At 43.2% G+C, this 106,189-nt stretch overlaps 7 protein-coding genes across 17 annotated transcripts; 4 read left to right on the forward strand and 3 right to left on the reverse strand.

The window, feature by feature from the left end:
- The first annotated feature begins 3,251 nt into the window (after positions 1-3,251).
- VHL (von Hippel-Lindau tumor suppressor) lies at positions 3,252-7,680 on the forward strand. Its single transcript, XM_083426807.1, has 3 exons — positions 3,252-3,668; positions 4,950-5,072; positions 5,708-7,680. The coding sequence occupies exons 1-3, from the start codon at positions 3,455-3,457 to the stop codon at positions 5,914-5,916; spliced, it is 546 nt and encodes a 181-aa protein (XP_083282933.1). The 5' UTR covers positions 3,252-3,454; the 3' UTR covers positions 5,917-7,680.
- Positions 7,681-10,646: 2,966 nt separating this feature from the next.
- IRAK2 (interleukin 1 receptor associated kinase 2) lies at positions 10,647-41,495 on the forward strand. Of its 8 annotated transcripts, none has more exons than XM_083425204.1 (13): positions 10,653-11,089; positions 15,101-15,280; positions 24,810-24,917; positions 27,507-27,616; positions 28,168-28,362; positions 29,175-29,224; positions 31,206-31,320; positions 33,415-33,524; positions 35,150-35,345; positions 36,263-36,325; positions 38,285-38,485; positions 39,844-40,345; positions 41,302-41,495. In XM_083425204.1, the coding sequence occupies exons 1-13, from the start codon at positions 10,864-10,866 to the stop codon at positions 41,412-41,414; spliced, it is 2,169 nt and encodes a 722-aa protein (XP_083281330.1). In that variant the 5' UTR covers positions 10,653-10,863; the 3' UTR covers positions 41,415-41,495. The 8 variants fall into 8 exon arrangements, with proteins under 8 accessions (XP_083281335.1, XP_083281336.1, XP_083281337.1 ...); XM_083425205.1 differs by having other exon boundaries at positions 10,654-11,089; positions 41,305-41,495; XM_083425206.1 differs by having other exon boundaries at positions 10,657-11,089; positions 39,844-40,353; positions 41,053-41,341.
- Positions 41,496-43,275: 1,780 nt separating this feature from the next.
- Positions 43,276-53,859, forward strand: TATDN2 (TatD DNase domain containing 2). 2 transcript variants are annotated; one of them, XM_083424822.1, is made up of 7 exons: positions 43,276-43,394; positions 44,649-45,025; positions 45,853-47,223; positions 48,103-48,984; positions 49,931-50,058; positions 51,226-51,409; positions 52,306-53,859. In XM_083424822.1, exons 2-7 carry the CDS (start codon positions 44,663-44,665, stop codon positions 52,444-52,446), a joined length of 3,069 nt encoding a protein of 1,022 aa, XP_083280948.1. In that variant the 5' UTR covers positions 43,276-43,394; positions 44,649-44,662; the 3' UTR covers positions 52,447-53,859. The 2 variants fall into 2 exon arrangements, with proteins under 2 accessions (XP_083280948.1, XP_083280949.1); XM_083424823.1 differs by lacking the exon at positions 43,276-43,394 and adding an exon at positions 43,449-43,877.
- Positions 53,860-55,076: 1,217 nt separating this feature from the next.
- GHRL (ghrelin and obestatin prepropeptide) lies at positions 55,077-59,416 on the reverse strand (the record flags this gene model as incomplete). The annotated part of the gene is made up of 5 exons (XM_083426903.1): positions 55,077-55,232; positions 56,359-56,467; positions 58,696-58,809; positions 58,920-59,068; positions 59,281-59,416. 5 exons carry the CDS (start codon positions 59,414-59,416, stop codon positions 55,213-55,215), a joined length of 528 nt encoding a protein of 175 aa, XP_083283029.1. The 3' UTR covers positions 55,077-55,212.
- Positions 59,417-65,182: 5,766 nt separating this feature from the next.
- On the reverse strand, positions 65,183-76,399 carry SEC13 (SEC13 homolog, nuclear pore and COPII coat complex component). The gene is made up of 9 exons (XM_083426523.1): positions 75,861-76,399; positions 74,179-74,223; positions 72,736-72,851; positions 71,396-71,547; positions 70,361-70,494; positions 69,532-69,665; positions 68,329-68,449; positions 66,573-66,719; positions 65,183-65,949 (listed from the first exon to the last, which is right to left on the reverse strand). The coding sequence occupies exons 1-9, from the start codon at positions 75,861-75,863 to the stop codon at positions 65,839-65,841; spliced, it is 963 nt and encodes a 320-aa protein (XP_083282649.1). The 5' UTR covers positions 75,864-76,399; the 3' UTR covers positions 65,183-65,838.
- A 308-nt stretch (positions 76,400-76,707) lies between these two features.
- On the forward strand, positions 76,708-100,363 carry LOC310670091 (cullin-associated NEDD8-dissociated protein 1-like). 3 transcript variants are annotated; one of them, XM_083424684.1, is made up of 16 exons: positions 76,708-76,922; positions 78,559-78,749; positions 82,677-82,820; positions 83,310-83,464; positions 84,788-84,911; positions 85,265-85,521; positions 86,272-86,377; positions 87,286-87,434; positions 88,274-88,566; positions 90,115-90,256; positions 90,912-92,417; positions 94,337-94,432; positions 96,559-96,728; positions 97,494-97,658; positions 98,221-98,328; positions 99,219-100,363. In XM_083424684.1, the coding sequence occupies exons 2-16, from the start codon at positions 78,682-78,684 to the stop codon at positions 99,444-99,446; spliced, it is 3,711 nt and encodes a 1,236-aa protein (XP_083280810.1). In that variant the 5' UTR covers positions 76,708-76,922; positions 78,559-78,681; the 3' UTR covers positions 99,447-100,363. The 3 variants fall into 3 exon arrangements, with proteins under 3 accessions (XP_083280810.1, XP_083280809.1, XP_083280811.1); XM_083424683.1 differs by lacking the exon at positions 76,708-76,922 and having other exon boundaries at positions 78,357-78,749; XM_083424685.1 differs by lacking the exon at positions 76,708-76,922 and having other exon boundaries at positions 78,430-78,749; positions 83,310-83,531; positions 84,301-84,911.
- A 1,056-nt stretch (positions 100,364-101,419) lies between these two features.
- On the reverse strand, positions 101,420-105,609 carry RPL32 (ribosomal protein L32). Its single transcript, XM_083426869.1, has 4 exons — positions 105,491-105,609; positions 103,782-103,882; positions 103,443-103,624; positions 101,420-101,599 (listed from the first exon to the last, which is right to left on the reverse strand). Exons 2-4 carry the CDS (start codon positions 103,875-103,877, stop codon positions 101,470-101,472), a joined length of 408 nt encoding a protein of 135 aa, XP_083282995.1. The 5' UTR covers positions 103,878-103,882; positions 105,491-105,609; the 3' UTR covers positions 101,420-101,469.
- Positions 105,610-106,189: the final 580 nt, after the last annotated feature.

Here is a 106,189-nt window from a genome sequence, read left to right on the forward strand (position 1 = left end):
CCATTAGGTCCAGTCATGGCCGACTCTGGGGTTGCGGCGCTCATCTCACTTTATTGGCCAAGGGAGCCGGCATTTGTCCGCAGACAGCTTCCGGGTCATGTGGCCAGATGACTAAGCTGCTTCTGGCGAACCAGAGCAGTGCACAGAGTGGTACCTATTTATCTACTTGCACTTTGATGTGCTTTCAAACTGCTAGGTTGGCAGGAGCAGGGACGGAGCAACGGGAGCTCACCCCGTCTCAGGGATTCGAACTGCCGACCTTCTGATCGGCAAGTCCTAGGCTCTGTGGTTTAACCCACAGTGCCACCTGCGTACTCAGATGTAAATTCCTTTACCTCCCACATAAGCATACACATAATTCCAGCCTGAATTCAGGGGATTTCCTTTGTTGTGAATTCAGATCTCAGCACACTGTTTGCTTATGCAAGTTCCATTAATTTCAATAAATCTTGAAACTAAAGTCCTTTTCAAATCATACTCTGTTTTGAAGCCAAAAAAAGTAAAGAAAAACATGTTTTGGCAAAAAAAAACCCACTCACTAACACAGTATGATGCTCTGTAAAGCAAGCAAAGAATGACTGCATTTGGATGCCTTTTAAAATCTATGCAGAAGATTTGACCGAAATGAGAAAGCAAATAGCATGTCACTTACAATTGGATATACAGTAGATTAATTTCCAGAAGCACTGTGTATACAGATGGGGCAAACTGATTAATTTATACCAATTATACATATGAATCACCAACCAAACTTCAGTGCTAAAAACAGGCTTTAAAGTTGGCACCTCCCACCCACATACCTCATTGCTAATAGCATCCAGATAAATTCATTTTATTTCCATACAAACAGGATCCCTTCATTTATTCATTGCCAAGCTTACTGCTGTTAAAACAGCCTTTGGAGGCTACTTCCTCGTTTACTGCAGAACTGCCAGGCTTTGTTCACTTTTTACCCTGTAAAAATGTGCATGACGTAGCCATCACAATGTTCTGCTCCAACATCTTCCCTAATCAGACTCAGGAAATATGTTTAACTTTTTAAAAAACACCCACAGCAACCCACAATAGCTGGTTTCCACAGGTGTAGATGACCCATCACATTTCTGAAATTCTGACTATACAGGCTGCTAGTTGCTAGTATGCTCTAGTCATTTCCTTCTGTGTATCTCCCGCTAGGAATCAACTCTGTGCAATTAGCATTACTTTTCCAAGTAACATTGCTTTTAAAGATTTTAAGAACATGCAAATAGCCCTGCTGGATCAGGCCAGTGGTCCATCCACTCCAGCATCCTCTTCTCACAGTGGCCAACAAGATGCCAATGGGAAGTCTGTAAGCAAGGTCTGTAAGCAGCACCTGAGCACATCAGCACTCTCCCTATCTTGAAATTAGGGACGGGGCCATGATTGGGAATGGATAAAGGGGCAGCATGGTCCCAATGAAAATTCAACCCACCTCAACATTTGAGCCTGTGGGAAATGGGGCAGATCACATGGATTTGGAAGAACAACTGTTAATGCATTTCTAGTTTAAAGAAGAACAATGACTGGGTGCTACTAAATCATCCACCTCTGGAAACACCAAGAGAGGCCTCTGTAGAAGAACAAGGAAGTTCTATGTTACAACAGCAGGAAATTCTGCTAAATTTAGGCCTGAAGCTTTGAAAATGTCATGTAAATTGAAAATTAACATCTTGGAATTATGCTACCTTTTGAGATATATTTGCCCCATTATTAATAAGGGAAGCTTTTAATGTTTAATAGGTTATTGTATTTTAGTGTTCTGTTGGAAGCCGCCCAGAGTGGCTGGGGAAACCCAGCCAGATGGGCGGGGTATAAATAATAAATTATTATATTACTATAAAGAACTGCAGCCATGTTTCACAGAGAATAATGCACACACACAAAAAGCCTGCAGCAAGATTCTGAACTAATACTGTCTGGTCTTGGTGACATATAGGGTACTAAGACCCCATGATGCATAGGATTGCACTGTAAAAGAGATACAGTCTGCGTATACATTCTGATTTGTTTGCACAACAGATAAAAAGGTACCCCTGCCCGTATGGGCCAGTCGTGTCCGACTCTAGGGTTGCGCGCTCATCTCGCTCAAGAGGCCGTGAGCCAGCGCCGTCCGAAGACACTTCCGGGTCACGTGGCCAGCGTGACGAAGTTGCAGCTGGCGAGCCAGCACCAGCGCAGCACACAGAAACGCCGTTTACCTTCCCGCTATAAAGCGGTACCTATTTATCTACTTGCACTTAGGGGTGCTTTCGAACTGCTAGGTGGGCAGGAGCTGGGACCGAACGACGGGAGCTCACCCCGCCGCGGGGATTCGAACCGCCGACCTTGCGATCAGCAAGTCCTAGGCACTGAGGTTTTACCCACAGCGCCACCCGCGTCCCATTTTTAATTTCCAAAAAGCTTTATCAGAACAGGGGACAATAAGCAAATGTCTGACATAAATAGAACATCAATGTGTGGATGTACAAGGAAGAATAAACCTTTACTGTAGTGGATACAATAAAGGTTTCTGCAGTCCATCACCAGGCCAACAAGGACAACTAAGTCTCAGCTTCAGCTAATCTAGGAATCCTAAAAGGGAATTTAGTCAAATTCAAGAAGGATAAGGTTATTAATGGCTGCTAATCATGACTATATGCCACTTTCAGAATTGGAGGCAGCATCCTTGTTGGGGCATGTTGTTCACTGCTGTGGTAAGTGGGATACTGGGCTATACTCACTAACCTGGGAGTAAGCACTATTGAATTTAATGGAGATTTATAGGGCAGCACTGTTAAGGACGCTGCCAAAATCGTCATACAAATCTCCTTAGCTAAATGGGAAACCATCACTATGTGCTCGAAATCAATGGATTGTTGTACTTCTCGAAAAGAGGTCATACAATGCGTCTGCAGACGTATTTGCATATCCACGTTCTGCTTTTGACACGCACACATATAGAGCAACTCATTGAGGAAACTCTAATTTCCCCAGCCTCCTCTCTGTTTCCTGAGGTTAACATCCCACTCCAATCCCTTCCCCTCCCTCATCGGTTTTAATGGAACTTTTACCCCACCCCAGCCCCCGCAAAAAAAGAAAGAAAAACCTCAATTTACCATTTTCAAAATGGCTAATTATGAAATGACCATATCATAAACTGGCTTGGCACGAAGCTTAAGGGCGCAACAGAGACCCTTCCCCTAAACAAACGAAACGCCGAACTGCGCAGGCGCTCAGAGGAAGTGAGCGGCGGCGGCGGCGCCTGCCTCTCTGGCTCCCCCACAAAACAATGGCCGCTGAGGGTGCGCATGCGTAGTGTTGCTCTGGTTCCCCCCTCCCTCAGCCTCTACAAAGCAATGGCTGCTTGCGCGCGTCTAGGGCCGGCGTGGTAGGCCTGCGCTCCACTTGGGCTGCGCGGCGGAGGTGCTGTTCCGTGTGGTTCCGAGTCGTCACAATGCCGCAGAAACCCGGGGAGGAGGACGAGGAGAGAGGGGCAGGAGAGGCCTTGGGGCGCCTGCGCTCGGTGAACACTCGGGAACCTTGCCAGGTCATTTTCTGTAACCGCAGCCCCCGCCTGGTCAGCCCCGTCTGGCTGGACTTCGAGGGGAAGCCGCGCTCCTATCCGAGCCTGAAGCCCGGCACGGGCCGACGGATGCACAGCTACCTGGGTGGGTATTATGACGGGGAGAAGAAGGGCGACGGGGGCAGCTCAGGAAAGCATCGCCGCTGCTTCGGTGCCTGAAGGTTAGGCAGGCAGATATTCAACAGGTGGAGCTTCCTGGCACGAACCTTCCAGCGAAACCTGTGCCTGCAGCCGGGCTTCTGCTCCCTCTTCCCTCAGACGTTAGAAGGGCCTCGGCCGTGCGAGGAGCCGGGAGCGGAAGGGCCCCGAGTAGGGTTAGAAAGGGGGGTGGCAGATGCAGGAATTGGGGGGATACCAGAGTGGGGTGGTTTGGCCACGTTGCCTCTGTGGAGAAGGAGGGCTGGACTGCCTCGAAGGCAGTGGTTTGGATGGCCGCTCCTGTGTGCAGAGGAGCGCAGCTGGGTGGATCTCTGAAGACCTCCTTTCGGTGGGAGCAGCTGTGATGTGAAAGGGGATTCGGAAGCTTCCAACTGATCCAGAATTCGGCTGCCAGATTGGGGACTGCGAGCCTGCATTGGCTCCCAGCATGACGGGAGCACAATTCAAAGTGTTGGTGTTGTTGACCTTTAAAGCCCTGAACAGCCTCGCCCCTGGATACCTAAAGGAGGGTCTTCAACCCCATATCCATCCCAGATGCCAAAGTCCAGCTCCAAGGGCCTTCTGGAGAAGTGAAGTTACAGAGAACCATGCAAAAGGCCTTTTCGGTAGTCACGGCTGCCCTGTGGAACCAATTCCCTGCATATGTCAAAGAGATAAACAATTATATGACTTTCCTTAGACATCTGAAGGCAGCCCTGTATGGGGAAGTTTTTAATGCTTGGTGTTTAGTTGTGCTTTTATATTAGGTTGGAAGCTGACCACAGCGACTTGGACAACCCAGTCATATGGGATATAAATAATAATATCATCATTATTAATAATAATTGATAGGAATACTGTATCCCTGTGCAGCTGCTCATTTGTTTTTCTTTAAACCCAGTACTGTATAGCCTTTTCTGCATTCTTTTTGCAACTTTCATTTACAGACATAAGTTTCAGTGAACCACATTTGACTCATCGGTAGTTGCATACCATTTGGAATCAGTCTGTAAACATTGCTGAGCTGTTGAGCTTAGATCCTGCTTATTTGTTTGTTTTTAAAATTTGTTTATTAAATTTCTATACTGCCCTTCATTTCTGGCTTCTCGTGGGCATCTGGTTGGCCACTGTGAGAACAGAATGCTGGACTGGATGGGCCTTTGGCCTGATCCAGCAGGGCTCTTTTTATGCTCTTATGCCCTAACTTCATTTGTGATTTGTTTTCTAGAACATCTTTGGCTGTTCAGAGATGCTGGGACAGATGATAGTCTTCTTGTCAACCAAGCAGAGCTGTTTGTGGCTACCCGCAATATGAATGGGCAGCCTGTATTTGCAAATATTACACTACCAGGTAAAAATCCAATTATAATACTAATGTCTTTATCTCTTTACACTGTGAATAATGTTGTGCAATTATAGTCAGAGTCCCATCTGACTAAAAAACAATCAAGTAAAATGTCTGATTATTTGTAGCAGTGTGACACCCTCAAAACAGTCCTTCCCACCTACCCAAGGTTCATTTAAGATGCTCCCAATTCTGTCTGGTTACAAATCATTTTAAATCATTTGATCTTAACCATAAGAAAAGCCAGTAATGGGGCATTTCAGAAATTAAAAAGTGATGGTTCTCAAACAGTGTATTCCAGTTGCTGCTATTAAAGGTTACTTGTATAGTTTCTCATTCTGTGCCTTCATAATGCTTCATGTTTGTATAGTACAGGAGTAGGCCTTCCAGATGTTATTGGAGTACAGTTACCATTAGCCCCAGCTGGCATGGCCAGTGGTCAGTGAGGATGGGAGTTGTAGTCCAGTGACATCTGTAGGGCCACAGTTTCCCCATCTCTGGTCTATCAGATTAAGAAAAACATGAATTGTATTTCTTTTTCTTACTGATCAGCAAAACATTATGGTGTTCAGGTATTTGTGATCCATGCCTCAATATCTTCAGCATGACATTTAAAATCTCACTTTACTATCTCTCTGCAGTGTACACTCTGAAGGAAAGATGTCTCCAAGTTGTCCGTGCTTTAGTAAAACCAGTGGACTACAGGAAATTAGACATTGTTCGGTCACTATATGAAGATTTAGAAGATCATCCAGATATTAGGAAGGATCTTCAGCGGCTTTCTCTGGAAACGAATGATAGGCTAAGGAATAGAGTTGAAGGGTCATCAGTGGAAAACTACTCTTACTAATAAATTGTTGGGTATAAGAGGCATTACCTGCTGTATGAACTGAAAAGACATTAACATTCCATAGTGTTTTAGGAAGCAGACATTGTTTTGGTTTAGAACTTGTAACTTCATAACTTAGAGACAAAGCCATGGGACAATGAGGCAGAGTGGTAGAATGCTGCAGCTGAAAATACTCAATGAAATCCTGTCCTGGGAAAACCTATACAAATTGTATTTTACATTAGACCAAATACAAAAACATATGTCAGTTGATAGAAGATTAGATTGGCAAAAGCCGTTTCATGTGATTTTCCACTTATTTAAAATATCATTTTATTATATATGTGTTTAGAAAACACCCTGTATGTATGTTCTTTGGAATTTGGGCAACTTTAATTTAATTATCATACCAAATGATAAATTATCCTTAAACTGCAATTTGGTCTCCCGCCCCTCACCCAATAATTCAGATTGAATACTGTAAATTAGAACTCTCTGGATTTACTTTTTCTTGTGCCAGCGGTTTCCTACAGGTCATTATTTCCTATGGTGGACCAACATACTTCCAGTGTGCAGGAACTTCATTCTGTCACACATTTGCCCTATGTTTGTCTATGCTGTTATGGGAATTTTGGTGTGATGGGAGCTACTACCGTTCCCACTTCAGCTAGAGAAAGAGCCTGGCAGCTCTGTGGTGCAGGCAAAGTTTTTTCTCAGATCACAATTTCACCCTCAGTCAAAGCTTGCTATTGCATTGAAGGTGAATTTTGTGAGTATGAAAAGAATATGCTGTCTCTTAGAGGTTCCGATAAATAATCCATCAAACTCATTCTTTGCTACTCTTCTTTTTAAACACTCCCCAAGCTATATATTGCCTTCTTAAAAATTATCTGCAAAATTTTGAGGCAACAGTTATGAAGCTGACTACTTTAGAACGTATTTTTGTTTTGAGCTACACAGATGATCAGTGGAACACTATTTTCCTATTTTCCAATATCCTGTGTTTGCAACTATTAAATTTTTTTGGTTTTGGGTGTCAACCCAACATTTTTACCAGTTGATCTTGTACAGTTATTTCCAAGTATCTTAATAGGACTACTGTGAAATGAACTTGTTGAAGACATTACGGTGTACTGAATGTGTTGTAAATTGTTACCTTTTGTAAAGTCACTGGTTTGTGATGTAGGTGTGTACTAATTTTTTTGTATACTTTGTAAATTTCTTTCTAAAAAGTTAAAGCTTGAGAGATTTCTGTATATATGATAAATCTGTACTTTTGATGTTGCCAGACAAATATGTGCACACAACCAGAACTTTCCCTTAAGAGTTCTGCCAGAGGAGGGAAGAGACAAGGTTTACCCTTCACAGAGCTACAGTTCCCAGCATCCTTAACAGACCTACGGTTCCTGGGATTCTTTGGGGGATTCTGTGTGTTCTTCCAGGTCTTCTAAAGGAAGAATCAAAATAGCAAAATGAAGAAGAAAGTCTGTGAATATGAATTCCATGCAAGATAGATTGCAGTAGCTAAGCTGTCAGTTTTGTATCTGAATTTTTGAACATGCTGGGGCACATTTGGAGCATTGTTAGATTTATATGGTTCTTTGTTTCTGATAAATACCTAGTGAGAATATCAGCTGCCCAGACCAGATTATTAGAATTGCAATTTTGATATTTAAACATTGCTTTTAATATGTATTTAGCTATTGCTCAGCATTCCATACAATGCCATTTCATGTATTATTATTTTTTAACCTATGAGGCATTAAAGCGGATTTTTTCCCTTAATTGCAGCACTGTTATTTCCCCCATTCTTTACTTTGTCTGGTACTTTATTATATGTAAGCAATGGTGGCAGCCATTATGTTTGCTAATAAAAAATACTAGGATGCATGCCCGTTCTTTTCTTAAAGTTCATGTGTGACTCTTAGGTTCATTTCATATACAGTGGTACCTCAGGTTAAGAACTTAATTCCTTCTGGAGCTCTGTTCTTAACCTGAAGTACCACTTTAGCTAATGGGGCCACCACTGCGCGATTTCTGTTCTCATCCTGAAGCAAAGTTCCTAACCCGAGGTACTGTTTCTGGGTTAGCAGAGTCTGTAACCTGAAGCGTCTGTAACCCGAGGTACCACTGTATTTTGTTTTGTTGGTGGTAATGTGTTACTCCCTTTTCAATGTCTTATTTAGCAATGATTTTTTCCCCTTAGAATCATAAAACTAGAGAGTTGGAAGGGACCATGAGGGTTATCTAGTGCAGTCCCCCTGAAGTGTAGGAATCTTTTGTCCAACATGGGACCTGAGATGAAGAGTTTAATGGTCTGCCAACTGCCAGAAATGACCAAGAGGAAGAGCAGCTTCCAGTGTGGTGTACTGGTTAAGAGCAGTGGACTCATAATCTGGTGAGCCGGGTTCAATTCCCCGCTCCTCCACATGCAGCTGCTGGGTGACCTTGGGCTAGTCACACTTCTCTGATGTCTCTCAGTCTCACTCAGCTCACAGAGTGTTCTGGGGAGGAAGAGAAAGGAGAATGTTAGCCGCTTTGAGACTCCTTCGGGTAGTGATAAAGCGGGATATCAAATCCAAACTCTTCTTTTTCTTAACCAATGTTTCAATGTGGATTGCCTGTGGAACAGATGGAGGGATATTCAGATGCATTTTTAATGTAGGAGTCATTTCCCCCTTTTTCTTTGCTATTTTCTTTTCTTAAAACAGTGCAGGCTTGAGAGTCTTAGACTTCAGGCTGGTGTGCTTGTTATCTTAAACATTACATGGGTATCTAAAATGGAATGGCTGCAATCCTAATCCCCAGAAGTAAGCCACATTGAATTCAATAGCACTTACTTCAGAGAAGGCATGGTTAGGGTTGTGCTATCTTTGACCTCAATAAAGATGGATGGATGGATTGCTGTTAGTCTGGAATCGGTCTCCTTTTTAAAAAAGAAATCTCGGATGAAGATCCTGGTGTATAAGCAAGAATTAGGTTAAAATCAGCAATATTCACATTTACTGTTCACAGCCGAGCACTCCTAACATGTGGTTCTTGACGCTGGAGAAGGGAAAAATATGTGAATCAGTACTAGATTATGTAGAATATTAGAATATTCTATTTGGAATATTTTTCATAGAATATTTTAATGGCACACAATTTATGTGTATACCTGAAGGAGCGTCTCCACCCCCATCGTTCTGCCCGGACGCTGAGGTCCAGCGCCGAGGGCCTTCTGGTGATTCCCTCATTGCGAGAAGCAAAGATACAGGGAACCAGGCAGAGGGCCTTCTCGGTAGTGGCGCCCGCCCTGTGGAACGCCCTCCCATCTGATGTCAAAGAGATAAACAACTACCTGACATTCAGAAGACATCTTAAGGCAGCTCTGTTCAGGGAAGTTTTTAATGTGTGACATCTTAGTGTATTTTTGGTCTTTGTGGAAGCCACCCAGCCACTGGGGAAACCCAGCCAGATGGGTGGGGTACAAATTATTATTATTATTATTATTATTATTATTATTATTATTATTATTTCTGTATTTTTGTAATCCGAAGTGTGAAAGTTTTACATGCAGAAGCAAATGGTGTATTATGATGGATTTACTAAATCAGGGCCAGTCCTACCATTAGACAGTGGGGTGGCTGCCTCAGGCAGCAGAAGCAGAGGAATGGCAGGGAGGTGTTGGAGGGCAGAGCTATATGTACCACATGCATCCTAACCAAGCTAACCTGCTGTCCTCAGCTGTAGTGGAGGATAGTGGCCTGTCACTTGTGGTGAAGATTAAATTGCAAATCAGGTTGACTGGTACATGGAAAGGTTGTCATCTTGCCCTTCAGCCGAGTAAATACAATGTATTGGGACTAGTCCTGAATACACCAGAATGGATAGGTGAACAGCTTAGAACAAGACTATGCTTCATTCTAATACCATACCTTTTATTTTTTGTTCCTCTGTTTATATGCTTGTTTTGACCATTGCATCTAATGATGGGCTTCATATTGTAAAAAACAAAACAAAACAGGCTTGCTACAATAACAGTGCAATCCTATGCATGCCTACTCAGAAGTAAACCCCATTGGGTTGAATGAGGCCTGCTCTAGCAATGTAGAGAGGGCTGCAGTCTATATTGTTTTCCTAGCAGCTGCTGCTTTTCCTATTTTTTCTTTCACCTTTCTGGTGCCACCCTTTGGCTGCTTCTTGCTGAAAAATTGGGCGGAATGTTACTTGCATAGTTTTCCCTCGCCACAATTAAATCGTCTAGTCACTACTGTTTTCTGTCTTATATTTTCCCCATTTTATGTTTTTTAAAAAAGAATAGATTGCACACTTCAGTTTAGTCGATGTCGATAATAATAATAATAATAATAATAATAATAGGTACCCCACCCGTCTGGCTGGGTTTCCCCAGCCAAGTTAAAGATTCGCCAATACTAGCTCCCGAGGCAGGACTCCTTCAACTCACAACCAGTTGATTGTTTCCGAGAGCTAAGTTTCTCGCCAGAATACTGTAATTTGCTCGTCTATTCACAATCGTGCACCTCCTTCCTTCCCTATGTATTTTATTTATTAACCTTTCCTTTTTTTAAAAACCACACATGCCCCGAAGCCAGGGAAGTCGAGGCTCCCTTGTTTTTTACTGCTGCGCACCGATCGGCTGGGAAAAATCAGGTGCGAGCCGGTTCATTAATAGTCCGGCCGCGGGAGCGAAAAGTGGGAGCAAGCGCGCAGCCCTCGAAGAAGGGAAGCGAGCCAGTCTCGCCCTGACGTCAGTGAGAGAACTCCCCGGCGTCGGGAAATGGAGCAGGACGGGGCGGAGTCTGAGAGTCAAAAATAAAGCCGCTGACAAGTTTTGAGAAGCGAGGAGTGGCTCTTTCAGACGGGGAGGAGGAGGCGGGCGAGAAGACCAGGTTTGCTGGCTGGAGTCAGGGAGAAAAAAGAAACCCATTTCCTTCCTCCTTCAGGCTTTTGGGTGGACAGCCGTCCATGGCCAAAGGAGAAGAGAGGGGAATTCCCGCGGCTGTGACACAGCAGGAGAAAGACATGGCCCTGCAGCAGCGGCAGCCGCCGCCGCCGCAATATCCCTCGACGCCGCTTTCCTTGGGCAGTTCTGCTGCGCAGTCTCCTTACATCCACAGCATGCCCGCCTGGGTGCTGGAGGATTTTTGCCAGAAGATGGACTGCCTCAACGACTACGACTGGATGCGCTTTGGTGAGCCCGGGATGTCGTCGCCTGGCGGGTGGGGGAGCAGCAGCGCCGGGTTTGGGAGTCCCTGGGCAACTTTTTTGGCCCGTCGGATGTTGTGGGACTTCAGCTCCCATCGACGGGAGCAAGTTCAGGGATGTGGCCCAGCAAAGGGGAGCGGGGAATCACACCCGGAGCCCCCGATGGTGGAGGGAGTGCTGATTTTAAGGAGATAGATAGATAGATCTATGACAAGCACAGGTGTCCCTGTGTTTTAGCTGAACCCTGAATCAAATCTATCCCAGGGACCCTTCTCCTCCCAAAAGCCACAGGTTGGATAGCACCGGTAGAGTTCACAAGCTGCTGGGTCTGATTCAAGGCTTGTGAACTCTACCGGTGCTATGAAATTTGTTGCTTCTTGGATAAAAAAGGGTCCCAGGGATAGTTGATTCAGGGTTCAGCTAAAACATAGGGACACCTGCACTTGTCATATGGAAGGTGAAAGGACAGCGCTTGCCAATAGGGGAACCTGTGGCAGCCCTTCATACTTCACTGAAGCACTTATGTCCGGCACTTGAGAACTCCACACATCATACAGGCCCCAGATTTATGGATTAAACTGTGCACTGTCACATTAAACTTTGTAATCGAACGTTAAGATAGACATTGGTTGAGTTAGCTTTCCAAAGCATCAGAGCAGATTACGAGGCGACTGATAAAACAATTTTTTCAAAGAAGTACATCCATTTAAAATATAACTTGAAAGCACTGTTAAAACATCTTCTGTCAAAATAATACATCTGAAGCATTTTTAAAGCTGTAGTGCATTTATCCAACTTGTCAAGTCCTTCCATGCTCTGTTCCTGCCCTCTGTACGCAATTCTTACTGCTCTTGCCCTGCACCTGAACATTACTGCTAAACAGCACCTATTGGTGGTCAGTGTCCTGTGTTTTAGTACTTCCCAATCCCTGGCATCTCCAGGTAGAGCTGGGAAAGGTTCTGTCTTGCCTGGAATCCTGGAGAGCTGTCAGTCAGTATATACTGACTGGTGTGACGGATAGATGGCACTGGGCTAGATGGAGTGATGGGCCGACTTGGTGTGAAGCCACTTTTTCTGCCTGGCTGTGGAGGAAGGGATATTGGTGTGGAAAAGATGGATACAGAGACAGCTTCATAGAACTGTAGAGTTGGAAGGGACCATGAGGGTCATCTAGTCCAACCCCCTGCAATGCAGGAATCTTTTGCCCAATGTGAGGCTTAAACCCACAACCCTGATATTAAGAGTCTTATGCTCTGTTCACTGAGCCACAGTTTCCTCATCCCACTCTCCTAAGACTAGAAACTCAGGGTCATCCAATGGAAATTATAGGCAGTAGATTCAGGACAGATGAGAGAAAATACTGCTTCTTTCCACAGCACATAAGTAAATATATGGATCTTCTGCCCCAAGACTATTACACCTTTAAAATATTAGACACAGTGGTGTGCAGTACAGGTAGAATAAAGTCTCTGAACACCAGCTGCTGGGGAGTAACAATGTGAGAGCTGTGACTGTAAGTCCTTTTTATGGGCTTCCGGGAAGTGTCTGGCTGATCATCAAAGGAAGTGTGATGCAGAACTCGAGAGACCCTTGACACTGACGTGCAGTATTGCGAAGGAGCACTGATGTAATCTAATGCTGACAGCCTGCTCTGGCTAAACTATATTATTTATCACATGCCCTGCACCCCAAGGTCCTGGGGTGGGTTACAGCGATTAAAACACAGTGTTAAAACCCATTAAAAAAACTTATAATAACATAAATAAGTTGGGTCCTAAAAATATTGTTATTTGCCGCCCCAATCTCTGAGCAGTGTGAGATTCCAGGGGCACCAGGCACACTTGCTAGGGTCTGTGCTTTCTTTTGGAAATGAGGCACAGCGGAGACTGTGGTGTCTTTATGATATATGGTTTATTTGCACCTATATACAACCTGAGTCTAGATGGAGGGAGCACAGAGCATTCACATTCCAAGAGGTTTGGGCTTCTTCCATAGCCACAGCAGCTATAGTCACCAACCATTCCTCTGCCTTTGCCCCCCCCCCCCCAATCCCACTGCTTACTAACTCCATTGCATAACTCGGGCTTACTGTCTAAACCCTTTGCTAACCTAAGCTCTAGTTTTTTGTAATACAGGGAGATGCCCCACACCTTTGATGTGCTAGATGGCTCATTACCCCCAGGCTATTATCTCAAAGGAAATTAGCTTTTACACATGTTGTTTGCCTAGGATTAAATAGTTAAAAGATACACAGTTTAAGCAGTTTGCCTAAATTGCATTACAAGGATTAGAAGTGTCTGGACTCTAGCACATATTTCTTAATGAACACTAATGCACACAGGTCCAACTTAGATTCTACCACTTGGTAGTCTGACACAGTTTTGCATGGAAGCCTTAATTAAAATCTAGCACACCTTAATTAAATTCCAACACTAACTTCATCTGGAATTTAGGGTGTCTTAAACCCACAGCTTCATAACATTATACATCCCAAGTGTGAAAAGCCAGGGAGGTTAGATCTCATGTGGGTTTTTACGTCAGTGCAGTATATTTTGTGGAAGAGGTTTAATACATTTTTTTGGTCATCTTTCTCTTCCCTGCAGCTACTGTTAGCCGTTTGGGAAGAAAAATGCAGGTACCTGTAAAAGCATACCTGTCAGTGTCATGGAGTACTTTCCTAATGCACTGAATGATTAGTCCTTGCAAGCTACATTGCTCAGAAAATCTTGTATTGTGATCCCATGCCAGGGGGATTCTAGCCTGGGACAACAAAACAGTGGCTGAATGTGATTGGTTGGTTGATTGCCTAATTGCCTACCCTGCACCCTAAGGTCACTAAGTCTGGGTTACACCAATTAAAAATTCAATATTCACATAAAAAGTACCTCTGTCTAGCTTCTGATGCAAAAACCTGCAATCCTACAACTGCTTGTCCCACACTGTTTATTCTGAAGCTTCAGAAGTAGTACGTCATCCAAAGATTGCAGCCTTGAGGCATTGTCATAGAAACACCTAGGCTTGCTACTGTTTATAGTGCAGGACTCTCGTGTTAATTCTGTCCATCTCTATCACCAGGTTTGGTGCCTTTTACAGAAATTTAAGGTAGTGGACTCCCGATTATACGTGGGGGCTAGCCGGCGAAAAGAGAACGAGCCTCCTCGTGCCGGCACTAAATAGGGCAAGCTACGCCCCCCCCCCCCAGCCAGCCGATTGGGGGGGGGGGAGGACGCCCCGGGATTCCCTGGGATTTCCTTGCTCTCGAACCAGCCCCCGCTCACATGGGGTGAGCGTGACGCCCGCAACCCCACCTCCTGGGGCAAGCCGGAAGTGGCTGAATTAACCTAAGAATCTTTTAGCTGCCAACATTTTTGCCTGGGTTATCACATTTCTGTTCTTCCTCGGAAAGAATGAAGCTGCCTTGTGTATAGAGCAGCAGGATGTGTTTGAGACTTTCCTTTTCATTCACTGTGCAATATGAGTCAAGAGGTGGGGGTTGCTGGACTACATTCCTTGAGGGATTAATGATGTGAAAGATAAATGCTTGGTTTGCACATGTACAAATACAGTGGTACCTCGGGTTACATACACTTCAGGTTACAGACTCCGCTAACCCAGAAATAGTACCTCAGGTTAAGAACTTTGCTTCAGGATGAGAACAGAAATCGTGCTCTGGCGGTGCGGCTGCAGCGGGAGGCCCCATTAGCTAAAGTGGTGCTTCAGGTTAAGAACAGTTTCAGGTTAAGAACGGACCTCCGGAACAAATTAAGTACTTAACCCGAGGTACCACTGTATCTCTCAAATTTAGGGTTGCCATGTTTCAAACAGTGAAAATCCAGACAGAAAAGTTGGACATATGGCAACCCTGCCCTAATTACAGAAGAAAAGAAAAAAAATGGGTGCCAAATTCGTATGAAAGGGAATGTGTGTTTCTACTTAAGCTACGCTTGTGATGCCTTGGATTTTACTTCTGAACCAAATCTGCCTGGTTTTCTTTTAGCATCCCATGTGATAACTGACCAGACCGAGCTGAGGAAAATCAAGTGCATGGAGAAGGCAGGAATCAGTGTAACAAGAGAGCTGATGTGGTGGTGGGGAGTGAGACTCGCAACCGTCCAGCAGTTGTTTGAGCTTCTGCAGGAACTTCAGCTCTATCGGGCAGCACAAGTAATTGCAAACTGTGAGTAGCTGGACTTCTTTCTCTGGAACTACCTAGCAGTTGCTTATAACAATTTAGTGAAAAGCCTGTTCGTCACCGCCTGTTGCCATTGTCGTTCCTTCTAGAGCTGAACTCCGTTCCAGAAGGGGCTGCTGGTTTTGCAGCCAGAATTGGGTCACTAAGCAAAAAGGGAGCCTGCTTAGGTGAACCCTGAAAGCAAAGAACTAGGAGACTACAAACAGAAAACAAGAAATGTACATATGCTTGAGGCCATGCAAAGGAAAGGGGAGGGGGAAGGAGCAGGAAATGAGTGAAGCTGAATGTTGGAAGAATCAGGACAGAAGAAAGTCAGTACTTTTCACGCAGTGTACAGTGGTACCTCGGGTTACATACGCTTCAGGTTACATACGCTTCAGGTTACAGACCCCGCTAACCCAGAAATATTACCTCGGGTTAAGAACTTTGCTTCAGGATGAGAACAGAAATCGGGCTTCAGCGGTGTGGCGGCAGCAGGAGGTCCCATTAGCTAAAGTGGTGCTTCAGGTTAAGAATAGTTTCAGGTTAAGAGCGGACCTCCGCAACGAATTAAGTACTTAACTTGAGGTACCACTGTATAGTTAAACTTTTGAACTTGTTCCCTATGGTGCAGTGATGGCCACCTACCTAGATGGCTTTAGAAGATTAGAAAAATTAATGGAGGAGATGGCTGTCAAAGGCTACTAGCCATGATGGTTGGAGACAGTAACGCTTCTGAATACCAGTTGCCAGAAATAAAAATCCAAGCAATATTTTGTAAGGGGTTTCACTGCTTCTCTCTAACAGCAAACTCGGGAAGGTATGTGTTGACAGGTTTTGAGCTAAAACCAGGTGACTGAGAAACAAGTGGAAGATGTTTGTATGCTTATGTAAAGCTCATGATATACCAAAGTATGAAACATTTTTTTAAAAAACAAAACGGGGCATGCACTCCAAAAAAACCCCCAGCCCTGTGAAGTCTGAGCATGCTCAGTGGTCTGTGGAATGTTACGTTTTAGTTGGAAAAGCAAGATGGAAGGCTTGGGAAATGAATTGGCGGGAAATGAATTGGGCTGATTGTAGTTTGTATCCTTGAAGAATTTGTAGTTGCCTCGAATCCTGAACAGTAACAGTTCTGTTGGCGATTGAGGAAACACTGCAATGTTTTTTGCTGTATTGAGTTTTGTTTATTATTCATACCTTCCTAGTGTGGCCTTTTATAGCCCCTCTTACCTGATGAAAAAATTGTTTTCTTTAGGCAGACCTTTGGTTAGTCAGGCTGATTGCTTTCCCCTGTTGTTGGTTGGCAGTTTTAGTTAAGTTGGTTGTTGTTCTTTATCTGTTATTTTTTTCTGTTTGTTGATACATTTGTTTTCATTATATTGTAATTTGTTATTTTACTGTTGGCTCCCCTGGGCTCTTTATAGTATGGAAAAGCAGGAAAATAAATACCCAGGGTACAAGAACCATTGTTTCTAGGTATGTCTGTATAGACACCAGGGTTGGGCTCAGATGTAACAGTGTAGTTTTCCATTATGAGCATGAACCGCAGAAAGCTTCAGGCTGCCTCCCTCCCCACTCCTCTTTTGTACACCAGAGGAGAGTGTACACTTCCAAATGTGATTTTAAACTAACCACAGTTCCTGCGAAGCTAAGCCAGAGTCAGACTATGAGCCTTCTCTGTGGAAACCTTACGTTGTGGAACTCCCCCTGCTACACACACACACAGGTGTGTGGCCCCTTCACAATTACAGTACAGTATCCGTATTTCAGTGAATGCCGAATACATTTTTTTTGTACATAATAATATGGTTTACTGATATTCATCCCCCCCTTCACTGCTTTGACACCTGCACATTGGTTAAGAAAGGGAAGTAGCCCTTCTTTGAAAGGGGAAAGAAGAGGGCTGCATTGCCATGCTAACCACAGAAAATAATTTTCTATTTGAAATATTTTAGACCAGCTTTTGCTTTAACTCATTTTCCGTTAACACCATTTTCATTTGGGCTCATCATAGCATATATGAATTCCTCTGCATTGTCCTTTTTTGAATGAAAAATACAGTAATGTGAATGTGGCCATTGAGAGTGATGCAAATTGGGTACATCTGATTTAAATTTCCTGTAAACTTTTACACACACACACACACACACACACACACACACACACACTGTACTAGGAAAATATTGCATTCATGTAGAAATGCCCATAGTGATAAATTTCAAAAATTAGACAGGAAACATGCTGGGATGTTTTCAGTCTTTTCATTAAAAAAATCTGTCATCCACTGGGTTAAAAATTGTTGCAAAACGTGATTAGACAATATGGCAGTGTGCCTTCAATACTAATGTGAGACACTAGCAGCTAGAGGAAGAATGGATGGTGGTGACTCATGACTTGCCTATTATGCTGCTGTTCTTTGTTGCAAAATCTAGAATCCCCCAATTAGTTTACTTGCAGCTTACCAGCAGAGCATTGCTTTCTGGTGGTGAAAGAAGAAAAAACGGGTGTCATCAGGCTGTCAGAACAATCTTAGTTATAGGTAGGTAGCTGTGTTGGTCTGCCATAGTCGAAACAAAATAATTTTTCCCCTCTCCCAGTAGCACCTTAGGTAAAGGTAAAGGGACCCCTGACCATTAGGTCCAGTCGTGGCCAACTCTGGGGTTGCGGCGCTCATCTCGCTTTATTGGCCGAGGGAGCCGGCGTACCGCTTCCAGGTCATGTGGCCAGCATGACTAAGCCGCTTCTGGCGAACCAGAGCAGCACACGGAAATGCTGTTTACCTTCCTGCCGGAGTGGTACCTATTGATCTACTTGCACTTTGACGTGCTTTCAAATTCCATTGGCACCCTGTGTGATGCTGAAATCTGGCTCCCTCCTGCCTCTTACCTTCCACTGGACTTCACAGTTGTGGTGCCCCAGAAGCTCAGCACCCAGTGCAACCGAACCAGTCACACTCCCATAGATCCACCTTTGAGGTCAGGGAGATACGTTGCTATTATCCCAGTGGAATGGCTGCCCTATCCTGTACTTGCTGAGACCAAGTGCAGAAAGGAAAAACACCCAACAAGAAAATGCAAAATAGCTTAACAATTCTGGGTATGCCCTCCCCATCTCTAGATACACCGCCAAATTCCATCAGTCAGGGACAGGGGCATCTATGTCACCCACATGATGCCCACCCACAGTGGGACCCAGTTAGCACAACAGACATGCATCCAGCACGTACCCATTGAACAAAAAACACACACACACAATATGCAATATGCTACTAGAGTATTCCCCAGGATGTATTTGCTGCTTTGTTGTATGTGGTATTTCCTAGAACATTTGTCCACACTGTTGGGATTGGATTCTGGGTTACATCCAGAATAACACTGTAGACCTGTATGCACTTCCCTGGGAGTGAGTTCTGTTGAATTTGGTTGTGCTAACCTCTGAGCAGAATAGGATTTGGGTTAGTTGTACAGTACAGTATAGTACCTCGGGTTAAGTACTTAATTCGTTCCGGAGGTCCGTTCTTAACCTGAAACTGTTCTTAACCTGAAGCACCACTTTAGTTAATGGGGCCTCCTGCTGCCGCCGTGCCACCAAAGCATGATTTCTGTTCTCATCCTGAAGCAAAGTTCTTAACCCGAGGTACTATTTCTGGGTTAGCGGAGTCTGTAAGCTGAAGCGTATGTAACCTGAGGTACCACTGTACAACTAAACTTGAAGGCCCTGGTTGTACTTAAGGTTCCATTGAGCCGGTTCTGGAATCCCCCACCTTCGGCTGCCCGTTTTGGTGGGTGGGTGGGGCTCATCTACCTATCAGCCACCTAATGTCATTAGGGTGTCAGGTGACCCACTCTAGCAAACCATTCTAGGAAGGAGAATCCAAGTCCAGTCAAGTGGTGCTTGAAGTTACCACCGATCAGTTAACAGGCACTGACTTCAAGGTCCCCTTGCAGCTCTGCTATTTTCTGGGATTGGCTGCACTTTGGAATTCCCCAAGGGGAATTCTGTAGCACAGCCTGTGCCAGGGGACAACAAGCCTCCCTTGGCAAAGCACAGTCTAGAACTCATTGGATGTTGGGTGTGGAACAAGTATTGTGGTTTGATGAAAATGGCTTAGTGGGCCATACTGGGTTTCCCACTGCCAGTCTTGATCCACTGTTTTTGCGGAATCCACCTAGGAGTACAAAATAAGAAGCTGCATTAACAGTAGCTTCATTGTTCATGCTAACTTTGAGGGTGCAAATGAGACTGCATATTTAAATTGCAACTATTTTTAGTTTTCAACTGACGTTTAAAAAAATGGAAACTCGTTATTGCCCAGGCCTTAAACAGGCCAACCAGTATGACCATTGCAGTGATTTGACAGCCCATGCTGAGAATTTAATTGTTCCAGTTACTTTTCCAAATCAAATTGCTCTCTGTGCACACTCATCCCTGATGCACAGAAAAAAGAATTCTAATATCTGTTGTAATTCATGCTGATTCACTCCTAGAAAATGTGAGCAGTGTTTCTGAGTAATCCTAGCATATAAAGCATGCCAGTTTACCTCTTCGAGAAAAATAACCAGCTTTTCCTGCTTTTTACATGCATCTATACTTCTAAACATTTTTGGCATATAGTGGAGAGGATCTATTCAACCAGGTTTCATATTCCTTTAGCAGCCTGGGGTTTCTTTCTTCTCCAGATTTTTTAAAGTTCACTACAAGGAATGCAGCACTTCATTAAAGATGTCAATAGCTGCACCAATGTTGTTGTGTTGGCTTGGGGCACACAAAGAAGGCCTTAGCAGAGGGACTAGCTGGCCTCTGCAAAAATATCGGAGACACCAGCCAAAGAATTATATTTGCTGTTCCTCTTTGCTTTCCTCAAGGGAAATTTATTTGGATCCAGCTGAAAGTATTGAATCAACTCAGTTCAGCTGAGTCTGTGTGCTCCTGATGTGTACCTTAATTAGGAAAATGTTGAAAGCAAACACAGGGTTGTACTGATCCTCATTATCTTTTATGATTGCAAGTGCCTCAGTAGTCTTAAACCTCTGGCTTCAGGAGAGATACTGTTAAAGTCCAGTTTATTAAAATATTGTCCCTTTTTTTAAAAAAAGCATCAACAATAACGGCAAAGAGCGATGCACACGTTTTTGCTTACGTTGTAAAGTACAGTGTCCATGGCAATTGAAGTGTAGGCGGGTTCATGCATGACCCAAGAGGTCTGCAATGTCATGCATACAATCTAGCTTCGGCCTACAATGCCTGGTGTCAGGAATGAGCCAGCTCCTAGTGGAACTTTACAGCCGGCTGCAGAACAGAGAGGGTTAGAATTGACGCAGGCTGAACAGTGGTCAGCGCAGACTCTCCCGGACTTTGGAATGCCAGTTACCAAGGGAATGACTGAGAGCGGGCTGGAACACAGCCAAAGCTCTCAGGAAGTCAAACAGGCGTGAACAGAGATGGAAGCAGTCTGTCAGAACTGGAAGAGTTTGGAGCTGATCCAATCTCTCCTAAAAGTCATTGAATGGGAGGGCTGTTCGACAGGAAGCAAAACAAGAGACGTAAGGGGCGATGGTTCAATATATTCTGTAGGAACCGGAAGGACTCTTCTGAAGGGTCATCTTGAGTGATAATGTAGGCGGTTTCGTCCAGAGCTGTCCAGAGCTATCTGCTTTTGCAATAAATATTCCTTTTTAATTACCTACGCTTACTGTGTTATTAAGCCAGGAACTGGACTCCTGACACCTACATACATAACAGCAATCATTATTTTTTCATTATATGATGAGGAACACCCTGTGGAATGCCCTCCCATCAGATGTCAAGGCAATAAGCAACTATCTTACTTTTAAAAGACATCTGAAGGCAGCCCTGTTTAGGCAAGTTTTTATTGTTTCATGCTGCATTGTGTTTTTAATTTTCGGTTGGGAGCCGCCCAGAGTGGCTGGGGAAACCCAGCCAGATGAGTGGGGTATTAATAATAAATTATTATAAATTATTTTTATATTCAAAATATTTTTAAATTGACTGTAACAGGGCAGAATGGGGGCAAGGTGGGCTTATGCATTCTCCACTGATGCACACAGGGGCCAGGAATGGAACTCCTATACAAAATTGTTCCCAGCTGTATGTAAAAGTATATAAACTGGTTAAACACTCATTTTGATACCTTACAGCTAATTCATTATGCTCTGAACAAATAAGCGGTTCATGATACTCCCCTCAACTCCAACCTCACAATTTGAGAGATTGCCGTTCATTCCTTGCGCTACAATTTGACAGCAGCAGGACCTAGTATAAAAAAAAATAAGATGACTTTGTGAAGGTTCCCTAAACATAGCAGACACGCATTGTGTTAACATAAATAAAAAGAAGAAAAGCAGAGAATATTTCATAACTATAAAACTGAGACAAAACTCAAACCCTCCCTACCAGTGATAAACATGTATCAATATCACTCATAATAAAACCACAATCCTGCAAACAAAAGCTCGACAGTGTTAATCCGAAATAACAAATTATATTTTAAAAGCAAATTCTAATGAGAATTGCAGTTTATGATCTTCATTTCACATTTCTCTTTCTTGATTGTTTTCCTGTCTTTTTGAGTCTTCAGTCAAAAAATCAATTGTATAAGCAACTTGGCCAAGTAAGGCTTTGCCAATGTCCTTGGTCTGTGTTTGATCCTGCCCCATCACTATCTCTGTGAGACTTACAGTGCAACTCAACAGAGGCATAGCTGGGGGTGGGGGGGGGGGAGGGGAGAACGCTGGGAACGCCCCTGCCCCGGGGGCCCAAGCGGCTAGCTACACCACTGACTCAACATAGGCACCTCCGCTATGGACCTCTGCAGACTTCTAGGGAGGAAAAGCAGAGCTCATGCGTGATTTTTTTGAAAGCGGCAAAGCCAGCATACTATACTGTTACATGCCACCCCCAATCTCCACAGCAGTGTGGGATTCCAGGGAGTTTCAGGCGCTTTTTACCCACCAAGGTCTGAGTTTCCTTTTGGACAATGAGGCACAGCAGAGACTTACACATATTTACAACCTGAGCCTACAATGGAGGAGTTCAAAGCATTGCAGTCCAAGCAGGTTTGGTTTCTCCCATAGCTGCAGCCTTGGGTTCAAACTGTCAACCTACATTGTGCTCTGACTCCCGCTTTCTCCAGCCTGCCACCACTTGCAAACTGCAACTCTTCTCCCCCCCCCCCCCTTCAGTTTACATCATCCCCAAATGCAATCCTGAAACTCCCTCCTAGAAACTGGCATTGTGTTCTGCTCCACCTGTTTGCTGGCTGGCACATAGTCTTAGCTTTGCTAATGCGTTTCTTAATGGCTCATCACCCTTCACTTTGTTAATGGCCATCTCTCTAGGCAATTACTTCATCAGTAAGGCAGCCTGGCTTATATTTGAATGTTTGCTGGGTTCAGGGGTTAAAAGGTCTGTAACAATACCTTCTTCCTTCTGTTAGCAATTCTGTTGGAATATCTTTATGCCTAGGCCAACCAGAGTGGTACTGATGGGAAGAAAGGCTGGATGAGTGAGATCTTGACTGCGGGGGGGGGGGGGGATTGCATAAACATTGCACAAACAATACCTGTGTGTGTGTACACCTTTATATCCGCCTTCTCCAACCTCGTTTCCTCCAGATGTGCCAGCCAGCATGACTAGTGGTCAAGGATTATGGGAGTTATAGTCCAAAACATTTGGGTTGTACAAGGCTATACCGTGGTACCTTGGGTTAAGAACTTAATTCATTCCGGAGGTCCATTCTTAACCTGAAGCTCCACTTTAGCTAATGAGGCCTCCTGCTGCCGCCACGCCACCAGAGCACAATTTCTGTTCTCATCCTGAAGCAAAGTTCTTAACCCGAGGTACTATTTTTGGGTTAGCGGAGTCTGTAACCTGAAGTGTATGTAACCCGAGGTACCACTGTATGTGTGTGTAAGAATAAATAGTTATGCCCTTCCTCCTATTAGTGGTAATAAAATTACTAGTGTGGACCCTCAACATCAAAACAACCCCAAGACCTATGTTAATTTGATCAAATATACATACATAAGCTTCTTACCTCAGGCCCTGACCACTACTGGAATGTTGCCCCTGCCAGGTTGTCCAGAAGGGAAAGCAGCCCTCAGGTTGGGAAAGGTTTCCTACCTCTGATGCATAGGATTACACTTAGTCATCCAAAGCAAACATTAACTAATTGGTACAGGTGAAAGATTTCAAGGTGCATTGGATCATTGTCATATCATAGATAATTATACTTGACTCTTTTTATTGCTTCCTTGCCTTGAGGATAGTGTCAGAAATCTCTACTGGATTTAAGTGAATTCAATATATGGTGATTTTCCCTCACTCATTCTCTCTCTTTCTCTCTCCGTCTCTCCTGACATGCAGTATTTTTTTAAGTTGTTGATTTTATGATGTAATTCTGGAATTTCCAAAGTATGCTCAGAAGGGCAGGCGACCAGTTTTCTTCCAGCGTGGTCTTTGGTTGCTGCGGGGAGGAAAGGAGGAACGAATGAATCTTCAAGCTGTTTCTCCCCTCAAAAATATATCAATGTAAATTACTTCCTCTCTGTTTTTCTAAGAAACTTGCATTAAAAACAAAGCCCAGACAAACTGTAGAAACAATAACCTACAGTACAAAGTTAATTTAAAAGTTGGCAAAGAACAATAAAAGCATTAGACACAGCCATAAAACACCTTATGAGATGGTTTCTTGTGCAGTAAATGTGCTGCTGCTGTTCGTTGCAGGGAATCCAAGTGTCTTTCCCAAAATAGCAGTTGTGCTTAAAAAGAATCTGCATTTAAATTACAGCAGTTTGTTGCTGGGAAGATTATCCCCTCCCCCCAGTCAAGGATGTACAGTGGTACCTTGGGTTAAGAACTTAATTCATTCTGGAGGTCTGTTCTTAACCTGAAACTGTTCTTAACCTGAAGCACCACTTTAGGTAATGGGGCCTCCTGCTGCTTCTGCGCCACCGCTGCACGATTTCTGTTCTCATCCTGAAGCAAAGTTCTTAACCCGAGGTAATATTTCTGGGTTGAGCGGAGAGCCCCACCTGAGGGTATGTTCACATTACCGCTTTAAAGCTCAAGTTCTGTGTGTTCCCCTGCTGCCCCATGTGTAAGAACCATTAACAGGCTTCCTCAACCTCAGCCCTCCAGATGTTTCTGGCCTACAATTCCCATCATCCCTAGCTAGCAGGACCAGTGGTCAGGGATGATGGGAATTGTAGTCTCAAAACATCTGGAGGGCCGAGCTTGAGGAAGCCTGACTTAAGGACTCCAAGCTGGTTTGAGAAAAGTCACATTATACAGTAGTTATTTTATAAAATAAAAAGGAAGTACAGGATGCATATGCATTTTGCATGACATTTGAACACGGATTGCACTGGAAATGTGCAAGTGCACAGGAACTGAAAACGCAAACACAGCCTGAGTCACATTTCCATGTCTCTGTGTAAGTCTGATCCATATCCTGCTACTTTAACTCTGTGTGGTATATTCACTCCGTGTGTGTTTTGATGCTGCTTCGCAGGGAACTCACTTTCGTTACCTACTGATTCTGCAAGGACTCCTTCAGAGACCCCTCAACAGGAAAATGCATCACTGCATCCAACTGGGAACAAAAATAAGGCCACAGCAGGTGAGACAGAAATGCTAGCACTGCCAAATTCAGGTACAATACAGGCAGGGATGAAAACAAAACAAAAAATGTTTTGGTGAAGTTCTACAAGGAAGTGGTTCTCAACTGGTGTTAACCACATGTGTGCAATGACTTAATTCCCCAATGTGTCATGCCCTAAAGTTTCAAGAAAGTTCTGAGTATTCTCGGCAGCTGACTGTTTACTTAACCTTTGATTCTGCTGGAAGAAGTGAGAAAGTTGTCTGTGCTGCAATAATTCTACAGATGCAATACTGAGCCTGATCATTTAATAGTTGTGTAAAAGAGAATTTCAGCAGATGGTGCAGAGCTGAGAAAGGCTCAAAAGTTCTTTTTTCTATGTGACTGTTGAAAGTACAAGATCCCTGAATATAGTAGCACCTAACCTCTCCCTTCATCAAAGGAGGGTCATTGCATCTTACAGTACCTGAGTTTAAATGGCAAAATAATTGTATGATTCATCAAATAAATGACACGTGCATATTTAAATTTCCTTAAATTAATATTTGGGTGCTCATTGGGAAAATAATAGGCCCTTACCTTTTTGTAAGTTACGGAGAGACTTAGCCATTTAAACCAGCAGTGGGGAGCAGGTGGCCCTCAGATGTTATTGGACTCCATCTCTCATCAGCAGCATCAGTGGTTTGGGTTGACAGGACTTGTAGTCCGACAAGATGTAGAGCATCACAGGTTTCCCCATCCCTGTGTTTAATTTACTTTTGACTAGACAATGCTCTAAACAGCTTTGTGCCGTTCGTAATTGACTACCGTATTTTTCACCCTATAGGACGCACTTTTTCCCCTCCAAAAATGAAGGGGAGATGTGTGTGCGTCCTATGGGGCGAATGCAGGCTTTGGCTGAAGCCTGGAAAGTGAGAGGGGTCGGTGCGCACCGACCTCTCTCGCTCTCCAGGCTTCAGGAAGCTATCCGCAAGCCTTGGGAGCCCGCGGGAGTTCCCGCCGGGCTCCCACGGCTTGCGGAGAGCTGCCTGCACCCAAAGCCTGGGCGCGCTGAGCAGTCACGCCGGGCTTCAGGTAGCTCTGCACAAGCCACGGGAGCCCTCCCACGGCTTGAGCAGAGCTGCCTCTATCCCGAAGCCCGGGCGCGCTGAGCAGGAAGCTCAGCGCTGCTTGCACAGAGCAGCCTGTTCTGGGGCCTGGGGTCGGAGGAAGCTCGGGCTTCCCCCGCCCCAGCCCCGCGCCTGGGGGGGGGGAAATAATTTTTTTCTTTATTTCCCCCCCCCAAAAAAAACCTAGGTGCGCCCTATGGGGCGAAAAATACGGTATATCTTTTTTGTAAACCGCGTTGTGGTTTTCTATAGTCAAGCAGTATATAAATTTTATATAATAATAATAATAGTAATAATTTATTATTTATGCCCCGCCCATCTGGCCCAGTTTCCCCAGCCACTCTGGGCAGCTTCCAACCGAAAATTAAAAACACAATACAGCATTAAAAAAGTAAAAACTTCCCTAAACAAGGCTGCCTTCAGATGTCTTTTAAAAGTAAGTTGCTTATTTCCTTGACATCTGATGGGAGGGCGTTCCACAGGGCAGGCACCACTACTGAGAAGGCCCTCTGCCTGGTTCCCCATAACTTCCCCCATGCCTTACAAATGTCATACAATGGTGATCAGTGAGGGAACTGCCAGAAGGCCCTCAGCGCTGGACCTCAGTGTCCTGGCTGAACGATATGGGTGGAGACGCTCCTTCAGGTAAACAGGTCCGAGGCTGTTAAGGCTTTAAAGGTCAGCACCAACACTTTGAATTGTGCTCGGAAACGTACTGGGAGCCAATGCAGGTCTCTCAGGACCGATGTTATATGGTCTCGGCGGCCACTCCCAGTCACCAGTCTAGCTGCTGCATTCTGGATTAATTGCAGAAATAATGGTAATACAGTCGTACTTTGTCGAACAGCTTAGTTCCCGAATGTTTGGACTCCCGAACATTGCAAAGTGACTGTTCCAGTTTGCAAGCTATTTTTGGAAGCCAAATTTCCGATGGGGTTACGCGGCTTCCGATTGGCTACAGGAACTTCCTGCAGCCAATCAGAAGCCGCACTTTGGTTTTTGAACGTTTTGGAGGTCAAACGGACTTCTGGAATGGATTTCTTTCGACTTCCAAGGTATGACTGTAGTGATCTTTGCCATCTTAGTCTGAACACATTTTTTAAAAAAATAAAGTAAAAATAAACGCTACAGCTAAGCAACCATGAAGTGGTTTGTAATACTGTACTTCAAATTAGTGCCTTAAGGTTTCCCCGCTAACCAGTATGCCTGAAAAGCTATAAAATGGTCAGATAATATGTAACCACATTGATAGCGGAGAATGTTCCATTTCACTCTGTGGACATTACTTCCAAGCAAACATGTAGAGGATCAGAGTGGCAGAGAACATGATAACGTGTTCTTTTGTTGGAACAACTGGTGTGAAATGCTGGAGGACTTCTAACCCTGTGATTTTTTTTTCAGCGGACACAGATGTTCAGAACAAAACAAATCTATTTCTTGTGGGGCCCTCGAGATTGCACGAATAGCCTGTTCTTAAAGTACCTATTTTTGTCACTTTCAGATCCTGCTCTAAAACCAGAGGCACATTTGCTTCCTCTCTCCCCACCTCCAACTTCTATGGACCTTCCGCATTCTTTACGTTCAAATCCGCCAGTATTGCCGAGTGTCAAGGTAAACATTAGATTCATAGATTTAGAAGGGAGCCTTAAAAATCATCCAGTTGACCCCGCTGAAAGTTCTGCTATCAAAACAGCTTGCACCCATGTTCTTCCTAATTTTCAGTCAAAAATCCTTGTTCTTGTTTGAATTTGAACTTGTTGGTTTGGGTGCAGATTTATACATATGAATAAGAAATTGCTTTTTAAAAAACCGTGTCCAATATTTTACATATTTTGTAACTTGTCAGGAATAAGCAAGGACCAAACTACATGTTATATTATTCACTCCTTTTTAAAAGCGTGACTAAACTAGCCACCGTTGCTTAAAAGAAAAGAAGCCACGTGTTACCTTGATTCAATGTCCTCTTGAAGTGGATCAGAGCACAGCAGTGATTTCCCATTGAAATTCACCCTCCCTCCCCAGGTGCTATTTGCCCATAAAAATGCTGTTTCATATCCTTCAGGATCAAGTAGCAATGGATCTGTTGTTTGACAGGTGTGGCATCCCCTTGGTGGTATTCTGTGGAGTAACCCTGCTATGTCTTCTCTCTCTGAAATCTCTAGCCTGGCAGTTCTCCCATCCCTCAACAGGAAGCTATTCCTAATCTCCTCACTGCAAGCCTTTTGTGGGCTCCAGAAGAAGTAGAAGCTGTCACCAGTGGCTTCAGTGAGGAAAACCGAATTAGTGAAGGCATGTTTGCCATTGCCTACAAAGGTTGCCGGGACAACAATTTATACGTGGTTAAAAGACTAAAAGAGGTAGGTGACTTTCTTCGTTTAAGCCATAAATTCAACAAAAATTAGAAACGCTGGTTAGAAATAGGTGTGCCACTGAATTCTTACAGTGGATTCTTGAAACTCCCCCTCTTAAGACCTCTGTTGATTTGGTGGAAGCCCCACAAGCACAGAATTGGAAAATCCTATGGAAAGAAAATAAGTACAGTGTAATTAAACCCAATGTTAACCATACAGAGAGGACAGTGTCCAGGCTCTAAGCAGTCTGACAGGTTAGAAGTGCAAGCAAGTACCTGTGAGGCTAAAGGCATGGCTAAGTACATGCTAAGGTGTCAATCCAGCAAGCAACATGCTCCCCTCCGCACACTATCTTTTCGATAAGTGGGGTGGGCACAGCTGTTAGCACAGCAAGCAGCTGGAGTCCTGAGATATTTTTGGGGGGGACCCACACATCTGAGTGGCAGAAGGAGGTGTCAAAGGCTCATCAGAAGGCAGTGAACTGGGTGTATCTGGAGGGATGGGAAAACGCAGCCAGATGGGTGGGATATAAATAAATTATTATTATTATTATTATTATTATTATTATTATGCACAAAGGAGGAGATTTCTAAGGGGTTGGTATACTGATTAAATTAAAAGATATCAAAGTTCAAAAACCAACTGCATCACCTCCATTCTCAACTCAACATTTTAATATTAGGCTCAGATTAGTGCTACTGAAGCTTAAGTATCACAGTGGATACATGGTTTATTAGAATTTATACATATATTCATCATTTAAACTGAGTTGGCTATTGGGGCAAGAAGTAAATGTATTCTCATTTTATGCTTCACAGCAAAATCAGACACAAAAACTATTCCGTACAGAGGTACAGATCTGCTTCCGGTATGTAGCTACACAAAACTTGATGGTGTCTGCTCAACATAGCTGCATAGCTGTCAACCGTCCCTTATTTGGCGGGAAAGTCCCATATCCCAGCGCTGTGTTCCGCTGCTGTCCCTTATTGATGATGTCCCTTAAATTTCCCGGGTTTCAAAGGAAGCAGCTCCTCTCCCTCCCTCCCTGCCGGCCAGGGAGGAGGGAGGCTCCAACGGTGTTGCATGGCTGCGTTGCACACCCAATAAGGAGTCTAAGAATGACTGGGGGGTGGAGCTTGCATACCTTGTGTCGATCAAATCAGCCGCGTTGCCTGGGGACTCGCCTTTGCTCAGCGCTTCCCAGTGAAGAGGTGACGGTGGTTTCCCTTGCTGCATCCCCTTTGCCGGGTTGCTACGTTTGCTTGAGGCTTCGTTTGGCTGCTGGCTGGGCTTTCTGCCTTTGGCTCGGAGGGGCTCAGAAGTTGAACATACCTGTGCTTGGAAAATCCCTTATTTTGGCTGCTGATCCCTTATTTTCAAGGCTGCTGGTCCCTATGTATAGCTGTCAACTTTTCTCTTTTCTTGCGAGGAATCCTCTTCGGCATAAGGGAATGTCCCTTAAAAAAGAGAAAAGTTGACAGATATGCTGCTCAAATGGCTTCAGTTTACTTTGTGTTTGAATTATGCAAATAAGCCTTTTTTAAAAAGAAGAAGCAGCTCTAGGAGGCATTGGATCTTTTATCCGCTGTAGCGCGCGCGCGCGTGTGTGTAAAATTTACCATTCCATGATGGAGAATGGTAAATAAGTGGTGGCTGTTTTGGTATTTCTCTTGTATGTAACTCAAATGTGCACATTCCAGGCTGTTACACAGTCTTTGAATATTCATTGATGCGCCTTTGCTTGTTGTAAAATCTTTGAAAATAATTAACTGCGATTAAAAGCTACTTGTTTGTCAGAATCAAAGATTTCCCCCATTATGTCCACTGCACTCAAGCTCTGGGCACTTCCCCAGTCTGCTTGGAAGGGTAACAGATGTGCATTTTTTGGACAGCCAATGCTCAAGGAATCCCTGATATAGCAAGATGCAGCTCGAAAGCATGAGACCCTTCTCCGACTCATCCAGATTGTCCCTGTAATTCAGGGTACACAAACTGATGCACACCCCTAACAAATACACTGAGATGCAACTGTTTATTTGATTCCATTTATGAATCACTTCCCATGAAATATCTCCAAGTGATCTCACAGTAAAACTGTGATATAATCCCATATCTATCTGCCTGTCTGCCTTCTTGTGCACACTTCATATGTAAAAATATTTTCAGATTCAATACAGATACCAGCTCTTAGTAACTATAAGAAATAATTTTGTGGTCCTTCTGTAGCATGCAGTAGAAAAGTGTCAAGTAGGTATGTGTGTTTGTATGCACAGTTTAATGGAGCTCCACTATGGTCTGCATGTAAAAATAAGTCCCTGTGCTGCCTAAAACACTTCAGTGAAGTTGTAATGCAAATATAAGCATGTCAGAAGGGTTGTTGACATACACATATTTTTAGACTTTGAAAGTCATTTCAGTATTTGGAGCAGAAGCCCTTGACTGGTTAGTTTATTTCACGTGCAGGAAGCAGTAGTGATGAATTGAGGTGGGGGGGTGCATAAGCCTGAGGCATATTTCCATTCTAATCTCACATGGCAGCGTGTAGAGTGAGGGAAGCATCTGAAACATCCAAGACTTAGTACTCTCTACTGACTGAAAGGATTGCATACCGAACTGTGAAGATCAGGGCTGGCACAACCCATTTTGCCGCCTGAGGTAGAACAGGAAATCTACCCCCATCGCTTGCCTCCACTGTTGCAATATGCCTCTGAATGACAGTTGCTGAGCATCGCAGCTTCAGAGAGTGCTGTTTTGCTCAGGTCCAGCTAGGCTCTTCTTATGTTCTTAAGTAGGTATGTTAAATACTGGTACATCACGTTTTCTCACATATCTGTTCAAATACCCTTTAGGAGTTGCCATCCTAACATTCTGCGGTTGTTAGGCTTTACTGTAGAAAGTGGATTTCACTGCCTGATATACCCTTACATGCCTAATGGATCGTTGATGGACAGACTACAGTGTCAGGTAAGCAACCAGTTTGCATGCTGTGTCACAGTTCTACAAAAATACTGTGTTAAAAGCTGACATACTCTAATGTACCATACCAGGAATAGCCAACATGGTGCCCGCCAGATGTTGCTGGACAACAACTCCCATGATCCCCGGCAGCTGGTCTTGCTGACTGGGGCTGATAGGAGTTGCGGATTTCAGCAACTGGAGGGCACCATATGGCTATCCTGTATGATGCTAATGTTGCCCTGGCTGCACAGATGAGAGGAAAGGCACTTTGGCCACAGTCACTGGCCATTTATTCTGACTCTCACCATTTTACAAACAGATGCTTCCCTGTTCCTTTTAGAAAGAAGACAGCTGCAGTGGCCAGTCAGTTCCCAATCACTGTAGCTATAGAGATGAAGGCAAGAACAAGAACACCATAGCCCCAGCTGCTAGCCAAAGGAGGTTGGATTGTCTCCTTTTCAGCAATAAAATAATTTATTTATTTATTATTTAGGTGTATACTCCGCCCATCTGGCTACATTTTCACAGCCACTCTAGGCAACTCCCAACAGAATATTAAAAACATGATAAAACATCAAAGATTAAAAACTTCCCTAAAGAGGGCTGCCTTCAGATGTCTTCTAAAAGTCAGTTGTTTATTTCCTTGACATCTGATAGGAGGGCGTTCCACAGGGTGGGTGCCACTACCGAGAAGGCCCTCTGCCTGGTTCCCTGTGACCTCACTTTTTGCAGTGAGGCCAGAAGGCCCTCGAAGCTGGACCTCAGTGTCTGGGCTGAACGATGGGGGTGGAGATGCTCCTTCAGGTATACTGGACCGAGGCCGTTTAGGGCTTTAAAGGTCAGTACCAACACTTTGAATTGTGCTCAGAAACATACTGGGAGCCATTGTAAGTCTTTATTTTTAGGACTTTAAATTAAGTTTCCTTTAAATGTAATTATATGCGTGTATATATATATATTGCTCAGAACTTTTGAGATGGAGTGGGACTATTGAATCAATGAATGATATTAAACTAAGTAGACATGCTGACCCACATTCTTTTTGTAACACATACATGCCATACATTTAAAGTACATTTTCTCTCCCCACCACCAAAGCATCCTGGGAACTGTAGTTTGTTAAGGGTTCGAGGAATTATAATTTGGTGAGGGAGTAAACTGCAGTTCCCAGGATTCTTTTGTGTGTGTAGCTGTGTGCTTTCAGTGTCTGATTTGTAGGAATCTCTTGGCATTGGTCCATCTAGCTCAGTGTTGTCCACACAGACTGGCAGCAGCTGTCCAGGGTTTCAGGCAAGGGACATTCCCAGCCCTACCTAGAGATGTTGGGGATTGAACTTGGGACCTTCAGCGTGTAAAGCAGACTTTCTGCCGCTGGACTACAGGCCCTTTCCCAAAGGTCATTGAGTAATTGGTGGTGTAGGGGCTGAAACAAGTTCAAACATTTGCCTGCGTAAGGTATTGAAAAGGTTACACGTACTTTTATGTGGGGAAAATATTTACTGCCACAAGGTGAGTCAGGGCAGGATTTGTCTGTCAGCTTCTGCTTGTGGTTTAAGAAACTAAAGAAGTGTATGCCTAGTTCTTTGGACTTGTGGTTTGTGAAGAGTAGCAGCCCCCACCTGAGCCAACATTTTTTGAAAACTGGGGGTGGGTGAGGTTAAAAAAGCAGGAAGTAGCATGGAATCTACTGATTAAAGGGGGGGGGGGAAATACCATAAGGACTGGCCAATCCTAGGATGTGCTCAGCATAGTTCTCTTGATGCCCAGTTATGGAATCTGTGCAGTATTGGAGTTCAAAATCTGTTCTGCTCAGATAATCAATCTGAAAGTAACAGTAGTGTAACGACTTTTATTAGGTATTGTACTGCTGTTACCTTTGGACTTATTCCCCTAATGAACCAACAACCAGACAATTCCATGTCTGTATTTTAAAAGGGAGAAACTATTCCCCCCAGTCCTGTGAATTGTTTGATCTCTGTGTTGAACCAGCATGAGATTTAATTGTCCACCTATCAGAAAATTTGGGCCAGCAAAGAGCTTGATTACTCCTACAGAGAAAGGTACGTTGATGGTCACACAATCTCTTCCCTTCTGTTGCAGGGTGGTTCTGAACCACTAACATGGGAGAAACGCATCAAAATTTCTTTGGGCCTTGTTCAAGCTGTTCGGCACTTGCATCACTTAGGAATTATTCATGGAAATGTGAAAAGGTGAGGAGCTGACTTTAAAACACTGTTCTCTTCTTTACGCCATCAAAATATATATTTCAATAAGCTGGTGAACATTTTCAATTGGTTAAAGATTTTGTTGCAAGACAAGAATAGAAATTGGTTCCATTTCAGTTCATTATTGGTTTCAGATAGATAAGCATATATAATTGCAGACTATTTGTGCAATGATGGACATGCCTACAGCGTCTCTTGCTTTGTACTAACAGTTATAATTCAGCTGTATTGAAGAGCAATAAGCTTGAAATGTGTTTGTGATAGGATTAGATATCTTTGTTCACTTACTGGAACTTTCTGGTTTCTAATTCTTTGAAATACTTCTTTCTTTTGCTAGGACTGGAAATCAGAATTAGAACAGATTTATCACCAAGTAGTATACTTGTTGTAAATGAAAAGTGCATGTTTCCCTCATTTGAGGGTGCGTTTTGCAAGGCAGAATCAGCAGGCAGCGTGGAAGTGGGAGGAATCCTTTGCCACTGGCTGATTATCCTTTGCTGGTTTTAGCCCATTTCCATCCCAGTCCAAAGTAAGCCCCGCTCAGGGGGCAAGGACTATAGGACACTTATACAGGGAAGAATTAGTGGTGGCCAGAAGAGTAACATTCATGTCTTTTGCCCACCAATTATTGCTACAAATGTTCAACTAGATTCACATTTTCTTAGGATCCAGGTTTTGCAAAAATCTTCTGTTTGGAGTGATATATTATTTGCCCTAGCGATGTGGGTGGCACTGTAGTCTAAACCACTGAGCCTCTTAGGCTTGCCGATCAGAAGGTTGGCGGTTCGAATCCCCGCAATGGGGTGAGCTCCCGTTGTTCGGTCTCAGCTCCTGCCAACCTAGCAGTTCAAAAGCATACTAGTGCAAATAAATAAATAGGTACCGCTCCAGCAGGAAGGTAAACGGCGTTTCCGTGTGCTGCTCTGGTTTCGGTGTTCCATTGCACCAGAAGCAGCTTAGTCATGCTGGCCACATGACCCAGAAAAACTGTCTGCGGACAAACGCCAGCTCCCTTGGCCTAGCGAGATGAGCGCCGCAACCCCAGAATCGTCTGCGACTGGACTTAACTGTCAGGGGTCCTTTACCTTTACCTTTTTATTATTTGCCCTACAATTAATAGGAAAATAGGTGCAGTATTAGCACTTTGTCAGGACGCTCTTATTAATTAAAAGGATACTTAAATTAGTTTGCATTATCCCAGGCTACGTTATCACGTTCAGATGTGGATGACTACTATTTCTTGTAGCTCAGTAGTCTTCAGAACTGAGACCCATGTTTGCTTGTTTATTAAGTTTCATTTATATGCTTTACTCAAGGCAAATATTGCATTACACTTCGATTTTATTTTATAAACTTTATTGAAACTTTAAAAAATAATTGCCAAACGCAGTCTTCCAAGACAAATATATGTATAGATGTTAAGTCTTGTGGATGCCATACTGGTGACCGCATGCAAGATGGAGACCCATATTTAGTCCAAGCATTCTAGTGAGCATTCTAGATATTTGTAGCGCTGTTTCTATATCCCAACATAGGTATTGCTGTGGCACTAGTTGAAAACCAATGTTGTAACTGACGTTTTAATTACACTTCTTATCTTGCTTGCACAGTTCCAATGTCTTATTGGATGAAAACTTTGCACCACAACTTGGACATTCTGGTCTCAGGTTGCAGCCTGCAGAGAAAAAATCTGAGCGCTCTGTGATGAAAACCAAAGTCTTGCAAGCTTCTCTCGCTTACTTCCCGGAGGATTTTGTCAGGCACGGGCAGCTAACGGAAAAAGTGGACATATTTGGTTGTGGAATAGTAAGTTGCCCACCTGTTGTGTGCAATGCTATATATGATCCTCACCTCAAGAGTTTGGCAAGTTTTCATGAAAGTGAATTTCTTATATTGCTTTCTCCAAATGAGTTAGCATAGTGTCAATTTATTTTAAAATCAGACTCTGGGTCTGGAAAATTATAGGTCATAGATCAGTGATAGGACACACTCTTTGCAGGCAAAAAGCCAGATTCTATTCTAGACATCGCTAGTGAAAATTTTTTTGGCTGATGGCTCTCGCCCTGACCTAGCCACTGTGATCCATGTGACGGTCACCTCCAGACTGGATTATTGTAACTCGCTCTATGTGGGGCTGCCCTTGAGACTGACCCAGAAACTCCAGCGGGTGCAGAATGCCACGGTGAGACTCCTTACGGGGTTCTCGCTGCGAGGTGCTATACCAGTTGCACTGGCTCCCGGTGGAGTACAGGATCAGGTTTAAGGTGCTGGTTTTAACCTTTAAAGCCCTATACGAGCCTAGGACCCTTGTACCTATGGGACCGCCTCTCCTGGTATGCCCCACAGAGGAACTGTGGCAATGCTTGGTGAGGTTAGGAAAAGGGCTAAGTAAGACTTGCCAATGTTTCAGAGGTAGGATTTCAGTGTTCTTAGTGGCTCCGACTGTCAGAAGAATACATTAGGCAATATTAAACATCCACCTGAAAATTGGCATCCTTTATCCACAGATTTCAATTTCTCTGAACACTGAAATTATTTGTTTACTTCAGTTCAGAAGTTGTGCAATATACACATCCCTGAATATAGTAATTGCTTGTAATGACTGTTTGGTTAATGGACATCTCGTTTGAGCACAGAGAATGAATACTGATATTCCTTTGATCTTAAGGAATAATCCATTCTAAAAAGGGAACGTATGTAATTATAAAAACAATGTTTTCAAGGTTTTAGGAGAGATTCTGACTGGCATGAAGGCAATGGATGAAGGAAGGCATCCTTTTTACCTGGTGAGTTAAGTGTGTGTGTGTGTGTGTGTGTGTGTGTGTGTGTGTGTTGGTGCTTGAAGCAGGATCATTCCCGATAGAAGATCTTCAACCTGGTCCAAAGAATACAATCCCTATGCCGAAATATGTTTTCCCATGCAGATCAGTTCTGCAGTATATGCCAGATCTTCTCTTTTTAAAATTATTTATTATTTATTAAACTTATATACCGTCCTATACCCAGAGGTCTCAGGGCGGTTTCACAGAACAAAATCAAAATATATAATCGAAATAAAAACAACAACCCAATACCCCCCACCACACACCTACTGCTAGCGATGGGACCACCACATCCAAAATCCTAGTACTGCCTTTACAACCCATAGACAGCTGAATGCTGAACTGGATCTGATTGAACATGTTTTTTCAAGTATACATATACTTAGCAAAGTAAACAAAAAAAATTATTATTATTACATGCTGCATAAATACAGGGCCGTCTTAAGCATATCCGGCGCTGTGTTGCAAAGATCCCTCCACCCCCCCCCCCCGTTTCCCAGAGTTGCCAACTTTTTTTAAGGGAGGGACCCCAAAGTTGTAGGAAAGGTTCCCCAGAGTTGTTGTCATTTTTTTAAGGGAGCTGACACCATGCCTACACATTATCTCTAACAAGCCCTTAGAACAAAATGAAATGAAAAAGCAGAAGAAAATCTAATGAAGTCCTCAGTTCCAAAGCAAGACTCATTCAAAACTCAGCAGTTCTTCTAATTCATCCTCATGATTCAAATCACCACATATCAAAAAGTTAAAGTAATCACCAGTTTGTTGTTCTTTAAATAAATTGATAAAGACACAGAGAATGAAATTCCCGGCCAATTTGGGCTTAAGTACAAAGCTGATGTTTTCAGATATTGTGGGGGGTGGGTGTAAAACGGTGACATCCTGAACCTAAAAAGGACCCAAAACTTGGGTCACAAAGGCTGCAGCCTTACCTCTGAACTGAGTCCTAATGGTAGTGCGCCCCCCCCCCAGCTTTCCCCTCCCACACCCTAAATCTGAATGAATCCCTCCTCCACCTTTTTCCTCAACGGAAGGGGTGATGTTCTTGGTGCCCTTTCGCCTCCCCGCCCCCTGCGCTGGGCAGCTCAAGGCTCACTTGCCGGGCGGGCTTCCTCAGCAGTCCCACTACTGTCGGGGGCAGACAGGAGGGAGATGGGCGCTGCGTAGTTTTGCACGCTGCTGCCGCTGCCTCCTCTCCTAGGCAGGAAGCGAGAGAGTGCGGCTGGCCGTAGGAAGAGCCGCTGCCACCCAGCGTTCCCTCGCAGCCGTTCCCGGTCAGTCCTGGACTCCCGCTGCTGGGCACCCCGATGGGTGGGCGCCATGGTGCAGGGCGCCACTAACCCTAATGAGTAAGGCGGCCCTGCATAAATATTTTAAGAGTTTGTTTCCCGCAATAACCAAAAGTACTTGAACTGGGAGGGAAATCAGTTTGGAACCCCCCCCCCCCCCCAGTAAAACCCACATAGGACTCATCCAAACTTTTGCTTGTTCTGCCACTTTCCCTGGGAAAACCTGATATTTACTGCTGAATCATAGCACACATTAATCGGGGTTTCTGCAGATTGAGGTTTGCTCTGATTCAGTGCTAAAGAGTGGGTTTTCCCTAGGCAAGCTATGGGGCAAACAGAAAACTTATTGGACCCATGCTTTCTAGGCACAGGACAAGCGAAAGTGTGGACAAACCCTTAGAGAGCAATCCTATGTCGCTGGAACTAATCCATAGTAGTTTTTAAGTTCTCATGACCTTGCCATTTATTTTTTGTATGACCTGCCTTAATTATATGAAAATCAAATATGAACACTGTCCTCTGCTTCATAGTGTAATTTTGAGGCAGTCGTCTGAATGAGCCAGCCAGCTTAATATTGTTCTCGTACAAAAGGAGCTGAGCACACTGCATTTCTCCTTCTCATTTTCTTCCATAGAAAGATGTCTTCCTTGATGAAATCCAGGCGGCAAAGGAACTATCCAGTTCTAAGGAGAAAACCTTTGAAAGACTCGCTGCCACAGAAATATGTCACAAATATCAAGACAAGCTTGCAGGTCACTTACCAGAAGTGACTGCTGTTTGGTTGGCCACTGCTTCCTGTGTTTGCCTACGGAAAAAAAATGCTAACATGGCAGAGGTAAGTGTACTTCTCTTTCCACTTCCTGCTACAACAGCAAAGCTTTGCCCTGCATTCTTATAGCTTTGCAACCGAGTAGTGCAGGTCTGTGTCTCTGCTATTGTCCTGCATCTGGCTATTATTTGGGGTAGGGGAGCTAGTTTGTGCAAAATCAGCACACAGAACAGATTCTTGATTTATTGGACGCCACAAGTACACACACTGGTCTTAGCTGCAAAGAGTGACAGGAAGATATATATCCCCAGACTTGAGGGACGTTTGTTTGCTTATACCCTGCTTCTTAATAAAAAGATTCACGAGACGGCTTATAGAATAAGGAAAATATCTGTTGCGATAAAGCCAAGAAACACGGCAACAGATAAAACACTAAAGATTTGTTTGATCAGCAGGGAAACCAGAGTCTGCAAACACATACTCTCCCCCCCCCCACACTTTTTATGCATTTACCACAATAAGCACCACGGTGCTACACAAACAGTGACTTAGATCATTGTAGAAAAGGTGGGTGTAAGATTGTCCCTGTTTTTTTCCATATGGTGGGCAGACCATACATCTATAAAGGATTGAGGCCAACAGATGTAGGGCAGGGGGCCACCACCCTCACAGCAGTAGATACAGGCTGTCTTGCTGGTGACGAGGTGACAGCATAACACTCCAAACTTGTTGCTAGAATGCCCGTCCTCATAATATGTCTATACAGTGGTACCTTGGGTTAAGTAATTAATTCGTTCCAGAGGTCCGTTCTTAACCTGAAGCACCACTTTAGCTAATGGGGCATCCTGCTGCCGCCGCACCGCTGGAGCACGATTTCTGTTCTCATCCTGAAGCAAAGTTCTTAACCCAAGGTACTATTTATAGGTTAGCGGAGTCTGTAACCTGAAGCGTATGTAACCTGAAGCGTATGTAACCCGAGGTACCACGGTAAACCATATCCCTCTTCATGAATGGGGTGGGGATGGGGATGAGGGATCACACATGGAGCGGGTTCAGATCGCAACTCCTTGGCCTCACTTCTGACCTGCTGCTCCTACGCCTCTGATCTTTGTGTTTGTCTGGACCTCTGCAAAGGGTCACCTACAAACATGCAGTTGGAGGCATTTCACACAACTGGGGCTCCTGTGTGTTGGTGGGCATCCCTTACTATACAGTGGGTGTATGCTGGCGATGAGGCCAGCAGGACAGGCAGTGTCATGAGTGGAGCCAGCAGGCAAAGTCCCACCCCTTTCATTTTCTTAGTACTTACTTTCCCTCCCTGTTTACTTAAGAGTGTGTGTCCCTAAGTGTTGACGGAAGCAGTTGCATTCTTTTAGTGAGGAAAATCTGAATGAGCTGTTTTAACGTTGTTGTTAAAAAAACAGGTGCATGAAATAATCAAAATGGCAGATCATCAAATACAGTGTCAGAAAATGCCCGAGTGGAGCAGATACCATGGACTCTCCATGAATACTCCAGAAGAAAACGATGAGTCAGCCAGCCCCCTTCATTTTGGTTTCTCAAATGAAGCGAATCCCGGGTCTTTGAACTGTGGAGATTTGTTGCCACCTTTGATGAGCGCCATGTCTCCTGAAACATACTCTGGGCAGATATTACGGGTCCCTTGCGAGTCAGATGAATCAAGTAACTTTTCGTGGGACCCTACAGATGCTGCTGCTGCCTGCCAGCCACCAAGCAACAACTCTCAATATCTAGAAAATGTTTCTCCCACAAAGCCTCTGGCAAACGATTCAGAATATAGCCGTGTCTTCTCCACAAAAAATATGGACTTTGATAAGGAGCCACTAGAAATAACTGGTTCTTTAAATAAAACGACTCCATCAAATACAAATACGGAAAGCTCTGGTGCTGCCTGTTGTTCACAAGGTAACAAGGTAACTTTTAAACATTCTTTGAGGAAAATTAGGAACATTTATGAAGTATATAATAACAGTAATACAAATAATATTATTTCATCAGTTTGCATGGCATGATCCCTGCCCTGAAACCCTCACAGTCTAAAATTGGCCACAGGGCAGACAAGAGAAAGGTGAGAGAAGTGGATGAAGGGTAAACAGGGAAGGAATATGTGGCTGTTTCAGATGCTTAGGCTTACAGTATTTCATTAAGGCTTGGGAACTAGATAGTTCTGTCAAAAGGCTTTATGGAAAAAGTGGGTTTATAGGAAGGATTTGAAAGAGTAAGAGAAGTGGTATCATGCAAGGGTTCTATGATAGTTTCAAGCACATGGGGAAGGAAGCAAGTTCAATTAAAACAAAAATAGGGAACTTCAGAATTATACCGTTGGAGCTAAATTATGTGACATGTAATTAACACCATTTTGGTATCATGTAGGATGTGGTAGATGGGTTTCATGTTGTCATTTTACTTTGCTTATTCTGCAATAGTTTCGATTTTGTAATAGCCCTTAGGTTTTTTTTTAAAAAATGAATCAACTCTTGTGGGGAAATGGATTCCTTAGCAGTAGTCTCTCCTGCTGTATAACATAAAATCCCTGGGATAGATCATCCAGGGATTGGGCAATGGTGTCATGAGTATGCCGATGACATCCAGCTCTCTCTCCTTTACATTAGACCCAAGAGGTGAGGGTCTGAAAAAGTGCCTGGAATTAGTAATGGACAAGAGGCTCTAAACAACTTCTGGAGGGCCACAGATTAGCCTCTCCTAAGTATAAGCAACTTTTCAGCAATTCCTTCATGTTAACTTAAAGAAAATCAACATTCTATAGTTTATTCAAAATAACTTTTACCTCAGTAATTAGTGATTGTATACATTATTTGCAATGTCACTATATTACATTGCTTGTTTGCGCTTTCTTTCAGCAGGGGTGAAAGAAATAAAAATCAACGATAAAAAGAAAAAGATGATGGAACGACTTTTATTGTATGAGGAAAATAAGATAAATACTTGTGAACTCTTTGAAGATTTGATGTAACTAAATCATCATCCATGCAGAACTAAATCATCATCCATGCAGTTTGCAGAAGATTAAACTTTGTTGGCAGTAGAAACAAAAGCACCTCGGGTTACATACGCTTCAGGTTACATACGCTTCAGGTTAAGAACTTTGCTTCAGGATAAGAACAGAAATTAGGCGGCGGCAGCAGGAGGCCCCATTAGCTAAAGTGGTGCTTCAGGTTAAGAACAGTTTCAGGTTAAGTACGGACCTCTGGAACGAATTATGTGCTTAACCCGAGGTACCACTGTTACTTACACTAACAATGCAGTTCTATGCATGCTTATTCAGAAGTAAGTTCCACTGAGTTCAATAGGACATATTACCAGGTAAAGCAATAGAAGATAATACCAGGTAGTAATATTATAGCCCAAATTTGACAAAATCCTGTGAATGAGACATATTTCAATACTATAGAGATTTAAGCAGTCCTAAATCCAAGATTACTCTAGCTGATAGACTTGGTACTTCTGTTTCATGTAGCAACAACCTTTTGCTTCTTCAGCAAAACTGCATTATTTACCTCCTAATTGTAGGTGGTTCAAAGGGATGGGTGTATAGACAATATAAATGCTATATTGGTGATTTTGGGGGTTTAAGTTTGCTAGTAAGCTAATGGTATTATTATAAAACTATTCACTGACAGTGTTTAACTTTTGAAGCTATTAATGAATATATTGGAAATATTTTGTAGCATATTTTGTATTTTATGTATTTTCAGAACTTGATTTTTTTTTTAAACTAAGTTTTGAAGCATATTTGCATCTATTGTGTTCTATCCTTTGGGCATTAATAATTTTGCTTGCTGGAGTTTTGGGGGAGCAGGGGCAAGTCTTGCAGTGCAATCTTAAGATTTGTGTACTGAAAAATAAGTGTCATTAAGTTCAGTGGGGCTGACATCTAAGTAAATTTGTATAAGCTTCTGGTCTGAAGCATCCAAAGAGATGACAGAAATAGATTATTATGCAGTTCCATGGCTTTATTGAATAGCTATATTTCCCCCCCTTAAGCTCCATAACTCATCATTGCAATATACTTTTCACGTTCATTGCTCCAAATGCTTAAAACAAATTATACATTTGAAATAAATTATTGAAAAAGGCCGTTTTGTGAATGTGGTCCTTTTAATGGTCTACGGTGTTCTGTCTCCATATAAACTATTTCTCTAGTTATATGTGCCACTGTTTATGGTACTGAACATATATTTGTTTTGTTTATAATAGCCTGCTCTACATCTATCGGGACCCCTAGCAGGTTGCAGCACACAATCCCATAAAGTACACAGTAAAACTCAACAACAACATTTCAAAAACCATCTTCACAACATTTCAAGCGGTTAAAAAAGTCAGAATTCCACAATGCTGGTAAATCAAGTGTGGGCCATATATAGCTATCACTATGGTAAAGTGCCTTGTATTTTCATACTCCACACTGGAGGGCCCTAGCAAGATGGTTCAACTATCTGAGTGTGTCTCTGCAGATGGGGTTGCTTGGATCCCAATTGTTTGCTCTCAGCACGTGACTAGAGCCCCAGTGGTCATCTCCAGTTGCATAGAAATGTCTGAATGCCACAACCGGCCACAACTCCCCACGGAACTGGGCGTTTCGGAGAGGACGGCCCCTCTCTGCGGGGTCTTCGCCAGCCGGCGACGAGAACGGAACCTGCGTCCGGCGCGGCCCCATACACGCCCTACTTTAATCAGCTGCGGAACAGGTTGCGCAAGCGCGCTTCTTCCCCCCGCCAAGCTCGCTTCCTCTTCCCGTTATGTTGCCCTGCGCTTCAGTCACGCGGACCCCTGCGCCCGGCCACGCGCCCGCCCCCTGACCCTCCTCTTACCCAATCAGAAGGCGAGCCTGTCCAACACCTTCCCCCCTCCCCCCTGCTTCTCCCGGCGTTCGGTTGCCGCCCCTAAGCTTTGTGAAGAACAGGGCGGCTGCGAGCGAGAGGAGGCGCGCGCGGTACTGTACTGAGCGACGAGAGTGGGGCCCTGGGCCGGGGGGGGGGGAAGAGGGAGGCGCCGCGCGGCCTTGTAACTGCCAACCGCCCTAGTTTGAACAGTGGAAGCCGCGCGTGGGGCAATGTTCCCCCAAGGGGGGGCGGCTGATGCGGGGAGGGAAAGAAGGCGGCTTCGTCTCCGAAGGGGCGGGCACCCCCGGTGAAGGCAGCCAATGGCTGCCGGCGCTTGGCAAGGAGGGAGGCCGCTTGCAGCCCCTGAGGAAATCTCTTCCTGGCCTCTCTCTTGCTTCCAGGAGTTAGGCGGGTTGTGGCTCCGCGGTCAACTGTCCCGCCCGCCCCTCATTCCTGCTTCCCACTCAAGGCAGGCTGGGAGTCCGGCCTCTTCCTCTGGTCCTCCTTTATGGGTGTTGAAGGAGGGAGGATGGAAAGAGGCGCCCCGGCGAGTTGCTGGTGACATGGGTGGATCAGGGCCTTGATAAGCACAGGTACCTGAGTTCTGTGGGCACTAGCCTGGGTGCACTTGAGAAACTCTGTGGTGGAAGTCGGGGAGCATGGCTGTCTGTTCTCCAGTCTTCTTTGCATACAAACATATGAGTTCATACTTTAAAAGGACATGTTTCTGGAACGTGTCCAGAGGAGGGCAACCAAAATGGTCAAAGGCCTGGAAACGATGCCTTATGAGGAACGGCTAAGGGAGCTGGGCATGTTTAGCCTGGAGAAGAGGAAGTTAAGGGGTGATATGATGTTGTTGTTTAGTCGTCAACAACATCATATCACCCCTTAACTTCCTTAAGGGGTGATACGATAGCCATGTTCAAATATATAAAAGGATGTCACATAGAGGAGGGAGAAAGGTTGTTTTCTGCTGCTCCAGAGAAGCAGACACGGAGCAATGGATCCAAACTACAAGAAAGAAGATTCCACCTAAACATTAGGAAGAACTTCCTGACAGTAAGAGCTGTTCGACAGTGGAATTTGCTGTCAAGGAGTGTGGTGGAGTCTCCTTCTTTGGAGGTCTTTAAGCAGAGGCTTGACAACCATATGTCAGGAGTGCTCTGATGGTGTTTCCTGCTTGGCAGGGGGTTGGACTCGATGGCCCTTGTGGTCTCTTCCAATTCTATGATTCTATTCTATTCTATTCTATTCTAATCCCTTGCTGTTCTCACACGTTACAGAAATGTGTGGTCTCTCTGCGGCCAAGCTTGGGCAGCATGTATGTGTTAAAAACTCTGGCTTTTTTCTCTTTTCATGCTCAGGTAATCCTGCCTCAATGCAGCCAAACAGGAGGCGTAAAATAGAGTGGGACAGCTTGTCTGTTGGATCGCCCGCCAAATATCGCAGACTCGCCAAAGAAGCGCCCTCACAGCCTTCCCCTAGCAGTAGGTCTGCTACATCCATTGAGACGGCTACATTCAGGAAAGCTCCAGAGTCTTATAAAGCGTTCTCGAGAACTTCGTTCGCCGCAGCGGATTCTTCCTCTGATGAGACTGAAACGAATGATGGAATTGACAGCATTCTTGGAGAGAGCCCAGACCGCCCTCTTTCCAATAAACTGTTCCTTGTAAAACGTCCTACCTGTGACATGTCTGAGGAAAATGTGACGTCTTCACCTCGAGAATCCTTGAAACAAAAGGTAGATAAGTGATGACAAATATTGGAACATCAGGCGGGGTCGAGGGGAATTGCATTTGTTTATAATGTACTTGTGTTTGTTTGTTTTTATAGTTTTTATCATGGATGATAAAATCCTACCTTGGGAGTTTTTGTTGAAGGGTAGCATAGAAATTGTATGAATATTTAAATAAAATGTATTCAGGTTGCAGTTCTTTGTCCCTTGGGAAGTGTCTTAGAGGGAGTCGTATATACCAGAGCTTCTCCAGTGCTAGAACTTATGTCTGATTCCAGTGCCACAGTGCCTCTATAACTCTGGCCCTATTGTAGTTGTTGGGCCAAACGGGACATGTTTAAGCTGTTTGTGGGCATGTTAGGGGAGGACTGTGAAATAGTTTGAGTCTTTGGATTTACAGTCTTCCAAGCAGCTTTGAAGTGCCTCCAAACTGGAGAGAGAGATATTCCCACATGGGGCCTGGTGTAAGTCTGTCCTGTACTGTTTCCAATGAGAAATCGAGCCAGTGGGAATCAGTAGCAGTGTGGATCCAGCAGTGCTTTAAATATGATGGTTAAAACACATTTTTCTCTCCCTGCCCCTTAGGATTGCAGCCTTAGTGGAGTATCCTTGGTAGCTTTTCATAGTTTTTGAGGATAGTCAGGTTTTCAGAAATTTGTTAATTTATGTCCAATTGCTTAGGATTAATTTGCCGTAACCAAAATCCTCCCCCCCCCAAACTATTGTATGGTTCTTTTAGGCTGTCCTTTTTAACCTACAATGTGAAGATATCATTTCTATGAAATGGATACTAGGTATGTTGTATGAAGTTTACACTGTTATTTACTGTTTAGATTAAACAAGATGGCCTCAGTGAGACAGGTCCAAGCCTCACACCAAGCACAGAAAGAAAAGGTGCTTCAAAGGAAGCAGGTGCTGAATGTGGCAGGAGGAGAATGAAAGACCAGGACCAAGGATCTCGACTAATATACCGCAAAGCTCTGCTTGCTATACTTGGGGGACCACTGCGACCTAGAAGGGAGGTGGCACCTCCAAATGGAACCCTGGAAGAAAGCGTTCCTAAAAAAGTGGCATCTGAATCAGCTGGCCACCTGAGACGTCCCTCAACAGCATCAAAACTTGGAGAGCAGCAACCTGGAAAAGAGTCAAACTGTCTGAAAACCATAGAAAAAGTGCACATTAATATTTCTATCAGGCAGGATAGAAAAGAGTCTCATGGGTCAGATGGCAGCTCAAGACGTGTATCTGTAGTTTCAAGTTCAGAAAGAGAAAAAGACTTTAAACAGGAGTCCACCTTTCAGAAAGCTGCTGCAGAAGATGAACATAATATCTCTAGGCATTGTGGAAAAGAGGCTTCCAGATCAAAGGGTAGCTTGAGGCATATTCGTGCATTATCAAGATCTGAAGATGAACCAGAAGTTGAACAGGACTCTGTCTTCCAGAAAGCTGCTGCAAAAGAAGAAAAGAAAACCTCTAGGCATAGTGGGAAAGTGGCTTCCAAACCAGGTGGCAGCTCAAGGCACATTCATACATTAACAAGATTTGAAGATGAACCAGAAGTTAAGCAGGAGTTGACCTTTCAGAAAGTTGCTGCAAAAGAAGAAAACAGTATTTCTAGGCATAGTGGAAAAGAGGCTTCTAGACCAGCAGGCAGCTCAAGGTATACATTATCAAGGTCTGTATTATCAAGATTTGAAGATGAACCAGAACTGGAAAAGGAGCCAAAAGACACCAACATTTCTGTTGGACGGAGTAAAAAAAAGGATTGCAGAGAGCATTGCAGATCAGATGATAAATTTAAAAGCGCATCTCACCTTTTACAGGTTGAAGGAGAACAAAAATATAAGCAAGAGTCCAGCAAGCATCAGAGTCAAACTGATGATGAAAATGCCTGTGCCAGTCTATCTAAAAAGGAGTATGAGAGACCAGGAAACCAGCTGAGAAGTGTGTCTGAAGTGTCCAGGTATGAAGGTGAAGAACTGTTCAAGCAAGGTTGCAGCAGTGAGAAAACTATGACAAAATACAACAGTACCTTCACAAAGCAGAAAACTGTGCCAAAAGAAAAATATGTTTGCCCCAGTTCATCTGATGCACATTGTGTTACTGCTGCAAAGGAGTTTGTGAATTTCCAGAGGACAGTTATTGTAGAATCTTCTCCAAAACCTGTGTTTGTGGATGACCACAGTTCAGAAGTAAATGAGAAGGTGAGGCATTCTATTGTGGAATAAGGTTTTCAAAATGAAACCGTAGCTAAATGTTCCTGAAATGTAAATGATTTCACACAAATGAAGAGACAGCACTTAAAAGTAAACACATTCCCAAAAGTTTGAAAAATCCTTAAGATAGCTTCAAAGATTCACCCCTAAGCTAGTAGGAAAAGAATGTAGTTTAAGGAAACTTAAACTAAACTTAAATTTAAATTACTAAAAGGTGCTGTTTAAACACAGAATCCTTCCAAATGGTTGTAGAAATGTTTAGTAGCAGTTTTCAGAGGTGCAGGATGTAGGACAAAATAGTAGTTACAAATGCAACCTTTGTTGTTTGTATGATTCAGGATTAAGAGATAGTTTTCTGAATTCCATTAACTTAGAAGTTGCCATGTAGCGATCCTTTTTATGATGTCATGTGGCCTTTTCTGGATGACACTCATAATAATAAATTGTGTCCCATATAGCATTGCTGATCAATACAGAAGTCTTCAGTGATCCTCAAATTTTACTTATCTTTTGTGGTCGACTACCAAATATCCGAAATAAAGTGGTGTTTGCTCTCTGTGAATAACAAACTGCAAGACTAACATGCTTTTATTTCAATGTGCATTTTCTACCAGTTGTCTGAATGGCATGTTACAATTCTTAAGCATTTTTCACATATTGTTGCCTTAAATTATACAAAAAACCCCTCATATCTTCCTTTACTTTTGTTATAAACCAGTATAGGCATGGCAGGCCTAACAGATTAGCTGGAGAGCCATGTCTATTTTTCTTTTAAAAACAAAATCTGCATACCTCTTGCATTTTTGTCGTCAGATGCAAGATAACCAAGCTGAATTGATTTTTTTCATTTTATTTCATGACTTGCAGTTAATGGGGAAAGAAAGAGAGTCCTCGGCTGAAAGTGATTGGTCTGACATGGAGGATGCAGAACCACCTAGTACTTTCTCCCAGGAGGATTCTATCCCAAACCACAGTACGCCAAAAACAGTGGAGACTTCACTGTTGGCAACAGAGTTGGTGATGTATCCTCCTCATTTGTACAATCACAGAATGAGTGACTATACAAAGTATTGGACAAGCTGCAGCAAGCCAGTAGATTGTTCTCCTTTTTCATGTTCTTCTGAAGATACCTCATATGCCACCCATCTTTGTGATGTTTCATTAGATACCTCAACTGATAGCCCATCAACTACACCAAGGGATAAAGACCCTTGTATGCGTGTTAGGCCCCGGTCACTTGGTTCTCAACTGGGCGATGAAGAGAAAAACAGACGGCGGAGTAAAGAAGTAGCATCAAGTGTTCCTATTTTCTCCACATCTCGCAAGTCAGAGTCTTTTGTCAATCAATGTGTAAACCAGGATTTGCCTGATGACCTGCCTAAATATTTAAAAGAAGGGTTTATTGATACCCACTGCCATTTGGATATGTTATATACAAAGACAGCTTTCAGGGGTACTTTTTCTAAGTTTCGAAAGACTTACAGTAGCAGCTTTCCTGAAGAATTTCAGGGATGTATAGCTGACTTTTGTGATCCTCGTACATTGAACAACTACTTATGGGAAGATTTATTAAAGGAAGACATGGTTTGGGGGGCATTTGGCTGTCATCCTCACTTTGCACGTTATTACACAGACCTTCATGAAAGAAGTATCTTACAGGCAATGAGGCACCCCAAAGCTATTGCCTTTGGAGAAATGGGGCTGGATTACTCTTACAAATGTAGCACTGAGGTCCCAACGCAACATAAGGTAAAAGAGAGTGCTGTTACTTTTTGTGCTCAGTGTCTCTTAAGATTTGTGAAGAAACAAGTCATTCACTTTGTAAGATGTCATTGGTCTGTAAAGTTGTGAAGCAGTTGTTCAAAAAACCCACTAAGTTGAGATGATAGTAGCTTTCTAATCACTCGTAATAGGCTTTGGTTTGAATACATTAGCAAAAGAGACATATCCCATATTTTGGAATTTCAGCAGCATGTGATTTCTACAACCAAAAGTAGTATTGCAGTGGTGCATGGTAGCAAACAACCTACTAGCAGAAATGTTTGGTCAATAGCTCAGGTAAGTGTGTAATATTAGTTGGCTGCAAAAGAACAATTATCAACAAAATGTGTTCGAAAAACTTGCTGTAGACACAGAACTATACATTGAATGGCTTGGATCCAGAGTTACTGGTTTTCCCCCTTGCAACCTCCTAGGGCTCTTTTGAAGAGTCCCTAAGTTTTCTTGAGCAGCTGTTCAGTGGCTAGGGAGCTGCAGGAAGGAAGAGGAACTGGTAAAAATTGCTTTCATTTCCTATAGCAGCTGTTGCATGAGTGGAAATCTATTGAACATGTCAGTATTTTCAATTTGATCTGTTTATCCAATGTTAAATTATTCATATTACTTTCAGTTTTGTATGTGGTGTTTCCTAATTGCATCAGCATCATGTACAATACTGACACTGAAGCTCAGCCAGTCTACTCCTTTAATGCCTTTTAAAATGAAATAAATGAAAATGTGCTCCTGGACAGATTTCTCTCTATTATGCCCCGCCCCCCCACTCCCTAACAAAATGGACTGTGTTGATAAAAGTAGTAAGATTATAAATGGTAGTGGTGGAGTGAGGTACTAGATTGTTTTCTGCACATCTTACATTTTTGTTCTTGGGGCAGTTCTAATAGCATTTGAAGATATACTCCTTTCTTGCTTGCTTCAGGTATTTGAAAGGCAACTGAATCTTGCTGTTTCCTTAAGGAAACCATTAGTAATTCACTGCAGAGATGCTGATGATGACTTGTTGGAAATCATGAAAAAATGCGTACCCAAAGACTACAAGATACACAGGTAATTGTATTAAATAATTTTATGTCTACCCATCCTTGACTTTAAAAAGAAGCTGAAGGCCAGAGGTCCTAAAATTCTGTATGGCTGTGATTCCCTGGTTATGACTTACAAAGACCTAGAGGGCTTAGGTACAAGCTATCTGAAAGAATGTACAGTGGTACCTCGGGTTACATACGCTTCAGGTTACACATGCTTCAGCTTACAGACTCCGCTAACCTAGAAATAGTACCTCGGGTTAAGAACTTTGCTTCAGGATGAGAACAGAAATCGTGCTCCGGCGGCGCAGCAGCAGCAGGAGGCCCCATTAGCTAAAGTGGTGCTTCAGGTTAAGAACAGTTTCAGGTTAAGAACGGACCTCCAGAACGAATTAAGTACTTAACCCAAGGTACCACTGTATTCCCTCGCAGAAGCCTGCCTGGGTTCTGAGATCCTTCAGGGAGGCCCTTCTCCTGGTCCTGCCAACCTCAGGCATGCATAGTGGAGATGCAGGAGAGGGCCTTCTCGGTGGCTGCTCCCACACTTTGGAACTTCCACCCGAAAGAAGTTAGGCTGGCTCCCTCATTGTCTTTCCACTGGCAAGTGAATACTTTCTTGTTCGAACATGCTTTGGGGAACTGGCTGCTTTTAATTTGGGGGCTGGTGCCATGCAGTTTGTGTTGTGATTGTATGTTTTTAGTAGACATCTTAAAAAGATACGTGTTGTGTGTTTAATTGTTTTTTAATTATTGTTCCCCCCCACCCCAGCATTTTTTGCTGTTCTTATTTTATCTGTAAGCTGCCATGATTTCTTGTCGGGGGAAAAGGCGGTGTATACATAAATAAAATCTCCCTTTCTATTTAAAAAAGTTACCATTTAATTTTTCAGACTAGCATTCTAAAATTATAAGTGAAAATTAAGGCATAACTTGAATGCTTCGAAGGTCTCTATTTCATTGAAATTAGATTCTGTAATTCCTTGAATATAGTATTAAAATTATAATCTGCAGCTTCTGCAACCAATTTTAGCTGAAGTGTGGCTTTTATTCCAAGAAGAAATTAACAACATAGCAGCAAACATTCTGTGTTCAGCTTGCTGTGTGGTCTTTAGCATGGCCAGCATTACTGTTTTCCTGTTGCTGGTTGGCCATGGTATGTTGCAGAATGACCATTGTTTTCTCTCTATCGTAGGCATTGCTTTACTGGCAGATACAGTGCCATAGAACCACTGTTGGACTACTTTCCAAATCTTACTGTTGGATTCACAGCATTGCTGACATATCCATCTGCTACAGAGGCTAGAGAGTCAGTTCAGAAAATCCCTTTAAGTAGAATAGTTGTAGAAACCGATGCACCATATTTCCTTCCTAGGCAGGTAAGGTATTTTGTTTTATTTGGGGTTGGTTGCAATCCTTTGCCCCTTTATTGTGTGCTGATTGATACTTCATTAAAATAATGTCCTTTCTTGTTTTAGGGTGTAGTATGAAAGAAAATGTTAATGGTTTAGGGTGAAGCAGGCCCTTCATATAGTGCAATGCAGTGGGGGGGGGTTTATCACTCCTTCCTGTTGAAAGTCATGGCCCAGGAAGAGAGGGGAAAATATCAAAAGTCAATCACTCCCCACACAGGTGGGGTCATCAGGAAAGGTTTGGGGTCTTGGACCATGGTCTCCACTTCCTCAAGGAAGGACTTCTGGCAAGAGATAGGCTGCACCTCACAATTGTTGGCAAGAATGTGTTTGGTAAGAATCTCACAAACCTGATCAGAAGAGCTTAAAGTAAATCCTGAGAGGGAGGGAGACAATATTACAGATGACAGGGAAACACCTGGTACTGGGGATAGTAGCTTCATAGATGCGCAGGAAACTGAGGCGGTGCTACAGAAATCTGTTAATGGGCAGGAAACTACAAGAAAGAAGCAGCTGCAGGAGGTCTGACGTGCCATCTGGACTTTAAGAAGGCTGATTTCAAAAAGCTAAAGGAGCTACTGAGGGATCGCTCAGTTGGTAGAGCATGAGACTCTTAATCTCAGGATCATGGATTTGAGCCCCCTGTTGGGCAAAATATTCCTGCACAGCAGGGAGTTGAAGTGGATGATCCTTGTGGTCTCAACTTTACCATTCTATGATTCTGTTGGGTGAGATCCCATGGTCAGAAATACTCAAAGATAAGGGAGTCAAAGATGGATGAGAGTTTATTAAATGTGAAATATTGAAGGCACAAATGCAGGCAATAACCTTATCTCCTAAAACTCTGCTTCTGCTTTTTCCAGGTTCCCAAAACTGTATGCCAGTATTCACATCCAGGAGTAGCTCTGCACACTGTTAAAGAGATTGCTCGGCTCAAAGAAGTGTCATTGCCTGCCATGTTAGGCATTCTAAGACAAAACACAAAAAGGATATATGACTTGTAGGGAAGCACAAGGGAGTGTGGAAAAGAGTTGATGAGGAAATACTTTTTATGTAAATATAAATTTGGAACTTGCACATTAATGTTGACCAGCTTGGATATTGTGACTTCTGGAAACAAGGAAAATATTAATAAGTGCTTAATTGAACCACAGTCCTTTAAAATTCACACCTTTTCCTGCTGCTTCCCCTCTGCTATTTGTTCCCTTCCTTTTAAGGTGCCTTAGTGTTGATTTTATTCATATGAGTGGCTTTCTTTTTAATTTTAAATTATCTTGGGCAGCTAAAAAATTGTCAGCATATTGATTTTTTAAATTTTTATTTGCTTTTTTTAATGTATCTGAAGAAGATTATAACTGACCATTTTTAGAAGGCCAGTTTCCAATAGAAAGGAGAAAGCCAGGTATGCCTTAGTACAGGGTAGTCAATATGGTGCTCTCCAAATGTTGGACTCCCAACTTCCATTAACTCCAGCCCCACCATGGCCAGTGACCAGGAATGATGGGCAGTGGACCCTGATGGCTACCCCTGGTAAGGCGAGGCTTAGCCTTAAAAAAGAAAGTGCTCCTAAATAGTCTTTGCCTTGTCTGATTATTTCTCTTGGAGCAGCAGTCCATGTAACTGCAATACCGTATATTCTTAGTTAAAAACCTTCCATTTGGTATAGCATGAATATACTCAAAGAAGTAATGACATACATTACCAGTATATGATAGTAATCCCCCCCCCCCCATATGCATTAGCACAAAGGATCATCTCTAAGGATCTCTATAAACTATATGGCAAGAACCTTAGACTGAACTGAATTTGCATAATAACTCAGAGATACTGAAAGGGCTGTGAAATACTCTCTAGATCTAACCTCTAATCTGGTGTCATCTGCGTGTTGTTGGACCACCACTCCCATGCTGGCTGGGACTGATGGGAGCTGGAGTCCCAACAGCATCGGGAGAGCCTTAGGGCGAGAAAGGCTACTCTAGATACACTGTGTTCTCCAGAAACCGAAGCACACACAAAGTAATTAAACAAAGCAAGGGAGTGAAATAGGCTCTCAAGATTATTTTGTGGGAAACCATGATTTGTTTTTGTTTTAATTAGGCAGTTTTAACCTCTGCAGTGGGTTCCTTTTTAATAAAGAAAAATGATTCCATGTTTCTATATTGTTCTATTATGTATTATTTGGACTTTAAAAAGATTACTTGTAAATAAACATATTTTTATATAAATATTCATACATGTTGTATACATGACTCTTGGGCAAGAAATTAAAGTATTGCAACCAATAACATGGAAAGCAAACGTTGTTCTCTGCCCTTCCTTTGCCTTCAGTTCAGCAGTGTCTTCATGTTATATGGAAAGGTCCTTCTGTATATACTTCTATTTGTTTTATTAAAAGTGTTTCCTAATGTTTGTGAAAATAGCATTCTAAGTAACTTTTTCCTTCTGCACACGTGTGTGAGGTGTATGTATGTATGTATGTTTATATGCAGGAATAACAATAAAACCATGCTCTTCCTTTCCAGTCATAAGACAGCTCTCACTTTTCCATCTTTAAAACACCACCGGAGCACAAACTTAGCTGTTTGACACCTTGAACCTGTGAAGCCCAGATTTGGCTTACTATAACCACATGAATGATTTGGCTCTCCGGTTGGAGGCGCTATGCTTCTGAAAATCAGCTGCTGGAGACCACAGAAAAAGAGTGTGTTCTTGTGATAAGGCTCCACTTGTGGGTTTTCCACAGGCATCTGGTTGGGTACTGTGGGAACAGGATGCTGGACTAGATTGGCCACTGGCCTGATCCAGCGTGCTCTTATGTCCTGGCAAAGAGGAACTTGACCCACTTTGCTCCTCTCTAAGCTTTTTAGGGCAGTGCAGAATGCTAGCAGTGTGGTGGTCTAACCCAGAAATATAGTTCAGGTCTCTCCTCCTTAATCATAATATGTAGGGTCAGGGTTAACCATAGGACAAACCTCGACTACAAGACATCGTTAAGGAAGAAAGACCATAACTGTCAACCCAGGTTTGGACAGCATGTTAAGCCAAACTTCGGCTTCGCTGCCATGCTGTACTGACCTAAAAAGCCCAGGCTGCAGTCTTCTTAGGAGCTAGCATGTCTACATGGGACATAGTATGGTTTAGCATGATATGCTAATGTGGCTCAATTGCCTTGAAGTAGAATTTAGGAGTCCCTTGACCTGCTTTTTAAAAATGCGTGCAACGTAGCAAAAAAATGTCATTCTTTGCAGAGTTATGCCTGCGATCCAGATCATAGCTAATTAACAGGAAGCCTCATTCTTTTTTATGGTAGCAATTGTATTCCCTAGTGTCAACACAGTTCTTCCTTTGATCAAAGAATGTGTTACTTGCTTCGCTGTTATATAGTTCCTTAAGTTTAATTCCACACTGTTTTAGAAACTGATAAATAATCACGAGCTCAGATATTATTTTCTCCTGCAACAAATGCATGAGGCAATCAATGGTATCCAGCTAAATTCATTCTAGTCTCCCAGCTCTTTCCCCTGATTACAATCTTTCCGCTAACCCTCTTATTGGCATATTTTATTTCTTTACAAAGCTCTGTAGCTTTGCCAACACAGAATCTTCCAATAAGTTGCCAGATACGCTTTTAACATTCTGTAATAAAGGCATTTATTAGGTATGTCAGATAGCATAAAGTAAGATTTGAAGCAGTTGAATTCAAAGCATGAAACTCGTTTTAATGTAAAGTTGTTATGTTAACTCCAGCATCTTGATTTTCAGCTGTTTTTTCACTGTGTTTCTTGGTTTTCTGAAAGGTCAACAGGGCAGTAGTTAATATAAAAAGCTATGTTCATGTAAAATGATTTTCAAGGCTCTACCTGTTAAAAGAGCAAATAATATATGAATGAAGGTAGACATGAGAAGCTATATATATATATTGTCACCATACATAAAGTGTTAACTCCATGGGATCAATAGCAGTAAAGCGGGTAAAGAACACTTCAGCAAATATATATATATATATATATATATATATATATATATATATATATTCTGAAATCTGTTCTTAGTTATGGGGGTTTCCCCAACCCACTGGGGCAGATATAGACAAGCACATAGGAAGTCTTGTTGCATCAGGAAAAGTTCTTGCATTAATGGGTGACTTCATTGATAGAACACTTTGTCTTTTAGCAGGAGTGATACCCTACAGGGATGCCAACAGGATTTCCTGAGCCTTATGCTTTGTTTAGATTGGGTCCCCTACACCACCACCACTTCCAATCTGGAACATAAAAATAGGTTTGTTTTCCATTGTGATGGATAACAGTTGGAGTTCATTTTGCCACAAAGATTACAAGTCCCATACATTCAAAATATGATTAAATCATGACATGGGTTTGAAAAGGCACAAGATTTACAAATAAAAAACATGGTGCCCTTCTTGTTATTCTGAATGCATAATCCTAAAATATTCGTGCATACGGTCCTATCTAAGCATAGTTACTTGGAAGCACTTGTTTAAGAGGAATATTCTCTAGTAACTATTTAGGATTGTTGGTGTGCAACCAGATCCTAAGCATAATTTACTCAAGCAAGTTCTGTTTGTTCCCATGTAGATGTGCATTTGTGTGCAGCCTTAATTTCGGATGACTTTGGCTAGAAACAGCTGAGGTATTTATCAAGTAGATTGAAAGGAACCTACAGCTTGTACAAAAGCAGGGAATGCATTGAGTTGCCTTTGCAGCTGATGTCATTGTTTTATCACTGCATGGACTGATGTAGTTAGGGGAGGATATTCAAAATGTGTTATACGGGGTATATTATTATTATTATTGTTGTTGTTGTTGTTGTTGTTGTTGTTGTTGTTGATCTCCAAATACCTTGTGGATTGAATTTGGGTAAAAACCCTGGTTCCTTGAATGAGGAAATGTTACCTTTATTGCCTTCAACAAGTATGTCTTCCAGAAGCTTCTCCAGAATTGGGCCATAGTCTTTGTACTGATCTTCTGAGATTTTCATGCCAATTTCAAAGGGAACAGTGAACTAAGGAAAGTTGCAGGACATTAAGGTTAGACTTTGTTACTGCTATTTATTACTACCATATACCCACACAACTCAGGGCAGTTCACAACATAAAAACACAATATAAAACCATCCCAGACTATTACACTTTGTAGGCAATATTTATAGAACTAAATACCTGTTTTCTATAAGTAAAGGTAAAGGGACCCCGACCATTAGGTCCAGTTGTGGCCGACTCTGGGGTTGCAGCGCTCATCTCGCTTTAGTGGCCGTGGGAGCCGGCGTACAGCTTCCAGGTCATGTGGCCAGCATGACTAAGCCACTTCTGGTGAACCAGAGCAGCGCACGGAAACGCCGTTTGCCTTCCTGCCGGAGCGGTACCTATTTATCTACTTGCACTTTGAAGTGCTTTTGAACTGCTAGGTTGGCAGGAGCAGGGACCGAGCAACAGGAGCTCACCCCGTCGCAGGGATTCGAACTGCCGACCACAGTACCACCCGCGTCATTTCCTGTTTTCTATATCCGCTATTAAAGCCTAAAATAGCCAAAGAACTAGTTGGCCTCCGAAAAACCAGGCAAGAGCATTCATATCCAAATTACAAAGTGCTCACCAGGTAGCTTGGTCATCAACCATTTTTCAGAATCTGTGTGTACAAATGATTTCCATGAAGGACTAGCCCAAAACATTTTGCTGCCTGAGGCAGCAGGGGACAAGATGAAAAGATGACTGGACTGACAACTGAATCTTATTTCAACACTAATGAAGGGATAACATCCTCCACTAAACCTCTGTCTTTCAACAGAAAGGGTAGGGTTCAGGGGTTATGAAGAATAGCCATGGGAGTGCTGCTGTGCCCCGCCAGCACCTGCTGCCTGTGGCAGTTGCCTCACTTTGCCTAATGGGAGGACTGGACCTACTTCTAGAAGAAAGGGCCTAGTTTCCATTATTTATAATTTGTTACATTTGGAGCTCTGTGGTCAATATGGAAGGGTTAAGAACTGTGTGAGAAGCTGCCACATAAGAGCTTCCATTTCAGAAAGCAGTCTGAAATAATTTTTAAGGACCACCTCATCTGCAGTGCACAAGTCATTTCTGCAGACACAGCGCCTTACTCCTGCATGACTTTGTTGTGTTCCTGGTGCAAGAGAGACTGGAAATCCTTATTGTACCTGTGGTGGCCCTGTGACACTGTCACAACATTCTGGGAACAGGCATTTGACACTATCCTGGACATTGTATGACAAGACTGTATAGACAGACCAGGCCCTGCTCTATTTCGTCAGTATATACAGAGAGCCACAGAAATAGTTTATCCATGCCACAAGGACATTATTTTGTTTCAGACGCAGCATGAATGCAAAGCAGCCAGTTATCAGCAAAGCTTATCTGACTCTTCTGTTCGTACCTTCTTCTCTCAAGGGTATTTGAAAACCTAAATACCAAATTAGGTGGTAAAGAATGTCCTGTTTTCATACACAGAGAGTAGTTTCTGGGTCCTGTCCTTCATTATCTCATCTCATTCTTGTTGCAAATAAGAATCCTGTTCAGTGGCTAGATACTTCAGTTACAACCCCTAGCTGCCTTGTAAGCAAATGAAAAATACAAGTTTTAAAAGTGAGTACAAAGAGGCAAGAGATCCGAGACCCAACATAGAAGATTCAAGGTTCGGGCCCTTTGGATTACCCATACTGTAATCATATCCCTGCACATGGGGTTATCTGTATATGCACTGATCTCTGGCATGGTGTATGATTTTGGGCAGTGGCTATTTGTACATGAAAATGCTAAATGCTATGTCTTAAATTATGGCGTTTCCCCCCCCGCCCTTTTGTTAAGATACTATGTACATCAGTAAAATGTTTTGGGAGGAGGGAAAATATTTTACTCTTAATTTGCATGGTAATTTGGGTTAGCAGGGGTGGGGAGTAGCAGATCCTCTGTGTCCCTATTTTCCAGGGACATCCCAGTATCTGATTTGACCTCAATTTTCCTTACGATGTCCCTATTTTCATTGGAGAAATGTTGGAGGGTATGGAGTTATCTGACCCCCAAGCTGTCTGAGGGCAATCCTGTACAGGGAAGGTTTTTTATGTTTAATGTTTTATTATGTTTTTATATATGTTGGAAGCTGCTCAGAGTGGCTGGGGCAACCCAGTAAGATGTGTGGAGGATAAATAGTAAAATTACCATTATGAATAGGACGTCCCTATTTTTATTGGAGAAATGTTGGAGGGTATGGAGTATTTACCTTTATTTCTATTTCATTGCTGTCTCTCTCAGTCTCACTTCCATGAACATCCAAAAATGTTTCTGCATCTCGGCGATGGAACTTTGTTGTTGGTTTTGGGGAGACTTTTCGCTGCTAAAAACAAATCACATGCAAACCCAATAGGCAAATGATTAACTGTCCAGGATGAAACACCTTTTGATAAAGTATCAGTGCAGGGACATAGCGATGTGTTCAGCATTTACCTGAGTTTTTGGTTGTTCGGGACTTAAAAAACTGGAACCGGCTGTGGTGGTCTCTGTCCAGAGAGAGCAGATAAGAAGCATTCCTACCACCATGTTTCTGATAAACATGGTTGTCTTTAAAAGATGCCTGTGATTCAAGCTGTATCGACCTGCAACACAAATAAAACTGGTGCCTTCTAAAATAAACTATTGGTTTTAAACTCAATAGGCAAGTCACATGAACTGCTAAAGTTTTAATTAGTCCATCATTTAATAACACTTGGCACATAGAGCCAGGATCCCCATACATTAATGAACTCAGTATATAATGTTTTTAACAATGTAAAACTATGCTAAGGCAAGAGGTAGAAAAATGTCTTACCCAATACTTCCTGCACGTATGAATTACCGTAATGGAAAGCAGTGTTGAAAGCCTTTAAATAGTCATCAGTAATGTTTGCTTTGTGTACATAATACCTTTCAATCCAAGTAGTATTAGGCATTCCTTGGAAACACATTTCAATTAAGTTAAACAGTAAACGTAAGGAAATGTGTATGATGCATTAGCTTCAAGAAACTAATGTTTTTTGGGGAAAATCTGTTTGATTTGTCTAAGAATTTTTATATTGCAAGGGTAAAATAATAAGATACAGCTGGCACAAATACACACACGCACATGCATATATACACATACACACACAGTGCTTTTTTCTGGGGGGATGCATACCCCTAAACATTTTGTGAATCCCAATTTGAACTATAAAATCACTAAACAATTTTTTACATTTTTAAAGAAAAAAACAATTTTAAAGAAAAAAAGCATTGTGTGTGCGAGAGAGAACGAGTGAGAGAGTGTGTGAGAATTCCTGGATGGCAAGATCCAAGTTTGAGACAAGTACTATTCTTTGGTGAGAGAACCCCAGTGCAGATTTTAAAGCCACAAAACAAAACGTGGAAATATAGGCAGTTAGACCTTTAAAATATGCCCCTCTGAGTTCCAAAATGTCTCCTTAAAAAAAAGTCTCCCTCTTACCCCAGCATAGGGAAAAGACCACACATTTGGCAAGTTAAAAAATGGTTTACTTACAAACTATCCAAAGATCAGATTCAGAAAGTTTCACAGGCAATAAAACTTGCTTGGTTGCAAAGTGGTAAAAGTTCCTAAATGATTGATATAGGAACACCAGAATGGCTGGTGAGAGCCATGCAGTTGAGCTGCAGCAACCTGCTCAAACCTCTTCACACTCTGAGCTTCTCAGATAGACTGGGGAGAAACAATAGGCTTGGTTACCTATTTCCTCCCAAGGTAAGGAAAGTGATATAGCTAAGCCTGGCATGACATCTTACTCTGGTATTAACCTTTTAATGCATTAATTAGATTTTAGCAGGTTAGTTATATGAGAGTCGTTACCCCACAGATACCCTCATAAATGGAAAGTTCCACGCAGAAACACGATGCAAATTAATTCCTCACTCTTGTGCTCCCAATGCCCTTCTTCTTGAACCTGCAGCACTGGTTGATGGCTTCCGAAAATCCAGTTTTGGGGAAATATGCTAGAGATCCTCTGAGATCATTATCTGTTGAGCCAGAGCAAGCCTTAGTCTGGATCCTTCTCATTTCTCCCTGCCTCCCCTCCTGCTGCTCCTTTTGTGCATTGCTCTTCAACAGGTGGACCAGGACCCACTTCACAATGTGATCCAAAGTTGTTCACAACAGTCAGCTGCACTTGTTGTTGTTGTTTAGTCGTTTAGTCGTGTTCAACTCTTCGTGACTCCATGGACCAGAGCACGCCAGGCACTTCTGTCTTCCACTGCCTCCTGCAGTTTGGTCAAACTCATGTTTGTAGCTTTGAGAACACTGTCCAACCATCTTGTCCTCTGTCGTCCCCTTCTCCTTGTGCCCTCAATCTTTCCCAATATCAGGGTCTTTTCCAGGGAGTCTTCTCTTCTCATGAGGTGGCCAAAGTAGCCTCAGCTTCAGGATCTGTCCTTCCAGTGAGCACTCAGGGCTGATTTCCTTAAGAATGGATAGGTTTGATCTTCTTCAGTCCATGGGACACACAAGAGTCTCCTCCAGCACCATACATCTCTACTGGGAAAACCATAGCCTTAACTATACCGACCTTTGTTGGCAAGGTGATGTCTCTGCTTTTTAAGATGCTGTCTAGGTTTACCATCGCCTTTCTCCCAAGGAGCAGGCGTCTTTCAATTTCGTGACTGCTGTCACCATCTGCACCATCTGTCAGCTGCACTAAAACTATACAAATATATGGTCTGATTAAGAATTGGGTTCCCAAATGCAAAGTTTGGGTTGAAGGTAGATCTCAAGTCTGAAAAAGTTGGAGGCTACTTCACTAGAGTGGTGGGTAGTATGGGAAGGGACTGTCGATCTAGCGGCAATCAGAATTATCATGGTGTGTAGGAGTGTAGTGTACCCTCTCTACCTGCTGGTTCTTACCTCCCAAATCTTAAATGGTATGAGGCCAGGATATTTGAAAGCACCACCTCTTCCCATAGAATCCTGCCTGTCCATTAGGGCCTTGCTCTGCATCCAATCTCATTCAGAGCTACAGCTGCATGCGCCATGAGACTGGCGTCACATCCACACCATGCATCTAAAGTACAGTACACTTTATACCACTTTAAGGCACAACTTGCCTCAAAGAATCCTGGGAACTGTAGTTTGTTAACAAAGTCCTTAACAAACTACAGTTCCCAGGGTTATTTTGGAGAAGCCGTGACTTTTCTGTTGCCACAACGAATTCTCACCCTAGAGAAGTTCATTTGGGCCTTACACTTCTAAGCCTTTGACATGCTGTTACGACTTTCAAAAAAATCACCTAGCTTTTAGTTTTAAGATTTCCCCCCCTCCTTGCAATTGATGATGGTTTTATTTTGTTGCCATTTTTTAGTTGCGGTGCTTTTGTGAACTGCTTTGAAGGGAGGAATATCTATGTAGCTTTATGACAAAAATATATTTTTTTTAGCTAGAGAACATGTTTTTTTGGTTCTGTGGGAAACTTAAAATTCTACATATTCCTCTTTTGTTTTCCTGTTTGTGTGATAGTTTCAATATGGTTAAATTGATCCAAACTACTCAAAAAGCAGTTTTTCGCTTTTCCCAGTTACTTCTTATAGTTTGGCTGTGATCCTATGCTTACGTGTTGGCAGTGAATTCTTTTGAACTGAAGGATAAGTAGGATTGCAAATCATGCTATCAACAGAAGGCAATAAATCATTTTTCATGCAGCAGAATGCTCTAGTAAAGACCCTTAATGTACCCAGTATATTACCTAGCAAAGTGCCTAATATGTTCCACAGCACCGTAGGTGTTTTTAAAAATTTAATCTGAGGGTACAACCACAACACTGGCAAATATGCCTCCCTCTTTAGGGAAGGAAGTTTGTACTTTTTCCAGCATGGTAGATTTCTCCATTCCATTTTTAACACATTTTAACATTTTTAAAAAAACGGAGCCATATGGCTTGGCAGATGAGATTCTGAGCTAGTGATGGAAACTGTAGACAGAAAGGTAACAAGTAAACCTGACCTTTTGTGAGGGTTTTGCTATTAAAACAAAGCATTCGCTTTGGGCTGGGTTTCAGGGGCAAGAGGGCAACATTTATCAGCTGAAAGCATCTCTCTTTGCTATGGCACTGACATAATAGCTTGATCTATAAGTGTTCTCGGAAATACTGGCCTTATATTTATCCCCCCAGTGAAACAGAATGTTGCAGTTGTTAAGTGTTTAAGCCAACATCTATAAAGGGAGAAAACTACTCAAATCTGAGATACGTACAAATAATGCTTATAGCAAATTTAGCAGCGGCTTTGACATTCCCTTTTAAGAGGCCCCCACTGAGCCAGCTCTTTGGTGATCTTGCACCAGCCAGTGAAGGTCATCTGAATTTAGACAGGCCAGTCTGCCAGGGTGGTTTATTTTGCTGTTGCTGATCTTATATGCTCTTGCTTTTATCGTTGGCTTTGTGGCTTGATTTGCTTTTATATTGTTTTCATATAATTGTAGCCAGCTTGGGTACGTAGGGCATTATGAGGGATGTAAAGTGGTCAAAACACATCACATACATTATGGCAAAATCATCACAGGAGCCTGTTCAGCCTAACGCTGCAGTTGCTCATGTCTGCAATCCTATGCTCACTTTCTTGGAAGCCCCATTGATCATAAGGGGTCTTACCTTTGTGTGCGCATGCATAGGATTACATGTGTGTTCACAGCAGAGGGGAGATTTGAATAAGGCACTTCTCTGCTCACAACTCAAGCAATTTATATACTGCTCCATTACTATCTTCTCTAGGTGGTATACAGATAACACACAATAAGGATAAAAATCAGTGAAAACTATTAACATCAGAATTCAGTTAAAGTGCCTGCTGGAATAAAAGGCTTCAGTAGGCATTAGATGTTCAAAAAGGGAAGGGGCCTATTTGTCGCAGCTGGAATGGAGTTCCATAAAAGTAGACCCACATGAATGCACAGCTGCTGGTAGATATAAGCCAGGCTTCCTCAACCTCAGCCCTCCAGATGTTTTTGGCCTACAACTCCCATAATCCCTAGCTAGCAGGACCAGTGGTGTAGTCTCAAAATGGGAATTGTAGTCTCAAAATATCTGGAGGGCAGAGGTTGAGGAAGCCTGATATAAGCCATGGGTAGGCAGACTAAGGCCCGGCGGCCGGATCCGGCCCAATTGCCTTCTAAATCCAGCCTGTGGACGGTCCAGGAATCAGCGTGTTTTTACATGAGTAGAATGTGTCCTTTTATTTAAAATGCATTTCTGGGTTATTTGTGGGGCCTGCTTGGTGTTTTCACATGAGTAAAATGTGTGTTTTTATTTAAAATGCATCTCTGGGTTATTTGTGGGGCATAGGAATTCATTCTTTTTTTCCCTTCTTCAAAATATAGTCCGGCCCCCCACAAGGTCTGAGGGACAGTGGACTGGCCCCCTGCCAAAAAAGTTTGCTGACCCCTGATATAAGCCATGCATCCTTGCCATGGGGGACCACTAACAGCGACTCCCCTGAAGTCCTCAGTGATCAGACAGGGCTATAACGAATCAGACAGTCCTTGAGGTATCCTGCACCCAAGTCGTCAAGGGCCTTGTAAATTAACACAAGAGCCCTGAACCTGGCCTGGTATGCAGCCAGTGCAAGCTTTTGTGTGCCTCAGTTATGTGCTAGTGATATTGCCTGTCCCCATCAGCAATCTATCCATAGCTTTTTGCACCAGGTAGAGCCGCCATACTACCGTACTTTTCCATCTATAAGACACCCCCATGTATAAGACGCCCCCTATTTTGGGGGACTCAAATTTAAGAAAATTGGGGGAGATGACACACAGTTGTTGAGCTTTTTTTGGGGGGGGGGGATTGCTAAAAATCGCTCACCCGCACACATCTTAAAATCCACCTCCTGTCTGTCCCATCACCAGTAGAAGCTGTCAATCGCCCGCCCAACTGCCGGAGCGTTGGCCAATCAACACCACCCATTGACGCTGCAGCCAGTAACACACACAACAACTGCTGACAGCCACGGCAGCAACCAAGCAAACGTCCACCCTATGCACTACCCATGTATAAGATGACCCCCACTTTTTAGCATGATTTTTAAGGGGGGGGGGAAACCATAGTCTTATATACAGAAATGTATGGTAGTTCAACCCTGTGCTGACACAGGAAATTCACTCCTACAACTGACAGGCAGAAACTCACCCCATGTTTAAATTTGTTGCTTCAGGTCCTATCCTCTGGAGCTTCAGAAAAAAATGGCTCCAACATCTGTATGATAGTCATCATATCAAATCTGAATAATCTCTTCTATGGTGAAAAGTTGGAGGAGTTGCTCTCAACTCCTCACCTTCATTTGGCTTCCTTCTCTGTACACATTCCAGATTGTTGATACCCTTCTAAAACTCCAGACACATTACTACACATGATATCTGGCCGAAGCAGAATAGGAGACTGAACAGAACTAGCCTGCTTGAAAGACAATAGACTTAAGAAATGATTGTTGTCCTCATATCTAGCTCTTAATACTTTTGACTTGGTCAGATTTTACTGCTGCCCCATCTCCTTCCCTGTCACACAAGCAGATTTTGCTCTTCTTAAGCTCTTGCTGTTTTCACTCTACAGTACTTGTTTATGAAGTAACCTTTGGACAAAAGGAAAAGCAAGCTTTGGACCAGTAACTTGTTGATACTTATTTACAGGGGGAGAAAATATATAAAATAACCTCTGTAAAAAAGTAGCCTTCTTTCCAAACAGTTGAGATTGTTTTGATCGACTTTATTTTTTCTTTTAAACAAAAAGAGGTACAACAAAGTGGCTTAGAGTTTATTAGCTTGATAATATTCTGGAGGTCAATTTCACAAGTACTTGCAACTAATAGAAGGGCAAACTGTAGAACAAAAGCAACTTTGAATTTCTGGTAATCCTTCTCAATGTTTAAATGGCAGTCTCCATCTCTCTTGCTTAAGTTCAAATTCTGTATTAGGTATCTGATGCAGAGTTTCTTTCTTTTTGTTGAAAGAGAAAACATTACTAGGCTTTAAATGATAAGAAGACTGTAGTAAGTATAACAAGTCATTCTGAAAGAGAGAGATTGATCCATAGAAACTTTTCCTCTCCTCCTAATGGAGAGGAGTTAATGGAAGGCTTATCAAGAGTTTCCCAGCAAATTAATGAAGAAAATGAAGTGATGCTTAAAAGAAAAAATCTCACTGCAACTGAGCAATACCTTTTGATGTACAGTTTGCCTTGAATTTTACCAAGTGTCAATTAAGGCAAAATGCTATGGTATGTATAGCTTTCCTGAAACGTTAGCTTTGCTTGTGCCAGATCAAATAAATTTGGTTTAATAAGAAAAGTAGTAAAAATCATGTCTATTTCCTTGCATTGATAATTTGGGATTGATGTTAACCCATTTGTCACTGTTCATTCTGTTGCCCTTCTGTAATAGCAGATACTGCTCCCTGGCCCTTATTAACATCGCTGATGCATGCCCACTGTCCATCTACAGATTCTTTCCATAAAGTTACCTGTAAAAGATCAGAATAAGAGTGTTTAGTTCTTGCCCAGGTTTTAGAATCCACCGCACTTGGCAACATGAGTTTATTTTGGAAATTTCCCCTTGCCAATAGTTGCCAGTCATTCCATATTTGAGGCAGCACAGTATTCCCACTCCAAACAGATTCAATTAAATTCACACACGACAAGCTAATGTTTAAATTTACATTCTTCCAACATTGCTAAACTCAATACAACTTAGTGAAAATATGGTTAACTGATGTCTGTTTTTAACTTTTAAAAAAGTTATTCAACTTCTAGAAAAAGTAGATCCCCCCCCCCCCCGCTAGAACCTAGGAAGATATAGGCCTGGTTTAGACATGATGATCTTGGAATAGTAAGCCTTATCTTAGTAAATCAAGAGCAAACCTTGGGTTTGTGCACTCTCCTCTGTTTCTCACACTGAAATGCAAGACTTGCAGCCTTTTGTTAATTTAGTTTCCCTATATATCCAAATTGGGAAGCTGATTTATTCTCTGACTACAAATAAGGATCAGAACTGAAAAATGTGGATCTCATGAGCATAAGTAGTTAGATCGATACCTGCATATGGCCAGGTGACTGAAAGTATAAGAATAAAATGCTTTACACTCACTTTATTATCTCCTCCAGACACTGCAAGAATATTTGCAGTAATGGACCAGCTAACATGCCAGACTACGTCATTGAACTTGTGTAGCAATTTTGGTGACCATGAATTTCCAGAGGGATCATCACACATCCAGATAAAAACTCTGCCATCCTAGAAAAACAACAAGCAAAGCTGTAAGGACAAGGGCAAGCTCATATTCAGCACTAAATACAGCAAGGCCTCCTTATCAAGGGCATCTTATTTTCAGAACTACTCAGGCAGCATCCCAAAGGCATGTGGCTGCACCATTTAGAAGCCTGTAATTGTTGGCCCATAAAAATACTGTATACATTTCCAACACGCAAGTTTACAGACATAGCATATTGACACAGGTCAGAGGTGAGAAACTTTAGTATAATAATATATAGAGGGTACAATTCCCATCATTCCTGACCGTTGGCCCTACTGGCAGGGGTTGGTGGGAGTTGGTGTCAAACAACATCTGGAGGGCAAAGTTCCCCATCCCTGGATAGGTTTTACCTGGATTATATTGCTTCAAACTTTAAGTGTGCCATTGTACAACTGAACATGGGAGGCTTACTTTTACTATTTTTACTATTACACTGGATGCTCGGGATGTGAATGTGTTCTGTGTGGGAGGCACATTCGCAACCCGCAGCGCCACGTCTGTGTACGCGCGGGTTGCTATTCGGTGCTTCTGTGCATGTGCGGCCGCCGAAACCCAGAAGTAACCCGTTCCGGTACTCCCAGGTTTTGGCACGTCCGTAACCTGAAAAAACACAACCTGAAGCGTCTGTAACCCGAGGCATGACTGTATTAAATAAATATCACTGAAAACATGCCAGCTTTCCATATGCAGGGATACACACACACACACACACACACACACACACACACACACACGGTACATCAAATATGCATCCCCAGATCTGAAGACTATGTGGTACAGCCCAGAAAGGACTGCGCCACAATGAATTTCTGCAAGCTTGAATCAGTTATCTGTTGTGGAGCTACCCAAACTAGCCTGATGGATGTATATGCCTTGTCAGTAGTGTACTGATAAATCAGCAACTGCACTTTTAGATTATGAATTTTATAGATCAGTGAGACATACATCTTTTGCTAGATGAAATAAAGTGAAAGTAAAATATATGATTTTTTAAAAAAGTCAGTTGGATCCAGACTCTTTCCAGTTGGTGTAGGGCCTGAGATCTAGTGGAGACTCCTGGAGGAGGAAGGATTGGGGAAGTAATTTTTGCTGATCTCCCCTTCTTCCTGAAGCCCTCTGCACCATTTCCCACACTATCTCAGGTTAAGAACTTAATTCTTTCTGGAGGTCCGTTCTAAAGCAGAAACTGTTCTTAACCTGAGGTACCACTTTAGCTAATGGGGCCTCCCATTAGCTGCGCCGCTGCCACGCGATTTCTGTTTTCATCCTGAGGTAAAGTTCTTAACCTGAGATACTATTTCTGGGTTAGCGGACTCTGTAACCCGAAGCGTCTGTAACCCGAGGTACCACTGTACTCTGATTTTGGGGAGATACAGGGGAAGGGAAGAATTGGTGAAAACCACCTCTCTCTCTCCCCCAACCCTATCTTCCAAATAACTTTCTATTAGCCAAATTTCACTTATGGAAACTCTGGATCCAACCACAGCTTCTATAAGCAGCGGGTGGCAGTCTCAGGAGCTTTTTTTGCCTATAGTAGCTAAATGTTATGTGAAAAGTAACTGTATATAATTTACTCCATTCAATCTCTACCTGTGAGCAGCTGGCAATAGTACTTGTTGGCAAGCCTATGGAGGGGGCCCAGGCGACATCTCTGACCCAGTCACTGTGAGCTTCAAGTTTTTGTTCTTCTTTCCACTGGCCATCTTCTTCTCTGGCAGGATTCGAGGGAGAAAGGTGCAAATTTAGAAAGAGCAAAACAAAACATTTTCTCATCGTATTTCCCATGCAGGAGCTTAGTGTTGTAATACTGGCTGCCAGTTATCTGGGCCCAATTTAAAGTGTTGGTTTTAACCTATAATGCCTTAAACGGCTCACGACCACAATAACTCAAGGACTGCCTCTCTCCATATGAACCTGCTCAGACCCTGAGATCATCCTCTGAGGCCCTTCTTCATGTGCTTCCTTCCATGAGAGGGTGGCAATATGAAAACAAGCCCCTTTTACAGTGACTCCCTGTTTGTGGAATGCTCTCCCCAGGGAGGTTCGGCTTGCGCATTCATTATACACCTTAAGGCACCAGGTAAAAACGTTTTTCTTCAAGCAGGCCTTTGGCTGATTGACATCCCATGTCCTTTTAAACGTATCATGGGATGGGGGGGATTCTTGGTTTATTTTCGTTCTTATATTTAATTACATATTTTGTGTTCTTTATATAGTAATTTTATGTTGTGAAATGCCCTGAGATCTACGGATGACTATATAAATTTAAATAATAACAGTAATAACAATAAAAAAGCTAACCTTCCACAAAACAAGAGCAAAAACCTAAAGCTGGGACAGCCATTCTGTCAAAGCAACACTACAACACTACAAATAACGGGCTGATCCTATACCCAAGATACATAAAGGAGAAGAATTTCATAAAGCCTTGTTCCAACAACCCACTTCAATGATAACATAAGGGTTTTGCAGGACTTTCTGTTTTAAACAGCAGCTTCCCATGCCATATTTGAAGCTGCCTGTGAATATGGAGATAATTTTTTGTAAGTCTCTTCAGAAGACAGCTGCTGTTTGAAACTCCAGATAAAGCCATTTGGGCTCCGAGATATGGAAGTGCAAGCACAGATGCACACATTGGAATGAAAGTGAGCGAGGTTAGAGTCAGAAATAAAGCCTTTTAAGCAATTTTAATACCTTGGAAGGAGTGTGGGTGGGGGGAGGTTGAAAAGAGGAAATACAAAGAAAGGTCTGTCATATAGGAAGACTTTAGGTAAATTTGTCAGGACAACTTACTTCCAAATCTTGATAAGGTTATCACAGCCGCCTGATGCAAAACGCTTAATGTAGTTTGGTTTTTGGCTTGATGGCGGTTCTATAAGGCTTCCTGGTACAACTGCAGGGGCCCAGCTAACAGCATTGCAGCCAATCTATGCAAGAACACAAATTTATGCAGTTTCTTCCTATTTGTAGCCAAAGCAAGCATCCAAATATTTCTTAAGACAACTAACATAATGACAGGATACTTGCTGAAGTAGCATACTAAGCATACCATTTATCATGCTATTCTGAATACTTTCACGTTAAGCAAAACAGTATAATTATGTCGAGAAATGAAGGCCCTGAGTCAATGCCAACTTTTTCATCTTATTTGTTTGGACGTATGAAATTGCCTTTCACTGCCAGACGATCTAGACAGCTACTGCCTATTGTACTAGCACCAGCATTCTGCTTTTTATTTTATTTTAAGGCAGACATATTTTCCACTCCTGTTACCAGGATTTTCTTAAGTGGAAACATCAGCAACTGAACTTTGGACTGTCTTCTTCCACGTATGCAGTCTAACCACTGGGGTATGGGCCTTCCCATATGTAAACATATTAACTATGTTTTTGGACATCTGACCTTTCATCAAAGTGGCTTTTCGTTTTAACTTCAGTTCAGTGCTACAGAGTAGCAAAACTTTCTGCAATAAAATTGTGATTATTATATATTGATTTACATGCAACTTAATGTCAAAACGGGTTTCTATGCAGTTTACAAAGAATAAAATTGTTGCACAGACATTAAAATAAACATCCATATCTGAAATGCACAATAAAAGAATCCCATTAAAATTACTCACTGTATGTGCATTGCTGATTTTTTTCACTTCCCATGTTCCATCACCACTGCAGCTTAGCAGAGAGATGGCCCCATCAGAGCTGCCGCAAGCCAGGATCAATCCAAAGTCTTGTGGTGCCCAACATACGGAATTCACTGCCAGAAAACACAAAAATTGGTTGAATTATTTATAAAGGTTGAGGGGAATTCATGTGCACCTTGACCTGAATAGATTTGTCAGCAATGACTGAGGCAATCAGAGCAGAAGCCTAGGCTTGTTAAGTGGATTAAAAGTCTGTCACATTATGCTTAAAGCTTTTGTTTTTAAATAGCAACTAAGTTTTAGGAATTTTAGATGGTACCAAGGTAGATTTCTCTGTGACTGCAATTAAGACAGTACATAGTTTATTGATCCTAGTAATGCTTTACCAAAATTAGTATAATGTAACATCTGAAAATGGGGTCGATAGCAGACAGTTGCATTGTAATAACAGAAAAACACTGCAGATGTGGTGTTTTTTTTAATGCTGCATTCCAGGACTAAGAGCCTTTCAAACTGGCTCACAATCAGAATGATAACAAAAAGCAATAAAATGCCACTACCATTCCAGTCGGTATGGTTCTGTTACCTAAATAAATTATTTTACTTTCACTGTCTGTGAAGTTCGGTCCTTACTAGAGCATTACACAGAAAAGGACAACGGACATGCAACAGAAGCTCAGTAGGCTCAATTAAGGAAGACCAAACAATGTTCTGGGACCAGCATGATTGCATGAAGTCTCTAATCAATGCATGAAAATTATAACTGAAGCAACAAAGTACAATCGTACCTTGGAAGTCAAACGGAATCCATTCCGGAAGTCCGTTTGACTTCCAAAAAGTTTTAAAACCAAAGCGTGGCTTCCGATTGGCTGCAGGAAGCTTCCAAAAGAATGTTTGAAAACCCGAACAGTCACTTCCAGGTTTCGATCGGGAGCCAAAATGTTCGAGAACTAGGCTGTTCAACTTCCAGTTTACGACTGTACTCAGCTAGCTAGCAGGAAGAACAGCCAGTACCTGAAGAATCATGCCCTGTGTATTCATGTGCCTTTTCCCAGGTACCATTCTCCTCCTTCCAGATAATAACCTTCCTGTCATAGGAACAGGAAGCCAGGATGTTTCCATACATGGGATGAGCCCAGGCAACCTGCCAAACAGGGCCTTCGTGCCTACAAAAAAACAGAAGGAAATGAATGGGGGGGTGGGATATTACTGAACCAAGACTTTATTATCAAGAGCATTTACAAGCCATTCAGTGTCATGGAAATATTTTCAGTTATGGATACATATTACCACTAAAATATCAAAATGATATTTTGTAGTCAGAAATTCAGTATCTTTCCATTTATTTTTATTTTTAAAATTTCAGAGTATGTACCTATTAGTACACCTTTTATAGGGAAATATATGGAATTTTCAGTTACAAAAATAGTCACTGTCTGGGAAACGGGGGCAAGTGATTTGCTGGAAAAATCAGCCAAATTAACAACAAATTCCACAGAATCTTTTTCATCTTTTAAAATCCCTTTCATCTAATTCTTCTAAAATAAATATTTCAGCTCTCTAGTTCCTCAACCAAGGGTAGTACTCATTATGCCCAATGCCTTTTACTACAGCCCTTCTGGTGTTCATTCTTTCACTCTTTCCTCTGCCCCACCACTATCCTGATGATTGTATGCTGAAATTTCCCTCACCTTCCTAGAAAATTAGGGATGGGGAACATGAAGCCATGAAGTTGTGTGTAGTCCTTAGATTAATTTTGTACAGTCCTTGGTCTAATTTCATGGGGGCAGATTGTAGGGGAGATTAAAGAGACAGAGCAATGGAGGGGGAGGAGAGAAGCCTTTTGCATTTGATCTGACAAGGAGCTCTGGCAAGGAGAGGAAAAATAGAGGGTGGGGGAGGCCGAAATTGGTAGAGTGATGGAAGGAGGGGGAGAAAGTCCCCTGTGGGAGTGATCTGTGTGTGCTGGGCACAGTAGGACAGAGAGGGAGAGGAAAGGGGTGTCAGGAAAGGAGTTTGTGCTGGCATGCAGTCCCAATAGATACTCCCAAAGAAATGCAACCCTTGAAAGAAAAAGGTTTTCCCTCCCTCAGACTGTGGTAATTGAAAATTGCAAAATAAGAGACGTCTAAGTAATTCTGAGGCTTATTTTAGCCAATCATAAATGATACACTTTCGAAGAAGTGTTTTGCTAAACAGCTTTGAAGTCATTATCAAGCAAACTGAAAATTGTGCATGTAAACAAAGCACATTAAGTTTTTACCACTCTGCTCCCAAAGCCATTAATTGTACCCCAAGCAGAAGCTGAAAATGGGGAATTTGTCATAGGATTATGTTGTCTTTAATTGACTCACCCTCTTAAGTCAGCTATGAGAATTTGCCCTCCATTCCTTACATCAAATATTTTCACTGATCTGTCTGAGGAACAAGTTGCCAACCGCATGCCATAATAATCCATCTGAGCATCATGCTGAGAAGTAATAAAGAAGTTTTCATGATCATCTATAAATTCTGGATTGCTTGATTAATTAATACAACTGGTTTTAAAATCTCAAAAGCAACAAATCCAAATGTGTAAAATGCTGAATATCACAGTGCAGTACGATGAAAAAGTGTGATCACACAGCATTTTCCTGGAAAACCCAAATGCAGCCAATATCGTACCAGACTGAGATAGTGATGACTATCAGGCAAAACGGGGCTAGAGTCTAAAGAAGGCAGAAATTGCCCTGACCACCTCAGCTTCTAGTGGGAATAGGTAAAATTTAAGGATGGAGAGTATAAAGCAGTTTAGAATTATTGGGAAGGTCATGTTAACTTTATGCCACAATATTATCTGCTATTTTGATACAACACGGCTAAGCTGCAATAATATACAGTGGTACCTTGGGTTAAGTACTTAATTTGTTCCGGAGGCCCGTACTTAACCTGAAACTGTTCTTAACCTGAAGTGCCACTTTAACTAATGGGGCCTCCTGCTGCTGCCGCGCCGCTGGAGCACAATTTCTGTTCTCATCCTGAAGCAAAGTTCTTAACCTGAAGCACCATTTCTGGGTTAGCGGAGTTTGTAACCTGAAGCGTATGTAACCCGAGGTACCACTGTAGAATAGTACCTGCACCAAATAGTCAACTAAATTAATGGTAGGAGCAGGATTGGAAAGCTACTTACTACTCACTCAGAAAGTATCCATTATTTACCCTGGATAAAGCTTGTAGCAAGATTGCCATTAACAGCTTTTTACACCAGATGTACACAACACTAAGTCCTGACTGACACAAATGGGAATTATGACAGAGCACAGTTGTGGAAGAAATTGTAATGCAGATAATGCCGATGGGCTGTGCCTTCCTCCGTTGCATTTAACCTACTCAGCCATACAGCTCCTACTGCTATAATTTTTTTCTTTTTTAAAAAAGCATTTTCTGCTCATTGTCAGTTTCCAAAAACCATAACGCATAAAAAGCACTGTATCACCCTCCTCTATATACAACAAAATGCTGGTTCTATTAAAAAGGTCACTGAGCAAGACTTTTCCTAAACATAAAATCCAAAGGGAACTTAGCCACAGCATACTCAACTCTCTCCCTGGATTCAAGCTTGCTATTTCACTTTGCCCCTACCATTCCCACCGCTGCTTCCAAGCTCATCTCACAACTGAAATAGGTGGTCCCTTTTAGACAGTTGCTTAGGACAAATGTTCTGTCATTTACTTCATTCTTTTAAAATAAAGTTAATCATTACGATTTCTTTCTTTTTTGAGGGGATATAATTTTTTTTTAAAAAAGCAAATACTTACGATCATGTCCTCATGAGAAGTGTCCACAGTATTAATTACAGACACCTAGTAGGAAAATATACAGCAAGACATTTTAAAATAAATAATAGAGTCCGACCCTAGATTTTCACTCAATGATTAAAACATGCCAACATCTTTTGCTTCACATTTTTATGTAAGGTTTGACTGCATTGTTTAGTGGGTGTCCATAAAGTTGAAATTGATTTAACCCTCAGGTGACTTTGCAGCATCCCCATGTGTACAAAGTTTTCACTTCTTACAGTGGCCAGTGAGATACCTATACTGTAATATTCCCACAAGGAGGACATGAGCACAATTGAACTTCCACCATGATTCTCTGCAACTAATTCAGAGACTGTCTCCGATATTAGAGATTAAATAAGCACCATGACTAGTAAAACCTAATAGCTTTATCCACCACATATTTATAGGCACTTACTCCATTCACCCCAGCACTACCAACTTTATTTATTTTTTTCTTCTTTTTGCAGCAGCCGGGGGGGGGGGGGAGGGGATTAGAGGGAAAGGCTGGATCAGGCCCCACACTTGGGGTAAGTCTTCTGACTTAGATTATTTAAAGGGGAACCAGGCAAAAGCATGGGCAATAGATCTTTAGCAGCAGCTATTGAATATGGCAGTTAAATGGAACCTCCAGGAAATACGTCTGTTAATGTGGGAGCAGGGGGGGTGCGCTAAGCACTACTGCCTTCATGTCCTGGCTATGGGCTTCCTGTTAGAGACAAGATACCAGACCCTTTGGAGTTGGCCCAGACCTTGGGTAGGCTTTGTTCTTAACAGGCACCTTATGTTTTTAAAGCGGCGCAGCTACTGCGAAAGTAAACACACGCAAACAAGAAAAGCCAATCCTTCACCGACGTAAAACCGGGTGTGTGTGTTTGTGTGTGTCATGCTCACTGACCCCCCTCGTATGCGAAAACAGGGGCATAACAAGTACACGAAGGTGTCCCTGTTGGGTAATATGTGGCCTGCTCAGGAGATGGGGCTCAGCCCGGGAGTGGGCGATGGCTCTTTCCCCCGAGCCAGCCCCCCCAATCAATCAATCAATCAATCAAACATACAGTGGTACCTCAGGTTCAATACTTAATTCGTTCCAGAGGTCTGTTCTTAACCTGAAACTGTTCTTAACCTGAAGCACCACTTTAGCTAATGGGGCCTCCCGCTGCTGCCACTGCGCCACCGGAGCACGATTTCCATTCTCATCCTGAAGCAAAGTTCTTAACCTGAGGTACTATTTCTGGGTTAGCGGAGTCTGTAACCTGAAGCGTATGTAACCCGAGGTACCACTGTAATAATAATAATAATTTATTTATACCTTGCCCATCTGGCTGGGTTTCCCCAGCCACTCTGGGCGGCTTCCATCAAAAATATTAAAATACAGTAATTCATCAAATATTAAAAGCTTCCCTAAAACCCATGTGTGGTGGGTAGCGGTGATGAGGACCCTTCGCAGGCTTGACATCCCTTGGGAAAAGGCGTGCGAGGATACCCCGTTACTAGGGGCAACCCCACGTCCAGTACCAGGGAAGCGCGTCCTCCTCACCTCCGCCCAGGGCACCCCCACCTCCGCCCGGGGCTAGGAAGGCCGGGCCCGAAGGGCTCAGCGCGGGAAGCGGGGAAGTGGGCGACGGCCCCTCTTTATCCCTCTCGGAGCGCCCCCTCACCATGGTGACGGCCGGGTCGGAGGGGAGTCTCCAGCTGCACCAGCCGCTCTCTCGCTCTCAGCCGCTCACAGACGTGGCAAACCGCCGCCGAGACGCGCGTCCCACGACGAAGGCCTCCCGGCCGGGGAAAATACGGTCTTCCTGCTGAGCGCGCAAAGGTTCCGCTTGCCGCTCGTTCCGCCCTCCTTTCCCACCGGCTCCTCACGTGCGGAGGCCCTTCTCCCTTGGCTGTCCGTTCTCTCTGTTAATTCAGCCACTGGCACCTGCGGGCGCTGTGCTCATGGCGGGTCTTTGGGGAGCCCCGACTTCAAATTCCACCTCAGCCCCCCCCCCCCCATGCTGCTTCAGGTTGTTCTCGCTCAGCTCCTGTTCCAACTTTTGTAAAATTAAGAATTGTTTTCCCGTGCTCTCACGCCGCCCTTTTCCCCACAAAGGAAATTACACTGGCATTGTTCCTATCTCCCACCCAACTCCCTGCGATTTCCCTACTACGAGGTAGGGCAAGGGTGACTTACTCAAAGTGAGCACAGTGGCTGAAAACAACATTTGAGTCTCCCACCTATAAATACACTTCCCTGGCTCCCAAGGGCAATGGTGACTTGCCTCATAACTGCTGCTAAGAAGCTAAAAATGGGCTATGCATTTGTATATTGGAGTGAATGTATGCAAGAGAAGCTGAAATTGCTTTCTTCACAGCAGAAGATGTAGGATACAACCTCTGGGCCTGAATGAACTTTTTCAAGAATGAGAAACTGAGGCAAATAGCACTGCAAGAATTCTAGGACTTTTTGGCAATAGAAAAACTCTCAAATCTCTGGGTCTGGATGGCATCCACTGGAGAGAACTCAACAGTCAGATTGCTGATCTTTTTGCCAGAAAATAAATATAAAATTTGTCAGCCCCACACCTGCGGACTGGAAAGCAGGGAGATCTGAGATTACCAGCCAATTAGCTTAATATATGTTGTGAGAAAACTGGTGGAGAGTATCATTAAAGATGTAACTACCAAGCATATAGAAGAACAAGTGCTGCAGAAGCAGAATCCGCATGGGTTCTGCAAGGGTAAGTCCTGCCTCACAAAACTTTAAGAAAGTTGTTTGACAGTGTCAACAAGCATATAGATAGAGATGATCCTATCAACATGGTGTACTTAGACTTTCAAAAAGCTTTTGATAAAGTACCTCACCAAAGACTCTACAGACTGTCATCTGAACACAAGTTCTCTTATTCTGAAAACAGTCTTTTCATATTTTTTCCAAATTCATATTATATATTGCTTCCCATAGAAATGTAAATTTATTCCTACAAAATACTAAAGTTACACTGAACAGTTTTGTGTACTGTAAGCTGTATCGTATGTGGAAAGTTGAGCCCACAAATCAGCAAAAAAGTAGCAGTTACTTAATGTTCATTTCAAAGAGTAGAGTGGTTTATTTGTTTGCAATCATTAAATATTTTCAGTTTGTTACCTGCAATGAGAAAGTTTTGAAAGCTCTGGAAAAGCATGTTCTTTGGGCAGGGGTATGTACAGTACCTGACGCCAGGTAAGTAGATTCTAGATACAAGTTAAAACAGTCACAGAGCTAGTGTAAGTTGCCACTAGAAAATCGGTTTGTGGCTATTGGTCTTACATGCACTTACTCATCTGTACAACAGAAATAAAAATGGCTTACCAAGAAAGGTTATGTGGGAGGGCAAGAGGACCCAGCAATACTTTCCCATTGAAATCCCTGTTGGCAATCTGGTCCTATGCAGAGTTCTGCTACAAAAGCCAGTTTGTTTCAGTAGGTTTAGCTATGCCAAAATTTTCAGGGGATTGGTTTGTAAGTAATTTATAAATAAACCGCTTCCATAGGAACATAGGAAGCTGCCATACACCGAGTCAGGCCATTAGTTCATCTGGATTAGTATTGTTGACACTGCCTGGCAGCGACTCTTCAGGGTTTCAGGTAGGAAGCCTATCCAGCCCTACCTGGAGATGCTGAGGACTGAACTTGGGACCTCCTGCATGCCAAAGCAGATGCCCTGTCATGTGCTGCAACCCTTCTCCTTTTCCATACTATTTCACTTAAAGAATTTTATATTTATTCCTTCAGAGATCTCAGCTTGCATGTAGCTGGGTTTTTTAAAAAAAAACAATATTGCATATTATTTCTTCTTCAATTTAGAAAGCGCTGTGCAGACAGTGAGTAGCTGTGCCTGTTCTTCCATTTGGGGGAACAGTTGATTAATTTCTAGAGAGAAGTTGATATTCAAGACAAGCCCACCCCCATGTCAGCTATTAATTTCAGCTGACCCCACCATGCACCCAGCACGGAGGGGGTGATTTATCGCTGGTGCTTCTTTCATTGCAAGAAGATGCAGGATGTTAGCAAACACCTGCAGTCCCACTGCAGTAATATAGCAGAGCATCCTCTGGAATGGGGTGAAAAGACGCGCAGCAGCTGCTGCGTTCTCTTCCCCCCTCTCCTGTAACTTGAGAGGCTGCGGATATCTGCCAGTAGGTGGCGCCCTCGGCCCAGCCGTAGCCCCGACTATAGGCTATATATATCCTATGATAACAGTGCAGGGGCTCAGCTTTTCCAGCGACTTCTAACCAGGGGAGGGGGTAGGAGAGGGAGGAAAAAGAGAGAGAGAGAGAGGAAAAACACTACCCCCGTCTCACGGTGTCCCTCCTGTCGCCATATTCTCCATGCAGATCTCCAGCAGAAGGAACCCCTTCTTAGGGCAGCAAGAAACTTCAACTCCTTCCTGAACACCTATATAATATTTTAAAACAGGCTGCACAGAAGAGATCGTCTTCCAAGGCCAGCTGTCCAAGATGACTAACATATCCTATCACATCTCCAACCTTTTGGAGAAGATGACATCCACCGACAAAGATTTTAGGTAGGACCCGAGCTTTGGTAGCGTTTGGTGCATATAATATTCTGCGTGGGTGCATGTTGTAAAGTCATGTTTTGAGGTTTCGTATGTTGTTGGCTTTTTGGATTGCACACACGTGTGTGTGTGTTTGCGTGTTTGCTTGCAAACCTTTTAGAGGGAGGGGGTTGTGGGAGAGGGGGAGGTTTTTTAAAAATACCTACGCCTGAAAAAGGACACCCTTCTAAAGGGGATGATATGAAGTAAGGAGATTCACTGGCTGTAGTCAGTGCAATATCGCCCCTCCCCCCTATACCATGGGGCCTTTAGTGTGTGCTGTATCTATAGACAGGGCTAATAAGACGGATATGAAACGTACTGCAGGCTTCCAGGGTTGAGAAGGAGAATACTACCGTCCTAAAATTTCTCACTGGGTAGCTGATGTTATGATAACCTTTTATGTTCCTCCTCCTAGACCGAGGTAGAGATGCACTGCTGCTAGACAGCTGCAGTGGGCCATGGTGGGAGTGGGTGGGGAATCTTCCTAATCAGCTGTTACCGTTTGGGAGACGATTGGTCGCCTTCAGTGCATCTTTAAAGAAAAACAAATCTGATCTCGCAAAGCTGGGGAATAATAGCCAACTAAGCCCTGGTGTTTGGAGGAAACCAAACTGAAGTTCAGTTGTATCTGGAAGAAGACGCATTCAAGTCTTTGCAAGCAGCCGCTGAAAAGGGGCTGTAGGTTACGGCTGCATAGGATGTATATTTGAAGGATTCACTATACAGTATGACTAAGTAAGAGGAGTGGGTGGGAAATCAGCCACCAAATGTGTAAAAGAGGATTTGTAGCTCTGCTCTCCAGAGTATGGGGCTAATAGAGTTGCACATTCCCAAGAGGGAAGGAAGGAAGGAAATCCCTTTGGTTTCCATGGAATGTGTGGCCTAAATTGGTCTAAATCCAAGCACTAGGATTCTGGTTAGGGTTACCTGTACTTGAGGAATGCAAAAAAAAATTACGTTCTGTGTTCAAAATTGTGAGGAGGAATCAGGGTATCTATCGTGTGCTTGATGTGCCAACGGTATTGGGCTGGTATGGTGTCTCATCACCTTCTAATACCAGTGTGATTTATACTTGACTACTGTACTCATGAATAGAATTTGATTACAGTGGTACCTCAGGTTAAGTACTTAATTCATTCTGGAGGTCCGTTCTTAACCTGAAACTGTTCTTAACCTGAAGCACCACTTTAGTTAATGGAGCCTCCCGCTGCCGCCGCGCCGCTGGAGCCCGATTTCTGTTCTTATCCTGAAGCAAAGTTCTTAACCCGAGGTACTATTTCTGGGTTAGCGGAGTCTGTAACATGAAGCGCCTGTAACCTGAAGCGTATGTAACCCGAGGTACCACTGTATATTTGGGGGAATGATATTGAAATATGTTTACATTTCAGTGTGGTGATGGCCTAGTGAATAAACATAATTGTTTATACAGTACACTATTTTACTGTGTGTATAATATGTGTTGAAAATAAAGTATTCCTGTAAACACATGGGAGGAAGCTCTATTGAATCCACTGGGGCTGACTTCTGAGACAGCATGCCTCCAATTGCACTGTGAATTTATTAAAGGCCCTGAACCAGTTGTACTCATTTTTCAGTGTCTCAATTATATGCCTGAGTTGTGTATTTTGAAAGCTTACTATTTTAACCTTATTTCTGGTGGTTACATATAACTGAGAGTTCAGCTCTTTTGAGATTCCAGTTTTAAGCAGAAGTCCTTTTTTAAAAAAGTCTTCAGAAGGAATACTGTAGTTATTAAATATTTTAGATAAAACCTTAATGGGATAATTAACTCCAAACAAGTTTTTTTTAAAGTTATTATATTCTGATCTTAAATGAATATATTCTGAACAAAGCCCAACTGATTTCAGTGGAACTTGCTTCCGAGTAGGTGTGTCTAGGTGGCAGCTTTAAGGCATAAACTTGTGAGGTTCTGTGATTAGTCCATGTGTGATGAGAATGAAGATAATGACTTCTACTCTGATAGAACATCCCACTCTGAGGCATTAGGAGCAGGCCAAGGGCATCACATTGGCACAGCAGTGAGGGTTGGGTGATCTCATTAATGCCACATGTGGAGTCACTATACTCAAGTGAGGTGTGGGCCTAGGTATAGCTATAAGGTTTGCAGCAACCACAAAAAACCGGTATATTGATGCTGACCTACAGCACAATCCTAACTATGTCTATTCAGAAGTAAATCCTATTGAATTCAATGGAATGTACTCCCTGGTAAGAGTATATAAAATTTCAGCCTTATATACCTACTTTTTGAAGATCCTACCTGTGTGGCTTGCAGCTAACACAGTGGATAATATCGTGGTTGGTGACTAGTTTCATAATGGTGGTGGTGAGGCAGCTGCAGGACTAATGTTGGAGCAATAGGCCAAATGCATTTATGTTTCTACATACTGCATACTTCTTTGGCTCTGTCTGCCCTTACCAGGAAGTATGTGTAGGAAGAGCTCCTCTTATTTCCTCTTCTCTTTCCCCACTTCCCTGTTCATGTTTTTGCAACAGCAACAAAGGGGGAAAGAACTAGGTAGGAGAGGTTGATTGGGGCTTTGTATATTTTCATATACAGTACATTTCAAATAACTCTAGGTTCATAAGGAAGCCTTTTTCATTTCCATTTATTCCATCTCTTCTCCCCAAAGTTGATTTAGACAGTGCTACTTTTCTAGAAAAAGAAGTGCTGGAACTGATCTCCTGTGAACTCTGGCTGGGGAAAAAAGCCCTGGATATAGATATGGAAGAGAGTAAAAAATGCAGAGAAGGCAATAGAGAGAAGTTTAGACTGTGGCACACATCTGCTGTGAGGAATTCACAAGTCAGGCTTGGCCTATGAATGGTGATAACGCCTTACCTGTAACACCACAGGTTTTTAGTAAACACCTTGTGGGTGCCATTGAAATGGTCAGCTCTTTGGTGTGCCTAGGTCTGCTTCCTGTACGCTACTTGTTCACCTTTATATATGGAGCGTTTGCAAATAATGCCTTTCTGTGAGTTTTCACCCTATCCCCAAATATGTAGAAAATCCTGTCCCAATTCTCAAGGCTAATCCCTCACTGAAAGCTTTGAAGTCCTTCGCATCTGATTTTGCCAAATATTAACAGCTTCCCCTGCCCTGTCCAAATTATGTGCTAATGATTCTCAAGCAAAGATAAATGGTACATTAAGAATGGCTGTTTAGGGCTGGAGATTATGCAGCATTGGGAGCTGCACTTTGTACATGATCCCGGAGAAATGATGTTTTGCAATAGGTAGTAGTATCTCTAGGGAAGTGCCAATATTAAACACTGAGGTGTGGACCAAGCTTTGTTTCTGTGTAGCACTGCCTCTTCCAGCACCAGTTGATAAAGTGCTGGCTTTGTGTCTGGCATAGCACTTTGGTATAAGCTTAACATTCTCTAATTGTAAACCATGCACTTGAGAATAGATGGGAAGATACATATAACTAATTCAGCTAGTGAAGGCTCTCAGAGCTGCTTCACACTTTGGTGCAACAGATGGACTATGCCATTGTCCCATTGGTGTTTTGCTGCTGTAAATACTTACCGTAAGTCATGCACATCTCTCCATTCATTCAGTATGTGCAGAATTAAACGTGGTTGTGTTGGGAAGATTGAGGTTTTTTAAAATAAAAAAATGGTTTAAGCTAAGTAAATCCTTTGCTTCCATATGCCTGGTTATCTTTAGTTAAGGGGATTCTGTATATTGATTTAACTAGTAGGCAAGCTATGGATTAGTTACTGTTGGTAAAGGTTTGTTCTTCCTTGCACCCCAGCTCTATGGATTTTAATCTTCCATTCTGCTGTCAACCCTTTTAAAATGGAACTGCTTGCGCCAATCAATACAACCTATTGCTGATATGTGTGTGTGTGTCCCCCACCCCAGGTTTATGGCTACCAATGACCTGATGATGGAACTGCAGAAAGATTCCATAAAGCTAGACGAAGACAGTGAGAAAAAGGTTGTGAAAATGCTTCTAAAATTACTTGAAGACAAAAACGGGGAGGTTCAAAACCTGGCTGTCAAATGGTAAGACCCCTCTACATAAGCTACAGCAGTACTTGAGTTTTTAACGTAAAACTGCTAAGTAATCCATAGGAGGCTTGGACAGGTTTTGCGTAGGCTATGTCGTCTTGTATTTTGCTTTTCACCCTGTATGAAATCTTGCTGTTTCACACAATGTAGGTTCAGTTTCTGGTTTGTGGCTTTGCCTGCTGATCCTGTCCACAGACACAACCCTTGAGGGGATTATGGATGATCCTACAGCATATGTGTGTGCATATTTGCTTGTACTTTTTTTTTTTTTGCTTGACTTGCCATCTCCCAGTATTGCCTTGTGAAAGATGCCCCTGGTATAAGGCAAGTTCCTATGTTTGCTCCCATGAGTACAGTATTTCCTTTATAGCTGTCATCTTCCAAGCCTTGTCTACAGAAGATTTCTATTGGGAACAACTTCATTTCATGTGTGATACCTCTTACCTCTTTCTTCCTTGCCACCCCCTCACCCTGACATTGCAGTTTGGGCCCTTTGGTGAGCAAAGTGAAAGAATATCAGGTGGAAACAATTGTTGATACACTGTGTACAAACATGTTATCGGATAAGGAACAGCTCCGGGACATCTCCAGTATTGGGCTGAAGACGGTCATTTCTGAGTTGCCTCCTCCATCTACAGGTAAAACGCACAAAACCAAAACCAAAACTCTCCTATTTGAAGTTTTGTAAAATTCCTTTTCCAAACTGTCAGGGCTGGCTCCGGGTCCCAGCTCACCAAGGACCAACGCTAGCCGGTAGTAACATATCAAAGTCTTTATTGAAGAATAGTTTCCATTTCAAAGCCTCAGCGTCCCAGCTCTACATCTGGACTCTAGACTGGCGAAGCTCCGTCTGAGTCTCCGCCCCCTGCGCACCAGTTTAAGACTCTAATCTTACTCCACCTCTTCCTTCTCTCTCTCTTCCTCTGGGTCCTACTACCCCCTGGGGTCTCCTCCCTCCTGGACTCTTCTGAGGCAGACGTTGACCCCTCTGACTCCTCCCCCTCTCTTCGGCGGGCTTTAGGACCTGGCTCCCTACCCGGGCTGCCCACCTTGCCGCCCTCCTGTACATTTGAACTTGGCGCGCGCGCGCGTTTAACTTTCCTGATGACCGTTTCCTCGCTCCCTGACGAGGGTGTGGTCCCTCCTGCCTCCCGTTCTCCCGCTGCCCGCGCGCCCCCTGATCCCGATGCCTGGGACTCCTCCCCCCTACTGCGCTCTGGGGGGGACGCTGGTCCGGATTTCCAGCTGCTACTCTCTGAGTCCCCTCTGGCCCCTTCTTCTCGAGGTGCCCCCCTGGGCACTCCCCTTGCCCTGACTATGGGGGCCCCTTTCTGTGAATCTTCCGAGTCACTGGAGAGACTCAGAGACCTCGGACTGCTGTCCTCGCTGACATTTCCTTCGGACTCTTCCCCCTCGCTCTCCACTTCCTCCCTCTCCTGTGACTCTGCTCCTGAACCCCTGACACAAACGCTAGAAGCTATTAAACAGAAATGCATTCATGTCCTGAGTGGAAAGGGTTTATTTTACTTTTAAAGCTAGAAATGAAATTGTTGAAAATTACACCGGGACTTAATGCAAATCTTACCACTCTGACTAAAAATTGTTGCAGTCGAAGGGAGATAATCTACATTTGAAGCATTGCTAGATTTCCTTGTTCTTTTTCAAACCCCTTAATTCCCCTCTTTTGTTGACCATTCCGGGTCGCCCAACCACAGCCACAGTGTCGTTTCTCCTGGCAGATCAAGAGGAGCAGATGACTACAAAGGTTGCCAGGTTTCTAGGTGGGGCAATCAGAATAAGGTCCACTATCTGACTGCAAATTCAGGAAGCTAAACTGTGTTTTATATAATCGACTTTTATTTTGTTCTGTGTATATTGTAATTTTTTTTGTTGCTATGGCTGATGCAAATAGAGTTTCATTCATTCACCCCTTAATTCTGGTTTTCTCCCCACCCTAATAGGTTCCACTATGACAGCCAACGTATGCAAAAAAATCACAGCCCAGCTTACTGGAGCCATTGGAAAGCAAGAAGATGTCTCTGTGCAGCTTGAAGCTCTTGACATCTTGTCAGATATTTTGAGCAGGTATAAAGAAAATGTTTCAAACAGTTGTGTAGTAGGTTGCGTCTGCAGCAGCTTTCTAGAGATGAAGAGCACAGAAACATTATTATGCTTTACTACGTGTGTTATTTCCCTGGCACCAAGCGAATGACACATTAGAGAAAAATCAGTTCAGGCAGTATCCATAACTTGGTTTTAATGAACTTGTTCTTAAAAACTGTGTTGATAGGAAAATATGTGAATTCTGTTCCTCATTTTGTTGTAGAGAGGTGTAGAGAAGTGCCGGCAAGTTGTTTCTTCATGGCGTTTATGTGGCCGCTATTTGGCGAGGAATGATGCTGACATGAGTCTCTTGTGTCTCTTGCCCATGGCTGCAGGTTAGGGGGGACTCTGTATTCCTTCCATTCCTCAATCCTGAACTGCCTCCTTCCTCAGCTGACAAGTCCCAGGTTGGCCGTGCGCAAAAGGGCCATCATTGCCCTTGGCCACTTGGTTTTGACTTGCAATGGGAACATCTTTGCAGAGCTTATGGAGCACCTCTTAGCAGAGCTGAAGAGAAACAACTCCACATCTACCACCAGAACATATATCCAGTGTATTGCTGGAATCAGCAGGCAGGCTGGGCACCGCATAGGTAAGTCTTGTTTTGCGAAGGCTTTGCCACTTGTGACTGCTGTTACCCAAGTGGATTTCTATGCCTATATTTCCCCCTTAGCTCTTGGTTTCATTCTTCTAGTGAGGTGGGATTTTTACCTGAGCCTATTTTGAACTCCTGAATGAATATCTTGGGGATCTAGTTGTACTACCATAACATCTTTTCCTGCTGTAGCAACTTGTGAGTATGTTACAGCATAAGCAGGAGCTAAAGGCAGTTTTTATTGCTTGGGTAAGCTAAGAACCTTTTATACTAGGATCAATGGGGCTGGAAGAAGCCCAGGTGTATGAGAGCCCAGCTTTCTGGCCTAAGCAGGCCACTAGCAAATAATAGGAGTGAAGAAAGTGTCAAAGATATATACAGAACAGATCAATTCAGATGGCTCCAGCAAATGAGCTGGGAAAATGCTCTATATGGATAATTGTAAGCAATAAAAAAAATTCAGCGGGTGATTTAAACTGAGGATGAAGGAGATATTCTCACTGCGGTTGCTACTGTTTTCTTGGATTTATGTGGTCCCAGATCTATTGATTTCTAACATGCAAACTGCTATTGGACTGCTGTCACTGGATAAAGGCTCCCTTTCATGTTGTAGAGATAGTTATGCAATATGATATGTCTGAAAAACTGATGATATTTCAGATTTTACTTCCAGCACTATCAGGAGTGACTACTCACTAGGCTTGGGAAATTTTATGTTTAATGGTTCACTCCTTCGCTGTCTTCTAGGAGACTATCTGGAAAAGATGATCCCCTTAATTGTTCAGTACTGCAACGTTGAGGATGATGAGCTGAGGGAATATTGCTTCCAAGCCTTTGAGTCTTTTGTGAGAAGGTTTGTGTATGTTTATCATGGTCTGGTTTTCCGTGACACGCAAAGTTCAGCATGCAATGTTGCTTTGTGTATTTTTTTTGGGGGGGGGGGCGTTGTGAAGGGTCTGCTTTCCAATAAGCTGCTATCCAGAAATCTGTGCTGTCTGGTTAAGGCAAATGTGTTTCAGGAGCCCTCCAGTGATATTTTCTAGATGGTTGGCTGGCCCCCTTGCATGCCTGTGTAATGACTTCCTTATGTGACATAACCACACCTGCTGGAAAGGGACTTACCACTGAATGGAGACCTATCAAGTGGGACACATCTGGTGGATCTGGAAATTTTGCAGTGAAGAGTTGCAGTTCTAAAATAATTGAAACTTGAGTCATGTTTCTGTAGCTGAAATCCCCAATAGTTTGTTTTCAGGGAAGATTATAACTTCCTTTTCCTCATTGTTCTAAAGGTTAAATAAAATGAAGAAGAGGGCTTATGCCATTTAAAAAAGACAGGAATAGAGAGAGATTGAATTGGGCATTATGAAAAGAGATCTTGTGCTTTGTATAACTGTTAATCATGGGAAATTTTTACACACTGAACCTCTCCTGTGATCCTGCCTAGAGTGGTCTAGTTGTGGAATTGTATCTGGTCCAGATAACGATTTTATGCAAATATCAGTTTCCAGAATGATTTCAGCAGAACCCTGATTGCATACATACTCCTTTGTGCATGTGAATCTGGCCTTTTTGTTGAAATGAATAAGCAGCGCTTCGAGAGGGTCATATGTGCATGGTGAAGTTTTTGAAACTGATGTCAGGTGTTTCAAGCCTTGGGGGTGCCAGAGACTGTTATTAATTGGTTGTATGGAGAATACTATTTATTGAATTAGGTATTTTATTCCATTTTCATTTGAGCTTTCCTTGCTATTTTCAAAGGTGTCCAAAAGAAATTGGCCCTCACCTTCCTAGCGTGACAGCATTGTGCCTCAAATATATCACTTATGACCCAAACTATAACTATGACAACGAGGAGGAGGATGAAGAAGAAATGATGGAAACTGAAAATGGGGAGGATGAGGAACAAGGTACGGCATGCTTTGGAATCTGATGGTGATATATTCAGAGAAGCCTGGGCTGCACCATCAGTATCCTGAACAGTCCTTTCAAACCTCTGCCTCTTTCCTGAGCCATCCAGCCCAGAGGCTGGCATGGAGAGACTCATCTTTCCATGGTCAGCAGAACATGAAAACAATGTGTTCATCGCTTTAGAAGTAACTGTAAATTAACTCTCCAAAAACATGCCCAAGTTGAATTTTGGAGCATCTGCAAGATGGGTTTAAATGGATCAACTGAACAGAATTATTTTCATTTTTAAGCAGGAGAGGCAGCAAGGCCTGGCTTAGTTATAATCAACGGCCACTTGGTTTCTGTTTCTCAGAAAAGTCCTCCAGTGCCTACTTTTCCCTGCAGTTGTTTGAATGAGAGGGAGAGATAGCAAGCTTCTTTCCATTGTGTTGACTGAGACTGGCTATTTCTCAACTCTCTGTTCCTCCATAGCAGGATCCACTGAGAGGCCAGTCTATCCAGCAGCTAGCAGAAGGAAAGAGAGTGATTCCCCTTCTCTTGTTCTTGCTGGGACATGAAACCAACTTGACCTTTTTCCTTTTACATGTCTTTTCTGTACTGACGTTTGTCCCTCTGTCCCTTTTCCTTGTAATTCTAACTGGACGGAAAACTATATCAAAATCCTATTGTACTGCAGTGTTACGGGAAGATTTGAAGTGATGGTTTATTGTCCCATTGTCCAGCTTGGGTTTCTTTGTTTGAAAAAGAGAAATGGGATGTAGGACCCGTTACACCCTAAAGTAGTCAAGACCTACTTTTCTACTTTCCTAATGCTTGGTTTTCCACTTTTCCTCCTTAGAAAGTGATGATGAGTACAGTGACGATGATGACATTAGCTGGAAAGTTCGCAGATCTGCAGCGAAGTGCCTTGAGGCTATTGTCAGCACCAGGCATGACCTCCTGCAGGATTTCTACAAAACACTCTCACCGGCTTTAATAAGCAGGTTCAAGGAAAGGGAGGAGAATGTTAAAGCAGACATCTTCTGTGCTTATATATCTTTGTTGAAGCAAACGCTGCCCATTCAGAGTTGGTTGCATGCTTCAGATGAGGCAAGCAAGGAGGATATACCTCTCACCATGCTCCAGAACCAGGTGAGTGATGGAGCAGGGAGCCAGGGGCCTGAAGAGATGACCCTGCCTAGCACAGAGATGGGGAACCCGTGACCCTCCAGATTTTGCTGAACTCCTACTCCCATCATTTCTGACCATTGACCATGCTGGCTGGGGCTGATGGGAGCTGGAAGGCCAAAGATTCCTTATCCCTGGCTTAACAAGGTGGTTTCAAAACGCTGAACTTACATTAGACTCACTGGATTGGTTCAAATGGAGCTCCGTTGCCCTTAAGACAACTGATGAGGAACGGCTTGCTCTGATATGACGATCTGGTTCCATAAGTAGGTAGACAGCAGTAACAGGAAGATGCAGCCTACTATTTTGTGGAGGAGCCCTTCCTCTCTGCAGACGCCTTGGAGGAAAGGTGCACTGGTTTAGCATGGTGGGGAGGTCATGGCAGCCATGGTCCAGGTGCAATTTTGATGGGGGGGGGAGTGACCAGGCACCTCCACAGCAGGCGCCTTCATGGGAGCTTGGCTCTGTGTGCTAAGAAGCTGTGCCTGGCCGTAGCTCTGGTCCGGGGTCAGGTCTCACCCGGGAGTGGGGGAGAGCAGGAGAGTTGGCGGCAAGGCTCCAGCCCACCCTCCTCGGCTGTGGCATGCCTTGAGCCTGGCTGAAGCAGCTCCGCTCCTGGGTCAGGTGTGACCAGGGGTGGAGAGCAGGAAGAGAGTCAGTGGCAGTTTCGCCGCCCCTCTCCTCTCCTGAACTGTGGTACATGGGCTCTGCCCCCTGCCTACCTCAGGGATGCACCCCATGCACCCACCCCAGGCGGTGTGGGCATATGCTCTGCCACTTGAAAGGTAATCCGCAGCTTGATTAATAGTGTGCCTAAACATTCACGTAATTGGGTCTTCTGTCAGCTTATGAAAATGTGGTGTGCTGTGAAAATTAAATAAGAAAATAACTCGTCGTCAGCACCCACTGCATTGTTTTCAAAACAATATGATTTCCCTAGCAGCTGTAGCAAAGCAGCTACTATTCTGAAGTGAGGAAAATGTTAGCTGCCATTTGAAAGTTGTGTTTCACTTTCTGAATCCATATCTCAGCTTGATAGCAGTGGGGTCTGTGGCTATTGAGTGCCTGCAGAGATAGGGCATGCACTGATTTGAAATGTACTTGATTGGAATGATCCTACTTTGTAGATCTTGGGGGAACATTCTGGTGGATCTGAAGTTTTAAAAATGGCCCCTGTCCAAAGGTTTGGACACACAGTACACTTGTTGTTGTTGTTTAAAAAACATACCTTTGGAAGAATAGTCCATGTGAAAAACTTTTTATCTGAAAAGAATTGGATCCACTATGTGTTTGCTTTCTGCCCCCCTCTGAGAAGCTCACCCATGTCCACATTGATGAATATTATGAAGAAACAATCCACGACTATAATCTTTCCTGCATAACAGAAACCTTTTGCAAATTGGCTCCCCTTCCCATTCCATACTAAATGATTAATGCCCAGTCTTAGACTTGGATCACTTGCTTCTTTAGCTTCGTGTTGGGTTACTAATGAGTTTCTTTCTAACCTTACAGGTTCCAAACATCGTCAAGGCCTTGCACAAGCAGCTCAAAGAGAAGAGTGTCAAGTCAAGACAGGGGTGCTTCACTCTCCTGACAGAGCTGGCTAATGTTCTTCCTGGTTGCCTTGCAGATCACATACCTGCACTAGTACCTGGTAAAACCTGTCAGGAGGGAGGGGACGTAGCAGGGCAAAAGGTTTTCAGTATAGAATATTTTTCATTCTCAAATGTGATGCACCTAAACCATATGACAGTGGCTTCTTTTACATACATAGCGAACCTTCTGCTCCTTCAGAACAAGTCGGTGGATATTTTACCATTGGCTTTGCAGAAGCCAAGAGCTGGTACTATCTAGTCCTTTAAAAATCCATTTGAACTGCATGGGTTGAGGGTAGATTGCCTTTCTTATCTAAAATTCTCATACAAAGTGGAGGCACACATCACTTCAAGCCAGAGTGTTTGCTCAGAGCTGTCACTGGCATAGACATGGCAGGTGACCAGTTCTGAGGTGAGCTTGTTCCAGCACACCTTTGCTTTAGATAGAGTTGGAGTGTGGTGAGAGAGCAGAGTTACCTGCCCTCCGGGGAGCTATATAGTAGGGGAATGACTTCTGTAAGCTGTTATAAGGCACCCAAAGGGATTTGTACATGAAACAAATTGTGCGGAAGGTGCAAATTATTAAAGAATGCAAATTTATCTGTGACTAAATCCCCACCCTCCCAGTTCTCTTTTGTATGAGTTTAATTCTGTCTGAAGCTAACTTTGTATTCTAAAAATTGAACCAAGCTGACTAATACTTTCTCCAAACAGGCATTGTCTTCTCCCTGACTGATAAATCCAGCTCCTCCAACATGAAGATTGATACTCTGTCTTTTCTTCACGTCGTCCTTTGCAACCACTCCCGGGATGTGTTCCACCCACATGTTAAGGCCCTGTTGCCCCCCGTTGTGATTTGCATAGGGGATCCCTTTTACAAGATCACTTCGGAAGCTCTGCTGGTTACGCAGCAGCTGGTGAAAATCATCCGGCCCCTGGATGTGCCTTGTACGTTTGATGCCAAGCCGTATGTGAGAGACCTCTTCTCTGCTACTCTGAAGAGGTTGAAAGCTGCTGACATTGACCAGGAGGTGAAAGAACGGGCCATCTCTTGCATGGGGCAGATTGTTTGCAACCTTGGAGATTACCTAAGCAGTGATCTCCAGCCAACCTTGAAGATTTTCCTGGAGAGGCTGAGAAACGAAATAACCCGACTGACCACAGTCAAAGCGCTAACTTTAATTGCTAGCTCCCCGCTCAGAATAGACTTGAGGCCCATTCTTGCAGAAGGATTCCCCATTTTGGCTTCCTTCTTGCGAAAGAATCAGCGTGCCTTGAAACTGAGTACCTTGACGGCTCTCGACATCTTGATCAAGAACTACAGCGACAGCCTCAAGCCGGCCATGATTGAATGTGTTCTAGTAGAGCTCCCTGATTTAATCAGTGAGAACGATATGCACGTTTCTCAGGTGGCTATCGTGTTCCTTACAACCTTAGCTAAGGTTTATCCCTCGTCCCTGTCCAAGATCAGCGGTACAGTTCTCTCGGGACTCTTTCAGCTTGTTTACTCGCCTCTGATGCAAGGCGGGGCCCTGAAAGCCATTGTGGACTTCTTCCAAGCGTTGGTTGTAACTAAGACAGTCAACATGAGTTATGCAGAACTGATGAAGCAGCTGACTAGCCCTATTTACACTTCGAGCCCTGGCGGGGCATCTGCAAATTTACATAAGCAGGCCTATCACTCTGTTGCAAAGTGCGTGGCAGCCCTTTCTTCCGTGTGCCCCAAAGAAGCCCCCGGGGTGGTCAACCAGTTCATTCAGGATGTGAAGAATCCCAAGTCCAGCGCCGCTGTCAAAATGTTGGCCTTCCTTTCGCTGGCCGAAATAGGACGCACCACGAACCTCAGCGCTCAGAAGGAGCTCAAAGCCGTGATATTGGATGCGTTCGCTTCGCCCAGCGAAGAGGTGAAATCGGCAGCTTCCTACGCTCTGGGCAACATCAGTGCAGGCAGCCTGAAAGAGTACCTTCCCTTCATGCTCAAAGAGATTGGAGGCCAGCCTAAACGGCAATACTTGCTGCTCCACTCCTTGAAGGAAGTCATCAGCTCCTCTCCGGGAGAGAGCCTGAAACCCTACGTGGAGGACATCTGGGCCCTGCTCTTCAAACACTGCGAATGCACTGAGGAAGGGACCCGCAACGTAGTCGCCGAGTGCCTGGGGAAACTGACCGTGGTGAATCCTTCTCAGCTGCTGCCCAGGTTGAAAAAACAGCTGTCGTCAGGTAACAACGAGGCCAAGCCCAACTGTAGCACTATTGAGATGCTGTCGGCACTAAGGCCCCCGGTGCCTTTCATGACTCCTGTCATTGAGCCAGTGCTGTGGAAGCAAGGGCAGCCCGCTTATGAAGTCAAGTGAAGCCCCCGAGGTGGTGTCTCCATGGGCAGGCCTTAAAGCTGGAACTAGTGGAAAGGCCTCCCTCTCCAGTAGATAAAAGTGATTTTGGTTGGCGTATTTTAGTTAGAGGGATTTATAGATGGCTTAATCAAAGAGCTCTCTGTGCATAATAACCTGGGACATAAAAACAGCTAAAACTCACAAAACTTACTAAAAACTATGCATTTACATTCATTTTCATAATATTGGTGGATGGCTGCTAGATGCTGCAGCAAATTATAATAATTTGTTGGTTGGCTCTTCTGTATATTGATGCGTGTATAGCTTCGGAGGAGAAAAGGCAAGAGAGATATTCCAGCTAGGAGAACAAAATGGGAACAAAAAAGGGTGGGGGAGACTATTCTGGTATTTAGATGACTCTATGAAGAAAAAACTGCAGTATTTGTTTTTAAGAGAAAAAAACTCTTAGGTTTTTATTTAAAAGGGCAAACACTCGTTCTCTTCTACATTTGTACGTTCCTAATGAAACCATATTCTGTAGGGTATTAACAAAGTAGGTTTACTTCAGATGTCTTAACATTTGCCTAACAGAGGGGTGTCAAATATAATGGGCAGTTCTGGGTTAACCACTAGGCCAAGTCACATTAAAAATTATCTGTAATCCCCCCCCCCCCAAAAAAAGTATGTTTATCAGTGTACGCTGCCTTGCTATTTTGTGATACATTATAGAAATACCTCTATACAGTGGTACCTCTGTTTATGAACAGTCCTGTGAACAAACCATTTGGTATACGAACTTCACAAAACCAGAAGTAGTGTTCTGGTTTGCGAACTTTACCTCAGTCTATCAATGGAAGCCGAACGATAGAAAAGCACCAGTGGCGGAAAGTCTCATTAGGGAAAGCATTCCTTGGTTTAAGAACGTATTTGGTTTAAGAACAGACTTTAGGAACGGATTAAGTTCGTAAACCGAGGTACCACTGTATATAAAATAAGCATACTGTGGAAGAGGGCTCCAATTTCATTTGGGCTTGCTATTGTGACAGAATTGTCTGAGTGCAGCTCTGTGGATGACTATCTTTATATAATGGGGGAGCAATTGGCTATATTCCCCATTTCAAGGGGCTTCATCTGGGAGGAAAATTTCTGCATTGCAGAAAATGGGTGTAGGCTCTTATCGCTGTGACTAATGCAGAGGGAGAAATTAAGGAGTCATCACAGAGGTGTGGGCTTCCAGAATGAAATTAAACGGACATTTTATTTTCTTTAAACCAGTGTTGATGTTTGGGAATAAAGCACTGGGAAAGGTTTTTAAAATCCCATTTTAAAGAATACAGTATTACTTTGCCAGGCTAAATGTTCCCAGTAAAATTCTGCTCATACTATTAAGCATTTTTGTTTGTCACTTTACCCTACCCTTTTACTGACAGTGTGCAGCTGCTGCCAGGCTGCATAAAATTTTTATTTCATTAGACCATTAGATGACCACCCTGCTTAAACTGCAGCTGTCTGCCAAGTGGCTTAAGCAGGGAGATGAATGTAAAGTTAGTTATAGTTTTAGTCCTCCAGCTGGTAACATCACTTGAGTACCAAAAAAGGTATGCCATGCACACTTAATATTTCTGTTTGCTGGCTTAGCTTGGATTTCTTTCTCTCTCTCTCTGAGTGTGTGTGTGTGTGTGTGTGTGTGTCTGTGTCTGTGTGTCTTTTGCAGTGGCGGAATCTGAATAGCAATCTTAATAAAATGTTGTTATCTGATCTCTATGCTCCTTCTTAAGACGATTCTTTCCTCTGTTTTGATTGCAGGTTCACCATATGCTCGAAGCACAGTAGTAACTGCAATCAAATTCACCATTTCAGATCATCCACAGCCCATTGATCCCCTTCTTAAAGGATGCATAGGTAAATCTTTGTTTCATACAGAAACCTCCCTGGGTGATCAGAATACCAGGCATTGTTTTGTTACGATAAACCAATACACAGTGGCTGTGCAAGAGGTTTGCTTTAACTGCCTGCAATTCCCATTTACCGGTACTCAAAAATAAATAATCTAGGGGAGTTGTTCTTTAACCACAATCAGTGGAACTGCAAGGCTGAATGCATGTTTTAGAAAGCCCCTTCAATATATTAGCCATTATGCTTTAGAGCAGAGAAAGGATACCGGGATTGAGTTTACGCTTGGTTCCTCTTCGCCTCCCCCCTGGTTTAATGGGGGACTTGAAGAGCACTGATTACATTCCAGGTAGCACACACATGGTGCCAGAGCACAACTCAAAACAACCTGAAGATAGTAGTCCTTTGGTGCTCGTTATGTCGTGGAAATGCTCCTTGTGCAGGAACTTGTTTGTTTCTATACATGGCTTGGTTATTTCTACAGTAATCTATCCACAGATTAAGGATAGGTGAATTTAGTAGTTTTTTGGAGCCACCTCATAGGTAAAGAATTAAGAAAATTTTTTAAAAATCATGGATGGAATCAAAGGTTGTACAAGACGGCTTTTGCTCATACAACAGGACCTTGGCTTTCTCTGCACAGCCCTAAAATCTGCTCTGGAGAGTCCCTTAACTCCTGCAGATCAGACTTTTGAGGGCCCACGAGAAGAGAAAGGCAAAGTCCTGTGGTCTGAGTGGAAGCCAGTTTCAGCTATGCACAGATGTTGCTTTGGACAAAACATCTTATCTGCAGTTCAGTTTATGTGGCGGTTGCTAATTTCAATACTGAATGATCAGGTTTGTCAAAAAGAAATTGCTTGCTGCTATATATTCTGACATTTCTAATACATTTGAGTTCTGTTTCCAGTTTTAATTTTCAGAGAATGAAGGGAAAAGGGAATGGTGTTAATAATAGATGCAGCTAGTCTAGTCACTGCAGGCCTTCTCAACCTTGTGCCCTCCCAATGTTTTTGGATTAGCTGCATGTTGGCTAGGGCTAGTTGTAGTCCAAAATTGTAGTCCAAAACATCTGGAGGGCATCAGGGTTAGAAATATAGAAAAGAGGGTTTAAGGTGGCTTGTTTCTACAATGCAGACACCTTGTTTTCACAGTTTCTGTAGGTGCGACTCAGTTGATGGGGTATCCTGACAAGACAGAAGTACTGTTCTTTGGGGAGAGGGGGCGGGCTGGTGTGGAGGACTCCCTGATCCTGAATGGAGTAACTGTGCCCCTGAAGGACCGGATGCACAGCCTGGGAGTCATTTTGGACTCACAGCTGTCCGTGGAGGCGCAGGTCAATTCTGTGTCCAGGGCAGCTGTTTACCAGCTCCATCTGGTTCGCAGGCTGAGACCCTACCTGCCCGCAGACTGTATTGCCAGAGTGGTGCATGCTCTAGTTATCTCCCGCTTGGACTACTGCAATGCGCTCTATGTGGGGCTACCTTTGAAGGTGACTTGGAAACCACAATTAATCCAGAATGCGGCAGCTAGACTGGTGACTGGGAGTGGCTGCCGAGACCATATAACACCGGTCCTGAAAGATCTTCATTAGCTCCCAGGCCTCGGTCCTGTATACCTGAAGGAGCATTTCCACACCCATCATCCAGCCCGGACACTGAGGTCCAGCACCGAGGGCCTTCTGGTGGTTCCCTCGCTGCGAGAAGTGAGGTTACAGAGAACCAGGCAGAGGGCCTTCTTGGTAGTGGCGCCTGCCCTGTGGAATGCCCTCCCAGCAGATGTCAAGGCAATAAACAACTCTTTTACTTTTAAAAGACAACTGAAGGCGGCCCTGTTTAGGGAAGTTTTTAATGTCTGACGCTGTATTGTTTTTAATATTTGGTTGGAAGCCGCCCAGAGTGGCTGAGGAAACCCAGCCAGATGGACATGGTATAAATAACAAATAATTATTATTATTACTGAGTCTGTCTTTTATGGGGTGAGACTGTTTATTTCATAGTGACGTTCCCATGCTGATCAAAGGTGAACATACTGGATCTTGTGAGAATATTTTCTTTTACATCTGCGACAAGGTGACCAATTGCTGTTTCCCAGCTGGTTTTGAAGTAAAAGCTGCTTTTTGTACTATTACTATGCAGGTGACTTCTTAAAAACACTTCAGGATCCCGACTTGAATGTTCGACGTGTTGCTTTAGCTATGTTTAATTCTGCTGCTCACAACAAACCTACTCTGATCAGAGACCAGCTCAGCACAGTACTGCCCCACCTGTATAATGAAACCAAGATTAGAAGGGAATTGATACGGGAGGTATGGACCCATGTAGATAATATTATCCATTTCAGTTTCATATTGTGATTTGGCTTTTTCCTGCAAAGTGTGTGGATTTATCTGGTTTAACTCCATAGGTTCTGTTTACCTAAAGTCTGCATATATTGCATAAACAGAATACATAGATTGACATTTGGTTTAGCAATTTCACTGTAAAAAAAGAGGAAAATGTGGTTTGGCGTCTAGTTTCATGGACCCTATAGCATTTTAATGCCCTTACGAGTAGCATGAAGTAGCATATGTTTTTCTGACAACTGAAACAGTTCAAACCCCAGCTTACACATTAAAAATGCTTTGCTGATAATGTCTTTGCTTTAATGTCAAAAGTAATTACCAACATAAATAGGCACTAATCAGGATAAGGATAAATGGGCTTTAAATTTTTGTATAGCAGGGGAGTGCAGACATTTGTGATTTTTACCAGGTTAGTTCTGTTCATTTCATCATATATAAATTTTGGCATTCCTTCTAATGATTTATAAAATTCAAGAAATTATGTTCTCCCCATTGTAGTACAACTTTTTAAAAGATTTACAGTGCAATCCTATCAGGACAACTATGTGGTATAGTTCACTGTTCAGGATAAGGACTGTGTCTATTCTGGGGAATATCTGAGGCAGCAGCGGATATAGAAGCCAAATTTAATGTTGTTGACGCTGGTGTCATGCAGATATTGACTACAGGAAAGCTCTTCTCACTTGGAATGACCAGGTATAATAGCATTTCCCCTTTTTCTCTTTTTAGGTAGAAATGGGGCCATTCAAACACACAGTAGATGATGGCCTTGATGTAAGGAAAGCTGCTTTTGAGTGCATGTACACACTTTTGGAAAGCTGCCTTGACCGACTAGACATTTACGAGTACTTGAATCACGTGGAAGATGGCTTGAAAGATCATTATGACATCCGGGTAACTACCTCCTTTTCATTAGCAGCACAGCTTATTTCATCTGCTACTACTTCACTAGGGGCTGTTTGGAGGTTGCTCACCTCCCACGCCATGTAGAGAACAAGGCTGTTTTCTTCCTCCCTGTGCACAAGTGAATGCCTAAACTTGGGTGTTGTTTGAACATGAGCTCTCCTATATATTCCTAAATACTGAAACCCTTTTTAGTGGTTTTGAAACTCAGACAATCAATATTTGGTCATCACTTCTACATAGGAAAGGGAGAGTAGGGAGGAAGTGTTGCTGGCCTGCAACTCACTGCCATTTTTGCGGAGTTTTTAGGAGTAGGGAAACAGCCAAACAATGGAGTTTTGTCATTTGCTTCCCTGGTTTATCATAGAAAAATCCATCATTTTAAAATACAATGGGAACTTTGGTGCAGTGATTCATTTCAGGCTGATGATGGTTGCTTGAACCTGTTGTGTGAAAGTGATCATTAGTTACTGGAAATTCTAGCAGTGAAAATCTTCAGGGGGGAAATAGCTCATGTAGCCTTTTCCTTTTTCTCCCCCACTTTTTTTTTTAGATGCTGACTTTCATTATGCTGGCTCGCCTTTCAACACTCTGTCCTAATGCAGTCCTACAAAGATTAGAGCGACTAGTTGAACCCTTGCGAGCAACTTGCTCTACAAAGGTAATACACCAGGAAAGCTCGAATATTTCATTTCCTTGAGCAGTTTGCTTCCAGGTCTGTTCGATCCCCTGCCTTCCATTCTCAGCCTAGACAGGATACTTACCTTTCATTGCTGTAAGCCAGGGATAGCTAACCCTTGGTCCTCCAGAGGTTGCTGGAATACAATTCCTGTATATCCCAACCTCTAGACCTGCTGGTTGGGACTGATGGGAGTTGGGAGCCCAACATCTGGAGGGTAACCCTGTAAGCCAGTTGTTTTAAACCAGTGTGCTGTGGCACCCTGGGGTGCCTTGAATGATAATCTGGGTGCCACGGGCAATACCGGCCTCTGTCCCTCTTTCCTTCCCTCCCTCCCTCCCTCCCTCCCTCAGATGCCCCATCTCATCTCTGCCTCCCAAAGGCTTGCACAACTGTTTGTTGCAGCAGCCCAGGCTAATAAGCTCCGCAAGCAAATGGTGCCTCTGGGAGGCACTTCTCTTTGGAGTGGGGTGGGGAATTCGGAGACCAGTGGTGACAGTAGCAGCTGCCCAGAAGACACCAAGGAGAGGGGAGAGGCTGAGGGAACACTCCACAAGGAGGGTGTTTGAAAAAGGGTGAGAGGCTGCCAGCTTTGCAAGCAAGTGGTGATGTAATTGGGCTCCTGGGCCCCCCAGTGGTGCTGCAGAAAGAATGCAGTTGGCCAAGGGAGTTGTGGACTCAAAAAGGTTAAAAATCTCTGCTATAAGCCATCGTAAGATCTCTGTGTTTTATTCAGTGCTGCTGTTCCTCTCACACAAAGACTTCTGCTTGCTCAATGCAATTTCTCCAGTTACAGGATTGCTAGTCAGTTTGATTTTTATTTTATTTTCTTCTGCCTGAAGGTCATTTTTAAAATGTCTTATTTTTCTTAGGTAAAAGCTGGCTCTGTAAAACAGGAATTTGAGAAGCAAGATGAACTGAAACGCTCAGCAATGAGGGCAGTAGCTGCCTTATTGACCATCCCTGATGTAGATAAAAGCCCTGTGATGGCAGAATTTTACTCTCAGATCAGAGCAAATCCTGAAATGTCTTCACTTTTTGAAAGCATTCAAAAGGATTCTACTTCATTGTCTGCTGCAGAATTAATGGACTTGAGCTAGAACTCCCAGTTTTCTCCTCCTCCTTACACTCCACTATGCTGAGAGTGGACAATCATATTCTAGAGCTGATTTTAGATGCAGATGTCATTTTAAAAATGACAACTTTCTATATAAACAGGCATGATTTTAGAAACATAAAAATGACAGTAAGGCCTGTTGATATCAATAGGGTAACACCACTTTTAAGATCACTTATTCTTTAGCTCAAATACACAATCATGATTTTTTGCCAAAAGTTGTGCATTGACAATTATATCTCAAATCACTGATGTGGTGGCACTATCATGGAATTTTATAAAAACAGTGATGATAAATGAAGTTATGCTATGCTCAAGCATTAGTCAATGGCTACAAAGATCTCATAATTGCCTCAGTTAGTGACTTTTATGTGTGCTAATTTTACACTGACTTGAGTGACTTTCATAGTAGCAGGTGAACTGAAGTGCTAAACTATGAAAGTAACCCAACTGTCTTCCATGATGGAATGCCTTATGCTTAATATTCGTCTGTTACCACATACCTCTTAAATGCAGCAGCTGGGTATTTACTATTCCCCCCCCCCCATGAGAGCTTGATACCAAAGCATTTATTTTAAAATACAAAAAGTTAGCATGTCACTCCCAAGAACCATTGATCTCTCTGGTATGAAGTATTTAATAATGAAATGGCACCATCTGGTTATAAAAATGCTAACACCAACATACTGCTGTTTAAATCTCACAGTACAGCAGAGAAAATGTTAATTTCGTGCAACCGTGGATTATTAAGCTTCACTTATAGGATTCCCCCCCCCATTTGAGTCAGTCTGTGAATCACTTAAGTGCTCTATTTATAAAACAGGGTGTCACCTTTTTTGTTCTACATGAAACACATCCGATGAAAATAAAGATCATAAATGCATCAGCAGTATTGATTCAGTTGCAGCTTTCTTTTTTTGCACGTTGATTTTTGTAAGGAGAGAGAACTTTCTGGTTCAAGTTAGTTGCTACAAAAATACTGCTTGCTACTACAGTCATACGTCGGGTTAAATACGCTTCAGGTTGAGTGTTTTCAGGTTGCGTTCCGCGGTGACCCAGAAGTAACGGAATGGGTTACTTCCGGGTTTCCCCACTCACACATGCACGCAAAATGACATCACGTGCAGACCCGCACACACGTGAGTTGCGTTCTGCTCAGGATGCGAACGTGGCTCCAGAACTGATCCCGTTCGCTTCCAGAGGTACCACTGTATGCAGATACGGAAGTTCCAAGATACCCAATATTCTACCCATCCAGCAACGACTAAGCTTGTGCTCTCTACTTAGATTAAACAGAATGCAGGGTTGTACAGGATTTGAGGTTATATTCTAAATTTTAAGCAGCATCTGCTTTCTTCAAGTGAGGAAGCAGGAAAGATCACAACACATAGACAAAGAATAAACAGGTATGCTGCCTTGTAGTAAGTCCTTTGGTCCACCCTGCCAGGTAGCAGGCAGGGTTCCCTCCCAGCCCCTACCGACAGATGCCAAGGATTGAACCTGGCATCTTCTGCATGCCAGTCAGGAGCTCCACCACTGAGCTATGGCCCTTCCCCAACTGCTCAGAGCTGAACACCTTAGTAATTACCATTTCACACACTATACATATGCAAATGAGTTTGCACTGCAGCTGGTTCCAAAGGAGGTATACCTGTTTGGCACACTCTTTTTAAGATGTATGTTTTAAAGCAAGCTGTGTGTTTTAAAGCAAGCTGTGAAGTTACCTTGGGCAGATACAGCTTAGTGACTTAAGAAACCCTGCTTTTTTCCTCACTGCTAATGTACACCTCTTCCATGATAGTAAATTGTAATTGGGTGGGTTTGCAAATACAGTACCTGTTAGCAGAAGACAGTAGTTTATAAAACATTACTACCTTTCTAACAACTGATCTTCATATGAAGTTACAAAAATTGCTTTTATATACCCTCACAGCAGGAACATCAGTTTTCTGACACTTTTTTTTTGTTTTACTTTTTATTAAATACAGTTGTACAAGAACAACTATTTATTCATTTTCCTCACTGCGCAGTCTGGCATTTGGATTGGTGACTTTGATAGCAAGCTGAGCTGCTCTTTCCACAATTACCTTCCGATTCTTGGATGAAACATTGTGAGCAATCTCTGCACAATAGGACCTGATAAAAGATAATGGCATTGTGTCACAAGCAGTTCATTACCATGTTAAATCTAATTCTAGGAAAGGCTGAGTGAGAATCTAAAATGCTGGAGGTCATATTAAGGAAAATTGCACAACAGTCCTAATGTGAATGTTCCACCTGCAAGTGGGACATTATGTTCAAATACTACTGTACTATTATGTCAAAAACAACATGTCTTTGTTAAAGTCTATGTGCAGGAGAAATGGCCTTTGCATTCAATGTCACTTTCCACAGGCAGGATGCTTTTGACATAGGGGTTGGAGGCATTTAGATATGTGGAAGCAGTGTGATTCCAAAAGGAGTGCCTAGTTTTTTCTGTTCTAAATGCAACTTGAAGACTCCAGAAAGAATAAGGGATTCATTTGTTAAAATACCACACACAGGCTTAAACGAATTGGAAGACTGAAGGAAATAATGTGTAAGGAGCTTCCAAAACAAGGTAGACCATGGGGTGCATAGCTCCTAAGGACATTGTTCTCCAAGGACAGTCTTGATAGAGGATTATTGTGCAGCAGGTGCTGCTCAAGTTTCCATAGCATCCATGCAACGTCATCAAAATCCCAGCATACCATTTTAGATTTAATCTTATTTTGTCTGGCCACAAAAAATTCATTATGTGAAAACAACACATTATACAACTGCAGCCATCACTGCTGTGCAAGTTTCGAAGTACTTTTTTTGGTGGCCAGTTTGTAATGGGTGTGATGTTTCTGTGGGTGGTCTTTATTGCTACACCCGAGTTGTTCTTTTCAATGGTCCAAACAATGAGTGTGTGCCTATTTCCACTGCTTGCTGAAGGCACACTGAAATTCCAACAACCCAGTTCAGAGGAACTATGTTCTCAAGATCGCAACATCGTAAGAGATTCCCTTGGAGACAAAATCCAGGTACATCTACTGCAGTTAACAGTTTTAAACTGAGGTTTTGCACAAGAACTATACAAAAAAATTAATAGCCTTAACAGAAATTCATGCTGTTCCTCTTCCCCAAGAGCACAAGCCTTGATTGGGCCCACAGGTACAGAAATACCCACTTGTATACTCAGACTGGGGGAAGATAGTCAAGGGCAGGGGAGTAATTTGAAGGGAGGGACCACAACACCAAAGAATACCCACTGGTGTGAATGGAAAACAGCAGTACAGTTACACACATTTTGATTGGGTCCAGTAAGAAAACCTGCCCAAGCTGTTGCTGTTCCCCATTTGACTGAGCTGAATAGATACTGCAGAATCAATAGGACATTATAACCTTCCTCAAAGAGCTCTGTGTGGCATTTTAGCCTACTAACACTGTGGTAGAGTTTACAGAGAACCTGTCCCAGGCTGCCTAACATGAATCTGAACCAGAATTTCCCTACATCAAATTTCAACCATCCCTAAACCTCTACAGAATTATCTTTGAGGCAGATACCCAAATGGTACCAACTGATACTCTGCTGTACTTTGAACACTTTAAAGGATGCAATGACCTTCCCAAGTGTGAAGACAATCTTCCTCCCCTCAGCATTATAACATTAAAGAAACATTAATATTGTAATATACAAGGAGATTTTCTAGTGGTAAACCTTCCAGCAGTGACAGATTCAGTTCTAATCCTACACAGGAAAAGCGGAAGATCCAAAAGGAAAAACAAAAGAAACGGATGGGGAAGAGATGGCTAGTAGCAGTATCCCATCAAGGAAAGAAAAACAGGTGTGTGAGAGATGAGCTGGATCCCACAACTCCCAAAATCTTTTTGCATTCAGTGACTACCACTCCTGCAACCAAGCCAGAAATCTTCAAACACAATATGGCATCCCTGAATCCCTTTTCCAACTCACTTGTTGCTCATCATCAGCACCTCCAGCTCTTTGACGTTGTGGACAAGGAACTTTCTGAATCCTGAAGGCAACATGTGCTTTGTCTTCTTACTGCTACCGTACCCAATGTTGGGCATCAAGATTTGGCCCTTGAACCTTCTGCGGACTCTGTTGTCAATACCTCTGGGCTTCCGCCAGTTACGCTATAGAAATCCAGGGAGAAAGAATATCAAAACCTCAACATCTGCGCCATCTTTTCAGAGATCTAATATATTACCACGTCAGTGCTGCAAAACCAAAACACAAGCTGGCACTCTTGAGTATTTTAATATCTGGTGATTCATCAAAAGGACACTTTACCTTAATTTTGACATAGCGATCAGACTGATGGCGGATGAACTTCTTGGTCCTCTTTTTGACGATCTTAGGCTTGATGAGGGGTCTGAGGGCCGGCATTGTGTCTAACAAAAACAGAGCACACCTAAGGAATCAATACACTATAGGAAATAATTACCCTAAAAAACAAAACAAAAACCACCCTGTAGCAGCGCATCTTTTCTCCGTACCATGTCCGAAGCTGGAAGAGCATGAAAAGCTCTTCAATCCTGGGAGGTAATCAAATTAAGAGCTGAACCTCTGAATTATTTTCTCCCACATCTATTTAGTGCAGAGAAACCTTTAAAATATGCCAGTAATGTCCTAGGCCTAAAATACATATTAATGGGCTTTGTGTAACATATGCTGTAAGTAAACCCATTACTAGTAAAATGAGGTGCAAGGTTTCACAGAAATTATCCTCTTGCTATTATCTTTCCATGTTAAGTTTTCCATTTAAAAAAATATTTCATAAAATTAGTAATACAAACGGGCTGGGCTGATTCACAATGGTAACTAACTGTAGCCTTTTTCTCACGATGCTCTATTTGCGTATTCCATCACTTGGAGTTGTGGCTGCTGGCCAAGCTCCCCAACTGTGCCTACAATTGTACAGTTATACCTTGGGTTACAGGTGCTTAAGGTTGCGCTTTTTCGGGTTGCGCACTGCGCCGTACCTGCAAGTACCAGAATGGGTTACTTCCGGGTTTCTGCGCTCGCACATGCGCAAAGCGCATAATCGCGACCTGCGCGTGCTGTGGGTTGCGAACGTGCCTCCCACACGGATCACGTTCGCAACCCGAGCGTCCACTGTACCCAAGTAGAATCCTCACACCTTCCACCAAATATACAGAGGTTGTGGGAGGGACAGTACAATATCTTAAATCCCACTTCACATGCTGATTGAAGGTGACTGATACAAAAGACAAATGTCCACATCTATGAAATATTTATGGGTAGCATCCAACCAAATTGTACTCAGCAGGGCCCCCGAAATTAATGAACCCAAGTTACTCGTGTCTATTAACAAATATACATTGATCGGCTACACCTTTATTTTCCCGATGAAACTGACTTCCGAAGTGCCACCGCCAAAGATTATGCCAAAGGAGCTGCATTTTGCACGTGCGCGCGCACTCACAAAAATCCAGCCGAGGTAAATCAGGGCCGGAATCGTATGCACGCTTAAGCCTCAGGAGAAAGCGACGGGGTTTATTTCGGACTAAATGCACATTATGACTCTGCTAAGCGCTGTGTTGCAAGGGTCGATTTAGAAGGCTGAATTATCCGCGGCGAAAAAGCTCAGTGAGCAGCTTATTTGAAGTCAAGCCTTCCACCTTCGATAAAGATTTACTCGTCGGAAAAGCTCAAACCCTATTAGGAGTTCTGTCCAGTTTCTCCTCCATGGACCACCACGGGCCCATGGTGCTGCTCTGGCGAGCGAGGGCTAAGCCTTCAGGCCCTTATGCTTGTCTGCTTTGCCCTCGCCTCCCGCTCTCCCCATGCCATGTTAGCTCAGCAAAGGGAAACCGAGCTTCGCCCCAAGAGCGCCCCCAAACTCCCCGCCCCCCCCCAGCGCGCCTGGAAATAGCGACCGGCCCCGACAGAGAAGGCCTCCAAGCTGCCCCTGGAAGCGGCAAAGTTCTCTCAGGAGCCTGTCCCGGCAAGGATGACGACGGATCTCCCGGACTTACCTGCTGGAGAATGGCGGCACCCGCGCAGGGAGGGAGCGCGGAGAGAAAGAGCGAAGGCGGAAGCCGCAAGGGTTGATGGGACACCGCTGTAGGGTCCTGGCAGATCGGGTGAGAGCCACACCAAGGGCACGGAAGGACATAAAGGCGGAGTCACTCAAGCCTCTGGTCCTCCTAAACAGAACCCTAACGTGTATTTTATTATCGAAAAACGTCCTGGCTGAGTATTTCAGACTTTAATTGTTATATTAGCTTCTGTGAGGTTAGCTAGGGATATTAAGGACCTGGAAACGTCACTTCCGGCAAGCTGTAGCAGAGGGGCAGGAGCTCAGAGAGAAGAAAGTTGCGGAGAAACCTGGGCGGGGAAATTTCGGGTTCGCATGAAAGCTTTTTTTTTATGCTTTCCTCTTCAACAAAAGGGTGCCCATAGATAGCAACGAAGGAATTGAAGATTTTGGCACGGATTGGATAGCTTCATGATTAGCCATGAATAAAAAGTAGAAGCAGAAGTTATGGCGTGGTGATGGTGCGGCTTAGCGAATCGGAAGTGAAATCCCGTGTATCAGTCTCCTCATAAAGTCTAGGGAGCTGAGTGGTGGGGAACTTGGAGGTGCTGCTGTCATAGGGACACCTGGTGGTCATACATAGGTAGCGCAGGCGCAATCCCCATGCCGAGGCTGCTGCGGTTGGTTCTGACCGCCT

Source organism: Podarcis tiliguerta (assembly GCF_965153285.1).
Source record: "Podarcis tiliguerta genome assembly, chromosome: 2".
In the NCBI taxonomy this organism is placed as follows: Eukaryota; Metazoa; Chordata; class Lepidosauria; order Squamata; family Lacertidae; genus Podarcis; species Podarcis tiliguerta.

Bases quoted from the DNA above. Each gene is read 5' to 3' on its own strand.
- VHL (XM_083426807.1), top strand. From the start codon at position 3,455: ATGCCGCAGAAACCCGGGGAGGAGGACGAGGAGAGAGGGGCAGGAGAG. The intron at 3,669-4,949 runs GTGGGTATTATG...TTTGTTTTCTAG, and splicing joins ACGGATGCACAGCTACCTGG to AACATCTTTGGCTGTTCAGA. The intron at 5,073-5,707 runs GTAAAAATCCAA...ATCTCTCTGCAG, and splicing joins TGCAAATATTACACTACCAG to TGTACACTCTGAAGGAAAGA.
- IRAK2 (XM_083425204.1), top strand. From the start codon at position 10,864: ATGGCCAAAGGAGAAGAGAGGGGAATTCCCGCGGCTGTGACACAGCAG. The intron at 15,281-24,809 runs GTGAGTAGCTGG...GCTGCTTCGCAG, and splicing joins AGCACAAGTAATTGCAAACT to GGAACTCACTTTCGTTACCT. The intron at 33,525-35,149 runs GTGAGGAGCTGA...TTGCTTGCACAG, and splicing joins ATTCATGGAAATGTGAAAAG to TTCCAATGTCTTATTGGATG.
- TATDN2 (XM_083424822.1), top strand. From the start codon at position 44,663: ATGCAGCCAAACAGGAGGCGTAAAATAGAGTGGGACAGCTTGTCTGTT. The intron at 45,026-45,852 runs GTAGATAAGTGA...TTTACTGTTTAG, and splicing joins GAGAATCCTTGAAACAAAAG to ATTAAACAAGATGGCCTCAG. The intron at 47,224-48,102 runs GTGAGGCATTCT...CATGACTTGCAG, and splicing joins GTTCAGAAGTAAATGAGAAG to TTAATGGGGAAAGAAAGAGA.
- SEC13 (XM_083426523.1), bottom strand. The intron at 69,666-70,360 runs GTGAGTAATTTT...GTTCTTGCATAG, and splicing joins AAATCAGCAATGCACATACA to ATTGGCTGCAATGCTGTTAG. The intron at 68,450-69,531 runs GTAAGTTGTCCT...GAATCCTGCCAG, and splicing joins AACCTTATCAAGATTTGGAA to AGAAGAAGATGGCCAGTGGA.
- LOC310670091 (XM_083424684.1), top strand. From the start codon at position 78,682: ATGACTAACATATCCTATCACATCTCCAACCTTTTGGAGAAGATGACA. The intron at 94,433-96,558 runs GTAAATCTTTGT...ATTACTATGCAG, and splicing joins CCTTCTTAAAGGATGCATAG to GTGACTTCTTAAAAACACTT. The intron at 98,329-99,218 runs GTAATACACCAG...TATTTTTCTTAG, and splicing joins GAGCAACTTGCTCTACAAAG to GTAAAAGCTGGCTCTGTAAA.
- RPL32 (XM_083426869.1), bottom strand. From the start codon at position 103,877: ATGCCGGCCCTCAGACCCCTCATCAAGCCTAAGATCGTCAAAAAGAGG. The intron at 103,625-103,781 runs GTAAAGTGTCCT...GGATTTCTATAG, and splicing joins ATCGCTATGTCAAAATTAAG to CGTAACTGGCGGAAGCCCAG. The intron at 101,600-103,442 runs GTGAGTTGGAAA...ATCTTTTATCAG, and splicing joins GTGCTGATGATGAGCAACAA to GTCCTATTGTGCAGAGATTG.